The 144179-nt window shown below is 33.7% G+C and overlaps 5 protein-coding genes and 1 pseudogene across 6 annotated transcripts in view; 5 read left to right on the forward strand and 1 right to left on the reverse strand.

Annotated features, from left to right (window-relative positions):
* Positions 1-483: 483 nt before the first annotated feature.
* LOC117905557 (tryptophan aminotransferase-related protein 4-like) lies at positions 484-3900 on the forward strand. The gene is made up of 5 exons (XM_034818455.1): positions 484-773; positions 2330-2624; positions 2743-3041; positions 3234-3514; positions 3698-3900. The coding sequence occupies exons 1-5, from the start codon at positions 484-486 to the stop codon at positions 3898-3900; spliced, it is 1368 nt and encodes a 455-aa protein (XP_034674346.1).
* A 16226-nt stretch (positions 3901-20126) lies between these two features.
* LOC117905558 lies at positions 20127-29711 on the forward strand (annotated as a pseudogene).
* Positions 29712-43376: 13665 nt separating this feature from the next.
* LOC117905337 (tryptophan aminotransferase-related protein 3-like) lies at positions 43377-47827 on the forward strand. Of its 2 annotated transcripts, none has more exons than XM_034818247.1 (5): positions 43377-43992; positions 45975-46269; positions 46358-46650; positions 46770-47050; positions 47388-47528. In XM_034818247.1, the coding sequence occupies exons 1-5, from the start codon at positions 43703-43705 to the stop codon at positions 47432-47434; spliced, it is 1206 nt and encodes a 401-aa protein (XP_034674138.1). In that variant the 5' UTR covers positions 43377-43702; the 3' UTR covers positions 47435-47528. The 2 variants fall into 2 exon arrangements, with proteins under 2 accessions (XP_034674138.1, XP_034674137.1); XM_034818246.1 differs by having other exon boundaries at positions 43378-43992; positions 47413-47827.
* An 8138-nt stretch (positions 47828-55965) lies between these two features.
* LOC117905339 (tryptophan aminotransferase-related protein 3-like) lies at positions 55966-70621 on the forward strand. The gene is given in 6 exon segments (XM_034818248.1): positions 55966-56341; positions 62466-62605; positions 62608-62759; positions 62857-63149; positions 63334-63614; positions 70010-70621. Coding segments are annotated over 6 exon segments (1326 nt in total). The 5' UTR covers positions 55966-56051; the 3' UTR covers positions 70180-70621.
* A 4841-nt stretch (positions 70622-75462) lies between these two features.
* On the reverse strand, positions 75463-117296 carry LOC117906653 (carboxypeptidase SOL1). Its single transcript, XM_034819770.1, has 15 exons — positions 117095-117296; positions 116537-116603; positions 116356-116451; positions 116140-116170; positions 115969-116025; positions 106514-106609; positions 105694-105816; positions 105233-105337; positions 102376-102422; positions 98862-98987; positions 98542-98644; positions 95190-95252; positions 86510-86593; positions 82037-82100; positions 75463-75941 (listed from the first exon to the last, which is right to left on the reverse strand). Exons 1-15 carry the CDS (start codon positions 117201-117203, stop codon positions 75631-75633), a joined length of 1482 nt encoding a protein of 493 aa, XP_034675661.1. The 5' UTR covers positions 117204-117296; the 3' UTR covers positions 75463-75630.
* Positions 117297-143858: 26562 nt separating this feature from the next.
* LOC117905559 overlaps positions 143859-144179 on the forward strand; it is a 1772-nt gene continuing 1451 nt past the window's right edge. The window contains exon 1 of the mRNA XM_034818457.1: positions 143859-144179. This exon is cut by the window's right edge and continues 954 nt beyond it. Coding sequence (XP_034674348.1) covers positions 143859-144179 — 321 coding nt within the window.

Below are 144179 nucleotides of genomic sequence, written 5' to 3' on the forward strand. Positions count from 1 at the left end.
TGAAGAGTGGTGGAATAAAAATAAAAATGAGTCAAATCACTATTTTTGTCTATTAATATCTTATATTCTTCTATCAATTATGGGTGAGTGGAGTACTTTACATCAATTATAAGCCCAACCGGACAGCACAATTCCCCCCCAAAAAAAAGCCCCATTGCCGCCAAACTGAGAAAACAAAGGAAAAAAAAGTAAAGAAGGAAGGTGGAAAATTGGAAAGCCAAAACTTCCTTCCTTGAGCCATCAAATACGGAAACAGAATCTGAGAAACTCATAAAGGAAAGAGAGACAGAAAAAAAGGAAAAAGCAAAAACCTGAGAATGATATCTAATATTCAAATCACTGCAACTTCTTTGCTGTTAAATACCAATCAAAGAAACAAGTGTCTACCACTCTCCAAAACCCCCTCTCATCTTTGTTCTTGGAAAATGAACAAATAAATATAATTGGAGGAGGTGTTTTACTTCTATAAGACACCGGGAAGACATGGGTCAGCTCCAACGATGGATATATCCTGCCGGTTTGCTGTGTTCTGTGATTCTTAACGTAGTTTTTGTGGTGCTGTACGTGCAAATGAATTCGAAGTGGAAGCCGGATTGGAGCAAAAGTGCAGCAAAAGAAGCAGAAGCAGTGGCGGCAGTGACATGCTCAGGCCATGGAAGAGCATACTCGGATGGTTTGGTTGTTGATGGAAGCCCTGTTTGTGAGTGCAATACCTGCTTTGAAGGCCCTGATTGCTCTCAGTTTTCACCTCATTGTGCTGCAGATGTTGAAAGGTACATATAATATATACACCCCGGCCATAGCTTTCTCGCAGTTTGGGATTTTGATTACTAGAGTTTTAAAATATTGTATTTGGCCCAAAATTCTTGGGAAAGTTGTTGGCAGAATAATTATATGTTATGATTATAATTACTGGGAAAAGTGGGTTTTGATTGTTAATATGAAAAATAGAACTTCAAATTTTTTGAATCAATATTGTTTTTGTATATTTAAAAATAATTTTAAATATATGTACTTTTGAATGAGTCATCTAATCATTCCTCAAAGTACCTATTTGACTTATCATGTCATTAACATAAATTAACAACTTGACTCTTCCATATAGATATTAATTTTCTCTCATTTTAGATAATAATAATAATAAATATCTAAAATAAAGAAAAATATCTATGTAGAGGATTCTACTTGTTAATTGATGTTGATCACATGAAAAGTCAAAATGGACATTTTGAGAAATAATTGGATGACTCATTAAAAAGTACATGTATTTCAAATTATTTTTAAATAAATGAAAATAATACTGATTTAAATGATATAATGTTTTTTTTCATATATTTTTATATTATCGAATCAAAACCCACTTTTTCCTTTATTTTAAATATGTGGTTGATGATTCTAAGCTAGTTGTTATATTGTGAAAACTTTAGAGTTTGTTTCTCACCTAATTTTCATAAATAGTTATCAAAAAATTATTTTTGATAACATTTTTTTAAAACTAGAAAAATATTTTCTAAAGCAAAAGTCCATTTAATAATGTTCCCAACCTATTTTTTGTGTTTTTAAATATTTTTTTAAATAATTTATATCTATAATGTTTAATTTTCATTCATTAATCTTTGTATTTATATAAATATTTTTTTAAACCAATATATAGAAAAAAAAAAGTGAAAATAATTAAAATATACTTTAAGAAAATATCATATTCTTGAAGGGTTAATTCCATTAATCTCTCTTGAGGTTTTAGCTAAAATACAACTAGTTATTATTAGCTTGACAATTCGTCAAATACCTCTCGTATTTTGAATTAGAGGAAAGATGAGTGAAAATATCAAAATGAGAAGAACAGAGGAGATATATAATGAAATTTCAAATCAATGGAGGCTAGACGTATTTAGCCAAAATCTGGAGGAGGTCAATGAAATCAACCCAATTATTTTTTTTAATGATTTGATAATAAAGCATGTTTTGATATTTTTATTCTAGAAAGGGAAAACTTATTCTTGAGAACGATTACCAAACATAGGCTTAGCAGAGAGCAGAGAGCATTCCATCCCCTCTCGATTCTATAACTGTATCAGTTCTAAACTAGTTGGAATTAAATCATATTATGTATGCATGCAATCTTTTTTTTCATTATGCACTGAACCATGGACGGTAAGTCTTCATTCTTTCATGCAGCTTAAACTCGAAACTGAAAAAGACAACCATGAGTGGTTCATGTATGATGTACAATAGTGTCCACAAAATAAAATAAAGAAAAAAACTTTACTAAGAAATATTAATCAGTAGTTCTCTAAGAGCAAAACACTTGGTTACATGTTCTTTGTAGTGGGGATCCGCTGTTCTTGGAGCCCTTTTGGATGCAGCATGCAGCCAGCAGCGCAGTGGTAGTAATGGGTTGGCATCGAATGAGCTATTCATACAGTGATCGTTCTACAATCTCACAAGAACTCGACAAGCTCATCCGCAAACTACATGCTCTTGTTGGAAACGCAAACGTAACAGGCAGATTCATCGTTTTTGGGGCCGGCTCTACCCAGCTCCTCAATGCTGCAGTTCATGCCCTTTCTCCCCACAACTCATCCGAACCAGCCAAAGTTGTTGCTACAATCCCTTACTACCCGGTTCGTCCTTGTATTTATTAACTAATTACCTCATCAACTTCATTCATATTCAAAGTTTTGTGAAGTAGTTGAGATATATAGTACTAACTACTACTAAATTAGCTCATATATATTGCAGGCTTACAAGTCACAAACGGAATTCTTCGATTCTGTGCATTTTCATTTTGAAGGAGATGCATCCATGTACATGAACAGTAGTACTTCAAATACCACTTCCACTTTCATTGAGTTCGTGACTTCGCCCAACAATCCTGATGGGAAGTTGAGTAAGGCAGTTCTTCGGGGCCCTAATGTCAAAGCAATATATGATCGTGCCTACTACTGGCCTCATTTCACTCCAATTCCAGCCCCTGCAGATGACGATCTCATGTTGTTTACCATTTCCAAGCTTACTGGTCATGCTGGGAGTAGATTCGGGTAATTACCACCTCTCTATTACTTAATTATATACCAATTTAATTAACAATAAATATATAGCAGATACCCTTATGGATTCTAATTTTATAGACTAATTAAACAATATCGAATAACTTTTTAAGGAACCCGCGCATACTGATCATATTGTTTTATTCCAAAGAAGGATAAATTACATTGCTGTTACTTTTACAGGTGGGCACTGGTAAAGGAAAAGGATGTGTTCGAAGCAATGACAACTTATATGAGCAGGAACACGGAGGGTGTTTCACGGGATAGTCAGCTAAGAGCTTTGAAGCTTCTAAAAGTAGTGATGGAAGGAAGTGGAAGGGAAATATTCGAATTCAGTTCCAAAATGATGAAAGACCGCTGGGATCAATTGAACAAGACCTTATCTGTCTCTAAGCATTTCTCTCTCCAGGAAATTACACCACAACGCTGCACTTTTTTTCAGCAAGTCAGGACACCTTCTCCAGGTCAATATGAAATTTTGTCTTCGTTTATCTTCTTAGGGACCATTTTGAGTTATTCCCATAAAATCTTTTTAGTCTAGCAGTTTTATCAGTAATACTTCTATTTGGAACAGAACTTTTATCAAAAAAATCAGTTAGTAGGATATAAACAATGATTTCTTGTTAACAAGCTTGTACTTATGGCAGCTTATGCGTGGTTGAAGTGTGAGAGAAAAGAAGATAAAGACTGTCCTGCAGTCATCAGAGAAGCTGGCATCATTGGGCGTAATGGTACTCTCTATGGTTCTAATAGTAGCTATGTTCGGCTCAGCCTCATCAAGACCCAAGATGACTTTGATATAATGCTCAACCATTTGAACAAGCTAGTCACCAAGGAAAAGCAGACGTGAAGAATGGAATCAACCATATCAGTTCATCGTATATAACTTATGACGCATTTGGGGGATCATTTATTATGTGTAAAATATCATATTAATAAAGGGCCTGGCTATTGATGAGCAACCAAATTCTAGTCTTATTCCTTATTGGTATATGATTCTGAGCTCACTGGTAATATATATGAATCAGATCTTTATTATACCATAGGGCTAGCTGCAACATTTGATCAGATTTTTCATTTTTATTTTATCAGTATTTCTTATTTGTCTTATGCCATGAGAGTTAAATATACTCGATTCCCTTTTCCCACTTTGTATTTCCACATTCAAAGTTTAACAATTTATCACTAAAATTTGCTAAACAATTTCATTTTACATTGTTTGGAGAAGGGTGGCAAAAAAAAGAAACGTTGAACCCCATTTTTGACATTCAAGCTTTGGTCATCTTCTTCCTCAAAGTTTTTATACCTGCTTCCATTAACAAGTACTGTCACGCCCCAAGACCCACTCCAAGGGCGTGACGGTCATTTCACACTTCAAACCCGAAGGCTTACAGTGTAACCTGACCCAAACAATTATCTTGTAATCGGAAGTTACCAATTACCAAATACCTGTTCAGAGTAGCGGAACAAAATCTAAAATCCTCAAAATTCAATTTTAAAACTAAAACATCCACTATCCAAAATCCATTGTCCAAATATTTGCAAACTTAAACAATTCAAGTACTAGAACAAATTTCAAAATCTCCAAAACTCAACTTTGATCTGACATAAAATTTGAAGGATCAATATCCAAATAACTTCCAAATACCAAAAGATCCAAATGAACATAACTAACAGTTAAACAAAATCCAACAAAAAATCCTATGTCAAATCCTAATGATGACCATTCCTGAGCCTAGCCATCACTCCTCACCCGAACTAAGGGTACCTAAAAAGTAGTCAACAAATGGGAATGAACTCACAGCCCAATAAGGAACATTAATGCAGTCCATGGATCAAACATTTCAAACTCACTTGCAAAATAGGGGATATTGTAATCAATCATTTTCATAAAGTTGTGAGTAAATTTTTTTTTTTTTTTTGCCAATACATTCAAAATTTCTAACTGTATGCATTTATTTTTTATTCAAACAATTTCACATCAAATTCAGTCAAAACATTCCAATAATTTATTTACTCTGGTCATCAAACATCAAAGGGTGCCCAATTAGGTAGGACTTTTCAAATGGGTGGCTAGCCTCAAATTGTTCCTTTAAGGTGGACGAAACCAAACACTACTAGTACTAGTAACCTCTAACCAAAACCCCTAGAGGCTGGGGTTCAAATCAATTACATTTCCCACCAAGAAATGTAAATGTCAACTATTATATCCCATTGACAAGGGCCAAAAGTCAACTATTATATCCCGTTGACAAGGGCCAAACAAAGCAGAGTCAAATATTTATTTCATTTATTCAAATTTACAACATATAATATCTCCACATTTATTTGTCAAAAACATAATATAAAATTCTAACATACTTTTCATGCAAAACAGGTTTGATCCATGCATAAAACGGAATATAACTCAAATGTTTTCAAATAATGTATATATATATAAATTGTTTCAAAAAAAGAATTTAACAACTACATTAATTTCCCTTACCTCAAAAGAAGTCCTCAAAAACTTTGGAGAGAAAATAACCCTGAAAATCTACTCTTCACCTAACAAAATATAAAAGGAATAACTATTACTATTTATCTATAATTTAACTAATCTATTCCTTATTTAAATAAATTAACAAATTCCCAATTTGTTTCTAATAACACAAAGCCCTGCCATTATTAAATAATATAGTACTCGGTACTCAACTACCCATCAAAGTCTAACAATACGGAGTCCTGCTACTATTAAATATTATATACCCAAGTATCCATCAAAGCCTAATAATAGAGTATGTGAAAATCCACCAACTAGAGTTCAACCATGAAATCCATACAAAAAAAAAAAGTGGATGCACAGTTCCCACATGCATGCAACCAGTGCACACACGTTTTTTTTTTTGTTAAAAAAAAACTTAAGATCTCCCAACTTCCAACAATAAATCAAAATATTAAATTTTCACTATTTGATATTAAAATAAATTAAAAAAATAATAAACTAACCCTAATCTAAATCGAAATCTTCATAGGAATTTTTTTTTTTTTTCTAAAAAAAACTTAAGATCTCCCCAATTCCAATAATAAATCAAAATCTTAAATTTTCACTGTTTGATATTAAAACGAATTAAAAAAAAAAAAAAAAAAAAAACTAACCCTAATCTAGATTTGGGGTTTTCCAAAAAAAATATATCTAATGTGCTTGAAATTAACTAATGAATCTAAAATAATAATCTAGGGGTTAGAATCTTACCTATAGAGGTTTGTTCTTCAAACCTTGAAATCTGACCTCAACTTCACGTTCTCTGGAAACTCTTTGCGAACAGGAAAACAATTCAGAAAAGAAAAGGAAGAAGAGAATTTTCTATTTATACCTAGGGTATTATTCGTAAAATTACCTTTTCACCCCTCTTCCATTTTATTAAATTAATTAATTAATTTAATATCATTATTATGAATTTCCTAAATTACCCTTTTAAAAAAAACTTGAGCGTTACATCCTCCCCTCCTTAACAAAAGTTTAGTCCTCTAAACTTGACATACCTGAGTCTTGAAATAATTGAGGATGTTTTTCTCTCATCTCTTCTTCTAACTCCCAAGTGGCCTCTCGGATACTATGATTGCTCCACTGGACCTTTACCAACTTGACAACAGCATGTCGTAGTACCTTATCCATCACATCCACAATTTGAAAGGGTACCTCTTCATAGGTCAAGTCCTCAGAAATTTGAATAGGCTCCAAGTCCACAACATGAGAGGGATCATAAATATATTTCCTCAATGTCGAAACATGGAATACATTATGAATCTTAGATAGACTTGGGGGCAAGGCCACTTTATAAGCCAAAGTGCCTACTCTTTCTAATACCTCAAATGGCCCTACAAAACGAGGACTAGGTTTCCCTTTTATTCCAAATCTCATTATAGACTTCATAGGTGTAACTTTCAAGAAAACATGATCACCCACCTCAAACTCCAAATCTCGTCTGCGATTATCAACATAACTCTTCTGTCTACTTTGTGCTGCTTTCAATCTTTCCTTAATTAAAGAGACCTTTTCAACAGTCAACTGCACAAGTTCAGGCCCCAAAAATTTCTTCTCTCCAACATCATCCCAACAAACAGGAGATCGACATCTCCTACCATACAACGCCTCAAAAGGTGCCATCCCAATGCTAGCTTGAAAGCTATTATTATAGGCAAACTCCACTAGGGGCAAATAATCATCCCAATTACCTTTTAGGTCCAAAGCACAAGCTCTCAACAAATCTTCCAAAACCTAAATTACCCTCTTTGATTGACCATTAGTCTGCGGATGAAAAGCAGTACTAAAACTCAACTTAGTACCTAATGCTTTCCGTAAACTATGCCAAAATATGGAAGTGAAACGAGGATCTCTGTCAGATACTATAGAAATAGGTACACCATGCATTCCCACAATCTCCTTAATATAAAGAGAAGTCAAACGATCCATAGAAAAATTAACTTTCATAGGTAGAAAATGAGCAGACTTTGTCAATCGATCAACAATCACCCAAATTGCATTATTGCCCCCTAAGGTCCTTGGTAACCCAGTCACAAAATCCATAGTAATATGTTCCCATTTCCACTCGGGAATAGAAAGTGGTTGCAAAAACCCTACTGGTCGTTGATGCTCACCTTTCACTTGTTGACACACCAAACACTGAGCCACAAATTGTGCAATATCTCGCTTCATTCCTGACCACCAATAATTCTGTCTCAAATCTTTGTACATCTTTGTCCCTCCTGGGTGGATCACAAGCCTAGAACAATGAGCTTCCTCCAAAAGCTCTCTCCTTAAGTCTCCATCATTTGGGACACAAAGTCTAGTCCTAAACCTCAAAACCCCATCACTGATAAAACAAAGTCAGGCCTACTACCCTTTTTAACATCTTCCATAAGTTGCACTAAATTCAAATCATTCTTTTGTAGGGCCTTAATTCTCCCAACTAAGTCTGGCTGCACTCTAAAGTTTGCCACAAGAGCTCCCGAGTCTAAAACTCTGATATGAACTTGTAAACTCCTCAAATCTCCCAATAATTGCCTCTAACAACCTTTAATAGCTGCTAAGGAACCAATGGATTTCCTGCTTAAGGTGTCAGCCACAACATTCGCTTTCCCTGGGTGATATTGAATAATGCAGTCATAGTCTTTAAGTAGTTCAATCCACCTCCTTTGTCTCATGTTCAACTCCTTTTAGGAAAATAAATACTTCAAGCTCTTATGATCTGTGAATATCTCACAAGTTTCACTAAAAAGAAAATGCCTCCATATCTTAAGTGCAAAAACCACTGCAGCTAACTCCAAATCATGTGTAGGATAATTTCGTTCATAAGGCTTCAATTGCCTAGAAGTATAAGCTACAACTTTCCTATGTTGCATAAGAACACAACCCAAACCCTGATGAGAGGCATCACTATACATCACAAACCCTCCTGAACCTGAAGGAATAGTCAAAATAGGAGCTGTCACCAATCTGTTCTTTAACTCTTGGAAACTACGTTCACAATCATCAGACCACTCAAACTTAACCCCTTTTTGAGTCAAACTGGTTAGAGGTAGGGCAATCTTAGAGAACCCCTCAATAAACCACCTATAATAACCAGCCAGTCCCAAGAAACTTTGAATCTCGGTCACAGTAGTAGGTCTCCTCCAATTTGACACAGCATCTACCTTTCCAGGATCAACTGAGATGCCATCCTTGGTCACCACATTCCCAAGGAAAGAAACTCTGTCTAACCAGAACTCACACTTCTTAAGTTTAGCATACAATCGCTTATCTCTGAGAGTCTGTAGTACAATACTCAAATGACGCTCATGCTCCTCCCTACTCTTTGAGTACACCAAAATATCATCTATAAAAATTACCACAAACTGATCTAGATAGGGCTTGAATACCCTATTCATTAAGTCCATAAAAGCAGCAGGTGCATTAGTCAAACCAAAAGGCATAACCAAAAACTCATAATGCCCATATCTAGTTCGAAAAGCAGTCTTAGGTACATTTTCACCTCTAACCCTTAACTGATGATGACCAGATCGAAGATCAATCTTAGAGAACACACAAGCACCCTGAAGCTGATCAAACAAATCATCAATCCGAGGAAGGGGATACCTGTTCCTCATCGTCACCTTATTCAACTCTCTATAATCAATGGAGAGTCTCATAGATCCATCATTTTTCATTACAAATAAAACAGGAGCTCCCCAAGGTGAAACACTAGGCCTAATGAAGCCCTTATCTAACAACTCCTGGAGTTGAATCTTCAACTCCTTAAGCTCCATAGGTGCCATCCTATAAGGGGCCTTAGAGATAGGAGTTGTCCTTGGTGCCAAATCAATGGTGAACTCCACCTCCCTCTCTGGTGGCAAGCCAGGTAGATCCTTTGGAAATACATCAGGATAGTCTCTTACAATGGGTATGTCTTCCAACTTTAAATCATTTTCCTCATTCACAACATAAGCTAAAAAGCCTTGACAGCTTTTCCTGAGCAAAGAACTAGTTTGTAAGGCTGAGATCATACACAGTGGTTTGTCCACTTGCTTCCCCTCAAAACTAAAATTAGGATGACCAGGAATGTTAAAAGTCACTCTATTCCCAAAACAATCAACAGAAGCATGATAAGAAGCTAGCCGATCCATCCCCAAAATCACGTCAAAATCTTGAAGGTCCAGAAGTACTAAGTCAACTGTCATCTCTCTATACCCAATCATCACACAACAATCTCTAATTATTTTATTAAGCACAACAGAATCTCCTAAAGGAGTAGCAACAAATAAATCAAAGTTCATATTATCAATCGGCATACCCAACAAACCAGCAAAAAATACGGAAACAAAAGAGTGTGTTGATCCAGGATCAATTAAGGCTCTAGCAAATAAGGTGTGAATTCGAAGAGTACCTGTCACTACATCAGACGTAGCCTGAGCATCTCTATGAGTCATAGCAAATACCCGCCCTTGAGCCTTGGACTTCTGTCTATCATCTTTATTCTCCTTCTTAGGCTTCCCAAATACAAACTTCATACTCTCTGGACAATCCTGAACCATATGTCCCTGTTTTCCACAACCAAAGCAAGCTCCTGTCTCTCTATAGCATGGCCTACCCCCATGCTTCTTGCCACAAGTAGGACAAATCCCATCTAAATTTTGTGCTGCTTTTCCTTTATTCTGATTTCTACTTGGAGCAGACCTTTTCTGTGCTTGGTTACCATGAGCACCATCATTTCTATTCCTCTTCCTTTGTTGTTCCCTATACTGGTGAAGCTCTTCATTATCCTTCTATGCAATAAGGGCTCTGTCTACCACCTCTGAATAAACAATAAGCTTTAGAATTGATATCTTATTCTTCAGATAAGGCTTCAATCCATCCTGAAACTTTAATGTTTTTTCCTCCTCTGTAGCAATCAACTGTGGGATAAAACGTGATAGTTCGGTAAACTTAGCCTCATATTGGGCCATAGTCAAATCCCCCTGTTCCAAACGAACAAACTCTCCCACCTTTTGTAGTCGAACACTGTCAAGAAAGTACTTCTTATAAAAAGTCTCCCTAAACTGACTCCAAACAATAGGCCCCTGATCCTTCAAAAGCCTCTTAGTCATGCGCCACTAATGGTCTGTCTCTTTGTCTAGCATAAATGCTGCATATGAGGCTTTTTGCTCATTAGAACAATCAATGACATCAAAGAATTTCTCTATCTTCATAATCCAAGCCTCTGCCTCTGTTGGATCTGAAGTACCAAAAAAGTAAGGGGAACCCAACTTCTTAAAGTCGTCAAAGGAGCTACCCCTAGTAGATGAGGATTGTCCTTGACCATTACTTCCAGTAGCTCTAGCCTGACGCTCAACCAAGCCATCCAAAGTCCCTAAATATCTATAAAGCCCTTCAGTACTCATAGGGGGCAAAGCCTCAGGTGGAGGAGGTATATCATCATTAGCCTGACTGTTTTGGGAAGATGCAGTTCTCCTTGGTGGCATGGTGTCCTATAAAGCAATAGGTATAACTAAATTAGTCACTAAGAAGTCAAATAAGCAAAACAGAATTGTAAGGAATAAAAGGAATCAGATTAGATGAAGTTGAAACTTAAACTAATGCGTCACTCATCTATTCCCAAAGGTAAACTAAACAAGTTCCCATCAAGATTACAACCTAATGCTCTGATACCACTCTGTCACGCCCCAAGACCCACTCCAAGGGCGTGACGGTCAGTTCACACTTCAAACCCTAAGGCTTATAGTGTAACCTGACCCAAACAATTATCTTGTAATCGAAAGTTACCAATTACCAAATACCTGTTCAGAGTAGCGGAACAAAATCTAAAATCCTCAAAATTCAATTTCAAAACTAAAACATCCACTATCCAAAATCCATTGTCCAAATATTTGCGAACTTAAACAATTCAAGTACTAGAACAAATTTCAAAATCTCCAAAACTCAACTTTGATCTAACATAAAATTTGAAGGATCAATATCCAAATAACTTCCAAATACCAAAAGATCCAAATGAACATAACTAACAGTTAAACAAAATCCAACATAAAATCCTAAGTCAAATCCTAATGATGACCATTCCTGAGCCTAGCCATCACTCCTCACCCGAACTAAGGGTACCTGAAAAGTAGTCAACAAATGGGAATGAGCTCACAGCCCAATAAAGAACATTAATGCAGTCCATGGATCAAACATTTCAAACTCACTTGCAAAATAGGAGATATTGTAATCAATCATTTTCATAAAGTTGTGAGTAAATTTTTTTTTTTTTTTTTTTGCCAATACATTCAAAATTTCTAACTATATGCATTTATTTATGATTCAAACAATTTCATATCAAAACATTCCAATAATTTATTTACTCTGGTCATCAAACATCAAAGGGTGCCCAGTTAGGTAGGACTTTTCAAATGGGTGGCTAGCCTCAAATTGTTCCTTTAAGGTGGACGGAACCAAACACTACTAGTACTAGTAACCTCTAACCAAAACCCCTAGAGGCTGGGGTTCAAATCAATTACATTCCCCACCAAGAAATGTAAAGGTCAACTATTATATCCCATTGACAAGGGCCAAAAGTCAACTATTATATCCCGTTGACAAGGGCTAAACAAATCAGAGTCAAATATTTATTTCATTTATTCAAATTTATAACATATAATATCTCCACATTTATTTGTCAAAAACATAATATAAAATTCTAACATACTTTTCATGCAAAACAGGTTTGATCCATGCATAAAACGGAATATAACTCAAATGTTTTCAAATAATGTATATATATATAAATTGTTTCAAAAAAAGAATTTAACAACTACATTAATTTCCCTTACCTCAAAAGAAGTCCTCAAAAACTTTGGAGAGAAAATAATCCTGAAAATCTACTCTTCACCTAACAAAATATAAGAGGAATAACTATTACTATTTATCTATAATTTAACTAATCTATTCCTTATTTAAATAAATTAACAAATTCCCAATTTGTTTCTAATAACACAAAGCCCTGCCATTATTAAATAATATAGTACTCAGTACTCAACTACCCATCAAAGTCTAACAATACGGAGTCCTGCTACTATTAAATATTACATACCCAAGTATACATCAAAGCCTAATAATAGAGTATGTGAAAATCCACCAACTAGAGTTCAACCATGAAATCCTTACAAAAAAAAAAAAAAAAAGTGGATGCACAGTTCCCACATGCATGCAACCAGTGCACACGCGTTTTTTTTTTTTGTTAAAAAAAAACTTAAAATCTCCCAAATTCCAACAATAAATCAATATCTTAAATTTTCACTATTTGATATTAAAATGAATTAAAAAAATAATAAACTAACCCTAATCTAAATCAAAATCTTCATAGGATTTTTTTCTTTTTTTCTAAAAAAAACTTAAGATCTTCCCAATTCCAATAATAAATCAAAATCTTAAATTTTCACTGTTTGATATTAAAACGAATTGAAAAAAAAATAAACTAACCCTAATCTAGATTTGGGGTTTTCCAAAAAAAATATATCTAATGTGCTTGAAATTAACTAATGAATCTAAAATAATAATCTAGGGGTTAGAATCTTACCTATAGAGGTTTGTTCTTAAAACCTTGAAATATGACCTCAACTTCACGTTCTCTGGAAACTCTCTGCGAACAGTAATACGATTCAGAAAATAAGAGGAAGAAGAGAATTTTCTATTTATACCTAGGGTATTATTCGTAAAATTACCTTTTCACCCCTTTTCTATTTTATTAAATTAATTAATTAATTAATTTAATATCATTATTATGAATTTCCTAAATTACCCTTTTAAAAAAAACTTGGGCGTTACAAGTACTGTGTTGGTATCCCAGGATTAACGGGATACAAGCATCTAATATCCTAGGCGCAACAAAATTAATGAGAATAATTACTCTACATCGTATCACTCCATTGTCACTTTTTCTTATTAATGAGAATAATCATATCTCATTAAAAAGAAAAGAACTTAACACTAATCAAATTTACTTTTGCATCTACACCTAGGTCATATGAATCTAAATATGATTCAAAGATTGGTTAAGTTTGGATTATTGAACACTTTGATTCCAAAAGATCTTTCAATCTATAAGTCATATATAGAAGGTAAAATGACTAATAGACCCTTTACTGCTAAAGGATATAGAGTTAAAGAGTGTTAGGAGTTGGGGCATACTGACGTATGTAAATTTTCTAATGTCCATGTAAGAAAAGAGTATGTAAACCTTCTAATGTCCATGTAAAGTAAAATATGAGTGCTTTAATTTATCACCTTTATTGATGATTACTCTAGGTTTAAGTTTTTATTTCCTTTATTGGAAATAGGAAAAGTATTTGCTCACTTTGAGAATTTAAATATGATAATAAATATATTTCTTTTATTTTTTTGATAAAATATATTTTTATAGCTTCTTAGACATTGACAAATTATTCAATTTTTTTTTTATAAAAAGAATAATTGAATATTTGTATATTAGGGTTGTATGAATTTTTAAGGTTAATTTTTTATTTATTGATATATATTATTTGTTTAGTCTTATCATTTAGTAAGAAAAAAAAAACCTTTCAGAATTTATTGTTTTAAAAGGTAAGGGTATTATTACCATTTTTTTTTCTTTTTCATTCCTGTTGTTACCAAACATTGGAATGAAAACAAATAATATTTTGAACCTTAAATTCCTAAGTTCATCCAAATATTAAAAATGGAATCACAAATCCACTTTCATTCTACAATAAATAGGAATGGAAACAAAATATTTATCCCCATTCCCCATTCTCGTGTACCAAACACCCCCTAAATAAAGAATGAAGAAGAAATTAGGATTTCCCAAATGTAACCAACTAATGTTCTATTTGGGTTTAATGTGAGGCTTAAGGCATGTTTGGTTAGAAATTTTAAGAAAACCTTTCACCGCCTCTTATTCACTTAGGTGGTGTTTGTTTTTAAATTGAATAGAAAAAGACTAAATATTTAATTTTTTCTATTCAATTAAAAGAAACGTGTTGATATTAACCATCATAACTAAAATGAAATGGTTATCAATAGATTCAATTTCGTTATGTTGGTTGATATCAACACGTTATTTTTAGCTAAATAAAAAAAATCAAATATTTTAACTAGTTGATATGTTATTTGACGTGTTGGCATTGATAAGGACAATTTTGTCTCTCACCTTTTATATCCTTCACACTAATTATGCAAAGCGTAACCCCTTAACAATAATTTTTAACCCTAACAATTCCTAAAGCATAATTCTCCCAATTTTATTTTTTTTCATTTTAACAATGAATCAATGGACCTCATTATTATTTTGAATCTTAAATGTCAAATAGCAGTCCCACACTTGACTCTTTTTCTCAAATGGCAGCCTAGCCCAACCTTTTTTTTTTTTTTTTTTTTTTTCACATTCCTAAAAAAAAAAAGACAAGTGGCTTTTTCCATCCAACCTAAACATAAACCTTTAATATGCATTAAATATAAATCATTAAGCTAAACTGTGTTGTTATTGTGGGGATGTTCCCTTCCACATGTCTCCTTCAAGTCCAAGACCCCTTGGCCATATAGGACAAACATTAAACCTGTCTGGGATCATTCCATCCAGACAAAGATGAGTTCTTCCCGGCACCAAAAGTGAGAGGGTTCTCTTCTCTCACAAGGCCAGGCGGAATCAACGGCCTAGGCTCGCTGAACTCTCAAACAGGAAAATCAGTCCAGTCAAGTCCTCAAGATTTCTGGCATACGTGATCAATCGCACCTGACGTCTAAGCGCCAACCCAAACCCTTGACACCTAAGTGGCAGACGGGACCCCATTTGCACCCAAAAGTCTATGTCCATTAATTGTTGCACACAATCCCAGACATTGATATGCTAAATGGACAGTCAGTTGCACGATCCGAGATCTTGGCACGTTAGCTAATGGCACTTGCCAGTCGCCCTTATCTGAGATGATTGTCCAGCCACCCTAAGGACCATCATCATTACAAGAAAGGCTAGAGTGCATAGTCAACACTACAGTGGCAATGCCATCAGCTCTATATAAACCCTTAAAAAGCAAGAACAAGGTACATGCACAAATATACGCTCACTATCTCCCACAACATAGTTAGAGCTACTCTTGTCTGACTTAAGTTTCGGAGGGGCATACTTGGACCACCCGTCCAAACATCCTTTTGTTTAGGAAATAAGTTCGTTTGACTCTAGTGCAGTTGGACGGATTCTTCAAGAAGCACGAAGAAGGGAAGAAGTCTGCTTAACTTCAACGAAGCTAGACGGACCTAACTCCAATTTGTCTAACTCCACCAACAATTATCATATAAGTTATTTGTGTGATACATAAATGTGAATTATTCTTAACAACTACATATTAAAATTTTAATGAAATAAAAAATCTTCATTAGATTTGCATGTCATGCTTATCACGATTAATATAATAATATTAAAAATAAAATGATGAAATCTTTTAAAAATCTTAATTATATATATATATTACTCATTATAATTATTTTAATTTAAATAATATATAAATTATATATTTATAATATCATCAATTGACGTGATTCAATCATCACTCTAATAATTGAATATTGAACGAATAATTTTTTCTATCCATTAATAATAGATCTAATTTTGAAAACATTACGTTTATTTACCTTTCCAGGAAGCAGCTAGCCCTAAACCCATCTTATCTCCATCCCTACTTAAGTACCAAGAAAGGTGTGAGGACTAGACAAAGACGTCAGGATGATAGCACAACACCTTCAATTATATATCATATATTTGAGTCTCTCTCTCGGCCTCCTCTATTCTTTCACTTTCCCCTTCTGTTTCCTCCATTTTTGCTTTCTGACAGTTGCAAAGTGATCTGTATTTCCCTTGTGAGTAAATAATTGAATGATATTTTGAAGCTGTAAAACACATATATATAAGCATACATATATCTTATTTCCTTCTTCATTTATCCCAGAGTTTCCTTTCTTTCACTCTCTTTTCCTACTAAATCATCCAATTATCCAGAATTCCTTTATAGTTCCAACATTACCCATCAGGCCGCCTCTAACATTCATTAACCATTTCGTCTTCTCTCCCTTAAAAAATCCAGGTCTAACCCTAATAAAAAAAAATCATGGCTAAGATCCAAATCTCTTTTTGTGTTGTGTGATTAGTGTGTTCTTTAATCCTTAAGATGTTGCTTATGAGTAACCGTATGTGTGTGGGTGGGAAGTGGGAACTGAGTTGGAGCAAAAGAGTAGCAGAAGAAGGAGAAGTAGCGACAATAGTGGCATGCTTAAAGGGTTCAAAAAATCGGCCGAGTCCGGTACAACTTGGCCGAGTCCGGTACGACTCGGCCAAGTTGTATCCGTCTCGACGCCGGTCACGACGAGTCCGATACTAAATACAGATTTATACCTAGACTCCGCCTTGAATCGGTTGGACTCGGATGACTCGGCTAATATTTCGAGTTAACCCGGTCGACTCGATAAAAAATAAATAAATAAAAAGAAAAACCAATCAAGAGATTCCCTTTCATTTCCCATCGCAACAAGAATCAAAATTTTCAGAGAAATAAGAGATTCCTCTGCAAAAGAAAACTCTCGTGAATTTGTGATTCATGAACAAGTTTGAAAAAAACAAGCCTGTGAAAATTTGAAACAAACCCGTGACCCTTTCAAAAACCTTTAAAAAGAGAAAAATCAAGGATGGGACACGGTTCAAGATTTACTTACTTGACCCTAAATCTATCATTGTTGGAGTGTAGATCTTTCATCTTTGGTGTGTTGCCCATGTTGCAACAGTGATTGGACGCCGACATGGCAACCTTCCTACCTCCGATTATAACCCTCCTTCCTCCGATTGTGGTTGTGTGGTAGCAGTTAGTGTGTTAGGAAAGATCCAAGTCGTTCGATAGTCTGCAAAACCTGACCGAAGTGGTGTGTTAAGGAAGATAACAAACAAATCGTGTGCTGGGTTCTTGGGGAAGACAAGCCAGCAAATAAAGGTAAAATTTGATTTACCTTATTTAAATCAACACACCCACACTACCATAGTCACACCATATTATATTTTTATTTTATTAAATCAAATCATATAAATTGGTAAATTATATTTTCTAGCTAATTTGATTCATAATTTGAGATTAGATTAAAAAAATTACATAATTTGAATCAATTTAAAATATATTTAAAATTTGATTTACCTTATTATGTTGAGATTATATTTTTAATTTATTAATTTATTTAATTTTTTATTTTATAATATTAAATTGATTTACATGTATTTAAATTGGTAAAACTAGGAAATTCATGTATGTAGTGTAAAGTAATGTTTAGATATAATGTTATGAAATTGAAAAAAGGGAAAGTAATGTTTATATGAAATTGGAGAATTCATAATGATAATATTATGATGATATTAAATATATTTATATGTAATATTTTTATTTTATATAGAGATTATATATTTAATTTATTAAATTATGTGATTTTTTTTTAATCTTATAATATTAAATTGGTTCACTAAATTATTTTTGTATGGTATAGAAATATAAAATACATTTATATGGTAAACTTTATATGGTATAGATATTGTATTTTAAATTTATGTTTTTATCTTATAATATTGCAAAATTAAATTACATTAGAAAATTAATAATTATTTAAAACATTTTTTTTTTCAAATAATCATAACTATAAAAGTAATGATTTAATAATGCGGATTGAATGATATGCATTTGCATAGTATAGAGAAATTACATTTATATTTGAATCAATTTTACTTCATTATATCATGTAGCTTTTTATTTTATAAAATTCTACAATTAAATTACAATAGGAAATCAATAATTATCAAAAAAAACTTTTTTAAAAGAATTTTTTTTTTATAAAAATGTTCATTTATTTATTTTAATTAAACATATAAATAATTGGAAAATAAAATATGGTGAACTTAGGTGAGATCGTGTTTATTGTTTTTTTAGTAGAATTTATTTTTATATGATAACAATATGAAACATATAAGTGAATGGAAAATTGAATATTATAATTCTTATATAAATGTGTTTATAAATATTTAATTTGAAAAGTAAGTTGTTTTCCTTTAATACATGGTTAGGTTAAAATTTCAAAATGGCTTCAAAACATGATATTGGTTGGGAGCATGCAAAATCTGTTGGTGGTAGTAGAAGAACCATGAAGTGTAAATATTGAGGGAAAGTTATACATGACGGTATAACAAGATTAAAGCAACACATCGCACATATATCCGAACAAGTGGAAGGATGTCCACGTGTACTGGTAGAAGTGTCACATAGTGTTAGACAACATATGTTTGATACTTCAAAACAAAAAACACAGATAAAGAAAAAAAAAAAGAATGACTTTTGAGTTCCTTAAATAAAGAAAATTTCTATGAAATTGATGAGGGTGATTCTGATGATGAAATTGAGGAAGTTGCTATGGATGATTTTGAAAGAAGACAAATGAAACAAGCAATGAAAGAAAGTCGTTGAATTTTTGAAGAAGATAGACAAGAGCATCAGAAGGGTGCTAGTTCCTCACAACCTTCTAATGCTAGGATTAAGCGCAAATTGACACGTAACTTTAGTGTAAGAGAAAGAGTTAGCATACCTCTAAAAGGAATTAATCCCTACATGTTCCTATCAAAGCAAAAATCAATAAAAAAAACTTGTTTTATAATGAAAGCGTGAAGAAAGTGGGTAAAGCTATTTCTAAGTTCTCTCTTTAATGCAATACCCTTTAATGCAGTTGACAGTGGGCCTTACTATCAATTAATGATTGATAACATAGCAGAAGTAGGTCCAGGTATCAAGGGTCCCACGGGATACCAAATTGGAAATACATATTTAGAAGAGGAGGTGCAAGAGCTTGAGGTATATATAACAACATTGAAGGCTAAATGGCCTATATATGGGTGCACAATCATGTGTGATGGTTGGAGTTCTAGGACTAGAAAGCCTATCATTAATTTCATGTTTTTTTTTGTGATAATTGTATGATATACCATTCTTCAGTTGACACTACCAACATATCTAAGACAACAAACTACATCTTTTCCCTTATGGATAAAGTTGTAGAAGAGGTTGGGGAGGAAAATGTTGTTCAAGTAGTCATTGATAATGTGGCAAGTTTTAAAGTAGTTGGTATGTTGTTGATGGAGATATTGCAAGCATGAAGTAGATTAAGGAGACATTAGATCAAGCTAAGATGATCACAAGATTTATTTATAATAGCTTGAAAGTAGTGAATTTGATGAAAGTGTTCACCTAGGATAGAGAGCTGTTAAGACCAGGAATAACCCATTTTTTCAATGAATTCATTTCACTTGAGAGTCTTGTACGTTATGAGGCTGATTTGAAGAGAATGTGCACAACAAATGAGTGGTGTGAATTCAATAAAGATAGGAGTAGAAAAAGTTTAAGAGATAAGGTATCCAACCTTATCTTAATTGATCGATTTTGGAAGAAGGCAGAGAAAGTTCAAACCATCATGGAACCTCTCGTCAAAGTATTGAAATTGGTTGAGATAAAAAGCCCACACTATCAATCACTTATGAAGCAATGAATATAGTTAAATTGGCTATCAAGGCATCGGTCAAGAAATGGGAAAAGTATTGGGACGTCATTGATAGAAAGTGGGAAGGTCAATTGCACAAACATTTGCATGCTGCTGGTAATAAAAAAATTCTTTATATATTTTTTATTATTTTTTTCAAGTACAAATTATTATAAATTGATCATTATTTAACTTATGGCAGCATATTTTTTAAATCCAATGTTTCAAATTCAAAGTATTTTTCCAACCATCAGAAAATTAAAATTAGATTAAAGGAGGTTATCAAGATATTAGAGCCAGATTTGGATAGACAAGAAAAAGCTATTAACAAGGTATAATAATAGTTTGTGACCTTTACATAATACATTTTGTATATGTAATGTGCATTAACAAAAAAAAATGTTAATGATGTAGGTGAAATTATTTGTTGACGGCCAAGGAGAATTTGGAAGTCCACTTACAAAGAAAACAATAAATCAATCTCTTCCAAGTACTCAATACATTTACATCTATTACAAATAAGAAATTATCATCATTTTTTGTTAAATATATCATAGTGATTAATAAGTATGCATTTTCTTTATTATAGCTGAATGATGGAACAACTATGGTGATGAAGGTCCACATTTACAAAATATTGTTGCTAAAATTTTAAGCCAAACTTGTTCTTCATCAGGTTGTGAAAGAAATTGGAGCACATGGTCATTGATTCACACAAAGCTGCGCAACCGTTTGGCAATGAAAAAGTTGCATAAGTTAGTTTATGTGCATTACAATATGCCACTTCGAGTTAAGAATTTGATGCAAAAGCAAAACAATGAAGATTTATACAATCCAATTGATCTTAATCATATCTTTAATGATGATGATATATTAGATGAGTGGATATAAGAAGGAGAGGAGCCTATTTTATCATTTGATAATTTGGATTGGTTGGATAAAGGTCTTCTCCCTAATGAAGAAGGTAGAGAAATAGTTCATGAAGATGATGGTGCCACAAATCGTAAAGTTAGTAGGCGTACAAGTAATGCTACACAAGAAAGAGATGTTGATTCCCGTCGTAAAGGTAAGGCTCCTAGAACAATATTTTTGAGTTCTAGTAGTGATGATGGTGACAATGGGGGCAATAGGCGGGGTAGTGGCACTAGTGGGGGCAGTAGAGGAGTTGGTGGCACTAGTGAGGGTATTGGAGAAGATGGTAGCACTAGGGGCGATTATGTTAGTCAAGTAGATCCTAGCATGTCATGGGCACAAAGAGATGAAAATTACTATGCCACACAAGATACAGATCATGGATATCGATCAGGGATATGGGAACAACAAAAGCATTTGGAAAGACTACTACATTCCCCAGCGATGATGATTATTCTAGTGGGCATGATTATCATAGATCAAATTATCACCGTATTGATGAGCACTTATAGAATTTGGGTATAGGATGAAGGTAGTATTTCAAAGGGATAGATGATAGATCATATCACAACTTTAGAGACCGTGATAGCTCTTCTAGTACTTTTAGTAGAAATGATTTTGATCAATTTCCAATGATGCATCCAGAGAGATATTCAAATACTGGAACACGAGCTAGTGATTCCTATGGATATGATCAATCTTCTAGTAGCAGTAGCATTGCTTATTGAGGTTTTGGATACTATCAATATGGTGTTGATCCTGAACAGCCTTCAAAACCATATTTTCTTGATTATGGATCATCAAGCCAATCATCTCAACCAACATATTTGAGTTATGAACAACTCTTTCAACCATATTCTCACTACAAGAATTACCATCCCAATTTGTATACTCGTTGTAGGATTGATGATGATGATTTTGAACCCCCTCGTCATTTAACATGGAATTGATTATTGTATTGTATGTTTGTTAGTAAAAATGTTATTATATTTGAAATAAAATAATTTTATTTTATTAGCATTATCATAAATAACTTTGAGCAGATACTTTTATAACTATTTAAATAGTGTTAAATATGAGACAATTTTATTTTATTATTTTTTGAGCTTATTTAATTGTATATATTTTTTTTGATGATTTACATAATATTTTTATAATTTTTTGAATTTTCTAATTAGTTTGTTTTACGTATTGTCCGATACCAAGCCGATACATCGAGACCGATACGCCTTAAGACCCTCCGAGTCAGTGATCGATACCGCGACTTTGAACCATGCATGCTCAGGCCATGGAAGAGCATACTTGGATGGCTTGGTCGTTGATGGAAGCCCCGTTTGTGAGTGAAACTCCTACTTTTGGGGTCCTGATTGCTCTCAATTCTCATCTAATTGTGTCGTAGATGTTGACATGTAAATGTCTCCATCTTTTTCTCTTAACTTTTACTACGTATATTTTTGTTTTTTCCCTTAATGTCATAAGATTACCTTATTAAGAAGGCTAAAATCAAGGAAATCCATTTTTGGTAATGAAAGTTTATTCCCTTTTTAAAGAGAATTTGAGGGACCCAAGATATATAAGTAAAAGAAAATACCATTGGTTTGTGGTTAATCATTCTGTCATGGAATATAGAATTTTATATGATTTTTTTTTTTCTTGGGTACATTTTGATTTTATTTGGAGAGGGATGGGATGGCACAATCCAAGAAGTTTGAGATAAGCTTTTCTAGCCAAAGATTTGTGTGCCATCACAAGTAGTCTACAAAGAAAACTATCCCCACTATAGGGCCCAAAGGATAATGAGACAATGGTAAGAGCCCAAAGGATAATGAGAAAATGGTAAGACTAGAGGTTAATTTCTCATGGTAAGAGAGGGATTCATTTCTCAACAAGAAAGAGAATCTTGTTTGTGAAAAATCCAGTGTCATGACAATTACCCAACACCATCCGTAGCATCCCTTTTAGGTTCAATTTGAATGAGAGAAAGGAAACTAAAAATAAGAAGAAAAATTAAAAATAAATTGTAGTTTTTTTTTTCTTTTTTTTAGGATCAAAATTCAATTTCAAAAAATTAAATATGATAAACTGTTTCCTCTATTTGTAAAATTTTTTTGACCGATTAATTCTTTGTATTTTTAATTATTTTTAAAATACTTTGTACAAAACTACTAAAATATTTCGAAAAACTTGACTTACGAACAAGTTATCAAAAAATTATTTTCAATTCAAATTTGTAAAATATGTTTTTAAATTAACAAATATTTTACATTGTCTTCAAGAATAATTTCTATGAAGTCCAGTAAACTCTTTTATTTAAAATAAAATAAAATTGTACAAAAATATTAAAAGTTTATGTGTTAAAGTTCTTTATCCTCCCCGCAAAAGTGAATTCTACTGTTTTTAAGTTCTTTACTCTCCACTTAGAGGATATATACATTTTCTTTTTTTATGATCCCCATTCTTTTCATAGAAAGAGGAAAGGAGATAAATAAACTTCAAAAAATATATATACATAAAAAAATAAAAAATAAATAAAAAAGGAGTTTAGGGTCTGTTTGGCCATGTTTTCTAAAACTTATTTTTAAAAATTGTTTTTAAGTTAAAAAACAAAAAACGGTTTTCTAGTACTTTATAAAAATAAGGTTCTTTGACAAGTTGTTTTTTAAAATTTTAAAAAAAAAATTATTTAGATAAGTTGTTTTTAAATATATATATATATATATATATATATATATATATATATATATATATTGTTTTGGTTTTATAAAAGCATTGCAAATTCAATTTAATATAACACAAATTAAATTTAATTCAAGTTTTATTAAAAAGGAAAATAGTTTTTTAATTATAAATAAATTAAAAAATAAATAATTTTTAATAAAAAAAATGAATAATAATATTATAATAAAATCATAAACTAATTTTTTTTTTTATAAAAAAATATATACTATTCTAGTCTATGTTAGAAACATAAGGATATTAATATCTTTGTGAATTTTTTTTATTAAAAATGAATAATAATAATAATTGAAAATAATAATTTTTAGCAATATCTTATTTAAATGAATAATGAATAAAAATAACTTTTTTAACATGTAAAGAAGTCAAGTTTTTCTTTCATAAGCAGATTTGGTACTGAATTAGAAACATAATATTCCAAAATGTTTTGATTTAATTTATAATTAATTAGATCAGTTTTTCAATTCAAAATTAATCTTAAAAATTAAAAAAAAATGCATTAAAGAATTTAAATTATTATTTGTATCTTACTTAATTTATAATTTATTTACTTAAATTTAAAAAATATATTTGTGTGTATAGGAGAAATAGTGAAGTCGTCATTCATACTATATCAATTTTGATCTATTATTTTTTTAATGATTAGATTTATTTTTTTAGTTCCAAATATTTTTAAAAATTGTTAACCCATTATTAATTCAATACAAAGTGTCATTTGATTTGAAATTTATTTTTATAGTGAGAAAATTTATAAAAATATAATTATTTGCAAAAATATAATGAAGTCATAACCAATTTTTATCCATAAATTTATAATTTTAATAAGTTTATTGTTTGAGTTTCAAACTATTTTTAGAGATTACTAAATTTGTTAATGAATACAACACATTAATTTTTATTTATATTAGAGCTTATTTGTCTAGTTAAAAAAATAATAATGATTCTATGTATAAAAGAAATGATAAAGTTATTTTGGACCATTTTTGTCTATAAAAAATTTATATTGATTGAATCATTATTTGAGTTTTACGTTATTTTTAAAAATTATTAGACTCATTAATAAATCCAAGCATCAAGTTTTATTTAATTTAGAGTTCAATTGCCTAGTGAAAAAAATATCGAAAAATAAGAATTCTACGTAAAACAAAAATAATGAAGTCATTCTAGACCAATTTTTGTCCATGAATATCTAGTATTAATAGGTTTGCTATTTTTGGTTTTAAATTATTTTTAAAAAGTACTAAACTTGTTAATGAATTCAATACATTGAGTCTTGTTCAATTTGGAATTCATTTGCCTAGTAACAAAAATCGTAAAATAATAATTTTATGTAAAAAAAAAAAAAACAATAAAGTTATTTTAAGCCATTTTTTCCATTTTTTTTTTTTGTATTGGTTCACTATTTGAGTTTTAAATTATTAAAAAAAATTATTAGACTCATTAATGAATCTAATGCATTAAGTCTTTCTTAACAATAAAGTTATTCTAAACTAATTTTTGTACATAAAATTTTTAGTGTTAATTGATTCACTGTTTGAGTTTTAATCCAAATTTTATAATGTAAATGAAAAAAAAGAAAAAAATGAGATGCATTTGTAATGTAAATGAAAAAAATGCACACATGGGCTGCATTTTTAGTGTAAAATATGTTCGGCTAAAAATAATATTTTCCACCAACTTTCCAACACTATCTCCAAATGTCTTATCCTCATAAATAAAAATGTTAAATAAAAAGATTTTATAATTTATTTTTCAATCATCATTATTTTAGACATAAAAACCTAAGACATATTGAAAATTTTCTTAATGATCTAAAATGCAGACATTCCTAATTCCTCATTGATCAATGAACCTTTTGGATTTTATCGCTTAATGAACCATGAACCACCTTTCAAAGCATAAATATCTTACCAGTGATAAGGTTTGTTATGTGGCATGCAAGCTACTTCTTAAAAAAGAAAACTTAGAGAGCTAAAGAGATTGAAGGAAAGCACACATGTATGATTCTTATTGATATTGTGTTTATAAGTATACATGAGTGTTAACTTGGTGTATATAGCAATAACAAAAAATGTTTCTACAAAAAATTCGAGTATAAAATAATTACACAAATATTGAAGTGGTTAAGCCTTGATTTGAGGGATCTTAGTTGCAGAATAATTTCCTTCATAATGATCTCCATTATTGGTTGCATCATAATAATGTCTTCCATAATTATCTCTATTACCATAATTATCTCCATTATGTCCCCACAAAAGTGGGTGCCCTTGAAGGACACCAATCTTAGTTTAAAATGAGAGCAATTGTCAACGTGATAAGGGCTTGTTTAAGGAATCAATAAGTTGATCTTGTGTTGAAATATGAGAGACATAGGTTGCCTTTAAAGACTTTGTCATGTACAAATTAAAAATTGATCTCAATATGTTTCATACAAGAAAGGAAAATAGGATTAGCACATAGGTAACTTGCCCCCACATTGTCATAGTATATACTATGTAGCTATGAAAGAGAGATGGTAAGTTCCATGAGTAAAGATTGAATCCATGAAAGTTTAATAGTAGTAGATGCAATTGCCCACTACTCTACTTTAGTAGATGAACAAGAAATAGAGCATTGCTTCTTAGAGCACTAGTCAATGTCCTATCATATTTTTCGCAACCCAATCAGAATCAGAGAAAACATAAAGATGACATGGTGAGTTCTTTCATAAAAAGAGGCCATGCAAAATAGTACCTTTTAAGTTATTAAAAAGTTGCTTAGTAGCAATCCATTGAACAATAGTAGGTTGATCAATGAACTATAAGGGTTTGTTTACTACAAAAGAAATATTTGGACGTGTTATAGACAAATATTATAAGTTACCCTAATGCCCTAGATCATTAGGGTGCATGGATCTACAATATTAGGTATATTAGATCTAGGTAACACAAGCATTCAAAATTATGTATTTTGACAATGGTCTAAGAGCAATGAATTACTTTAATAGAGTATAATAAATAAAAATTATCAAACATTAAATAATTGTATATAAGTCTTAGAATGTTGGTTTGGTTCACCTTTTATCAAATATGAGACAAGGAAACCAAAAATGAAGTTGACAAAGTAGGTTTTCAAAATTCTCAAACCAAAAACACCTTTAGATTAATGAAAATGAAGCCAATATGATCGATTTTGATTGAGTTGGATTGGTTTTTCCAATTTTACTTACACTCCTACTAGATTCTCTCATTATCCATGATGATTCTCCACCCTTGCTTAGTAATTGAAGTGTTATTAACATCTCATTCATCCTAATTCCTAAGTCTCTAAATTTAGGTTTGCAAACATCTTTTCAAGCTACTAAAGGAATCTACTTAAATTCATTGGATCCTACATTTGGCAATCAAAAGAAATTCTATGGATTGTATCTAGATCTTCATTATTAGAATTATTTTTATGAGTTTAAAACAATTCATACACAAAGAGGGAAACAATTTATACATGAAAAGGGTACGTAGTTAGCTAAATTAAATTTGATTAATTAGAACTATTTATCGAACTTTTGATAGAAAATGAGCTTTCCAAAAGTTTGCATTTTTTCCTTGAGATTTAAGGACTTTTTTTTTTAAAAAGTAATTTTAATTCTACCTTATACATTGGAGCAACCAAGATATTTATTGATTCCATTAGAAAGGGGAACACTTAGGACTTCCCCTAATTTCCTCTTCATAACCTTTAAATATTATTAGAAGTTTGAACTAAGGATTTATGAAAATTCACAAGTTAACTTGGCATGACACAACAATTGATCAAATCCTATTAATATTAAAAAATAAAGTAAAATAAAACCCTATTTGAGAGGCCTTAGTAAATATGATGTAGTCATCTTCAAATATAAGAAAATAATTTTGGGTCTACTAAGGTGAGTTGGAATACCTAGATCATTAACCTAGTGTTCTTATCCTACTTTACCATCTCCCTACCTAAATATTTTATACATAGAATAAAAATAAATGGTAATAATGGATCTTTTTGCCTAATACTTCTTAATGGTTGATGAATTTTTCCTTATAGAATACCATTTATCAAGATAGGACATTGTGGAAATGTTTTCCATAACTCATTTAATCCATTTGAGGGAAAACCAATTTTGAATTAAACTACTAGGTATAGGAAAATACATAAGGGAAGAATCCAAGTGAATCATAGGAGCTCTTAAATACATGGTTGTTAGTTGTAATGACTTTGATACCATTTCTTGTTATCACATGTATAATGAATTTGAGCACAAAAAGGTACGACAAGGCTTCAGAATAGTTTGATTAACTGTGCTTACACATATGATTGAACCTAATCTATTGTATCATAAAAAATTATTCACTATACTATATAGAATTATAGAGAAATTAAAAAGGAACATAAATACAATCATCAAACCTTCAAAATAGTTTCATGTTTTCTGCTTATCCTCCATCCTGCTTCACTAGGTATTTTTTGCTCTTTGTCAAATCTCTTCTTATGCAATATAATTTTTAAGAGCTCATTTCAATTTCACTTTTTTTTTTTTATTATTATGATATATTATATTTAGAGAGATATATTATAAATATTTTCTTAATATATATATATATATATATATATTAAAAAATATTTTTATTTTATAATACCCTTTTACCAAAACGAAGCATTATCCTATTTTCTCTTACCCAACAAAAAGGTATAGCAATTTTTACCTCATGAAAATTTTAAGGCGTTGAATTGGTAACTATCAAACTTCAAATTGAAACTGTTGAAAGTGTACGATGAAACATGGGTCATTAAACAAAAGTAAAAACATATATATATATATATATATATACATGAGATCCACATATAATAAGGTGAGCTTAGGGTACAAAATAATAAGACCTGTTATGTGATATAAATGGATGAGACTGGATGAGACTCGAGTACAAAGTTATAGTACCCAAATTGTGGCAACACTTCATTGAGGGTACTTTGAGTAACTCAAGCAGGACTCTTAAGTCTTAAGTCTTAACCTCATATCTCTCTCTCTCTCTCTCTCTCTCTCTCTCTCTCTCCATTTTTTTCCCACATCTTTTTCTTTCAATCAGTAGAGTTAATATCACTATTTTTATTCTTTCTTTTTGAACTGTGTAGTGGGATCCCCTACTCTTGGGGCCCTTCAGGATGCAAAATGCTGCTAGCAGTGCAATGCTGGTAGCAGGGTGGCATCGGATGAGCTATGTATTCGAGAACCACTCTTTAATTTCACGAGTCCTCGAAAACCGGATCCGAAAACTGCATACTGCTGTTGGAAATGTAGTCACACAGGGAAGGTTAATTGTCTTTGGCGCTGGCTCAACCCAACTCCTCAATGCTGCAGTGCATGCCCTTACACCAGACAATTCACTGCATACTGCTTTGGAAATGCAGTCACACAGGGAAGGTTAATTGTCTTTGGCGCTGGCTCAACCCAACTCCTCAATGCTGCAGTGCATGCCCTTTCAACAGACAATTCATCAGCCCCAGCTATAAAGTTGTGGCATCCTTCCCTTTTTACCCGGTTTGTCCTAGTACCCCCAATTACATTCACATTCCATTTCTGAGATACTACCAACTCTATGGACTTATTAATTGAAACGAAATTTCATATAGGTTTACCAACTACAAACAGACTTCTTTAGATCAAAGGACTTTCAGTTTCAAGGGGACGCATCCGTGTGGAAGAACAACCCAGATAGTACCTCAAATCTCATCGAATTTATGACTGCCCGCAATAATCCTGATGGGCAGCTGAATAAAGCAGTTCTTCACGGCCCATATGTGAAGGCCATTCATGATCATGCCTATTATTGGCCTCAATTTACAGCAATTCCAGCTCCCGCAGAATGAAGATCTCATGGTATTTACTATTTACTCTTTCTAAGCTTGCTGGTCATGCAGGCACTAGATTCGGGTAACAACCATACCATATCATGCAGTTAACTTGTCCATAGTGTTGTGCATAAATATTTTTCAGCAGCTACATATCTAACAATTAAGAAGATCCTTGGTTAACATTATATATTTTAAAATTATTTAATATTTATATAAAGAAGGAAAAATGAGTTGAAAAAAATATGTAAAAATAACAATGAAGTGGTGGACCCATTCTTATTTTTTAAGGAGAATTGTGTTTCCACCCAATTGGGTTGGATAATTGAGTTAAGGTCCTCCTATCACTTATAATTAAACTCAAAACCCAATGAAATAGTAGAAATTGAAACGAATGATATTTCCTTTAAAAATCTCTAAAATACCCTTGATTATTAAATGAAAAAACTACTGATCACTCCTACCTTTCTCATTCTCTCTTTGACTTTTTCACTCTTCTTTCACTTATTTATTAGTGGGACCAAGTTGAATGATTTACCAATCATTTTTCTCCAACAAATTGAACATGAAAGATAAATGGCTAAAAATTATTATTGTTAAATGCATTTTTGAAGTAAATAATTTTTAAATATCTTATCAAATATTATTCTCTTTTTCAAACTTACATTATTTCTCATATATATATTAAACAATTTTTAAACACCTCATAAAATATTAGTGTTCTTTATTTGTTCTAACTTGCAAATTAAACATCATTAATTTTCTTTTTTCAAACTTATAGAATATATAATAAATATTTTTTAAATACCTTAGAAAATATTTTTTTTGTTTCTTACTTACAAAATAATAAATATGTTGTATATTATTTCTCACTGGTCTTAATGGTATAATTTGGTAAAAAATAATAATAAATAAATAAATAAAAATAAAAAACTATCGATAATCGTTCAAATGTCAAGCTCAAGTTGTTTAAAAATCGTACAAAACCTATTAAAGTCTTGTACATCCTTGTACACTTGACACATTTCCCTTGTACAATTAGTATAATATTGTACAGTTGTGCAAATTTAATATCCCTCTTAAGTTATTTGTCCATGTAGGTGTGTTAAGCATACTTTTAATCATTTGGCAGAGAAAATGGTGGATGACTTATGGTCAAAAAAATTTCCCCAAACATCATTATTAGGGAAAACAATGGAATTTCCATATGGGAGTAAAATAAAGTGTATGACATGGGTATACAATCCTTGGATGACAAGGAAAATGAAGGAGTGATTCAGAATCGATTGAAAATTTTCACAAATGGCAATCTTGTATACCCTTGTACACTTAGTATATTTCCCTTGTACAGTTAATGTAATACCCTTGTACAGTAGTACAAATTTCATATCTCTCCTAAATTATGTGTTCACGTAGATGTATTAACCATGTTTCCACGTAGGTGTGTGTGGACCCCGTATTTTTTACGTGCGTTCCCACTCGACGGCGTCACTTGCTTTTTTATTTGTTTGGTGAAAATTTGATTTTTCTTGAAAAAAACTAGGAGTCGCCACTTATTTGTGTTTCATTTTTTTAAGGGAAAAACAAAATAAGAAAGAAAAACCCTAAGTGTGACTCCTAAAGGAAAAACAGGTCTATGAAAAACTGAATTTGGGTCCGGAGGTCAGGTTACCTATTGAGAAGGTATAGTGGTGAGTCATAGCACCCCTCTAAGCCCGTAAACATACGGTCTCTACTAAACAAATTAAGGGAATTATGGCAATTAACTAATTAATTATGGATACCAAGAAAAATAATCAAGCAAATGAGTATGTACAAGTCATAGATAAAATCAATATACACATAAATGCCTATAGATGTTTGATCTATGGTGGTGATAACCGAAATGCCCATAGATGAAAACTTATGGTGGTCAAACTAAAATGCCCATAGATGAAAATCTATGATAGTGAAACTGAAATGCCCATAGAGGAAAATATATGGTGGTGAAACTGAAATGCCCATAGATGAAAATCTATGTTGGTGAAACTAAAACGCCCATAGATGTCTGATCTATGGTGGTGAAAACTGAAATTCCTATAGATGAAAATCTATGGTGGTGAAACTGAAATGCCTATAGATGTCTGATCTATGGTGGTGATAACTGATCAAGGCCCATAGATGAAAATCTATGTTGGTGAAAACTGAAATGCCCATAGAGGAAAATCTATGGCGGTGAAACTGAAATGCCCATAGATGAAAATCTATGGTGGTGAAACTGAAATGCCCATAGATGTCTAATCTATGGTGGTGATAACTGAAATGCCCATAGATGAAAATCTATGGTGGTGAAACTAAAATGCCCATAGATGTCTGATCTATGGTGGTGATAATTGATTAAGGCCCATAGATGAAAATCTATGGTGGTGAAAACTGAAATGCCCATAGATGTCTAATCTATGGTGGTGAATCTAAAATGCCCATAGATGTCTGATCTATGGTGGTGAAAACTAATCGAAGCCCATAGATGAAAATCTATGGTGGTGAAAACTGATCGAGACCCATAGATGATAATCTATGGTAGTGAAACTGAAATGCCCATAGATGTTTGATTTATGGTGGTGAAACTGAAATGCCCATAGATGTTTGATTTATGGTGGTGAAAATTGATCAAAGCGCATAGATGAAAATCTATGGTGGTGAAATAACTTAAATGCCCATAGATGAAAATCTATGGTGGTGAAACTAAAATGCCCATAGACGTCTGATTTATGGTGGTGATAACTGATCAAGGCCCATAGATGAAAATCTATGGTGGTGAAAACTGAAATGCCCATAGATGTCTAATCTATGGTGGTGAATCTAAAATGTCCATAGATGTCTAATCTATGGTGGTGAAAGCTAATCGAAGCCCATAGATGATAATCTATGGTGGTGAAACTGAAATGCCCATAGATGTTTGATCTATGGTGGTGAAAACTGATCAAAGCCCATAGATGTTTGATCTATGGTGGTGAAAACTAATCAAAGCCCATAGATGAAAATCTATGGTGGTGAAATAGCTTAAATGCCCATAGATGAAAATCTATAGCAGTGAAACTGAAATGACCATAGATGTCTGATCTATGGTGGTGAAAACTGAAAAAAGGGGAATGCCCTAAACAAACTAACGGTGGGGGGATGCCCTAAACAAACTGACTGTAGGGGAATGCTATAGACAAACTAATAGTAGGGGGATGCCCTAAACAAACTGACAGTAGGGGGATGCCCTGAACAAACTAATAAAAGAGGGATGCCTTAAACAAGATGACAGGAAAAAGGGATGCCCTAAACAAATTGATAGAAGGGGGATGCCCCTAAACAAGATGACAGGAAAGGGGGATGCCCTAAAGAAAGTGACGATAGGGGAATGCCCTAAACAAACTAATAGTAGGGGGATGCCCTAGGTGATAACTCATAAAGATTGAAAAATGGGTCTAACAACCATGAAATCAGCACGAGATGTGGTAAACCTAAAGAGGGGGGTATGCCCCAGTAGAAAAGCGTTAAAAGGGGTATGCCCTAATATGATGACTCGCAAAGATCAAGAAATAGATCGAGTAATAAGAAAATCTGCAAAAGATCTAATGAACTCAAGGATGGGGGTATACCCCAGTGTAAGATAATAACTAACATAAGACACAGAATGTCACCATACAAGACATTGTAGGATATGCTCAATGATGATGCAATGAAAAAGTCTAAGATCAATGAATAAATGCTTAAACAAGACCAATGCAACACTAAAACTATGATGACAAAGCAAAACTAAAACAAAAAACCAAACAAAAGCTGACCAAGACTCTAAGTCTAAAATGTAAGCAAGTCAAGACACGACATGTCAACTATCAACATGAAAACATCATCATAAATATATCAACAATCTAACAGGTCCTACCATTATGGAAGATGTTGAACCTAATGTCCAAAGGCATGTGAAAACTCAACCAGAAAGCTCAAGACTAGCCTGTATCCTTCTCTGATCAAGAGAAGGGGATAAGGTCATGTAAGATGATAAAATATGTGTGCTTAAAAGATGTAAGGCTCTGATAAGATGGATGCAGGTATAATGGTGTCAAATGTAGAATGTATGGGTGTGTAACAAAGGAAAGTGGATATCCCAGTTAGACCAAGTATGTTGAGAAGACTGAACTCAAGGTGTCAATAACTCTATGATCCATCAAAGCAACAATCATAAACAGGAGGTGGAGTCTCAATGTCAAAATCAGCAAGGTGGTTATGGCCAGTACGAATGCATCCTCTCAAAATGGGTAAACCCTTAATAAAAGATAATCTCTAGAAAGTATGTGTCTAGCATAAACTGTCATCTCACAAAATCTATACCAATGAGTGGGCTATGTCCCAGTGTAAGCATCTCCAAATCAAGCATCATAGGAGAAGTACAACCAATCATACTTAATCTGATCAAAATGAATCTTCACTCCTCAAAGTCATCATGGTAACGTGAAGAGAGTATCTGACCTCATCTAAAGAGAGATCATGTCCTAATGTGAAAAAGATCAAGCAAAGTGGTATGGCTTAACCAAAATGCACTCTGACATGATCATGCCCAGATGTAAGTTGGTATCTCTAAGATCAATCACCAATGAAAGGTTTATGCCCAGTATAGGGCAATCTCTAAAATGACTAAACTTTGTTACATGCTCTCACAAGTGTCTGTGTCCTGATCCAATCATCTCGAAAATCTGTCAACCATGATGAGAAGGCTATGCTCCTATAATCACATCAACGAAATCACCCAGTCATATCTCGTACTCCAATGTGAAAGGAATCTAATCACCTCCAAGGAACAACTATGCCTCAAAAACCATCATCGATTGAGAGGGGTATGCCCTTGTGTAAAGTACACAAGATGAAATATGCCAATCATGTTTCATGCTCCAATGTGAAAAAGAATGTCTAATCTCCTCCGAGGATGGCCATGACTCAAAAATTCATCATCGACTGAGAAAAGTATGCCTCGACATAATGGTCATCTAAAAAATCAATCCTCGATCAAGAAAGGTCTGCCCCAATGCGATGTATCAAGCATAATGGCTGCATACCTGATAAAAACTCTCTAAGGTGGTATGCCCCAAGTGTAGGGTCATACCATAACTCTTGGTCCATCACAATCAAAATGCTCTCAAACCAACCCCAAGTATCGCCCACATAAGAGCTATCAAACACAATGTGTGATGTCATGGCCTCAGGGTGCTCTTAAGACTCAGGACGTAACGTAGGCTAAGGTAATAAGGTGAAAGAAATGAAAAGAAACAAGGCTCAAATACCTAATGATAAAACCTCATACCCTCGTGTATAAAATGTAATATGTGTAGAGAGTCTCCTAAACCATGGATCTGAGGACGTCCAATATGAATATATCGATGATGAAGAAAGAATCCAAGATGAATACATTAATGATGAAAGAGAAGAAAGGAATAATATCGAACTGTTGATGAGATGTATAAGAATGATGTGTGGAAAATATCTAACACTGAATGTAAATCGATATGAACAAAGAACAATGTAGGCAAGGTGAATGAAATACCATGAGAGGAACAAATAGATTGAAGGAAAATGAATGAGCGCTAATCCACTCAAATCAAGTCATGAAGAACAGTCAAATCACCAATGTATGTAATGATGGAGAAGACAATTATCTGGAGTCCCTAGGAAAAGGTCACTTGTCTCTCACACGTAAAATGCATAACGAGATAGACACAAGAAGATGAGAGCTTCCTGAAAGTTCACATACAAACTCGCATAAGCAACTAACTAAAAAAAGGCAGCTCTCAATGGCCAATATACAAATTCAATGGAGAAGGACACTGTATACATACATAAATACATGCGCTTATTACCTTTTTTTTTTTTTCTTTTTTCATTTTTTTTTTGCACATACTCTGAATATCAATAAATGAACTCCTCTGAGAATACATAATGAAATGGATATACTCTCAAACAATGATGTACATGAACTCTCTCTAACAAGATGACCTTCTCAACTAAGGATCTCTGAACCAATGTCCATGAAATAGGAGTGGAAAGGAACATGACCGTCTTCCATGCATTGAAATGTGAAAGATCATCACTCATGGCATAGAAAAAAAATGCGACGACAAAAACAAAATGACAGAAGAAAGGATATGAACAAAGAGGTATGATGAAAAATAATGGTAAGACAACAAAAAAACGAAGAAGATGAGTCAATAAGTCCATGGCTCATAAGACTCCCAAATAAAACATATATACAACAAAGGGCCCCTATCCCGGTGTAAAAGGTGAGCAAGGCTATAAGAAAGAAAAGGCTATGATGCTCATGCGAGGATCAAAGGGCTAGCAATGGTCTAGATGTCAATGAAGGTAATAGGGTGTGATCTAATCGAAATGAAGGCCACCCATCCTACAACCACAGTCTCAAACATCGTGCTCTTAAACCCTTAAATGATCGATACTAAATATCAATGTCCATCTGATATAACCACGTCAACCCTCTGGAATTGTACGCCAAACCGTACTCTAGATGCTCCATAATAGTATCAAATATGACCATCTCAAAGCGAAATAAACGATGATCTCATCAGGCACAACTGCTCATCACAAGCCAACTCTCATCATACAAGATCAATCTCTATACTTATGGTAGAATAAGTGATAGTCTCATCAGGCAATCGACCAATCCTCACATCATAAGTCATCCCTCGTCATGCAAAATCAACCCTGGTCTCAAACCCCTCACACTCTACTTAGTCGGATCAAAGAAATGATATGCAAAGCTAGAACAACTAGGAATGGAAAGGTCATATAATGGTGTCAAGGGTGGTGCTGTGTAAAGCTCACAATGGATGGATATAGGTCAAAGCAAAGTCAAGGTGTGAGAGTGGGTAAGACACTGCTCTAATAATAAGAAAATGGGTCACAATCTCAAACTCCTTAGGTCAAATCTCCAATCCTAGGCTAATAGGCTCAAAATCCTCCATGATAGGTCAGGCCTTAAGACCACAATGTGCAAGTGAAAGATGCCTCAAATCAAAAGTACAACACAACACATGATATATGGTCCTGTGATAGCAATCTAAAACTGGATAAATGACAAAAACTCTAAGTTCATAAAGGTGTCCACTGTGAGATGGCTACAAATGTGACTAAAGAATTTTTATCAATAATCCAAAAAAAGAATGATGCGTGAAAAACAACACTATCATGAGATCGATACTTCATCTATAACAAAATATCTCTGATTCACTTTCAACCCAAGCTCAATAAAGAAAAATGATAAGGTGATAAAGGCGAACCTCTCAAAAATGGTATGAATGTGAAAACATGTCTTTCACTTCTCCGTAATGAAAATATCGGGTTGAAAACAAAATTAGGCAAATCGACCAAAAAAATGAAGTATCAAGCCCATGACAAGTGGAGAATGTAAAAAAGTGAGCATGATCAATGAGAATATCCCAAAACGTCAAGCAAAAAATGACAACAAACCAAAAGAATGTGTCAAATCAAGAAAAGAAGACTATCTAAAGTCCTAGGGAGAAAGTATGCTAAACTCAACGAGTGATAAGAAGAAACCAAACCATACAGTAAGGGGCGGTCCAACTAATACTCAAAGTTGCACTGATATCTAAGCACTCTCAATTGGAGACCAAAAAAGGGAGTACTGGATTCGAACTATAACTAAAGAGGCTCTGAAGGCCCTCAGATGCACCCATGTGTAGGGAAGAAAGTCGTGATCGAAGGATCTAAGGCTCAACCTACAAGATCAAGGTGACTTTAAAAAGAAAAATGGTGGACTTTAAGGATCCCTAGCAGAAGCGATCGTACCCTTTGGTGGTACGTAACCCTTTGCACGCCTCCGAAAAGACGGGGCACTTCCATGCAAGGTTGTCATCACCTCCACACATGCACTACCTCGACATCCCAAGGGGTTTCCTATGGCGAAAGCTCTCATAACTCTCAGCACTCAATAGTCGACTAAAGTGCACAGTGAGTGGTGTAGGTGCATCTGAAAATCCTATGAAGCTAAAGCAGAAAAAAAAAAAAAAAAAAACACATTGATCACACAAATATCCATAAAATCTAGCTCTAGGTTATACAAGTCTTCAAAAGTCGGACTCCAATCAGCATCAATGTGTCGGCCACCTCCAAAATGTTCCCAAACATAGATATAGCTCATCGCTAGACCCTACTCCTAATCACTAGCTCTGTCGAAGAGCAAACAAGGCAACAAGTTTCATATCAAATACGAGAACAAGGAAAACTAGTTCAACCAAGACTAGGGAGTTGGAGGTAAGGAAATAGATGTGTGTCCCACATAGACAAGCAACTCATGCACTCACATGGAAGAATAGCAGTCATGAACCAAGCAGTCATGCAAATAATAGGTATATCACTTATATCTACACACAAGCTAGGCAAGAATATGATAATCAAGATAGGTATATAACAAGAATAAACAATATATTGAGATAAACAAGATAATATACAATATAGATAATCAATCATACCAATATGAACGAGATATACAAAAATGAAAATATACATGTCAAGGAAAGTAAGATAATCATACAACAAGAAGAGTCACTATGCAAAAGTAGGTAAGAGAATCAATCAATATAATCAACATGTGAACATCTCTAATGAACAATAAGAACCAAACATGCATCACAAAAAAACATATCAAAGTTCTCAACGTGTAATCAACTCCCAATCATACAAAGACATGTAGAGAGGGGTATCCACTAATCGACCAATCAAACGCCACATTTCCCTTAACTCAAGTTCAAGTTTGACCCTCTTATACATCCCTAGTGGAGTCGCCATTTTATGGACCCCGCATTTTTCATGTGCCTTCCCACTCGACGGCATGACTAGTTTTTTTATTTAATTGGTGAAATTTTCATTTTTTTTAAAAAAAACTTGGAGTCGCCACTTATTTTTATTTTATTTTTTAAGGAAAAAAACAAAATAAGAAAGAAAAACCCTAAGTATAATTCCTAAAGGAATAACAGGTCTGTGAAAAACCAAGTCTAGGTCTAGGGGTCAGGATACCTATTGGGAAGGTACGATGGTGAACCGTAGCACCCCTCTAAGCCCATATACATACGATCTCTACTAAACAAATTAAGGGAATTGTGGCAATTAACTAATTAATTATGGATACCAAGAAAAATAATCAAGCAAATGAGTAAATACAAGTCATAGTGAAAATCAATATACACACAAATAATGATGAAATCTAATTACAAAAATACACAAAATAAACAATAAGAGAATTATGCAAAATGATTTATTGAACTAAATATATATATATATATATATATAAATAAATAATTTTCAAGAAATTTCAAAGGATTTTATTAAAAATGATTTTAAATTAATGATTTCAATTTATTTATTTACAAAAAAGAATCAATTTAGTTTCTCAAGTTCATTTGTATTCAATTTTCAAAAAAAAAATTATTTACACTTATTGTATCAAAAGAATTTATTACAAAATTTCAATTTGGGTACAAAAATTATTTTTACTTACTTTTACTATAAAATAATGAATTTTTACAATTTTATTTATAAAAGTATTTCAATTTGTTTTCATTTAAGAAAAGTGATTTATACAAATTACTTAAAAAGACATAACATTATTTGCAAAAGAAATTTTAATTAAAAAAATAAAAATAAATAAAAAAATCCTCTATTTCTAAAAAATACTTTTAATCTCATTTTAACTAAAGAAAAATAATTCTTTTAAAAAAAATATTTTTTTGGACAATTTTATTAAAAATTAATTTGTGGGACAACTTTATTTACAAAAAAAAATTTGGACAATTTTATTAAATAAAGAAAATTTTGGACAATCATTATTAAAAACAATTTTTCAAATTCTATTTAAAGCAATTTTTTTTGGATTTTCTAAAAACATTTTTCTGAATTTTTATTAATAATAAAAAACTTCCTTTTATTAAGAAGAATATTTTAAAATTATTATTTCATTAAAACATATTTACTGAATTATTCCACTTATTTTTTTAAAAAAAATTTGATTTGTTCAATATCCAATTCTGTACACAACAAATAAACATATACAAATAAAAATTTACAGAACTAATAAAAACAAAACCAAATAAAAGTGGGAAATAAAATATGTACCCAAATAAACTTACAACAAGCTCAATGTCTTCCTACAGCTTTTTCAATCTCACTTTCTTCCATGAAATTTCGTGCTCCACGTGTCATAAATTCGTACTCAACCAACAGAATTGCACGTGTCATAAATTCGTGCTCATGCAAAAACAAAAATATGTCAAATTCAAATTTCAAATTAGTCCAACAAATTTCATCAATTAAAAGTGGGCCCAAATTAGCAAATATAACACAACAAAAATATCTCACATGTCCTAGGCCCTAATATAAAATTTCCAAATTAATAGTCAAAATATAAACTCAATTAATCAAACCCAAAACATGATAAATTAAAATAAATCTCATTAGGTCTAAATTTAATATCTCATAATCTAAGCCTAATTTAATATGCAAACTTAAATCCACAACCAAAATCAACGTAGTTTAATATACAAGCCTACATCCCAACTATACCATAATAATATATCATATCTAAATCAAATAATTCAAATAAGTACAACTATATAAATTATCAACTAATCTAATCCAAATTAACAAATTTCAAATTAATTCACCAACAATAAATTAGCCCAAAATTCATATTAATTTACCAACAACAAATTAACTCAAATTTCATATTAATTCAACAATCCAAAATTCACAAACAATAATTACTATTAAAATCAAAGGAAAATAATAATAATAATAATAATAATAAAAATAATAATAATAATAATAATAATAATAATAATAGAAAATGAGTGGGATGGGAAAGTAAGGGAATGGAAGAAAATGGGAGGGGGTCGCCGACCAACAAGGGGTCAACCGCCTACTACGACTAGCCAATGATCTACCGACAGTGAGGGTTGATGGGTTTTTGGGAAACAAAAATGAAATTAAAAAAAAAGGATAAATAAATAATAAAAATGGGAGGAAGAAAAATGGAGAAAATGATGATGGAGGGGCGCCGGAAATGGTGCCGACATCACGCCACCGGTAGTGATGATGGAGTTGGGTGGGGATGTGGGCATTGGGACGAGCTGTAGGAGAAAATAAAATGGAAAAGAAATGGGGGTCGGTCGTCCATGTGTGTTGTAGGGGAGGGAAAAAAATGAAAAAATGAAGTGGGGAAATGGGGAAGCACAGTTGGGAATCGAAGTTGGGGGGTGGTAAGGGAGAAGAAATCTAGAAATTGGGAAAATGAAGGTCCGGGTGAGGTCGTCCAGCTACCAGCCCTAAGAGAGGTTGAAGAAATGGAGGGGCCAAATGGGAAGCCGAGAAAATGGGTAGGAATAAGAGAAATAAAATAGAAAAAAGGAAATCATGGAAAAATGTGAGGGGAGCATGTCCCCATGATATGGGAGGAATGGGGGTAGGTGAGAGTAGGTAGGAGAGAGAGAAAGAGGAAGAGAGAGAAAAGAGGAGAGATGAGAGAGAAAATAAAATATAAAATATAATATAATATAATAATAATAATAAATAAAAATAAAAGTAAAACAATTTAAAAAAATAATAAAAATGAAGAATTAAAGGGTGAGTGGGTAAAAAAAATATCACATATAATCGAAATTTAAAATCTAAGTACAAAATTGGGTTCAAAATTAATGTAAAAATAAAATTTGGACAAATTTTAGGGTCTACAGTGTGTTAACCATGTTTCTAATTGTTTGATTGAGAAAATATTGAATGACTTAGAGTCAATTTTTTTTTCCTTAAACATCATTACTAGGGAAAGTATTGAAATTTTTATGTGAAAGTTAAATAAAGTGTATGACATGAGTATACAATATATGGGTAACAAGGAAAATAAAATGGAGTGGTTCATAATCGATTGAAATCTTTCACAAAGGGTAGCCTTATACACCCTTGTACACTTAGTGCATTTTCATTATACAGTTAGTGTAATACCTTTATACAGTGACACAAATTTCATATCCCTCTAAGTTATGTGTTCACGTAGGTGTATTAATCATGTTTTCAATAGTTTGGTTGAGCAAATGACGGATGACTTAGGGTCAAAGTTTTTTCTCCAAACATCATTAGTGTAGAAAGTATTGAAATTTCCATATAGGAGTTAAATAAAATATATGACTTAAGGTCAAACTTTTTGGAGTCTTTTTATTATTTTCATATGAAAAAATAGTACTAAACAAAGTTTTCAATTTCATTTTTAAAAATAGTTTTCGCTTTTTAATTAAACGTATTTTAAAAAAGAGACCATATAGAAAATAAAATTTATTTTTAAAAATAAAAACTAGAAAAATATTTTTAAACCAAATTCAAACACAATCTATATAATTTTTAACTTCTTGTTTTCATTTAAAATGAGTAAATATAACTTTTAACATTTTTATTTAAGAAAAATTCAATATCTACTATATATAGATATAATTCACTTCTAAAATTAAGTCATACGAAAACATTTGAATTGTATATTTAAAATAAAAACTCTTCATCCATCCTATTTCTTTCTTTTTCTTTTTCTTATTTTGATAAATTTTCAATTAATTCAAATCATTAAAAAAAATTCTTATTAAACAAATTTGCAACATTTCATACAACTTATTACTAAAAGTTATGTTCAAAAAAGTTATTAAAATAAGAAAGGAAGAAAATTAAAAAAAAAAATTGAACTTTTTATTTTATAATAGGAAAAAGAAAACTTTAAAATACTTTTTGGTATAAAAGAAAATAAAATAGTGAATATATTTATTTAAATAGTGTTTTAATTATTAAATTATTTACTTCTAAAATATAAAAGATAATTTTTATTTATTTAAATTAACATTTTTAGAAAGTATTATTTAAAATAGTTTTTAAATCATCAATATAAATTTTTTATTTATAATTTAAAAATATAAAATAATGTTGATTAATAAAAGAGTTTAAAAAAACCAATGAAAAATCCAAAAATGATTAAATAAGAGAGAATGTGTTAATAGAGACTCGTAAAGAGTGATAAAATAAAAATAAAAATGAGCCAAATAGATATTTATGTCTATTACCATCTCATATCATTGTACTCGATTATCAAACTCGATTGAAGTGAAAACACAATTCTCTTTTTTTTTTTTTTTCTCCTCACATTCCCCAAGGATCACCGACACAGTTGACTTGCTATAGCCCCCTTCAGAACACTTAACATGTGCTAACACATAAACCTTTAATATGCATTCAATATAAATCATTAAGCTAAAGTGTTCATGCTTATCATGATTAATATTAAAAATAGAAAGACGAAATCTTTTACAAATTTTAATTATTTATATATTTCACTCATTATAATTATTTTTAAATTTAAATAATATATAAATTATTAATTTATAATGTACATCTAATTTTGGAAGCATTACATTAATTTATTTACGGTTTCAGGAAGCAGTTGGCCCTGAACCCACTATCCAGCACTGCTTACGTACAAAGGAGGGTGTGTGGACCAACCAAGGACAGTCTCAGGCATCATGATAATGGCACAACACCCTCAACTTTATACTTTATATTTGACTATTTGAGGAGGGTGTGTGGACCAACCAACGACAGTCTCGAAAGACATCATGAAAATGGCTCAACACCCTCAATTTTATACTTTATATTTGAGTCTCTCTCTCTCTCTCTCTCTCTCTCTCTCTTTGCCTCGATTCTTTCACTTTCCCCTTTTGTTTCCTCCATTTTTGCCTTCTGACTGTTGCAAAATGATCTGCATTCCCCTCCTGTGTAAATAATCGAATGATCTTTTGTAGCTGGAAAACATATATATAATAAGCATATGTATCTTATTTCCTTCTTCATCTCTCCCAAAGTTTCCTTTCTCTCACTCCATCCAATCTCTTTATCCAGAATTCCTTAATTGTTCCAGTATTACCCACCTCCAACATTCATTAACCATTTCGTCTTCTCTCCCTTAAAAAACCAAGGTCTACCCTCCATTAAAAAAATCATGGCTAAGATCCAAATCTTCTTATGTGTTGTGTGTTTATTGTGTTCTTTAATCCTCAACTTGTTGCTTGTGAGTAACCATATGCATGTGGGTGGGAAGTGGGAGCTGAGTTGGAGCAGAAAAGCAGCAGAAGAAGGAGAAGCAGCAGCAGCAGTGGCATGCTCCGGCCATGGAAGAGCATACTTGGATGGCTTGGTTGTGGATGGAAGCCCTGTGTGTGAGTGCAACTCCTGCTTTGAAGGTCCTGATTGCTCTCAATTCTCACCTGATTGTATTGCAGATGTTGACGGGTAAATGTCTCTCTGTCTGTTTCTTAAGTTTTTACTACATGTGTTTTTGTTTTTCTTCCTTGATATCATAAGATTACCAAAAAAAAAAGGCTAAAATCAAGGAAATCCATTCTTGCTAATGAAAGTTTGATCCCTTTATCAAGAGAATCTGAGGGACCCAAGATATACAAGTAGAAGAAAATACCATTGGTTTGTGATTAATCATTCTGTTATGGAATATTGAATTTTATATTTTTGATTTTCTTTGGAGAGGGATGGGATGGTACGATCCAAGGAGGTTGAGATGAGATTTTCTACCCATAGATTTGTGTGGCATCGTAGTCTACAAAGAAAACTATCGCCACTGTAGGGCCCAAAGGATAAGGAGAAAATGATAAGACCAGAGGTTAATTTCTCATGGTAAGACAGGGGTTAATTTCTCGACTAGAAAGATAATCTTGGTTGTGAAAAATCCAGTGGGCGAACGCTGTTCTTCGGCAGCAGACAAGACACCTCTACTGTTTTTGTTTTTTCCAAGGCATGACAATTAGCCAACATCTTCCGTAGAAAAAAGAAGTAAAGGAACTTATTTTAAAATGTGGTAAAAAAAAATATATATTTAAAAAAACTACTGAAAATATTTTCAAAAAAATTGACTTATATTCAAAACAAGTTATGAAAAAGTTAGTTTCATTTAAAATTTGTCAAATATTTTTAAAAATTAAAATTATTTTATCATTTTGGAAAACAATATCCAAGGAGTGCTTTACACTCTTTTATTTTAAAAATAAAGTATAATACAATTTATATAAAAATATTAAAAATATATGTGTTTTAAAGTTCTTTATTCTCCACGTGAAGAGAATTCTATTTTTTTTAAGTTCTTTATTTGAGAATTCCATTAGAAAAATGTTATAAAACATTATTTAGTTTAAACTTCCCGTTTATTTATTTTTCCATTTTTTTTATTTTCTTCCATTTTCCTTCTATTTTTATTGGTCTCTCACTTGCACATGTACTTTCTATGAGACTCATTTTAGATAATAAAAAAGTATTAGAAAAAGTCTATTTTCCAAAATTTTAAACCAAAAAGACATTTATGATTATTGAAAGCAAAACCAATATGATCAATTTTGATTGACTTAAATCAATTTTTTTGTTGTATTTATGCTGCTACTTGATGCTCTCATTATACATGATAATTCTCCGTTATAACTTAGTAATTGTAGCTTTATTAACATCTCATCCATCCTAATTCCTAAGTCTCCTTCAAATTTAGGCCTACAAACATCTTTTTAAATTCATTAGATCCTACATTTGGCAATCAAAAGAAATTTCTATTGATTCTATCCAAATCTTTAGTATTATAACTACTTTTACAATTTTAAAACAATTCATACATGAAGAGAGAAATAATTCATAAATGAGAAGGTAGTTAGCTAAATTAACCTTGATTATAACTATTTTTCCAACTCTTGATAGAAAACAAGCTTTCCAAAAAGCTGTTTTTTTTTTTACCTTAAGATTTAAGAGTAATTTTAAAAAATTAATTTTTATCCTACCTTGCACAATGGAGCAACCAAGATATTGTTTTATTCCATTGGAAAGGGGAATACCTAGTACTTCCCTTAATTTCTTCTTCATGACCCTTTAAATATTTTAAAATTTTGAACTAAAAACTTTCATAAGTTAACCCAACATGACACAACAGTTGGTTGAATCCTATTGATATTAAAAAAAATAAAAAATAAAATAAAATAAACAAATTAGAACCCCATTTGAGCTAGAGGCCTTAGTAAATATGATATAGTCATTTGCAAATATGAGAAAAAGAATTTTGGACCGAATTATATACATGGCAACACCTCATTGAGGATACTTTTTGAGTAACTAAAGCAGGACTCTTAATCTCATATTGCTCCATTTTTTTTCCACTGCTTTTCTTTCAATCAGTAGTGCTAATGTATCACTATATGTTTACTCATTCTTTTTGAACTGTGTAGAGGGGATCCCCTATTCTTAGAACCCTTCTGGATGCAGAATGCAGCTAGCAGTGCAATGCTGGTAGCAGGGTGGCATCGAATGAGCTATGCATTCAACAACCAGTCTTTAATCTCACAAGTCCTCGAAAACCAGATCCGAAAACTACACACTGCTGTTGGAAATGCAGTCACACAAGGAAGGTTCATCGTCTTTGGCGCTGGCTCAACCCAACTCCTCAATGCTGCAGTGTATGCCCTTTCACCAGACAATTCATCAGCCCCAGCTAAAGTTGTTGCAGCCTTCCCTTTTTACCCGGTTTGTCCTGCTACCTCAATTCCATTCACATTCCATTTCTGAGATACTATCAATTATATGAATTGCTTAATTGAAGAATTTCATATAGGTTTACCAACTACAAACAGACTTCTTTAGATCAAAGGATTTTCAGTTTGAAGGGGACGCATACTTGTGGGAGAACAACTCAGATAGTACCTCAAATCTCATCGAATTTGTGACTGCCCCCAATAATCCAGATGGACAGCTGAATAAAGCAGTTCTTCAAGGCCCATATGTGAAGGCCATTCATGATCATGCCTATTATTGGCCTCACTTTACAGGAATTCCAGCTCCCGCAGATGAAGACGTCATGGTATTTACTCTTTCTAAGCTTACTGGTCATGCAGGCACTAGATTCGGGTAATAACCATTCCAACGATCTAATTATGCAGTTAACTTGTCCATAATGTCGTGCATAAATATTTTTCAGCAGCAACATATCTAACAAGAAGAGTAGTAACATTGCTATTCCTGTACAGATGGGCACTGACAAAGGATGAAGCTGTGTACCAAAGAATGTCAACTTATGTAAAACTGAATTGCTTAGGTATTTCCCGGGATGCTCAGTTAAGAGCCTATAAACTTCTGAAAGTAGTCATGGAAGGGAGTGGAAGGGAAATATTTGAGTTTGGTCACGCAACAATGAAGAACCGCTGGGAAAAACTGAGCAGTGCCTTATCAGTGTCCAAACGCTTCTCTATCCAGGACATTGCGCCACAATACTGTACCTTCTTCCAAACAGTCAGAGCTGCTTCTCCAGGTGATTTCTCCATATGAAAATTTGAACTCATTTCTATATTTTTCAATATTTTTTAAAAATAGCTTTTATCATGGTGTTTTACTTTCAAACATTCTCTATATTTCTGTAATTATTTTTTGAAAGAGTTCTTATAAAACAGCTAAAATATGTTATCAGAAAACACCTTGTTTCATGTTTTTAAGGACAAAAGGTTGTTTTTTAAAACGGCTTCCAAACATACCCTGAGATTCTTTTTCCTCTTCAATTTCTCCTAACCTCCACAACAACCAAATAGAGCTGTAAGTTGGTATCCAAAAGCTAAAGAGCTCAACACCAAAATTTTGAAATTAACTTGCAGCATCACAATTTTGTACTCATGGCAGCTTATGCATGGTTGAGGTGTGAGCGAGAGGAGGATAAAGACTGTTACAGAGCCCTCAAAAAGGCTGGCATCATTGGGCGTGAGGGTACTTTGTTTGGTACTGCGAGTAGCTATGTTCGGCTCAGCCTCCTCAAGACCCAAGATGACTTTGATATGCTGCTGCACCAAATAAAAAAGCTAGTGGCTGAGAAAGATGACACGCATGCCAGAAGTACTATGTGAAGAGTGGAATCAACAATCAGTTGATCATAAGCTCATATGTGAATGCATAATTTATCTTCTTAACTTGTAGAGCAACTACATTTCTGGATTTTATGCCTCTCAAATCACTAACACATTAATAAATCAATTACATAAAAATTGAACATGATGTCATTGTTGGAAAATGGGTAGAATTAGAAGTTTATTGTATTCCACTACTCTCTTTTATTCAAATAGTACATAATCAACTGATATCTTATTTATAGATACTCACACTTAACTCCTAATGATAAAATATAAAAACCTTTTAACATTTGATAACTCAAAAATAAAAACTAAAATAAAATATTCCCCTTTAACTTTTAAAAACTATATCTAATTCTAATATTTAGAAAGTTTCTAAGTCAAGTTTAACTTTCTAACATGCCCTCTTAAACTTATTTGTGACTCCAAATAACATCCTTAATCTTCTAAAGTCAATCTTTGAGCTTGAGAGGCTTGGTAAAAATTTCTATAATTTGAGTTTGAGATTTTGCAAAATTTAATTCCATCTCTTTCTTTATAATATTCCCTCAAATAAATTGATGTCTTGTATCAATGTGTTTGCTTCGGTCATGAAAAATTGGATTCTTTTGATAATGCAATTGACGATTTCTTATTTAGATATATAGTGGATGCCTTGGTTCGGCTTATAAGCCTTAGCCATTCATCTTGCTTTCTATCTCTATTTCCCATTTTGCCTTCTTCTTTCCATTATACACTTATCTTACTCCAATTGCCTTTTGCCCTTTTGGAAGGGATTTTAGTTTCCATGTGTCATTCTTCCACACCCTCTTGAGTAATGTAAGTTTAGTTTTTTCTTTTATTATTTGATAATTGAAACTACTTCTTCCCCTATCATCTTGGCCACTTCACCACTTCCACCACCATGCCCATGACCATGTCGATAACCATGATTATTATGACTTCTTTCATAAAAGTTTGTTTCATTCTTTTTTAATGTAAGTTTTTGTTTTAAGAATTTGTTTTAATTTTTCTTAGTTTTTTATTTTTAATCTCTATCCATGAACTTGCAATGATTTCATTATAAGTTGACCAATGTTCACAAAATCTAAATTTTTAGATTCTTCAATGGCAACAACAATATAATCAACCTCTAAATCTAGAGATTGAATTATTCTTTCAATCATACGAGTATCATTTAAACCCTTCTCATTCCTTTTTAATAAATTCACTCTAGTGAATGTTCTAGAAAAATAATGGAAGATTGATTATGATTCTTTCATATTCAAACCTTCAAATTCTCCTCTAAGAGTTTGAAGATTAATTCTTTGTACCTTTTCAATTCCCTTGTGTGTATGTGTAATATCTCTTAAGACTTTCTTGGAGGTGGTTACACTTGAAATCTTCTCAAAAAATACCTTTATCCATTACTTGATAGATGATGGTGAGAGTTTTGTTATCCCACTTCTTCACATATTTCAAAAAAAATAATTTGATTTGGGGATAAAGTGGTTTCATCTTGACTCTTTGTAGCCTTTCTTTACGACTTTCCATACATCATGTAAACAAAGCAAAGTCTTCATCTTGATACTCCAGTTGTCACAATTGTCTTCGTTGAGTTGGGGGACTTACCTTGGTATATTTTTCTCCTACTAGTTTCATAATTAATAAAGAGAAGAATCCCAAAAAGAAATAACATATGAATAACTTACCTTAAATTTTAGAATGAAATAAATACAAAAAAAAGATTCTTCATTTCTAACTCTTCTAATCAAAGTTCTTGGGAGACCTTTATGTTTTGTTTTTGTTTTTTGTTTTTTTCTCTATTTTATTTTTTTAATTTTTGATAATGTAGGAAACAAGATAAAGATAGCGGATGGTTATAGGGATAAAAAATACCTCACTTATCTTTTCTCTTTTTTAAAATTTCCAAATCATATAAATATATCCCTAAATTCAAGTTCAAGTAGATCTTTTTAAATTTCAATTTGAATTAAATGAATATAAATTTTCAAATCACATAAATATTTCTAAATTCAAGGTAAATCTTTTAAAATTTTCAAATTACATAAATATCCCTAAATTCAAGATAGGGATGCTATAAAAAATAGAGGGAATGGTAAAATGGAAAAAGTGAAAATAGATTTAAACTTAATAAATTATTTTTACATACTTTTTTAAACTCGTTTCATTTATTTTTCTTTTTCATATAAATACTAAATAATTTTAAAATACATAATGTTACCCAAGGAGTCTCCTATGTATATTTTGATGATAGCAAATCATAGTAAATATCTCCTACATATATTTTGATGATAGCAAATCATAGTAAATATACTAATGGTTATAAATCAAGTTAAGTTTCAAGTATTAATCGAGAAAATTAAAAGAAAAGGCATGAACACTTTAAAATAATCCAAAGAAAGCATAGTCAAGGGTGCATAAAGACCATTCAAGTTTAAGAACTCAATGTAAGATGAATACTTTAGGTGCACTTAGGATTTTTACCCATTTATGCATCATTTTCATACTCGATTTTTTTTTCTCAAACTAAGCTTTAAAGATCACATTTTATCTAAATTCGAATATAAGTTCAAAAACCTTGACAAAATTATCTTAATTTAACCTATAGAGGTAATAAAAAATGTTGCCTATGTGTTAGAAAGTTTTTGGAACGAAAAAAGGTAAGTTTTAAGCCAAAAAGAGTCTAACCAATCAAGGGGGGACTAAACCGACTCAATGGGTAGGGAATCAATTCAACTAGTTAGCCTTTCCTAGTCAAGGTCCGATTCAGGGTGACAAAAAAATTCTCTCTTCCAAAAGTGTGCATTTATGGTCAAGGCAAACCCTTTCTCAGTCAAGACAACCCCTTTCTTGATTGAGGTTTGGTAGAACCTCAGAAAGGGCCAACGATCACCTATTATATATTAATTGCCCAATGACTCGTCAACTAATCGAACCAAAGCTCGACCAAGAAAAGCTAGTTGTGTGTTTTTTGTTGTATCGAGAATATATTAAAATAGTGAATCTGACCTAGGCCAAAATAAACAAACATGAATCAAAAAAGGAAAACAAAACACTTATTGGATTATGTTGATTGAGGCGTGACAATGCATTGTCCTTAAAATAAATCCTTTTTCCTCAAAAATGAGCTCAATGCACTAGGGAACTAGTGGTCTACCTCCAAGATATAACAGTCAATAAAACCTCACCTTAAGTGCACTTGGTAGGCGAGAGTCATATAACTCGGTATTATGAAATGGCCCTCTAGACGGGTGTACTAAAAAATCTAACATAAGTGAATGCAACTGTTGTAATAGTGATGGAATCAAGGTATATTGCAAATAGGAAGAGATGGTTACAAATAGTGAAATGAAAATGAGAAAAAAAAAATGGATGCTAACTTTGACTACAACAAGACTTTGAAAGTATGAAGTCAGAAGCCATAAGGCTCTTATAGCAAAAATGAACACTCAAGGAAATGCTCTCTATAACATAGTAGGAGAATGAGAGAACTCTCAGAAAATTTCTTTATGTTAAAACAAAAGGAGAGGTCTGTTTTTATAGGTAGAGTCCCAATGGGTCTTTCCTATAAAATCAGAACCACAATGCACAAACTAAAACTCCAAAACTGGCTTCTTAGTATCTCGGAAGGAATGGCCCACTCTAAAGACTTAGCCCAACTAAAAGACTAAGTCAAATAGAAATTAAAGAAAAAATTAAAATAACTCGCACGCATACGTATAAGGGAAGAACCCCCATGCACAAGATGTGTGTGCGGACGTGACGTGCATTAAGGGTTTTTGGCCTGAAATTCCACTAAAATGGGCTTATGCCCCTTTCGTGCGCGAGGCTTCCCCACACCTCTCCATAAGCCCATTAGGCTAAGAAAAGTGGGTTAGTTAATATACCCACTAAAGGTGTTTATGTTTCTTTTTTTCCTATGTGAGACAAGCAAAAGACTCTAAAATAGTGAATCTAACCTAGCCCAAAACAAGCAAACAAAAATCAAAAAGGGAAAACATAACACTCATCGAATTATGTCAACTAAGGCGTGACAATGCACTATCCTTAAAATAGATCTGTCCTCCCCAAAGACAAACTCCATTAGGGAACCAACAGTCTACCTCTAAGATACAACAACTAATAGAACCTTGCCTTAAGTACACTTAGTAGGCAAGATTCGTACAACTCGGTATTATGAAATGACCTTCTAAATAGGTGCAACAACAAATCGAACACAAGTGAATGCAACTACTACAATAATGATGGAATCAGGGTGTACTACAAATGAGAAGAAATGGTTGCATGCAGTGAAATGCAAATGAGAAGAATATGGATGTTGGCTCTGACTGCATCAAGGCTCTAAAAGTAGGAGGTCAGAAGTTGCAAGGCTCTAATAGTAGAAACAAACACTCAAGGAAATGCTCTCTGTAACATAATAGGAGAATGAGAGAACTCTTAGAAAAGTTTTCTTTGTTGAAATTGAGGGAGACTTATGCTTTTATAGGTAAAGTCCTAACATGTCTTTCCCATAAAATCGGAACCACAATGCACAAATTGGTAACTCGAGACTGGCTACTTAGTCTTTTGGAAGAAACGACCCACTTTGAAGACTTAGCCCAACTAAAAGACTCAATCGAACATAAATTAAAATTAATTTAATTTTGAATTTGCAAAAAGCAGATGAACTCGCACACATATGAAGGGAAGGGGAGGAATCCCCCACCCTCCACGTAGAATGCATGTGTGAACGTGATGCATCATATTAAGGGTTTTTTTCCCAAACCACCCGAAATTCCACTAAAATGGGCTAGGGTCCCTTGGATGCACGAGGATTCCCCATACCTCTCCACAAGCCCATTAGGCTAAGGAAATTAAGTTGGTTAGTTAATATACCCACTAAAGGTATTTCTCTTTTTCCTATGTGGGACAAGCAAAAAACTCTAAAACACACACTCTTTAGTATACATGCTTACTATGTACACTTTTTTGGTGTCTGAGTTTGCAAACTTATAGATAGAGAGCTCTCTTTATTTATTGCTATGAGAACACTTACATTAAACTTTTTACCTACGAATTTCTCATGTTCAAAGTTCTCTTTCTCTTTGGTGTGTTAATCTCTAACTTGCAAATTCATTCTTAGCACACCCTCGTGTGTTCATCCTACCTTTTTGTGTATTCAAGCATTTATTGTGCTAGATTAAGTGTTCTTAAATTCTCATTTATTTGAGTAAGGTTGAGTGTTGAAGCTTTAAGTTATGATTAAACTTAAAGAGTGATTTATAGAGTTCATTGGGGTCAATGAATCCAATTGTAAAGACTTGGAAGCTTAGGTTGAAAGCATCATTTTTAGTGAAACCCTCACTTAGAAGAAGTTTGAGGAGAGTGTACATAGGTGGAAATTATTGAACCACTATAAAATCTAAATTTGCTCTCTCTAATATTATCTCTTTACTTTGATTGAACTATTATATGTTTAATTAAGGACATTTTTGAAAAAGTTTTCAAAACTCAATTCACCCCCCTCTCCCAAAACTTTTCTTAGGTGTTTTACTTAAGTCAATTAGCTTTGTTTCACACATAAGTTTTAATCATTTTCTTTAATTTTTTTATCTTTTTCTTACATTTTTTGGAAACTAAATATAGAGAGTTAAAGATAAAGAAAAATGAGGAAGAAATTTTTAATATTTTCCCTTTTTGTCTTATCATGTTTTTTACCCATTTCTCATGGTATCAAAATATTTAAAAAAATCATTAATCTTAATTTTTTTTTCTTTTCTTGGTACATTCCTAAATCAAACATAGTCTACACTTTCATAATAACAAGGAATCTAAAATTCCCATTTTTAAATATAAAATAGTTTGAGATAAATAATTAGAAATTTTATAATCACGATACATATTTAAACAACAAATGAGTACAAAAAATAATATATGCTTCATATTTATTAATTGCATAAAAACATATCTATTCAATTTTGGCACAAATATATATATATATATATATATATATATATATATATATATATATATATATATATATATATCAATTTTAAATAATTATTTTTCTTTTTAATTTTAATAGCATTATTATTTTTAACTTTTTAGATTTAAATAATATAAAAAATAAAATATTTCTAAGTGGAAGAAATTAAAAGATGTCTGGAAAGAGATTGTTTTGCTATTATGCCTTCTATTTTATGTTGCATGGTATAAAATAACAAAATTCGCATTGTTAAGTAAGAAAACCTTTGAAAATCGGATCAGACTGGCCAGTCCAATCAATCAAATTACTGACTAGCGTCTTCTCTAGTTCGATTGGGTGGAATGGATTGTTCTGGATTTGAACCACCATTAAACCTTTTGACCCAACGGTCAAACCATCAAACTAAATGAATCATCCGATGTTTTGTGAACCGGTCAACATGTACTTTGACCAAAACCTTGATGGGTTTTTCCCTTACCTTGGCCTAAACTCCCTTGCTTCCTAGCCCACCAAGCTTCTTGCTTGCAAATTTATAATAAAGAGGTTGCCAATCATGGGTCTAAGATTGCCAAAATGAAGAGGGAACCACTGTGCCACATGATTCCTTTGATAAGCTTATTGTTACATATTTATATATTAATGTTGTTTGCAAATTTTTATAATATAAAACATTAAAGCAAATTTAATTATATTCATGCTTATTTTTATAATAATTGTTAACAAGAAATATGAAAATAATACGAATTAAATAATATAATAATTTTAAAATTTTTAAAATAATAAAATACATAGATACATAGATAAAATTAAATATTATAATTTTTTTAATTTAAATATTATACATTTTTTATTTAATCAAATTTAATATATTAATAAGTATATATTTGTGTTTATCATTTAATTAGATATATCAAATATAAAAAAAATGAAATATTATTAAAAATTTTAATTATATATATTTTAATTTCTTAAAATTATTTTAATTTTAATGAAATATAAATTATATATTTATGAAATCACCAATTTGAGCGTAGTTCAACCATGGTTCAACTGTAAATCAATAACTTTTCCAGTTTAATGATCAGTCCAATTTTATAAACATTGGAGAAAACTAATTAAAGATGTAAGAAATGCGAAGAAAAAACAAACTAAAGAGAAATTACAATAAATGATATTTCGGTGAGATTTGTTTTCTGATTTGAAGTCTGGATGGAAAACAAACACATGTATTAGGGCTTTTAGTCCCCTTTAGCATCATGTTTCTCCCATTTCTTGACAAATTTTAATGCAATCCCAATATGAAGGCCCATCCTTCGCATCTCCTTTTGGAAAAGAAAAAAGAGAGAGAGAGAGAGAAAGAAAAAGCATTAATGGTTTCCAAATGATGAGACTGGTGGACCAATCAACCACCATGAGATGTTATATTATGAAGTTTCCTCTTCATTATTGGATATAATATAATAAAATTGAAGTGATTTGTGCAGTAAAGCTACAAAATAATCAGCCCTTTTCATATTTAATTATCATTTTTGGACTTTATGGGTAAGCTCAATTATTACATTAGTGCAGCACCATGAAAAAAAAATGCATTTCTCCAGTATTGATCATGTCTAACTGGTCTAGTACTCTTTAGGGATGCTCAAATTGACTCCTGTCTTGAGTTCCACATTGTGATTCCCTTGTTGAGATTAAGATTGAAGGAAATGCGTACATGATCCTTCATGTTCATAATAGCTAAAAATCATCAGTACATTCTCTAAATTGGCCTAGCTAGTGTATCCCCTATACTCATGATAGGTTTCACCAAATGTTTCTGCCTTCTCTTTAGCAATGGTGCATTAAGTGGTCTGTTTTCCCAGTAGGAGATCAGCTAGAACTAAGCTTTCCTGGCACAGTTGGATGAAGTATTGATCATCGTCCAAGAAATAAAACTTTCTCTAAATTTGATTAATCTCCGGCCGTTGGGGCTGGGCGAGATGCGGTTGTTTTTTTATGTTTTGTTTTATTATTACTATGAACAAAAAATAAACATATATTTTCCTTGTGATCGATCCTAATCAAATACGACACGGAGAAAAATTAAATAAGCTGCAACTTGCAAGTCGGGCTCTTTGGTAGAACCCAGGACATATAATATATTGGCACAAGGCCTTAAACCTTTTGTATTTCTCCCACTCACTCCTTTGGGCAATTTTGGGAGTTGTAGTGGACTTATGTATACTATTGTCCCTTACGTTGTCTGCTTTCCACCCCACCCACACCCCCCCCCCCCCCCCCCCCCCCCTCCTTTTTTTATATATATATATTAAAATATCCTTTCTCTCACCCTTATATTTTCTTACTAATTTGATCCCCATAAGGCTCATGTGGCAAGCTTAATATTTATGAATCCTTTAGAGGAATGAGAATTTCTTGAAAAACTTGGGTCTAGTCTCAATAAAGAAACCATGGCTAAGATTCAAATCTCGATGTATGTTGGGTGTTTAGCATGTTCTGTGATTCTTAATGTGTTGCTTCTGAGCAATTATGTGTATGTGGGTGGGAAGGGGGAGCTGAGTTGGAGCAGAAGAGCAGCAGAAGAAGCAGAAGCAGTGGCAGCAGTGTCATGCTCAGGCCACGGAAGAGCGTACTTGGATGGTTTGGTTGTTGATGGAAGCCCTGTTTGTGAGTGCAACTCCTGCTTTGGAGGCCCTGACTGCTCTCAATTCGCGCCTGATTGTGTTGCAGATGCTGACAGGTATGTATATAAATCTCTCTCTCCCACCCCGAAGTTCTAGTGATATTGTTGTTGAAAGAAATAGTAAATACTAAGATGAGACTCAAAGTTTGATTGTAGTTTTTTAGTTTGAGAATAAATGAAATGAATGAGATGATCAAACTGATAAAAGAACCTTCATGAAGACTTGTTCAGATTTTGTTTGCGGATCACTGAGGGATCCGGAGTCATCTTGCTACCTTTGAAGAAATTGCTTGACTTCCCCATTAGAATTAAAAAAACCCAAAATTTTATTCCATTATTAACCTTGTAGGCCAAGAAATTTCATTGGGTCTTTCACAAGGAAAATTTTCCTTTCCCACTTGAAGAAGTCTATCAAAACAAGGGCCAAAGGTTAGTGGTCAAGTGGATTTGGACCCATTGGTTAGTGGTCAAGTGAATTTGGATGTATGCCGAAGCGTGAGTAATAAATAAAAAGACGAAAATACATGGGGAAGCAATGGCATGGAAATTGGGTAAAATAGTCATGGTTAGAGAGCAAATCGATTCACTTTATACTCACAAAGAGTAATTATAATTAATTTAAAATTCTCAAATCCTAAAGTTTTGGTCACACCCAAAAGACTCATAAGTTCGGTGAAAATCTTTACATACTCTTTCCCTCATTTCATAAAGATATTTTATAACATATTTCCGTGACAAAATCTCATTATAAATATTTCCTTTATCAAAATACTTCGACATAGATTCAAATAAAATTTAGAACATTTTTAACAATTTTCACATTGGTTCAATTTCTCAAGTTTATAAGCATCGTCTTATCCTCGAGTATTAAATTATACTTATTTATACATACGAATAGTACTCAAGCTTTCATTTTCAACAAAATGAGAAATGAATAATGTCTAAATAATGTTTGAATTTATTTGTTGGAGCAACTTTGATCAAGATATATATATCAAGTGTATTTTCCCGATGTATGGATCTTCAATATATCTATCCCAATGAAATGCATTCCCCAATTTTAATTACGATATTTCACAACAACATATTTTATTCTAGCATGAAAGATTTGATTATTTGCCAAATGAACGATACTTTGTTGAATGACATGTCCTAGGAGCTACTAACATGGAGCTGAGTAGATTGAAGTGGAAGTAGTTAAATAAGTTAGTCATGTGGAAGATTTACCTATTCCTTAGGAAGTATTTGTTTTCTATTCTTTAGGAAGTATCTATAGGTAGCAGGTTTGTTGCTATTTTTTATGTTTTTCTGTTTTAAGCTAGCTATAAAACTAAGTACTTTGAAGCTTAATAAAATATATATCACTTCAGATTTCTCAACATTCTGTTGCTTCCTGAGAGTTTCTACACTTTGTTTCTATCAAAACCCACAAATTAGTATCAAAGTCAAGTTCTTGAGTAACTTGTGAGGTGAGTGAGCCAAAAAAAAACCCACAAACAATATCCAGAATGACCTCAAAAGCTTCACTGAATGCACTGGCACCTTCAGTGTTTGATGGAATAAATTATCAAGTGTGGGTTATCCGTATGGAAGCCTACCTTGATGCTAGTGATTTGTGGGAAGCTGTTAGTGAGGAATATGAAGTTCCTCCTCTGTTCGACAATCCAACTATGGCTCAGATAAAACTACACAATGAGAGGAGGCAAAGGAAATCAAAGGCAAAAGCTAACCTATTTGCAGCTGTCTCATCTACAATTTTTACCAGAATCGTGACACTAAAGACAGCAAATGAAATATGGAACTTCCTGAAGAAGGAATATGAAGGAAATGAACAAGTCAAAGGTATGCAAGTGCTGAACCTGATTAGAGAATTTGAGATGCAAAGGATGAAAGAATCAGAAACAATCAAGGATTACTCAGACAGACTTCTTAGTATTGTTAACAAAGTAAGACTTCTTGGTATTGACTTTTCTGATTCTAGAATAGTTCAGAAAATTTTTATAACAGTTCCTGAAAAGTTTAAGACTACAATATCATCTCTAGAAAACTCAAAAGATGTGTCAAGTATCACCTTGGCAGAGCTGTTGAATGCATTACAGGCTCAAGAACAAAGGAGGCTTATGAGACAAGAAGGATCTATGGAGGGTGCATTTCAGGCCATATCTCAGTATAAGAAAGAGATGCAAAGCAACAATAATAGCAGCAACAACACTCAAAAGTTTCCACCATGTCCTTACTGTAAAAAATCCAATCATCCACAAAAAATATGTTGGTGGAGGCTAGATGTAAGATGTCACAAGTGTGATCAGCTGGGGCATGTGGAAAGGATATGCAAATCTCAATAGCAGCAAGGAGAAGTCAAGGCTGTTGTGGAAGAACTTCAAGATGTGCAACTGTTTGTGGTATCATGCTTTGCCACTAACAGCTCCCCAGAAACTTGGCTTATAGACAGTGGTTGTACAAACCATATGACTTATGATCAAGGGCTCTTTAAGGAACTTGACAAAACTGTTACTTCCAAAGTTAGAATTGGAAATGGAGCATATCTTGCAGTAAAAGGCAAAGGAACAATGGCAATTGAAGGCTACACAGGTTTTAAATTAATCTCTAATGTCTTATATGTTCCTAAGATTAATCAAAATATGTTGAGTGTTGGTCAGCTGTTGGAAAAAGGCTATAAGGTGTTGTTTGAGGACAATCATTGCATGATTGCTGATGCACAAGGCAGAGAGGTATTTATAGTCCAAATGAAAGGAAAAAGCTTTGCCTTGGATTTGATGCAAGAAGAGCAGGCTGCAATTCACAAAGAAGAAAGCAATACAATGCTTTGGCATAGGCCTTTGGGGCACTTTCATCATACCGCCCTTCTCTTTATGAAGAAGAACGATCTTGGAGAAGGCTTGCTTGAATTAGAGGTGAAGCCTCCTACCTGTGTAGCTTGTCAGTACGGGAAACAAACAAAACTTCCTTTCCCAAAAAACAAGGTCTGAATAGCTACTCAGAAGTTGCAGTTAGTACACACTGATGTGGGAGGACCTCAGAGAACACCATTACTGAATGGTAGTAAGTTTTATATTGCTTTTATTGATGATCACACAAGAATGTGTTGGATTTATTTCATGAAATTTAGATATGAAGTTGTTGACATCTTCTGGAAGTTTAAAGCTTGGGCTGAAAATCAAAGTAAATGTAAAATGCAAGTGATCAGGTCTGATAATGGAGCTGAATACACCTCGGAAAAATTTAACAAATTTTATGAGGATGCAAGCATTGAGCACCAACTTACAACACCTTATACCCCTCAATAGAATGGAGTCGTTGAGAGAAAAAATAGAACAATTATGGAAATGACAAGGTGTTTGCTGCATGACAAAGGGCTGCCAAAGAAATTCTGGGTTGAGATTGCACATACATCAGTCTTTCTGCTGAATAGACTACCAATAAACAAAAGCTTTGCAACAAAATACTCTATTTGAAGCATGGTATGGCTATAAACCAAGGCTACAAAATTTAAAAATATTTGGTTGTCTTTGTTTCTCTTATATTCCACATGTTAAGAGAGTTGGATAAGAAAGTAGAAGCTAGGATCTTTATAGGCTATAGCTCAATATCAAAGGCTTATAGAATCTACCTTCCAGAAAACAACAAAGTAATAGTTAGCAGAGATGTCAAATTCTTCGAATCAAAAAGTTGGAGTTGGGAGAATGATAAGAAGCTTGAGTTTAAAGAGAATCTTGAGTTCCAAAAAGACCTTGAGTTTCAGGAGGAGAATAACAATATTGATGATGAACCTGTCAGGGGAACCAGATCACTCTCTGACATCTATCAGAGGTGCAATGTTGTTATAATAGAGCCTGCAGATTATGAAGAAGTTGCAATTGATAAAAAATGGATGGATGCAATAAAGAAGGAGTTCAAAATGATTGAAAAAAAACTAACTTAGGAGCTAGTGGACAAACCAACACACAAAAGGGCAATTGGAGTCAAGTGGGTTTATAGAACCAAACTCAATTTTGATGGTTCTATAAATAAACACAAGGCAAGATTGGTTGTCAAAGGATATGCTTCGATGTTTGGGGTGGATTTCTCTGAGACTTTTGTCCCAGTTGCTAGATTGGACACTATAAGAATGTTGTTGGCTCTTGTTGTTCAAAAGGGCTGGAATATACATCAGATGGATGTCAAATCAGCCTTCTTGAATGGATACTTGGAGGAAGAAATTTTTGTGGAGCAGCCTGAAGGTTTTATTGTTAAAGGAATGGAGGAGAAAGTATATTTGCTGAAAAAGGCTTGTATGGTTTAAAACGGGCACCAAGGGCCTGATGCAGCAGGATTGATTCACATTTGTTAGGCTTAGGCTTTACAAAAAGCCTAAGTGAATTTACTCTATACTTCAAGAAGGTTTGTGATGAAACACTTGTGGTATCTTTATACGTTGATAATCTACTTGTGATAGGAAGCAGTATGGGGCAAATTGACAATTTCAAAAAGGAAATGAATGATGTTTTTTAGTTGCCTGATCTTGGGAGGATGACATTCTTTCTTGGCATGGAGGTACAATAAAAGCATAATGAGATCTTCATATGTCAATAGAAATATGCCAAGGAAATCCTGAAAAAGTTCAAGATGGAAGAGTGCAATCCAAGTGCAACTCCAATGAATCAAAATGAGAAGTTTTGCAAAGAAGATGGGGCTGAAAAAGCCGATGAAAGGCTTTACAGGACCATTATCGGGTGCTTGATGTACCTAACGACAACTAGACCAGATATTATGAATGTTGTAAGTTTACTCTCAAGGTATATGCATTGTGCTAGTGAAATTCACTTTCAAGTAGCAAAAAGAATTGTTAGATATGTCAAGGGTACAATTGACTATGGTATGAGGTTTTGTCAAGTTAAAAACTTTATTCTCCATGGTTATTCAGATAGTGATTAGGCAGGTTTTGTTGATGACATGAGAAATACTTCAGGTTATTGTTTCGGCTTTGGTTCTGCTATTTTTTCATGGTGTTCCAAAAAGCAAGAAGTCATAGCTCAATCCACAGCAGAAGCAGAATATGTAGTTGTTGTTGCTGCTATGAATCAGGCTCTCTAGATCAGGAAATTGATGGCTGACTTGTTTATGGAGCAAAAGGAAAGCACACAAATACTCGAAGACAACCAAGTTGCAATTTCAATTGCAAATAATCCGGTGTTCCATGGAAAAACAAAACATTTCAAGCTAAAACTCTATTTCCTAAGAGAGATACAGAAGAAGGGAGAAATACAGTTGGTCTACTGCAAAATAGAAAGTCAGAATGCTGATATCTTAACCAAGCCACTTCCCAAAGCTAGATATGAGTTCTTGAGGCAAAGGCTGGAGTCTGCAGCTCCAGAGACAAGGAGAAGTGTTGAATGACATGTCCTAGGAGCTGCTGACATAGAGCTAAGTAGACTGAAGTGGAAGTAGTCAAATAAGTTAGTCGTGTGGAAGATTTACCTATTCCTTAGGAAGTATTTGTTGGTTTGTTTCTATTCTTTAGGAAGTATCTATAGGTAGCAAGTTTGTTGCTATTTTTTATGTTTTTCTGTTTTAAGCTAGTTGTATAAATAAGTACTTTGAAGCTTAATAAAATATATATCACTTCAGATTCCTCAACGTTCTGTTGCTTCCTGAGAGTTTCTACACTTTGATTCTATTAAAACCCACATACTTTGACTATTACAATGTAGTAATATACTTGTTCAAGTCCAAGATGCTCCCAAAGCCTTCCAACCAGCTAGCAAGTCCAGAAAAGTAAACAAACAACTAGTCATGTACCTCTTTGAGTTAATGCTTACTACGTAATTTGAATCAACATATTCGATGATTTTAATGGACACACTTTCTCTATTACGTACATAAAATTCTTGAATCATGAGTAGCGGTAAGTATCTAAGAAATCATTTTAAATTACTCCAATGCTCTTTTCTCAAATTCTTCATATAGTAACAGATTAACATGTTGTTCAGACTTTCAACTTTCCCATTTCTAACAGAAGTTGCCAAGAAACAGTGCTTAAGGGATGAATTGTGTATCCATGGTTTTCTCCTCTAAAGAAAGAAAATCACAATTGATGATATTGAACTTGGATGATTCTGTTTTTCTTGATTCACTGCCAATGCTACTATTAGTGTAACTTGGTTTTGTTTGAACTTTGCAGTGGGGATCCGCTCTTCTTGGAGCCCTTTTGGATCCAGAATGCTGCTAGCAGTGCCATGCTAGTAGCTGGGTGGCATCGGATGAGCTATACGTTTACAAACCAGTCATTGATCTCACAACTCCTCGAAGATCACATTCGAAAATACACACTGCTGTCGGAAATGCAGTGACACAAGGTAGGTTCATTGTCTTTGGCGCTGGCTCAACCCAACTCCTCAATGCTGCAGTGCATGCCCTTTCACCAGACAATTCATCAGCCCCAGCTAAAGTCGTGGCATCCTTCCCTTTTTACCCGGTTTGTCTCACCGCCTGCATTTGCTTCATCTTCCATTTCTGGGATGCCATTGAGTATATGAAATGAAATGACTTGATTGAAGTGAACTTTCACATAGGTTTATCAACTACAAACAGATTTCTTTAGATCAGTGAATTTTCAGTTTCAAGGAGACGCATCCCTGTGGAAGAACAAATCAGACAGTACCTTGAATTTCATTGAGTTTGTGACTTCGCCAAATAATCCTGATGGGCAGCTGAAAAAAGCAGTGCTTCAGGGTCCACATGTGAAGACTATTCATGATCATGCCTATTATTGGCCGCACTTTACAGCAATTCCAGCACCTGCGGATGAAGATCTCATGATATTTACCCTTTCTAAGCTTACTGGTCATGCAGGCACTAGATTAGGGTAACAATTAACCTTACTATCAATCTAATTATGCAGTACTTATGATCGATGTTACAAAAATTCTTTTAATCTATTTCAAATTTTCAAGGACTCATACTGTTTCCATGGTCAAGCCTTAGAATTCTGCATAAACACCTTCGATTTCTGTCTTACAAGTAGACTTGCATTGCTATTCCTTGTACAGATGGGCACTGATAAAGGATGAAGCTCTATACCAGAGAATGTCAACTTATGTGAAAAGGAATATCCTAGGTGTTTCCAAGGACACACAGTTAAGAGCTTTGAAACTTCTTAAAGTAGCCCTGGAGGGGAGCGGAAAGGACATATTTGAATTTGGTTACACAACAATGAAGGAACGCTGGGAAAGACTGAGCAATGCATTATCAGAGTCAAAACGTTTCTCTATTCAGGAAATTGCACCACAGTACTGCACCTTTTTCAAAACAGTCAGGGGTCCTTCTCCAGGTGATTCTCATTCTTAAGATCCGAAACTTTCCGAGTATGAAAGTTATGTTGGTTTATTTATCATTTACCCATATCTAATGGCTTGCCAATTAATCATACTTAGGAATTAGAAGTATGAGTACAGCAAATACAAGTAAATAATGTTACACAAAACAGTCAATACTGAGATGAAAATTGGAAGTATTGAAATTATCGTCATCATTATCATCCATATTTAGACACCAAGGATTAAATTTCTTCCTGCTATACTTGTGCTCACCATCTGTTCCTTCTCGTTTAATATTTATGATTTCCTTTCCATGCAACCCTTACTACAAACCCAAAAGGACATTTCTCTGTTGGATTCTAGCTAGCTGAGAATTTTTTTCAGATGGAAACAAATTAATATTTCGGCCATGGCTTGGAAAATATGTTAACCGTTTGATCCTGCAATATGTAGACACATCCATTGGCACTTCCCTGCTACTGCATCAATTTGTAGTAATAAACTCTTTAATCTTCATGCTACAGAAGGAAGGATGAGATCATTAATTCAAAGCAAACATAGGACAAAGGAAAGATTACATGCAACTATTTGTAAAAAGTAAGAAACCAGCATAAGGACCCAATAGGAAACTCATAGAAAGCTAAGTTCAGGGTGGACATAGATCTGCAACAACTGTCTTCAACATCAAGACTCTTCCTATTTGACTGACAGCCATACATCCATCCAATTAAAGGAACCAAACTCCTTGTAGGATTGATCAATACTCTGGCCAATCCAAACATCCAAATTCCAAGGCCATCTGCTCCACACAAACACTTTTGAATCCTCTTCACTCAGAAGTTACTAAAGCCCGTTGAAGTCACCTCAAATCAAACTGTCCAACAAATCTAGGATCCCTGCATCATCAGTGACCAAACCACAAACCATTTGTTTAATTTGAACAATCAATACTGTTAACTAGACTACCATGAAGATCTCTGAAGACTCATGTATTGGATTGCAAAGTCTCAATCAATCTTGTTGCGCTACATAGAGGATATTGGGGTGTCGAATTCCCTCTGAACTCCCGTGGGTAGATCTGCCCAACCAGTTTGCGAGGCCTCTGGATAAATTTTCTTTTATCTATGAGTGACAAGTTTACCCTGTTGTATTCTAAGGTTTCGTTAGGAAAAAAGGTAATGTGATCTGTGAAACAAAGAAAAAATAACAGAGAGACAACACTAAGAAACAGAGAAGAATACTGGAAGATATGAACGGAATGAGATAATTTTATTGAGCTGGACTGATATGCTTTATATAGGCAAACCAGTTACGTAAAAATAGAAACTAACAGTTGCTTCCATTATTCTAGCCACAGAATACTAACAACTTCCTATAATTAGCAAAGCAATAATTGAAACTAACGAACTGCAAGAGAATAGGACAACTTTGCTGACTTGATCAGCTTTATTTTTGCACGTTTTTGGTGTTGTAATTTTAACATCCCCTCTCAACACCAGCATCTTCTCTGTTAATCATCCCAAGCTGTCGACAGAAATCTTCAGACTTATTGCTGCTCAAGCTTTTTGTAAACAAATCTGCAATTTGATCCTTTGTGTTAACATGCTTGAGCTCAATTTCTTCTTGTAAGACCTTCTCCCTGATAAAGTGATAGTGCACTTCTACGTGCTTGGTCCTTGCATGGAAGACTGGATTTTCAGCCAAACGTATGGCTGATTGGTTGTCACAGTATATGACTGCTGCTTTTGTTGGCTGACGCAAATCTTTTAGCAACCGTATGAGCCAAGTACTCTCCTGTGCTGCCATTGCTGTGGCTCGATATTCTGCTTCCGTTGTTGATAAAGACACCGTTGGTTGTCTCTTGCTGCACCAAGTAACTGCTCCCCATCCAAGCATAAAAACATAGCCAGTAGTTGAACGTCGAGTGTCATGATCACCTGCATAATCAGCATCACAGAATCCAACAAGTCTGCAATCTCCATTTTTCTTGTACAGAATGCCTTCATTGAGTGTCCCCTTCACATATCTTAACACTCGACGAACTGCTTCCAAATGTGACTTCTTTGGATTTTGCATGTATCGACTTAATACACCAACTGCGTGAGAAATATCTGGTCTGCTTAAAGTTAAGTAGATTAAGCTACCTACTAATTGCCGATACATTGTTGCATCTTCTAGGTCCTTTCCTTCGAGAGCACAAACCTTTGCATTTAGTTCCATCGGAGTTGAAACTGGTTTACAATTAGACATTCCAAACTTTGTCAAGAGCTCCCATGCAATATTTCTTCTGATGAAGGACCAGCCCTTCATGAGTATTAATCAACCTCTAGGCCAAGAAAATGCTTGAGCTGGCGAGTTCTTTCATTTGGAACCGTATGGACAAATTCTCTTTTGTTAAGAGAATTTCTTCTTCATAATCTCCTGTTACAATTAAATCATCCACATACACTAACACAATAGCTATTTGTGTTCACAAACTTGACAAACACACTACAATCTGCAGATGTTACCAAATAGCCCGCTATATGTTAGGAATTCAGCAATTTTTCCAATTACCAGGCTCTTGGAGCTTGTTTAAGGCCATATAGCGCCTTTCGTAGCTTGCAAACATATTCTGGATGATCTTGATTCTCGAATCCCATTGGTTGAGACATGTAAATTTCCCGATCCAGTTCTCCATGTAGGAAGGCATTCTTTACATCCATTTTGCCACAAGTTCCAACTTTTGTTTGCTGCAAGTGCAAGTAGAACCCTCACCGTTGTAATCTTTGCAACTGGACTGAAGGTTCGTCGTAGTCTAGGCCATACTGCTGAGAAAAACCCCGAGCAACCAGGCGTGCCTTGTATCTTTCAATTAATCCATCTGTGCGACGTTTAATTTTATAAACCCATTTGCATGAAATAGGCTTCACACCTGTCGGCTTTGGTACAAGCACCCATGTCTGATTTTGTTCCAATGCAGCAAATTCCTCTTCCATGGCTTTATTCCACTCCACATGAATTTGTGCATCTTCAAATGTCTCAGTCTGCTGCAATTTCTTCTTTTGTTATTGCAGCATTAGCATATTTAGGATTTGGCCTTCTAGTTCTTGTTGACCGTCGAGGTTCAGTTGGATCTGCTATGCTCTCCTTCTTCTTCACTTGGACAATTCATACACGCCTGTTTGCCAAGGATGTCTGCTGCTCTCTTCTTCTTCTTCACTTGTTTGGCCTTTGTCCTCAACTGAAACTTCTCCCTCACCTGATTCCAGTTGAAAATGGATAGGGTGCAAGAGTCTGAAACTGGTTTTGTTTCTTTTTCGGCTGGCCACCATGAAGATGCTTCATCAAACACCACATTTCGTGATGTATAACACTTCCCAGTCATAGCATCAACAACATTTCCAGCCTTTTCTTTGACTGTCATAACCCACAAAAATACACTTCACAGCTTTCTTATCAATTTTGCTACGTAAATGATCAGAAATAAACACATAGCACACACACCCAAAAACACGAAAATAGCTGACCACAGGTTTCATGTTCCATAATTTTCAAAGGGTGAAAGAAAGCATAACCGTTGTTGTGGAAGCCTGTTGATCACATACGCAGCAGTCTTCATGGCTCTGCCCAGAAACGTCTAGGGACATTTTTTGCATGGAGCATGCATCGACAAATTTCTGTGAGGTGTCTGTTCTTCCTTTCTGCGATGCATTCTGTTGTGGGGTATTGGCACATGTGAATTGATGACTTATTCGATGACTCTGTAAGAACTTGAAGAATTCATCTGACGTATATTCTCCCCCATTATCCGTGCGTAGAGACTGAATATGTCCACCAGTTTCGGCTTCTGCTGCACTCTTGAATTCTTTGAATTTTGATAATGTTTCAGATTTCTCCTTCTGAAATATATCCATACATACCGTGAAAAGTCATCAATAAAGGTCACCATGTACCTCATTCCACTGAGGGATGCTTGTTTTACCGGGCCAAACACATCAGAATGAACCAATTCTAATGGTTTCTTTGCTTTGAATTTTGACTCTTCAATACGGCAATTGGTGTGCCTTTTCCATATTGACATCCTTCACATACCACATCTATTTTTACTTCAAGTTGAGGAAGACCTTCCACCATTGATTTCTTCATCATCACAGCCAGCTTTGAATAGCTGACATGACTCAATCGTGAGTGCCATAAATCTGGTGTTTCATTCTTCCTGGTCTTATCTATGTATGCAGTTTCTGCTGACATTACATAGACTGATTCTCGCCTCTGACCCTTCATTAGTGGCTCCTCTGTAACCTCAAGATTGTGATAACTCTCACATCTTGTGGACCAAATAAAACATAATGCCCAGCCGATGTTAACTGTGACACCGAGAGAAGATTTTTCTTCATACCTGGAACATGGTAAACCTTCTGCAGTGCAACTTCATTGTCACTGTGATGGTTAGAAACCATTGTATTACCAACATGAGCTATTGGTAGTTTGAATTGTTGGCTGTTATTACCACACGATTTCCCTTGTATTCTGTCAAATTTTGCAGCTTCTCCTTATCTCCAGTCATGTGATTGAACAGCCGGAGTCTACAATCCAGTCACTTTCATAATCAATTTGATCAGACATATTTGTTGTGAAGGCTGTTCATCATCTTCTCCTGCTATAGATATTGTCTGAATATCCCATTCGGCTTCAATTCTGGTGTTAACAACATCACACAGAATCGTTGTTGCAGTAAGAGCCAGTTCATTGTCTTCTTCCTCTGTGACAAGTAGTGCCTCTGCATCCCATTCATCTTCAACTTTAGAGGTAGCAACATTACTCTCCATGTATTTTTTCTGCAAATTACAGACTCTGGCCATATGACCTCTCTTCCCGCAATTGTAACATTTACCTTCAAATTTCTTGTTGTTGCTTTGATTTTTCCCAGCCTCCCATTGAATGGTTGCCTTCTGCACTTTGATTTTTTCCAGCCTTCTGCACCTTGATTTTTCCAGCCTCCCATTGCACGATTGCCTCCTGCACCTTGATGACTTTTGATCTTGTCACTGTACTTTTTCACTCCACCATTTCCATACTGCTTAAAGTTCTTGCTGCCTTTGCTGACGTAGAGTGCTTCCTCTTCACCCTTGGTTGAAGCTCCTCCCATTTGCTTAGCTAAGGCTTCTTGTCCAGCAAGCAAATTCTCAAACTCAACAAGTGATGGTTGGTTTTGCCATCCTTGTACTGCAGCAACAAAGCTTCTGAATTCTGGACGTAAACCATGAATGATTATTCTTTTCATCCTGGTTTCACCAATTGGAGCTTCTGTATCCAATTCAGAAATCTCTCTGCATAAAGTCTTCACTTTATGAAAGAACTGGGCAACAGGAAGCTCACGTTGAGCTACTGACAGCAGTTCACTCTCCAGTAGTTGGAGTTTTGTGTCATTCTTCTTGGAAAATAGCTTGGCAAATGTATTCCAAGCTTCATGAGGAATTTTGGCATCTCGAATATGTTCCAGCACATCTTCTTCTATTGTAGTTTTCAAAGCAAACATTGCTTTGCCTGCCTTTATCTTCCATTTGCGTAGAGTACCGCTTGCATCTTCAGCCTCTGGTTGTGTAATTTCACAACCACTCACAACTTCCCACAAATCTTGGCCCTGCATGTAAGACATCATGCATGTTGACCAAGTTTTGTAGTTCTGATTGTTGAGCTTCTTAATCCCTCCAATGACTTGAAGATCACCCATCTCACTCTCTCTTTTCCTCACGTGTTTAACTCTCAATACTCTCTTTTCCTTACGTGTTTAGCTCTCAAAAAACAGAAACAAAGATCTCTCTTAAACAAGGCTCTGATACCAATTGTGAAACAAAGAAAAAATAACAGAGAGACAACACTAAGAAACAGAGAAGAATACTGGAAGATATGAACGGAATGAGATAATTTTATTGAGCTGGACTGATATGCTTTATATAGGCAAACCAGTTACGTAAAAATAGAAACTAACAGTTGCTTCCATTATTCTAGCCACAGAATACTAACAACTTCCTATAATTAGCAAAGCAATAATTGAAACTAACGAACTGCAAGAGAATAGGACAACTTTGCTGACTTGATCAGCTTTATTTTTGCACGTTTTTGGTGTTGTAATTTTAACATGATCGGCCACAAATTTGAGGAAAAGGAGAGCTTTTACCATCAAAACCCCTTCTATCTTCCTTTGATCAATGGATTCTTGAGCATCGGTGTGCTTCATAGACATGGACGTAGAGATCGCATTAATCACTAAACCACGATAAAATCTCTTTGTTTTTCTTATTTTTTTCTTGCTCCTGTGTATGGGTTTGTTAACAGCATGCACTAATCCCTTTCTGCCAATTCAAGAGGTCATGAATGCTAAAATGTTGAAATTTGCATTTTGACAATTTTATTCTCATGGCAGCTTATGCATGGTTGAAGTGTGAAAGAGAAGAGGATAAAGAGTGTTACACGGTCCTCAAAGAAGCCGGCATCATTGGTCGTGAAGGTAATCTGTATGGTGCTGAGACTAGTTATGTGCGGCTCAGCCTCCTCAAAAGCCAGGATGACTTTGATGCATTGCTGCACAAATAAACAAGTTAGTGGCCCAGGAAGATGGCACCAAAAGTATTATTTGAAGTATACATCAAGCATCAGTTGATTATAAGCTGATGACATATTTAGCCATCAATTACTTAGGTGTAATAAGGGTGGCCATGTCTATTGTCCTGACCGAGACTTCAAAACTTCTGTTCTTGTAGTATGGTTCAGAGCTTATTTCATACCTGTGAATCTGCCTCTAGACCATAGAGCTGCAACAAATTTATCATATATGTTCGCAGAACTCTATCAGAAGGTTGTAGTTTTTGGTTTACCAAGATATGATAAATCCATTAGGAGTGGATAGAAATTGGAGAGTGATGTTTCAGTTATGCAGACCATGAAGGTACACACGGATTCTTTAGTCTCTGTTGATAATGGATAGGAACAAGATGAATAACAGATCGATGCTCAGACAGCTTGCAGATATTCCCAATACCTCATTGATCAATGAATTAGCTCTTTGATTTTATTGCTTAATGAACCACCTTCCAGAGCAGAAATATCTTGCCAGTGACATGGTTTGTTATGTGTCATGCAGCAACTTCTTGCCACTGTTGCATGAATGCTAAACCCAATTACTCAAAACACTCCAAATCATAGGAGCATATATCATTGACTAATTATAATATTGCAAGTTCTAACCAACAGAATAGTACAGAAGATTGAAGTAATTAGCCTTCTAAGAAGAAATAACACAAATTCTCTTCATTTTGTATACACAAAATACGTTCTGGTTTTTGCTACCCCAACTTTTCCTCTCTATCCTTTCCATCTGTTCTTTCCTTTCACCTTGGTGGCCCCACTAAACCTGGAAATGCTAGAAGTGATGCGTCACTTTATGTTTGAGGTGGATAGGCGAGTGGATGTGTCTTCTTTCACGTGCTGAAGATCCTAATTTCGAAACTGATAACTGTAGTTTTTTCAAAAACAAGGATAAAGAAAAACAGAAAGATAAGCACGTCTTCAACAATAACCATAGTAACATCATCCTCCATTATTCAGGCAGGCCTGAGGCTCTTCATCACTTGTTGCAATTACATCCAAGTCAAGTTCATCCCAAGGTCATTAGGCTATTGATGGATTGTCCTTAATCACCGAAATTGTAACTAGTGCTGATAGGAAAAATATGTGGAAGCTATCGGAGAAAGGGAGTTTTTGACTCCTAGATGATGATAAACGACAGGATGTCTCTTGGCATTTTGGCCGACTAGGTGGATCTTTTCCTATATTTTACTATTTTACGTAGTTGACAGACTGATTTCGAGATGTGAATAGCTTCTAACTGTCCTTGTAGAGGACCACAGGAGGTTCGATTATAGTGTGTCGGCAACAATCAGCTCAAAGTGCTGGCAGCCGCACTTGAAAAATCTGGCCATGACGAAGGCTTGCTTCTGGAATGAGTAGCTGTGAATAGAGCCCTTATGGAAATTCCCTTGCGCCAACTTGGAACCTTTCGAGACCCAATTGCAGCTTGACGAGGGTCTTCTCAACTGGTTATTTACTCATTTCTACGATTAAATGCAGGCATAGAAAGGTGATCAGAGAAGAAAATTACAAAATTAAAAATATAAAATTTGAGAATCTACTCCAGCTGGACTAATCTTGTTACAAATTTCATATCTTGTTACAAGTTTCAAAATGAAAATAATGGAGAATCCTCCTGCAACTTCGTATTATAAAATTCTTTTAACGGTCTCTCACAAGTCCCAACGTTCATTAAATATTTTTCCTTCTCCCTCCTTAGAAGTAAAAGCCTTGAACTCCAATCAGAACATGGCCAAGATCTCCTTCTGTGCTGAGTGTTTATTGTGTTCCTAGCTCTGCAATCAGACCATGGCCAAGATCCCCATCTCCATCTTTGTTGGGTGTTTACTGGGTTCAGTGATTCTTAATATTTTGTTCATAGCTAATGTATACGTGGGTGGGAGGGGGGAGCTGAGTTGGAGCAGAAAAGCAGCAGAAGAAGCAGAAGCAGTGGCAGCAGTGACATGCTCAGGCCATGGAAGAGCTTACTTGGATGGTTTGGTTGCTGATGGAAGCCCTGTGTGTGAATGCAACTCTCTCAACTCTTACCCGATTGTGTTGCAAACATTGACAAGAGTGAGATTTGTGTTTGGAGAGGAAGAAAATCTCTTGAGAGAACCCAGAAAATTACACAGCTCTAATCTTTCTTTTCTGTTTCTTACAGGACCTTTAAAATGAGTGCAGAGAGAATACGGAGAGAAGGGAAAATAGTAGTTTCAAGAGGTTCCCTCCCTCCTCACACACAAAGAGGGTTCATCCACTTTGAGTTTGCTCTTCAATTGTAAAAAACTAGCTGTTAACAAAGGTTTTGTGAAGACATCAGCAACTTGGTCTACTGAAGGAACAAAGCGGATTTCTAATGTTTTGCAGAACCTTATCTCACACAAAATGCATGTCAATCTCAATATGCTCTATTCGAGCATGGTATACGGGATTGGCTAGTGAAGCTGCTCCTTGATTGTTACACCAAATTACCGGTGAGAATTTGAGTTCAGCTCCCAATTCTCTTAGTAAAAAATGCATCCAAGTTAATTCTACAGTAATAAGAGCCAATGCATGATATTCTGACTCAGTACTTGACCGTGCTGCCGCACTCTGTTTCTTAGAGCTCCAAGATACAAGATTGCCTCCAAAAAACACACAATAGCCACTGGTAAATCATCTGTCATCTGGGCAACTTGCCCAATCAGCATCAGAGAAGCCTACAAGGTCCAACTGTTTGCTAGACTTGAAGTGAAGGTCATGAGTGATGGTCCCTTTCAAGTAACGAAGTACTCTTTTACAAGCTTGCCAATGAACATCAGTAGGACTTTGTAAGAATTGACTCAACTTACTGACCATATATGAGATATTTGGCCGTGTCATTGTGACATGTTGTAAGGCCTCAATAGTACTCCTGTAGAGTAAGGGTTCTACCATAAGGTTTCCATCTCTCTTTGATAAGATTTTTCCTGAGATAGTAGGGGATGGTAGAGGTTTAGCTCCATCCATCTTTGCTCGTTTCAGCAAGTTAGTAACATATTTGGTTTGAGTTAGATACAACCCAATAGTATCCTGAAGAGCTTCTACTCCAAGGAAGAAATATAAGAAGCCAAGGTCTTTAAGTAAAGCTACAATTCAAGTCACTTACTAATTTTAATGCAGCTGCAAAATTGTTACCAGTAATCAAGATGTCATCAACGTAAACCAATAAAATCAGCAAGGTATCTCCAGATTTATACATAAACAAAGATACATCAGATTGTGAGCTGGTAAAGCTCCAACGTAAGAGCATTTGCTTGAGTCTATCAAACCAGGCCCTCGACGCCTACTTCAACCCATAAAGCGCTTTCCTTAACTTGCATACAAAGTGAGGCTTTGAAGAATCAACAAATCCTTCAAGCTGACTCATATACATATCCTCTTGTAAATGCCCATTTAGGAAGGCATTATTTACATCTAATTGACGAATATCCCATCCTTGTTGCACAACCAAAGCCAGAACTACCCGAATGTTAGAAGGTTTAATAACTGGACTGTAGGTTGATTATAGCCAAAATACGTGCTCTAATAGCACATATTCGATATGATTTGTGCACCAAAGGGCGTTCAAATCACCCAACTTGACCTAAATCGATGCTAAGGCCCTAGCCATGAGTTTAATTTGTACTTTGGAGACTTATCTCAAGTTCAAGGAAAGAAAATGGTGCAACTTGAATCACTTTAGATTTTGAAAGGTCAAGAAAGGGTTAAATGAGGAAATAAGTGAGACAAGACTCATGGACCATGAGGAAGGAAAGACAAGGATATCATAAGTTTGGAATATGATAAATGACCATTATGAAGTAAGAAAGAAGGCAAGAAAACATGGAAAATGAGGCATGAAGCAAAATTTAGCTATATGGAAATTTAGAACTCAAAAATTTGATGGTAATATATACTCTAACTTTGAGGACAAATTTGGATCACTTTCCAGGGTCCATTTTATACATACTATATATCGTTTTGAAGCTCAGGAAGTTAGGAGTCCAACGCTTTAAACGGTGTGCAAATCGAAGCTGAAATAAAGAAGTTATGACCATTTGAAAACAACCGCACAAAGTTAAAGGGTCATTTCGAAATGATTTCGAAATTCAACTTATGAATTCGAAATCCACTTCGAAATGACACCAATTCCGAATTCAACCAATGCCACTTTGATGTTTCGCCTCTCCTACCTCGGGAATTGCATCTAGGGCACTCCATTCGCCCTAAGTAGACCCCACACGACTAGAAATCACTATTTTATTATTTTTTTAATCATTTTTAGGTAATTATTTTGTAATAAGTGGCCAATGAGAGTGTATCACATGTTAGGTAATTGATGATATTACATAAACTCTTTTAGTTCTAGGTTTTAGGGATCTTGGATCTTTTTCTGGAGAGTTTGATGTTGAAGATGGAGGAAAACGAAAACTTTGATTTGTTTTCTTTTTCTTATTTATTAAATATATTGTTTTAGGTTCTTTTGATTCAAATTATGGATTTTTACCCTATTATGGATTGTGAATGTGACATCACCCCCATGAAAAGCAAAGAGCCAACTTGGGGCTTGAAGCATGAAAACCTAAGGGCTAAGAATTTTATAGGGACAATGAGTAAATTATTATAATAATGAGATTAATTATTAGTTGGATAACAATTTATCAATTTTTTTTTATCTCATCCTTATGAGTTAGTTTAGGGAAAAATACAATAGGTTATTACCCGATACTAGTGATTCTTAGTAATTCTTGATCATTAGTTATCCTCGTCTTCCCCATGGTTATTTGCCTCAAAACAAAGGTATAAAGAGTAGGAAGAGTTAAAAAGTTAAATCTTAAACTAATAATCAGTTCTAGGATGTTCAAAGAATCAAAGATGAAACCAAGTAGCTAAACAGTCCGAATGAAAACTGAACCTTACCAATTATATTGAAAAAAAAATGAGAAAAAAAAAAAGATAAAAGAAACTATTTTTGGAAATCCCACATCCCAAAGAATCTGTGTTCCCAAAATGCCTAATTAAGAAGAAAAAAAAATTCTCATGACCAGAGTGACGCTCTCAACTTTTTCACAACAAAACCAAGTAGTCATTGTGTAAAAAAAGTCTCATGACCAGAGGGACGCTTCTCAACTTTTTCACAACATAACCAAGAAGTCACTGCGTAAAAAACTTGCCACTTAGAGATCATGATGTAACCCTATAAGAATTTTGTGATTGAATTAACTTGTATGTAAAATAGACTTCATATTTGCCTTTAAAAGTTCATATTCATGTGATCCAATTTACATAACTGACACAATTCCAAGTAAAATATCAGTATCCATACAGTAGCTTCTACACACCTCAAAAAGAAAGTAACTTTTATTTTAACTTAAATATACAAACAACATCCATGCAAGGTATATGCTGACAGCATCAGACCACAACTGACCTTTTCGGCCCAGTTAAGTGTCTTTGTCTTACAAGGTTGTATATCAATTTCCTCCTAAATAAAAAGCAAAGGAATACTAAGATGACAATTAAAATAAGTGAAACCTCTAAGTGGGAGATCCCAACAAACTCAACCAATTCGAGACTACCCTTCCTCTCACAGTTGCAGTCACATAAACTTCGTAGTAGGTTCCCCCTCGGCAGGGCTTCAGGATCAAGAAGAAAATCTACTGTTGTAACTTCTTCCAATTTGATAGATGTGGTTTTCGATTTGTAACCTGGCATAGTAGCCACAACTGCAAGTCACATTTATTAGATCCAAATCAGTGTTTCATTCTGGAACCAGAAAAGCATCCTTACATTGAAAGAGAACATAAGAAACCCTTGCAACTCATACACCAAGGTGACAAAAAGCAACAGATTCTGTATGAAATATATGTGACATATATGTGGTTCAATTTTCAGAATATGATTCTGCCAATTTGAAAGGTGTATGGAATTAACCAGGCAAAGTGATCATAACTACTGAGTCATGTCTTTTATATGCAAATTATAGTTTCATTCTAGAACAAAAGCTCTGGAACCAGAAAAGCATCCTTACATTGAAAGAGAACAAAAGAAACCCTTGCAACTTATACACCAAGGTCACAAAAAGCAACAGATTCTGTATGAAATATAAGTGACATATATGTGGTTCAATTTTCAGAATATGCTTCTGCCAATTTGAAAGGTGTATGAAATTAACCAGGCAAAGTGATCATAACTACTGAGTCACGTTTTTTTATATCCAAATTAGAGTTTCATTCTAGAACCAGAAGCTATCTCTAGATTAGAAGTTAACTTAAGAAAAAACCAGCATCATATGCACCAAGGTCATGAAAAGTAACAGAATATGCTTTCATGTGTATGTGTGTGTTTGTCTCTGGTTGTATAATTTGTTTTTTTTTTAATAAGTAAACGCACAGAAAAAATTATATATATAAAAGGAGAGAAAAGGGAGAAAAGGATGCCTGAAGGCCGCCAAAGCATACAAGGGGTATACAAGAGGCACCAAAAGGCAAGAACAAAAAGAAGAGGGGATACAAAAAATCTCACCAGCCCTCATCTAGAACTCAACCAATCAAAAAAGTTGATTAAAGGTAAAGGTCCTTCATCTATAACCGACTTAGTCCAAGACCAAAAATTACATACAAAAGAATTTTTCATCCTATGAATCGAAAGCTCCTCATTTTCAAAAACAATTTTATGTCTTTCCTTCCAAACCACACAAAAAAGACATAAGGGGGCATCCACACCTTTCTACACTTCTTGCCCATGAAGGTACCATGCTAACCAAGAAGGGTATCTCTAACCGAATATGGAAGGACCCGCATCACTCCAAAAAGAGCAAATAATAACTCGCATAAAACTCTTGTCTTGGTGCAATGAATTATAATATGATCAATAGACTCCTCTTCCACACAACAAAGGAAGCATCTATTAGCTAAGGGCCACCCCCTCATTTTTAGTTGATCCAAGGTTAATACCTTACCCCAAGAAGCTTCCCAAGCAAAAAAAACCCACTTTTGTAGGAACACAAGGGCTCTAAATGATGCTCTTTGGAAACTGAACTGCACTTCTAGAATCAAGAGCACTATAAAGAGATTTAACAGAAAAATTCTCGTCCTTAGTCTCTTTCCAAAGCACCCTATCTTCCAAATTAAAATTAAATCTCCTTCCTTGTATTGTCACAAGTAACCTCTCCACCTCCCAATCATTGAAGATCCTAGAGAACCGAGGACTCCAACCCCCTTCCTTGCCCGTTGAGTCCCACAGCTCCACTAAACAAGCCTCTTTAAAAGCCGCTAAGGCATACAAAGAGGGGAAATAACCAAAAAGAGCATTGTTCCTACACCATTTGTCCTTCCAAAATCTCACTCTTCTACCATCCCCCACAGAGAATACAATTTGTTTTGCAATAGAGACCCTTCCTTCCTGATTTCCTTCCAAAACCCCACACCAAACCCCTCCCTCACTTCCCGGGTACGCCAACCCCCCTACTTCCTCCCCAAACTTCCTACTAATAACTTGCTTCCAAAGAGTCTCCCCTTCAGTCGCAAAGCACCAGTTCCACTTACATAAAAGGGCCTTGAGAGTAGAAAGACATCTAACTCCCAAACCACTCTTCCTTTTGTCCAAACAGACAATAACCCACTTCAAGAATGATAAATTGTTAAAGAAAACATATTTTATTTTATTTAGGGGACACTCAGAATTATGTTCTAATGAAACTCAACTCAGCAGATTTGTGCAGCTGCTTATTGAGCTGCTTAGATGTTCCATGAAAGCAACTATAAAGACCTGGCATTAACATGATCCCAGTTTAAAATGGTAAAGAAAGACATAATCTATACATAAGAAGGTTGCACACTTGAATTGTGTAATTAAGCATAACAATCAAGTGCGAAATTTCCTGCTCGTGTAGGAAATACATTAGATAAGAAATCAGAAATCAGAAATCACAATCAAGCCACCATGTACTTTAATCAATGCTTGGTGAACCTAGGAAGATTAGACTAGGAAGATTAGGAAACCACACTGGTAATTTTAAGAAAACAGCTCAAATCTAAGCAGATGGAATGTAAATCTAATTTCATTTCCAGTGATCTGCTGCACTTCTCAAAAAGTCTGACGTAGTTTAATCTTATATTGTTTTAAGCAAAAAAAGAGAGTGAAGAAGAAGAAAACGTCCTCCCTATGAAGTTTGTAATATGTCATGCAAACTGAAATGAAAATGATAGAGTTTTACCAAAACCTTCACATCCAATGAAAAACAATACTAGCAGCTCCAAGGGATTTTCAGATTCATAGCCTGCCTAATAGACTAGATCCTTGAGAGTAACTCAGTAGAAGCAACATAAATATCTCAGTATATAACATTTGATTAGCCAGAAAACAACCAACTTGGACGGGGACATGTGGAAACAATTAAAAAACAGAAAAACAGAATTTTTTATTTGAGTACTGTTGGCATCTTAATCAACGACAAGACAAATTGCTCAGCAGAAATCATACAGGGCTTTGTAAACCTTCAAGAACAAACAGCATAGCATATCTCTCTCTCTTAAAACTTTGTTTTTTTTTTTTTTTTGTCCATGATAGGACTTGAATTTGGAACCTACCACATCCACCAATCTCTTACCACTTGTATCAGGGCTCAAAAGCAAAAATAATTTCTTAGGGCTGATTTACTAAACTAATAGAAAATGTTATGGAAGAGAAAATAAATCAGAATGGAAAAGAAATGGAATAGAAGGAATTGGAATCAAAATAAGGAATTCCATTGAAGTATTTAACAGCATTGAAGTGTTTAGAAAACTGTCAAAAAATGGAATAAGAATAAAACTTATTGGCTTCAAATTATTTACTAATTGTCAAGGAATCAAAATGATATATATATATATATATATATTCTTTGATATATATATATATATACACACACATAGTTGTTAGCCCATAAAACATATCGTGTATCGTTTTTCTATTTTTCTACGTCGTGTATTGTAAGTTTTTTATATAGTGAAAAATAAATAAAAAAATATTTATGTGTAAATATCTATTAAAAGTATGAAATATAAAGTAATACAAAACCAATTTTATGGAAGATAGGAGGATCTAAAGAGTTAAGCTATATCATATCATATGAAAACATTGAATGTTAAAGTTTTGACGAGTTCAAATTAACAAAATATAACTTTAATATATATATTCATCATATAATCCACAAAAATAAACTTCTTCAATTTTTAATTATGATTTTTAGTTCCAAATTCTAACTAGGCATATGCACTTATTTGTGTGTGTGTGTGTGTGTAACATCTTCAAATTTTCAGCCTCAAGTTTGTCATCATACCTTTTCCACTAAAAAGAAATAAAAAAAACTAATATAAGTAAAAAAAATTATTCACTAATCACCATTATTTTCATTGTCAACATTCAAACCAGTAATGAAAATTCTCCAATTCATTATAAAAATAAGCTTACTTGACTTCTAATATAGCATCTAACAAGAATGAAACTTTTCATATTAATTATTTTACTTGTTTCTCATTTTTATGATCAATTTTTAATCTTTTAGTATATGATAAACAATTAATATAATAAATTCTTTAAAAAAAAAATAATTTAACTTTTGTAAAAAAATATGGAAAAATAGTTGAAGATTTATGTATCATTTATCGTAATATCACATATCATATCATGTATCATGTATCATATATGTATCATAAGATACACTTTAAAATAAGATACAAATTATGATACGTATCGATTTCCTTAAACAATGTATCCTATCATGTATTGTAAGTTTTTAAGAACTATATCTATACATATATATATATATATATAATACATATCATAATTCCATTATCTAAAGGACTACTAAAAGAGATCTTTTAGTGTTAGTCTTATGTTAATGTTATATTTAAATTAGGTGTCTTCAAGTTTGCTTTATCTATAGAAGATAGGGTTTAGAATATTGAAATGAAGCTTAGATCGTAATTAGAACTTACAAGCCTTTTTCTTTTTCAATGCATGTTTTTATTCTTTTAACATTTGATGTATAGATTTTATTTATTCTAAAGAACACAAACATTTGATACTTTTAATGATAATATCCAAATATTTATTTTTGTTTTAAAACACATTTACAGAGAGACGCATAATGGTGAGGTGGTGGGGCGCCACTGCTGGCCACCTGAGAACAGCAGTATTGAACCATAGGTCATTGTTTCTCTCATCATCCCCTCCAGCTGCTGTGTATCACACAATCCAAGCCATTCCTTGAGAGTGCACCGGGAGCAATATCTCCACAAGAGATAGAGCCTAAGGTCAAATCCCGGCTGTGTTCACCCAACAACACCTTACTGGCGGGCAAGATCAATGGCAGATAGGTGTTAAGAGGAAGCAGATTCAGGCCATACTCAAGTCTTTAGAAACAGAGTTTTTGCTCTACAATGTTTCCGCTCCAGAAACATGCCGGGTCTGGATCATCCACCCTCCTCCAATCTGGAACAGTCCTTCCTCTCAAGACTCATAAGGATAAAGTAACAGGAAAGGTTTTGAACTTGGTGTTTACTTGGGCTGATGAGGGATCAGAGTTGAAGGTTGGTGTGCCTCTTGTTTTCAAAGGAGAAGGCGTCTGTTCTGGTCTCAAGAAAGGGGGCTACCTGAACAGGATTAAGGCCTAGTTTGAAATATCTATGCCTGGCCGAACACATCCCTTCAAAAATTGAGCTAGATGTGAGCAACCTAGATACTGGGGATAGAATACTCATGCACACATCCTTCCCTGAAGCTTTTAAGCAAGAATGAGACAATGCCAGTTTGTAAGATTGTGCAGCAAAGTTCGAGAAAGCAGAATCTCGAGAGGTATAGGCACTTGAGTACACAGTATGAGGCATTTGGAATTCACATTGGCTCAACACAAGAGCAAGCAGTCAGAATAAGTTTTGCTTGCTATTAGGGTGGTAGCTGAATTTTTTTCTTGTAGAAACCTAAGTGGATAACACACTCTAAATTGTTCTGCTAATTGTGAGCTGATGGATTTTTTTTTTTTTTTTTTGCTGTGTCTTACAGTAATCTTCTAATTCAACTGCTTCTTTCCTCTTCATCCGGTTCATTTTGTGTTGCTGCCCCACTTCAGATAATTTTGATACTGAGGTTCTTAAGCTTTACTAATTACTTTGTAATTTGATTGAATCTGTATAATAGTAGTCCCAATCGGAGGTTTGGAATGGTTTATCCATTTCAACTCTTAGTGCAAAGTAATGGGAATGATTTTTACCTGATTTTAATAATATCATTTCTCATCAAATATATATATATATATATTTACAATAGAAACATGTACTTCAATAAAAGTTATGCTTTTTTTATTTATTATATAAGATATAACCCCAACTAGATAAGAAAATAAAGAATGATTACAATGATAATGATACTAGTATGATGAGAGAATTTTTGTCCAGTTATATAGGTGATTCAAGGAAACAAAACCAGTTCCTTTAGAGGATAGAAAACTCATTCTCAAAAATGGAGATGGGTTTCCTCCAATTGTGTAGGTTCCAGACGCTTCTTTGGTTCCAAATTTAAGTAAACATCATGAGTAAAAGGAAAGGGAATGACTCCCAATGATTTCATTCCAATGAAATAAAGTAAACATGCCCATAGTAACATAGTCCAATTCAAATTTGCTTTTTCAAAAAAGAAAAATCTCAAGATATCTAACCAATTTTTTACTGGTTCTGGCCTTCTAGGGAATTCTTCCACAATTTCCATTGTAAAAAGAAATTGATGGGAAATCAACAACTAGGAGTCAAGGAAATCAAGACTTAAGAATAATATCAAGTACCTTCATATTTCTCTCCTGAAGCAAGTGGCCGATGGTAGTCAGCAAATGTTCTGCCAGCCTTAACCTGTCAATTAAAGATTCCAAATGTACCAAATTAAATATTAACAAAAAGAAGTAATGGATTAAACAACTTGTCTATCACACAATGCCAAACAGATGGCAGAGGAATACCAGCTTAACAACATATAACTTTTATTTTTCTACTTTTTAGAGAGAGAGAGAGAGAGAGAGAGAGAGAGAGGGAGAGACAGGGTAAGTTTTTAGCAACCAACTTGGTTCCATGTTGAGGACTAATAGTTCTCATCCTATGAACTAAGTCATGTTACTCTTCCTTCCTCAAATGTTTGGCTGTAGGAGCTTGAGCAAATTTATCTTTTTTATGAAGTATTAATTCCCTTATAAACTATAAAACTTTCACTCACTCCCTTGCACCCCTAGATGTTTGGCTATGATGAATATTGATGCCATGAACTCAATCCCTAGAGAGTCCTTCCAAGGGGCTATGCTCTATCCTAAGCATTCCTTGCAAAAAGCCCCTTTTTTTTTTTTTTTTTTGATGGGCAAATGAGTAAATATATTAAAAGCGCCAAAAAGAAAGTACATCAACATACACATGATGGATACAAGGATGCCTAAACTAGGCAAGAAGGAGATAAACAAACAAACCCCTCTCCTTGCAAAAAGCCCCTAAAAGCATTAAGTAATAGAACATTCATTCAAACATCAAAATAAGAGTGGAATACCGTCGACTCCAATTTTAGCCCTATTAGTAAAGCTTGAAAGTCATCATTTTAGCTTGACTATAGTCTTTCATCATATTTATGGTCCTAATCCCCTATGCCTAGATGGCTACTCTAAACTCCCTTTTCTCCTACTTGGTTGCTTAGGTGATGAAAGTAGCGATGATGTGGCAAGCAGTGCCAAAATGTGGACGCTACAACTAGCAACTTCACAAGAAGAAGAGGGGGGGGGGTATAAGCCTAAAATCTATGGTTTTTGGCTTATAAATGGCTCAACTTGAAAATGTTCCAACATTCCCATGTATGCACATCAACTTCACTTCTAGAATTAGAAAGTACAAGCACAAAAGTACATCAAGGTTGTATTGGGATATTTTTCTTTTTCTTTTTCTTTTTGGGGCATTAATAGCATTCACAAGCACAGCCATCTATATGAAGAGACCAAAGTTTTCAAAAGTGAAGCATAAATAGAGGCGTTTTTGCATTCGAAAGGCAAGACATTAGCCTTGAAGCATTGAGGCATAAGCCTTTCGAGACCATTTTAAAATTAATAAATATTTAAAATATATTACAAGTTAATTAGAATTAAAAAAAAATATAGTAATAGTTTCACACCATAAAAAATCATAAGTCACAAATAACAAATAGAGTCAAACATAAAATTAAAATATTTCAACTTAAATAAAAACATAAAAATAAAAGATTAATTAAAATCAAATTAATCAATTTTATTTCATTTGGTAAAAAATTAAATTAAAGCATAAAAACCCTAATTAAAAAAATTAAATCAAAGAATAAGTGCATTGTCATAATATTTTCTATCAAGATATTCCCTTTTTCAAAAATAGAATAGGAATTAGAAAAAAAATGAAAATAAAATAAAATAAAAAGTGAAAATGGAGAAGAGACGCGTGGTGGTTAAAAAAGAAATAAACAAATGAAAAAGAAATATGGAAGAAGAGAAGAGAACTAGAGAAGTGAGAAGTGAAAACTGAGAGACAAGAGGAAAGGAGTGCATGCGAGACAAAGTAGTAGAGACAACAAGGGGAACACACCGAAGAGAAGCCGCCACCAAAGAAAGAATGGATCTTCAATGGAGGTGATGGCGCTGACATATGCGAGGTACAACGTCCAGTTTCCAGAGAGCTAGGGTTAGGCATCTTCTTTGTTTTAAAGTAAAATGTTGGTTAAGGGGGTTGTTATCAGTTTTACTCAATTTCTTCTTGGTCATGGGGTAAATATCTTTTTTTTTTTTTTTTTTTTTGAGGTGTTCCACCTCAGATCCACAAAGGCTTATGCCTCAACCTGTAGTGAGTAAAAGGCGCATTAAAGCATGCCTCATGTTCACTTCAAACTTTAAAGCAAACACCTTTTGAGAGTCAAGATCTCAAAGCGTTTTGGACCTGTCTCACCCTCAAGTGCACTTCAGAAACACCTTTGAAAACACTAGAAGGGACAGTATCATAAATTTGGCTTTGGCTTAAAATGCATGAAAACCTACCAAATTTTGAGCAGAGTGAAAAAAACAAGAACTTCTAGAAATAGTGAAGAGACCTCGTACAGAATGTTTGCTTTTCAAGGGAACAATCATAAGCTACCATAATAACAAGAAATTGCAAGTTATTTGCAGTGGGAGATAGTCACAGAACAAAGTTTTTGTTTGACATTCAGTGGTCAGCCTCCTTTGAAAGATTTCCTTTCTAGTGCCGTTTGCAATCACTCCCAAAAAAAAGCTTGCGTAGCAGACATGCGGGAATGGGTGGGAGTGCATCCTCATTGGCCCTCTTCTTTCCAGAGGAGCTTTCATGAACAAAAGTTTCGAATGGTACAGGCATTCCTTCAGTGTATTCATTCTGGTGGTGATTGCCTTGATAGATTGGCACAATGGCCCACATGAAATGGTAAATTTTCAGTTAGATTGTTTGCCTCTCTGTTGAGTCCAATCATCTCAGTTCCTTTGTGGCTAAGGAGATTTGACTCTCCCTATACCCTCTAAAGTTAGTTTTGTCTTTCAGAAAGCAAGTTTGGAGAAAATTATAATGACAGACTAGCTCAGGAAGAGCGGTTGACCTCAAACTAATAGATGTTGTCTCTGCAAGAAGGAAGAAGAATTGGTTATTCATCTGTATATCGACTCTGATTTCATTGTAGTCTATTTCTTATAAGCAAACAAATCCCCTTACACACCACCCAACCAATCGACTAAGTCTACCATAGACATTGTTGCTTCATTTAAGCCAACCCTCACCCACTCCAAAACTAAAAAGTAAGAAGCGATATTTTAGCATTTGATTGGTTTGCTCCATGTCCTTGAAAGAAATTATTTCTCTCCTTCCAAACAGTCCAAAAAGCACATAAGGGGACAGCCCTTGATGTTTTCTTTCTTCTCTTCCCCACAAAGAATCCATGCCAACTTAAAAGGGCCCCTTAAAACTAAAGTTGGCATCATCCACCCTACCTGAACAAGGGGAGGACTAGCCGCCACCAGATTCTTGTTTTGGTACAATCAACAAGCTGCCTTGTAGTTTATGTAACTTTGTTTTTTCACTCTATTTGAGATCTCTTGGATTTCTAGGTTGCAACCCTATTCTTTAAAGCAATCGCAACTGGAATGGCAACAAAGTTTTGTTAGGAGGTGGATGGGTGTTGGAGGCTTACTGATCTGGTGCTTATGGAAAGATCATAACAAGTGATGTTTTGAGGGCAAGGGAAGTTTGAACCCAGTAGTGAAGAATATATTTCTGAATATTTGGCTCTCTTGGTGTAGAGTCTTTTCAGATCTTGTTAATGCTTTCTTGCTTTATTTCATAGACTTTCTGTGAAGGGTTTAGTTGGTGTTATATTTTAGTTTTTGTTTGTTCCTTGGCACTTTCTATTTCCCATGTAATTCAATTGCACCCCTGCTTTATTAAGCACCTTTTTAATAAATTTTTCCAATTTTCCTATCAAAAAATAAAATAAAATTACACAAATAACTTTAAAAATAACAGTGAGAAAGGCCACTAAAAACCAGAACTCTGCCTAATTATACACTAATTGGAAACCCATGATTAAAGACTGCAAAAGCAAGATGTGAAGAAGTAGAAGACCACTGGCATAGATATCCTCAAGAAGCTCAAGATCACTCATCTTAATAGGCCTCAACATATCTTACCAGTCAAGATTTCTTTGTAGTTCTCCCCCAGATGAAAATAGGAATACCTTTTTCTTTGGGTGGGTGAGGGATTTGGCTTATGGAGGTAAGAGGAATAAACAACAAAAGGAACTTATGGAGGTAAAAAGTCTCAAACAAAGGCCTCAAGTATTGAGGCACCTCATTTGGGTAGCTGATCTGCAACTTAGTTTTCTGGTCTAGGAATTCAAGTAGGAGAGCAGCCCAATTCCATCCAAATGAAGAGACTGTTGACAATTTTTTCCTCGACTATCTTATCACGTACTTAACTACCAATGCCTGGAAATCACTACATCGACTAATGAATTCACATGCCTAAAAAATTACCATGCACAAGAAAAAAATAACTCTTAAGAACAAAAGATTAGATATGTTATTGGTTGCTTGGCTAAGGAGGGAGCTGCTTTGTAAAGGAATTTCCAATTCACAATGGCTGGAAATTCCATATCAAAAATGAATTTGAATGTTACAAAATCATCTTGGAGAAGGAAAACCAGACTATAATCCCATATGAACAAGAACTCTTAACAAAGTTAAATCTTTAACTGGTTAATTACATACCGTGTAATTTATTCCCTTGATTGTGATATAGCCAGGCAATGGTCTTCCTCTGTCTGATGAAAAGATCCTTCCATGTACTCCTGTCTACAAGATTATAAGTAATACAACTAAATTATTTTACCAAATATGACTGAATTAATTTATACAATTTAAATTTAATTCTGAACTGAAGAGACATTTCAAATGACATAATTAAGAAATATTTTTTTCCTCAGAGACATAATTAAGAAACATGCAATTGTTAATCTGCTAAGGCATTTTAGACCTGGATACAAACTTGCTTTCATCATTCAATTTTATTGTGAAGCAATTTAATATGCAACTTTTGTGATAGAGGAATAGATATTGTCTTAATGAGAGAACTATCAAGTTCTCATAAATTCCAAAATTTAAACACCGGTAATATTCTTGAGCCATTCAGACTTCACATACCTACTTCTAAAAATAATTTAATAATAACTTATATGCTACACTATAAAATTGTTTCAAACTTAATTTTTTGTTGCATTTTCCAAAACCTATGGAAGCTGGTTGATGCCATCACTACCTCAACTTCCCAAGGAAATGGGACACACAAGATGAACCCATCTGTGGCAAATTCTTGACACACCATTACTTCTCCAGAGTCAAAGGCAAAGATAACAGTTTAATCTTAGTGTTAAACCAGAAAAATAATATTAAGAGATTCAGGATGTCAACTATGTTTATGAAGGATGGGGGATGGAAGATTCCCATTTTTATGGATTTAGTCCAAGTTGGATTAATATACATTATTGGCTCATTACCTAACAGTTTAAGCATTTAGATTGACTTATTAGTTTAACATAGTATCAGAGGTTTCATGAGTATGAACCTCAACATCTGTATATTTTTCCCCATTAATTGAATCCATGTGTAAGCAAGGTAAAGATGCAGGTGAGACAGGATATTAGGGTTTAAACCCATGTTAACTAAGTATGTTTTGTTGAACTACCACCTTTTTTATTTGTAACAAACATATTCATTAATCTCTGATAAAAAATAAAAAAATAAAAAATAAAAAAGGAAAAGAAAAAGACCAAATTCAGACATCAAGCGGTAAATATAGAGGATAAGCAATCATTCCAAGATGCACCACAAAAAATAAAACTATCTTAACAGACTTTAGGCAGAAAAACTATGTAACTAAAACTATCTTAACAGCATTCTTGGGCCCATAGAGCCTGAGACTTCTACTAAAGCCCATCCAGTAAGGGCCCAAAGAGGGAGAAGGGGTCGTGGGCTTCACGCTGGCCCAGACGCCCCTCAAGCCCATGACGCAGCGGCATCCCCTTCTTCTTCTCTCCAGCGGGTGGGCTCCTCTACAAAAGCGACCACGCAGCCTCGTTCAGGCGACGAGAGGGCCGGAGTCGAGGTAATACATGGAGAGGATGGTCGGGCCGATGAGTTACAGGCCCAGACTTTATCCAACCCTAGCCCACCTTCAGAAACAGAAGATGTTAGTTACGGGCGTCGGACTATGGGCTGTAAGTCAATAGGCCCGTCGGGGTTGGGCCAATCTCTAGGAGGATCGAAGTCCTCTGGCATGAAAGGTAGGGCTCGAGAGGAAGAAAGCGCAGCGAGAAAGGGGAAAGCTCCAATGGTTCAGAGGGAAGACTTCACGCAAAGGGAAAAGACGATGGATTCAAGGAAGACGATGTCCGAACTCTTCCTTCCAAGCGCGGCTCGCCGTCATGGACAACGGAGTAGCAGCGAGCCTCTTCCACTACGGAGCGCAGCGCCACCTAGCGAAGTCCGCGATCGGGAAGTGGATGCCGGGATGGGATCTCAACAGACACGAGGAATCAGAGAGAGTCCCATCTTCCGTTGTCTTCTGCCAAGGAAAAGCAACAGCTGGTCGAAAGAAGAGATCTCGACATCAAGAGGAGAGATGGACTCGCGATATGACAAAGGAGGATTTACGGGCCGAGCGGGGTACGATCCTTGTGGTTCTTCAGTCACGGAGTCACCTTCTATTCCAAGAACCAGAGGTAAAGAAAGCATTTTGGAAGGAAATTGTGAAATTCCGGGAGTGGAAAACTTGGAGGAAAGTCGGCCTTTTTCCTCTCAGCCACCCGAGCCTTATTCCTCTCCTTTCTGTAATCTGGAAAAGCATCTGCCAAGTTCCTCCGATCCTCATCTCCCATTTTCAGAATTTCTTTCCCAGTCTCCTTCGGTAAATCAAGATAAATGTAAAATTTTTCCTGAAATAGGCGATGTTGGCCCCTTAAATTGTGTTAGCATCCCCGTCCATGTTGAGGAGGAGAATCAGAGAGCTGATTCTAACCAGATGTCCATGAGTTCTACCCCTGGGAAGTCTTCTAACCTGATGTCAGGTAGTCCGGGGGTTAATGCGGCATCCCCATCGGAAGACTTTATTATCGATGGCCTGTCCCCTAGAAAAATGGCTAAAGTGCGAGAGGTTCTATGCTCTCTGGACATTAAGGTGTACTCTAGGAGGAAGAATAGAGGCCCATAGGCGTTTGAATCCAGGTGGATTTGGTTTGGAGGGTTGGGCCTGAGTGTTTTTCCATGAAAATTATCAGTTGGAATGTCAGGGGTTTGGGTTCAAGTAATAAGCGAAGGGTGATTAAAGATTTCCTTAGGTTAGAGAATCCGGATGTTGTGATGATTCAGGAAACAAAAAAGAAGAAGTGTGACAGAAGGCTAGTGGGCAGTGTCTGGACAGTCAGAAATAAGGATTGGGTTATTCTCCCGGCGTGTGGGGCTTCAGGAGGGATTTTGTTCATTTGGGACTCAAAAAAGTTGTGCAAGGAGGAGGTGGTATTAGGCTCTTTCTCGATATCGGTCGAGTTCGCCTTGGAGGGCTGTGGACATCTTTGGATTTCTGCAGTTTATGGTCCAAATAGTCCCTCACTTAGGAAGGATTTTCGGGTGGAACTTTATGACATTTATGGTCTAGCTTTTCCGTTGTGGTGTGTGGGCGGTGATTTTAATGTCATAAGGAGAAGTTCAGAAAAATTGGGGGGCTCTAGGCTAACTTCAAGCATGAGGGACTTTGATAGTTTTATTAGAGAATGTGAATTGTTTGATCCACCTCTTCGGAACGCATCATTCACTTGGTCAAATATGCAAGAGTCTCCTGTATGTAAGAGATTAGACCGTTTTCTTTACTCAAATGAGTGGGGGCAGCTCTTTCCCCAAGGCATTCAAGAAACCCTTATCAAAAGGACCTCGGATCATTGGCCAATTGCTTTGGATACCAACCTGTTCATGTGGGGCCCAACACCTTTTAGATTTGAGAACATGTGGCTGCAGCATCCTAGTTTCAAGGAGAACTTTAGAAATTGGTGGAGGGGTTTTCAAGGAAACGGATGGGAAGGCCACAAGTTCATGAGGAGATTACAATTTGTTAAAGCCAAGTTGAAGGAATGGAATAAGCTTTCTTTTGGAGAGCTTAATGAAAAGAAAAAAAGTATCCTCAAGGATTTAGCTAACTTTGATGCCATTGAGCAGGATGGGGGTCTCACCTCTGAATTTTCAGATCAAAGAGCCTTAAGAAAAGGGGAGTTAGAGGAATTAATTTTGAGGGAGGAAATCCATTGGAGACAAAAAGCCAGGTTGAAATGGGTTAAGGAAGGGGATTGCAACTCTAAGTTTTTTCATAAAGTGGCTAATGGCAGGCGAAACAGGAAATACATCAAGACGTTGGAAAATGAAAGGGGGCATAGTGTTGAATAATGCCAAGAGAATCACAAAGGAGATCTTACTTTACTTTGAAAAACTCTACGCGAGTCCTATTGGAGAGTCTTGGAGTATTGAAGGATTAGATTGGTCCCCTATCTCGGAAGAGAGTGCGATAAGTTTGGATGCCCCTTTCACTGAAGAAGAGATTTCTAAGGCCATTTTTCAGATGGATAAGGACAAGGCTCCGGGGCCTGATGGCTTTACTATTGCAGTATTTCAAGACTGTTGGGATGTGATTAAGGAGGATATAGTGAGAGTGTTCGCAGAATTTCATAGGAGCGGAGTTATCAATCAAAGCACTAATGCCTCTTTCATTGTTCTTCTGCCCAAAAAGAGTACGACAAAGAAAATCTCAGATTTTAGACCCATTAGTTTGATCACTAGTCTCTATAAGATAATAGCCAAAGTGCTCTCTGGGCGTCTAAAAGGGGTTTTACACGAAACCATCCATTCTACTCAAGGCGCTTTTGTTCAAGGGAGACAAATAATGGATGCAGTTCTCATAGCAAATGAGATAGTGGATGAGAGAAGACGATCAGGGGAGGAAGGTGTCGTCTTCAAAATTGACTTTGAAAAGGCTTACGATCACGTAAGGTGGGATTTTTTAGATCAAGTGTTGGAGAAGAAGGGGTTCAGTCCTAAATGGAGGAAATGGATGAGTGGATGTCTGTCCTCGGTATCTTATGCAGTATTGGTGAATGGTAGCGCTAAAGGTTGGGTTAAGGCATCGAGAGGATTAAGACAAGGTGACCCTTTATCCCCCTTTTTGTTTACTTTAGTAGCAGATGTATTGAGTAGGATGCTTTTGAGAGCAGAGGAGAGAAATATGTTGGAGGGTTTCAGGGTGGGTAGAAACAGAACTAGGGTATCTCATTTGCAATTTGCCGATGACACTATCTTCTTTTCTAACACTAAGGAGGAAGACTTGCAGACTCTCAAGAGTCTTTTGTTAGCATTTGGGCATATTTCTGGGCTTAAGGTCAATCTAGACAAGAGTAATGTTTATGGTATCAATTTGGATCAAGCTCATATTTCAAGATTGGCTGAGACGCTTAAATGCAAGGCTTCTGGCTGGCCTATACTCTATCTGGGTCTTCCTTTGGGTGGGAACCCCAGGGCAGGTGGATTTTGGGATCCTGTGATTGAGAGAATTTCAAGAAGATTAGATGGATGGCAAAAGGCATACCTATCCTTCGGAGGGAGGATAACTCTCATCCAATCTTGCCTCACCCATATGCCCTGTTACTTTCTTTCTTTATTTAAGTTACCCGCTTCAGTCGCTGCAAAAATTGAGAGGCTGCAAAGGGATTTTTTATGGTCAGGGATTGGGGAAGGCAAAAGAGATCATTTAGTTAGGTGGGATGTCGTGTGTAAACCGAAGGAAATAGGGGGTTTGGGTTTTGGGAATATTTCTCTGAGGAATCTCGCTCTGTTAGGGAAATGGTTGTGGAGGTACCCTAGAGAGGATTCAGCTCTATGGCATCAGGTCACACTAAGCATTTATGGTTCACACTCCAATGGTTGGGATGCTAACACAATAGTCAGATGGTCACATTGCTGTCCTTGGAAGGCTATTACTCAAGTCTTTCAGGAGTTTTCCTCGTTTACTCGGTTTGTGGTAGGAAATGGGGAAAGAATTCGATTCTGGGAAGATTTGTGGTGGGGAGACCAACCTTTGGAATCCCAATATCCAAGACTATTTAGAGTAGTATTGGATAAAAACATACCTATTTCTTCAGTTCTCGGTCCTACTCGTCCTTTCTCTTGGAATTTAAATTTCCGTCGTAACCTATCAGATTCTGAGATAGAGGACTTAGAAGGCCTCATGCGATCTCTCGACGGATTGCATTTATCTCCTTCGGTTCCAGATGCCAGATTTTGGCCTTTATCTTCTTCAGGGCTTTTTTCAGTTAAATCTTTCTTTCTAGCTTTATCCCAATTTTCTGGATCTCCTCAGGTTTTTCCTTCCAAGTTCGTTTGGAATTCTCAAGTTCCTTTCAAAGTGCAGTCCTTCATCTGGTTAGTGGCACACAAGAAGGTGAATACTAATGACATGCTACAAGTGAGAAGACCCTACAAAGCCCTTAGTCCTGATATTTGTATTCTGTGCGTGAAGCATGGGGAATCAGCTGATCATATTTTCCTTCATTGCTCCTTGACGATTGGGTTGTGGCACAGGTTATTTCAGATAGCTAAGATGGATTGGGTCCCCCCGAGGAGCATCCTTGACATGATGTACATCAAATTTAATGGATTTGGTTCGTCTAAGAGGGGGATAGCCTTGTGGCAAGCTGCAATCATCGCTCTTATTCGGATTGTGTGGTGGGAAAGAAATGCGAGGATTTTTGAGGATAAAGCAAGGAATTCAGAGTATCTTTGGGACTCTATTGCTTTCCTTGCTTCTCTTTGGGCTTATTGTTCCAAGGTTTTTAAGGGGACTCCCCTTAACGTGATACAACTTGATTGGATAGCAGTGTGTACTCCATAAGGAGTGGTCTTTTTAGAGTGTTTGCTTGTCTTCAGTGTATTTTTCTATAGTTTAGCCTTCTTTGGCAAGAGGATTCCTCATCCTTATTTTGTACTTATTTTATCTATCAATAAATCTTTGTGTCGTTTCCAATCAAAAAAAAAAAAAAAACTATCTTAACAGACTATGGGCAGAAAAACTATGTACACACGCTACAAAAGCTTTATACACTCAGGGAGGAAAAAGAAGTCTCTAACAAAGGAGACCAAGTGCTTTGCTCCTTACTTGGAAAACTAATCTATAGCTTGGTAAACTGAGCAAGAAACCCAAAGGAGTATCCCACTTCAACAGCAACATCTAGAATATTGTGGAACCAGCAGTCAAATTTCCATGAGCCTCTTTCCCTATAAGACACCCAAGATATGACACTAACAGAATCTCCATGTTTAGCATGGATAAACACAAACCTTTAACCTGCAACAAGCCTTCCAACATTACCTAATAGTCTAAGCTTTTGGATTAAATTGGTAACCCAACATCTATTAGGATTTTTTATGGACTGTTCCAGATTTCCATTTCTTTTCTTCTTCCCCCATTATCTCTGTGAAGTGCAGAACACTAATAGAGTATTACACCAAAACTCTGCATATGTATATATCACAAATGAATGGTCCAATTTGGAATAAAGCCGTAAAAATACAATCGATATGCCTAAGCTACATAAAATGACATCCTTGCACACACACAGACTCATACTCACATGTAGAGATACAAATTGGCAGTAGATAAATAGATGGTACAAGTAGCAAGAGAGACTTGAAGTTGAGACCTCTAGCTTTGATACTATGTTAAGCTACCACCTTTCCTAAAAAGGTTGTTAGAATATGAGTTCACAATGTACATCATGCTAGCAGTTGTATTATGGTTAATGGAATATATTGTCAAAATTATTTTATATGCCTAAGATATAACAAATATAAAAATGTAACCACTACAGACTGGAGAGAAGGTAGAGAATGCCTTCTGTTTCTCTTAAATGATTATTGGAATTACTTTTTCTTTTCTTTTCTTTTCTTTTCTTTTCTTTTTCTTTTTTTTTCTTTCATTCATTAAAATAAATAAATAAATAAAAATAAAAAACTACCTATAATAAAGGTTAAAGATTGGTGGCTAAGGCCTTCTTTTGTCCAATTAATGAAGTTTCATAATGGGCAAGGCAGTAAGGATCTGATCCTTGTTAGGAAGTCAAAATTCCTTCAACCATAAGCAAAAGCTTCTGGACTTGCCAGACACAAAACTAGATCAATATATGCATGTGTTCACAAGTAAATTTTTAAAATCAAACTAATGTAGAAGGAAAACAACATAACTATAATAAAGGTGAGACACCCACATATCAAATATGTAAAACATTCTTAGATGTACAAATAAATAAATACACACAGATATGGATATATGGATATAGATACAGATACACTTTTTAAATTCTTATAATTTAACATTTCTATTTGTATTTATCGCATATAATGGTGTTATTGTTTGAAATCATTTGACTCACCCTTACCAGTGCCAAACAACCAGGCGATTTAGCTCACTATTCAGTTAACATCATGTCTTGTGCTGATAACTAAATTCCTCTGGAGATGTGACCATTTCCAAGTACAAGGCATCACAAATAGAGTACATATGGATGTTCACTTGGAAGTCTAGGTCATGTCTATGTAGATGCCTCATGAATCTACCGTTATTGCCTTTCAAGACCAAGAGAAGGATAGAGGGATAGAAGAATACAAACACTTATTGACTATTGAGCCACCTCAGAGAAGTCAAAACCTCACAAAAAGGAAACTTTATAATACTTATCAAGGGGATATGTGGTTTCAGATCTGATCCATGTAGGTATCTTCATAGCCTCACTTCATTTCTAGACAATTATATTATGGCTACTTCATTTAGTTTCGCACAATCTTCCAAATTATTAAATTTGGAGGCTAATTTCTTGGCTCAAAGAAAATAGTAAATATACTAGACTTTAGCAGGTTGCATATTAAATCTAAATTTTTTGTCTGAAGCACTACATCAATTATTTCCTTGTAGCCTTTAGAAGATATAATGCTTGACCACCTTTTCTGAAGGACATCTCAGCCTTCATTATCCTTTCTTTGTCTACCTTAATACAATATCTAGCTTCGTATCAAAATCAATGGTAAAATGATCCTATGTGTGATGATAATTTTTTTTTAATACAACGAAAAAGGAGAGAAGAATAAGGACAAGGTGCCCTTTAAGAAGCATAATTAAGTAGGGATCAACCACAATGATACAATGTAACATAAAATAAGCTTTTTGATTTTTTAGTTCTTTTTTCTTTTTGACAGGCCTCTTTAAAATAAAAATTAGCAAGTAAATAAAAGATAAGAGAAAGAGTATCTGAAAGCTATTTTATGACTCTACATGACAGAAATAAATAAGCACACCATAGCTTACCTTCACAAGGCTTGCAACAAGATTTAACATACTCATTTTGTTATATTCCCATATAGTAGGAAGCTGCACATTTAAAGATCATAATTGAGAATTATAAGGGAAAGAAATCACACTGCATAGCATTGAAAATTAGGGGTTAGAAAAGCAAATGGATAAACAAATATAAAAAAACAAAGAAATATGATGATAAAAGTTACTCATGCCAATCAAATTCCTAAAAGTATATGCAATTACTAGCCAATAGGCCTAAAACACAAGACAATGCTCAATAAGGCATTAGGGACTGCCCTGTTGAATATGATATGCTATTGCTATTAACTAACTGAAATAATGCCCATGCAAATTCAAGATTCAACTAGAACTTCAGAGACAACCCACATGTAATAAATGTCATAAATCACATATTCAACTCAGTGAAGCCAACTGCTGTAAGTTCCCATATTTAGAAGACCTAAGTCATATTAAACAAAAGAAGTGAATATATAATAACTGCCAGAAGGAATGCAACCCATATTCACAGGAAGTATATTTACCTCAAGTTTTGTTAAGTGAAATTGAACAAGGCTGAAAAGGAGAGATCAGAAAAAACTGAAGGCACTAGCAAGTCCCAGGCTGCTAATAATTCCATAAGAGATCACCTTTTGCCCAAGGATCCAACCCCTCTCCTCTAACAAAGATTGTGAGGGGAGTGGAATTGGAGAATGGAGATTCCAACCCCTCCTCACAAATATTCTCGAATTTCTTCTTTTTTTTTTTTTTTTTTTGATAGACAACAAAATCATGTATGAAAAAAGTGGCTAAAAACGGTGGGGCGGTGCCTACGTATACAAGCAGTATACACAAAACAACCAAAAGTAAGCAACAAACAAAGTTAGCCTACAAAAACAGGACAAAGCTAACCACAATAGAGAGTATCAAAGAAATCAACATAGGGGGGTTCTCCAACTCCAAAGACTCCTAGGACCACTCTAAAAGTGACTATATGAAGAAATCCTTTTAATCTTTAATCTGGAAGTTCTTCATCTTTGAAAGCCCTTCAGTTGCACTCTTTCCAAATGCACCAAAATAAGCAGATCGGAGCCAAGAACCAAACTGCTCTTTCCTTCTTATTTAGCCCCCTTAAATTTCCATTCTAGGCGGAGATTTTTCACTCAGGTTGGAAACACCCAAACCAAGCCAAAGCCTACTAACAAAAAGGTCCATAGCTCTCGTCTTGACACAATGAATCAAAACGCAATCAGCTAATTCTTTACTATCTTTACAAAGGCTACATCTGTTGACCATTTGCCATCCCCTCTTCATTAAAGTATCTACTGTTAAGACCTTCCCCCAAACAAAAAAACAAGATCCAAGAGGAGCATGGGATCCTCAGATCTCTTTCCCTAGAAAAACTAAATTATTCTCAACCCTTAGGGAAATAGTTTGGCACATAAGTTAGGAGTATTTTATTCATTTTTCTTCTAGGCATTTGCAAGCCTTGTACCCATATACCTAGGTTACCACTGACCCCCACCACCACCCCCCCCCCCCCCCCCCCCAACATCCCCACTATCCACCACCTTTTTTTCATTAGGTGCACTTTTTTATCTGGTTGCCAATCAAAAAAACTAAGATGCCATTCCCAAAGTCCTAGATTTTTGCCTACGATCCAATTCCTTCAAATTTAAGACCTAATTAAATTCCTCCAAAGCAACTCCTTAACTTCAGCTCACCTCTAACAAATGCAATTCTCTTTCAAATAAATCACACTGCATAATCTCGTAACGTATTCGCACCTAACAGACATCATCATTATCAAACATCTTTCTGCACCACAATGATGCTAACCCCATCCATGAAACAGTATCCCACCATCCCTAATGAAGTTACATGTTCTCAAATCTGAAAAGGCATTTCCCCAATGTCAAGCTCCCACTATCAAAAAGGATATAGGAATGATCTGGTGTGGGCTTAGCCAACAGTAACAATTGTTAAAGAAATTTTTTCCCAATCAGCTGAAATACGGGATGTATCCAGACAAGACAAATATTGAGGCCCAAATCTCCACCCACACTCCACTTCCAGCCCCCTGCCCCACACCCCACCTTCCCTCAGAATAGATTTTGTGGACATACATTTACCCTCATCATTGAGGCCTCTTACATTCCAAAATAAAATGTTAAAACTTCACTTGTAAGTGTAAGAATCCTTTCCTCTGTTGCTATGTTACACTTCCAAAATTCTAGCATCTAAATTCCTTCCAAATGCTCCACAAAACTAAGGTAGGAATCTACCAGAGCAATAATTTCTTATTACAAACCTCTGACCTTGCAAAACCACCTTCCAAACAATTGACAACATATCTTCGAGATATCAAAAACATTTATGAATAAACCTCCAGCATCAAGCACAAAGTTGCAATGAATAAGGAAATAATCAATTGCATTACCAGACCATGGCAAAGACAAAATCTAATATGATGTTCAGCCCAATTTTCCTAGTTTCTAGTTCTTATAACTGTCGACAGATATTTTCTTCCTCAACAAAACAATAACATTAAAAAGTTGCTTAGAACTGAGCTAACAAACTGTTATACAGAGATCATCTCATGGCTCACATTATTAGTTTAAACTGAAAAACAACCATGCTACATACATCATGAACCAAACACACAACAAGGAAGAGTATTCCATAGCACTGGAGAAAGCACGGGATGTCTCATCTATGATACCAAATGATGGTCAATCCCATCCAACAAGTGTTACCCAAAGAGCAACCATCAAGGTTAAGTTTCAGGGAATCAAAAGGCCCAGGAGCCTACTCAATCCTTAACTCCATGACTCTCTTATGTCTGAGACAGAGAGATTTCCAATCCAAAAAAAAACGATGCTAAGAGGGATTCCACAAAACTCCTTGCTAACTGGCATCCAAAGAAATGTGAGAAAATAGACATTCTCCTGCAAGTTGACCACCACTATCCGCTTGTCTCAAAGTCCCAGCATTCTTCTCCAACCAAATAACCTACAACATAGCTAGGATAGCTACCCCACATAGCCCTTCCTTTAAAGCTCTATCAAAAGAGATAAAAAAAAATCGTGCTAAAATGCCTCTAGGACCCACTTGTGCAATTTCAGCTACTGAAAAAAGACTCTCCCATAACTCTACTGGAAAAAGACAATGGAGGAAAATATGGTTCTAAAGTCAACAAATTAAACATCAATAATTGTACATTTGTAGTCTTCTACAGATCTATGGCATAAAGAAGACCATAGAGATTGTTTAGGAAATAACCTATTCACAATACCATTCAAGTCTTGGTCCACATGGAATAGTACTGAGTATTGAAGCAAAGACAACTCAACTGAGATCAAACCTCAATAGCATTAGGCCACTTGTTGTCACTGATCTCCAGTGTCAATTCAAAACAGCCACCATGTATATAGTTCCAATCTTGCATGCCACCATATATGGGGTACCTGCAGAAAAGTTTTTCTTGAAGCAATTGCTAAACAGAAAATAAAAAGAAGAAAAGTGAAATACTTTTAACAACTTGATTGTTAAAAAAAAAATTAAAAAAAAAAATAACCGTAGAACAAGTGTAGAATCAGGAAGCTTAGAAAAACTGTCGTACTACTGCAATTTCTTGTTCATGATTGATGAACATCATGAGAATTGAATTCTAAATTTTCATACCAAAATGCTCCATTTGTAATTCCTCCTTCAAATTCCTTGCTCAAAGACATGTTGTGGTGAGAACGACTATACACGCTTGCCATAAACTGGAATGTCTCGTCATCAGGACATGCATAGTAATTTTTCCTGAATTTTATCCACATTGAAAAAAAAAATTCTAAATTTATAAGCATTAACTAGAAAAGATATAGAAGCAACGAATAAACTAACTGTGTATTCAGAGTTTGGATATGAACTTGGAAATTTCTGGCATAAATCTATTGTTCATAAGTTCAAAGATAAGCAAATAGTAACTCATGTTATAACATAGCAACATTTTGTATGATTTTGTGTTTCCTCTGGAAGATTATGGGACATTAGGCAGTAGGCAGTAGCCACTAGCCACTATCTGCTTCATGATATAAAGAGGGTTCAGGGGGCTGCAACCACACAGGACAGCAGAAAAGAACATTCTGAAACACCTTTCCATCTTTTGAAAAGTTGGAAAAATCTGAAACCTAAATAAAATAAGACGACAATGTTTGGTGGGGATCTCAAAAGTGTTGAACACATGTCAACATGGCAGAAGCATTATTCCAGGTCAATTGGACAGCAAAAAATAAGACAAAAATTACAAAAGAAGGAAAAACAGTAAACACAAGGTTTTGCATGGTTCGCCTAACTTCGGACCACGTGCACGATGAAAGCGTCAAAAAGATGCACTACCTTCTCTTTTTTTTTAATCATAAATAAAGACTACATTAAATGAAATAAATTTATAAGGAAGGATTCATCCTTCTAACCAGAAGCCATTAAAAAAACAAAAGCACAGGGAACCAGCAAAGAAAGAAAAATCTGTGAGGGTTGAACAACATCCTAATTGATTGGATGCCAATAATATAGTCAGATGGTCATATCGTTGCCCCTGAAAGACCATTGAATAACAATATCTTCAAGTAAATTATCGCAGGAAGCCTCAATTCACAACAAAAGCTTCAAGCATTGGGGCTCCATGTTAAGCCAACTGATCTGCAACTTAGTTGAATGATCATGGAATTCAAAGAAGCAGCCCAAACCTCTCAAATATCGATAATTTAGTGCACCAACCATCCAATCTCCAAGGACCTCTCTTCCTTTGAGATACCTAAAAGATAACAAGGATCAAGTCTCCTTCTGCTATGAGAACATAAGACAGAATAAACTTGCCTTAATCAAGCCTTCAAACAAGGATAAGATCTTGACCTCAACAGCTAACTTGAGACCCATTGGCTTGGAGGAGGCTCTTATTATATTGCCACAAAAATGTTTTAATACACTCCCAATCCCTAATTGTCTCAAGGTTAGAGAATTAGGTCTCTAACCCCTCCAAGATGTTTTCAGTTCATTCTTTTGGTTTTGCCCTCTCTTGTTTAGATCATCCCAGATTTTTCTCTGTAGCCAAGTTCATCTGAAATGCCAAAAACCTTCCAGCGTTTAATGATTTTTGTGTCTAGTGACAAGTAAAAAGGTTAACACTAATAACATGTTGCAATTAAGGAGACCCAATTAGACCCTCTACCCTAATTGGTATGTTATGTGCCTAAATTGTGGTGTGGCTGGATCATCTCTTTTTTCATTGCCAAGTTGCTTTACGGCTTTGGCATAGACAATTTAGGCATGTGGAGATGGATTGAGTCCCTCTCACAAGTCTGATTAATCATGAACACGATGATCATTGGGTCTTAGGGATTTGATCACCTTCCCAAAGTTTCTCTTGCATTGATTTGGGTGATCTCACTTGAGACCAATGCCAAAAATTTTTAGGACACAAGGATCTATGGAGGCAACGTCTAAGCTTCAATAACAAATGCATTTTGTGGAACCCAATTGAATTTGATTTTGCGAGATTAGAACCTTGCATGTTCATCCTGGAAGAGTTGTCGAAGATACAAGCTAATTGAAAACCTCCTCAAGTAGGAAACCTCAAGCTTAACGTTGGTGGTTTTTCTTTGGATAACTCAAGCTAACCAAGAACTAGTGAAGTAATTAGAGAGAATGATGAAAGTCTATTATAAGCTTTCTCTAAACCTATTGGTCTAAGATTGGCCATTAAGGTGGGTATTGAACCCCTTTTAGAAGGATAAGTTATGACTAGATCTCTAGAATTGTCAACCTTATAATACAAAAGGATGTTGTGTCAAAAAAGAACATGTAATCCCCTAAAGTATTTAAAATTAAAAACAAAAACTACATCTTGGTACTTAAACACATTTAATTAGAGGTTAAAACTAGTTTAACATTCAAGCTTTTTTTTTTTTTTTATCAAAAACAAAAGATGCATTAATTAAAGATAGTAAAACATAAGAAGGATGAGAAATCCTCCCCATGAAATACAAACCTAATCAAAACACCCATGAAAACCTCCACTTTACAAGGAGATTTGTACAGAAAGAATAAAAAGACCATACAAAAATACGACTTGAAAGCTCAATTGGACTCCTCACCAAGTAAGCCCAACCCAAAGGTATACATACCGAGAACCAACTAAACTGAATGGCACTCAAGGGGAAAGGTTTGAAAACATCAGTACAATAGGCTCATAAAGAAACAAAGAAATGAATCAAGTCCCACATCATCTCAGGCATCTTGCAAGTATCCTCAAAAATCCTAGCATTCCCCTCTCCATACAACCCACATCAAAGTGAGAGAGGCAATCTTCCAAGGAGTCTTGATTAGATTCTATGTTCAAGCTTAATTATAAGTAAACAATGATTAAGGTTAATAACACTTAGTTAAAAGTATAAGCTTGTGTATTAGTGGACATGGGACTTAATTAGACCTACGGGAATTTAAAGGGTTGAATTAAGATTTGGGAAACCTTAAAAGTCAAATAAGTGGGCCTAAAATTAAATATTAGGCAACTTTAGAGCATGTCACCTCATACTTTCTCCACATACTATATAAGGGGTTGTTTGGCTTTACTTACAACCTTAAAGGATTTTGGAAATGATGGGATTTAGAGAGAGAAACTAGAGAGAGAAAATGGAGAAATCAAGGTGAGGAAAGAGAAAATGTTGGACTTTTTGTTAGATTTGAGCTCCAAATGCTTCTTTGAAGCAATGTTAAAATTATATTTTTTTTAATTAAATTTAATTCGAATTTGTTAGGATAGTTATGCTCAAAGATTTTAGTAAGTCATCTTTAAAGGAAAAATCAAGGTCTTTGTTTTGTTCAGTTCTATTTAATTTTTAACGGTTTTGGAGGAATTTTGAAATTGCGATAAATCTATTTGATGATTCATGTATTCAAATAAAGTATATGACATATGTCTACATTTTTTTTATAAGTAAATAAAGTGTATATTAAAAAGAAGAGCACCAGAAAAGTGCTCCAATGTATACAGGGAGTATACAACGAGCGCCTAACAGATGAAACATTGGGTTATAACTTTATAACAGATGAAAGAGCAATAGTATGGAAGAATTGAATCCCATTAAAGCACAGGAGGCAATCTCAAGTTACAAACCAAAACTGATCATGTCTGTAAAATATTCACCTTCCATCCTGAGTGCCATCCCATGGATAATTTGCAACAAGTGCACCCTGCAAACAACAGCAATAGACATTATTGAGGACTCGTTCTTCTTACTAAAACATTCAAGCTTCAAGAGACTCAAATTCATATCTTCCATCAACTAATATAATCGAGATGAACTAATGATTCTGTTCCAAAGAAAAGGAGTGGAGATAACCGCAAGAACTCATATTTTCAAAAGGAAAGAAAGCAAGTTCTTTGTTTTGGCCATAGACTTGCAACTTTGTTGGATCAAATTCAACAAAACCTGAGCCCAACTTAAACCCTAGGCAGCCTCAGCAAGGCATATGATTGCTCAAATAGAACTTAAGTTGAACAACGTTAAGCCAATATCAATTTGGGGTAGACTTGGATCAAGAATATGAGAACCCAAAATCAACCTCTATTTTATGTATATATTTTCAAATTCATTGGCATAAAATATTTGGTGGGTTGTAATATAAACTTGTGTAATGGAAGCATGAATTAGCTGGCACTATCATAAACGTGCTGAGTGATTAAGAAACCTAAAAAGCCTAACCTTCATTTTAGAGTTGTCAAAGTCTTCTATCTTCCTAAAGCCACTTAAAATTTTTGACAAAGAGAATGATTTTTAGAAGGCATAAGTGCAGACAAAAAGAGGAAAAACTAGTCAATCTTCTTCAAGGATTTCAGGTGATGTTTTTCATACCCCTTTTCCTTAATTGAATATCCATAGAAGGAATTGGAAAGAAAAAATAGAAAAACCTATTCTTATTAAGAGCTCTAAGCAATTAAATAAAATGGATGCTAGTCAACTAGGACTCTGAGCTAGCCTATCTACTTCCCAATTTGTCAATTCAAACATTCACAAGAAAGAGCTCCTAACACCATAATGAGGTCCAAAATCCTTCCCCCTTATTAGTCGTATCACCATGACCTTCTATAGCGTTTAACCACCAAAACCAAACTATCTTTGAATCCCCCTCAACCAAAATATTAACAAGACTCAATTTCTCACAATTTTAAAACCTTTAACAAAACAAGTATCCCTACTTCAATAACTATTCCATTCTTTTTTTTTTTTTGGTCGATAAATTTTTGTCCCAACCAAAATCTAGAACCTTCCACAATCTCTCTCCAACCCTTTACTACTTAAGTCAGGCCTTAAGGGCTACTTCAATAACTAGTCCTTTAATGCCCTTCAATGTCCTTGTAATCACATATGAGGCTTTCAATGAATGTGATCCATTTACCCAAAGAATATCCATCAAAATTGAGTTTCTAGGTGTCAACGTACCAACACACTTAGCATGTAATTGAGAAGCAAACCAATCTCCAATATATAAAATAGTGCCAAAAGCAAATCCCATAAACTCATTGACAATTAACATCATTGGAGCCTTAGTTAAGACCTTCTCCCATGCTATAGACCAAGCAATGGCTGGTTGCTTTGGAAGGAGCACAAGATCCCCATACATTCACAAGTAGAAAAAAGTGTGTTTTCAAAATAAGTTAAAAGTCTTGAAATAAGGTTTATAGCCACTTACCTATACAGCAAGAAAGAAATGCAAGGATCCTTAATAGTGCGCGGAGGCCATTAGATGCAATGTAGGATTAGTTTTCCTCCTTCCCTCCTTTTAGGCTTTTGCTAGTGAAGCATTCATAAGCACTTCTTTGAGCCTTCTATTATGAACCTAGTACGAAGGCTTAGGAGATTAGATGAGAAGGCCTATCCAGTATGGTTACAGCCTCCTAAGGGTTCTCTTAAGTTAATTTTTTATGGTTGTTTGTTGAATACCCGAAGGCAGCTAGAGACTAGAAGAGTGCTTAGAGATCATGGGTTACAATGATAAAAGAATGGTCAAAACTTGCAAGAAAGGGTTTCTCTACTGAGATTGAGATTCTAGCTTCTAAGAGGATCTGGCGCAGGTCAAAGCTTAGGGCTTTTCCAATCTTCTAGTGGAAGTGGATTCTATTGCTGCCATTTATTGGATAACTGAAAAGGAAAGAGGCTCATGGAGGTTTGATGAGACATCTCACCATGTTTCTTTATACTGCTACAGAGAAGAGGTATTTTTCTTTTTCTTTTTTTTCTTTTTTTTTCTTTTGTTGGTATCCTCATTTATCCAATCAAGTGGTGGATTTTTTAGCCAAAAGAGGAGCAAAACTTTTTGAGTCACTTGTGGGCAATTTTTTGCCTCCCTCAATTATAATTAGAAAGCATTTGGTTTGTTGGATCATTTTGGTCTCTTCCTTAAGTCTGCAACTTGTAATGCTTCACTTTGTGGAACATTCTTCTTGTTTTTTTATTAGATTTTGTACACTATGGAAGGATCTTCTTGACCTTTTTATTGAATATAAATGAATCAGTTTTGTTTCTTATATTAAAATATTTTTTAAAAAAATGTCATTCAAGCATCAGAGATTTCCTTATTAACCAACCCTACTTTAGAAATCCTGCAAATGATGTCTTAAAAAAAAATTAAAATTTTTAAAAAGAATTACATTTTTATAATTCCACTAGCGCACATTCAACATAGTTTCCCTAAAATTTTAAAGAGGCAAATGTAGGAAAGGAAAAAAAATAAGTAAAATATCAAAATAAAAACGCTACCAAGATTTCCCATCATGACAAATAGTTTTGCTAGGAAATCAATGCAAATGCATCACTAGGCAAAAAATGGATATCGTATGCCATGTACACACTTTTATTAAGGTTTTATTGATAGGCCAAAAGCCCATATGTTAATAGCACAGCAAGGTAGAGTAATAGCATGAGAAGTAGAGTGATAGCCTTCGCAAGCTGTAATAGCTTTGGCAAGCAGGGAGATAAAAATGAATAATAGAGAAGTATCACCCCATGCAAACTGGCAGATGCTGTGAAATGTATCTCTTTCAACCACCTCATGATTGCTTTTGTTTCAGGTTGTCGTCCATCCACATCATCATTCAGAGGAAAGAACTGTGTCATTTCATGTTAGTCAACGCTTTTATCATAATGGAAACTGGAATAAATCACCTAAAGAAACAACATGAATTTTATAAAGAAGTCATTTGTATCAACATGATCTTTTTTCTTTCACTCAAATCCTAGCTCAGCATGTGAAACATGCCATCCTTGCGGAAGTGACATTTTTCTAATGTTTGGATGCAATAAAATATGAAGATCTATTATAAAGAAAATTCTGTGATATCCACTTATTGTTAGAGGAATTCCTTTTCTCCATTTTTCAAATACCAGTTACACATTTCAAAAACAAACTCAATCTGGATTTTAAATGTCCAAATAAAAGGGAACAAGTGATGCAGAAAAGATACCTGATCTGGAAAATCACGATTAAGATCAATATTATTTGCATTGCCACGCCTCCTAAGTGAAAATCCATCAGGATTCATGGAAGGAAGTATATGCAGGTGAACATTTTCTATGATCAATGTTGCCTGTAAGGACAAATGCATTTAAAGAGAGAAAAAAGAAAGAGTTTAGACATGATAGTGAAACACAATCACAGAAACATCAGTGCCAACATGCAAGGTGAATATAATGGATGTATAAATAAGTAGAAACTACAGTACTTGAGCGGTTAAGCTCAAGAAAAGAAAAAAGAATAAATTTAATCAATGTTCTTTGTAAATCAAGGAGATCAAATAAAAGGGGATTTGAAAACAAAATAAGATAACAATGCCTTTAGCTTTTTGCACAACAAACACAAACAGTATCATGAGCAGACAAATCTACATCTTATTTCAATTTCAGGTCAGTCTGGAAAAATAATGATGTGTCAGCAATTTGTGACAAAATAAGAAACCCAGAATTCTATAAAAGAATCGTGAGTAGAAAGACTACCAAAATGGAGAAAGCTATAAAATCAGTTTCAAATTCAGTCATTAAATACACACACACACACATATATATAGGTAAACTTTTTCTTTTTCTATTTTTTTCCTCCTCTTTTTTTTTACTTTTGTTAATTACAAAAGCAATTCATAACTAAATTACTTGGGAACTCTCTACTAATGAAAAGACAATGAGTTAACCAAGGAATCAATACACCTGGAACTTTAAAAGGTTTCTGTAAATGCAAACAACTAATCTCCAATATCATTAAAGAATAATAGTACAAGAAAAGAAAAATACCAAGGGATCCTTCATATGGTTATCACATAACCAATTTGCAAGGAGTAACAGAAGCTCACGACCAACAGGTTCATCTCCATGCACATTTCCAATAAACTGCAATATCCAGCAAATCAGTCATGGATTAACAGGAACTAATCCAGCATGCATGGATTCCCCAAGACATTTGTGGAAGCATTTCATTTAGAGAGAAAAAATAACATTCAAAAGGCTAATAAACAGATGCATTTGCAGAAGCAAAACTACTATCTTTATACATATGAAACATGAAGAAAAATTGCCATCCTAATTGTAAATGGATAAAAATAAATAATTAAACACAATACTGTGCTTCACTAGTTTTTGTTTATTGGACAGGACACAAGAAATTACATTAAGATAGAGAGAAGCACAGGGAAGGAGGAGAATAGCCTCTAAAGAAAGTAGAAAAACAAAAAAACAACCCTAGAACAATATAAAGAAGACTGCACAGAACTCACAACCCAACACGCAAAGCTCAAGGAGGATAAGAATCTCCAGCAAACACAACACAGGTAGAGGCTTCCCTCTAAGCAAGGACTAGGCTGCCATTTAAAAGAGGAAATATGTCCTTAGCCAAATCAAATATCTGATACATCCAATGAGTGCATTTCCATGGGCCCTTGTGCTTTGTTCACCCATCTTTCATATTTTGGAAGTTGGTATTTCTTTGTTTTAGAGAGATTTATAAATTAGAGCTTTGATACAAGGAAGAATCAAAGAGGCTTATCAAATTAAAAAATAAAGAATAATCAAAAAGAGAAATGAAGGAAAAACCAAAAACTAAGGAATTTCTACAGGTTTGCTCTCTTGTAATGGTGAGATTCCATTACTTTGTCCATTGGGCAGCCTAAAGCTTAACCTTCACACTTGTTCATTGAGTAAGCCAGTGCAGATGGGAACTGAGGGAACTATCAGGAACAATGATCCAGGTGGGTTTCCTTGAAGCTAATGGGCTTTTGTTTGCTATTGAAGCAGAAATCATAACCTTGCTTGAAGGCTTTATTCTATAAGAAACAAGATTAGTGTCATAGATAGTGAAAAGAATTCAAAATGATGGATGAGAGTTCCTTCCATTTAGAAGATATACAAGGAGAAAGATGAAGGGAAGGACAGAAAAAGAGAAACGCCCAATATATGGCACCCAACAAGGTCAGATACCCATACTCTCATGATGAAAGATGATCTTCCACAAAGCCAATGGAGGTTGTGGCTCCTTTCTTGACCAACTCATTGGCTTTGTGGTTTTCCGATATATGCCATCCAAGTGAATGAACATCCCACATCTCTAGAGAACTCCACTATCCTCCACTTTCAAAAATCATAACAAGCCATTCATGAAAGACCTATTGTTGACACCTCTTCCACCATGATTTTAGAGACCCCTAATGATTTTAACTCTTCCCATACACTAAAGTGAAGAATTTCAATATTACTACTAAACCAAAACCCACTTGCTTCAGGGGAAAGAAAAGGCTTCAAATGGTCTCAACCTTTTTTTTTTGATAACCGAGGAATCTTTCATGGCTAAGCCCTTAGGACTCTCCATCGGGACCATGGCAGGTTCAAATGATCTCAATAGAAGCCATTAATTCACATCTGGGCCAAATTACCCAAAAAAAAGCCCATCAAAGTGGAGCTTACAGCTTCCATTTGATTGGCAAAGCCCACTAATCTCTTATATCACCCATGTACTATGAGGGAAACAGACTAACTATCAATTCAGAAAGTTAAACTTTATTTGAAGGCTTGATAGAGGCTCTGTATAAGGAATCTTCTTATTGAAGGAGATCTTGTAGTTTTCGTTTCCTGGGCTAGAGCCAAGAGGCAAAAGTCAAGAAACTATGAAGATTGGATGAGAGAGATCCCAATCTTAGTATGGGTTCAGGGATTTCTTTATATCAGAAACCTAAGCAACTACTAAGTTTGCCAAGAGGGGTGTCAGGTCCCTTTGTTGGGTTTATTGGAAATCTTTGATCCCCTTCAATTTGGTTGAGTTGTTGTATAGATTGTCTTTATATGTAGTTCCTTGTGCATTATACTTTCTCCCTTCCTAAAGTCCTTATAAAGGATTCCTTATCCTTGAGTTGCATGCATTTTTTCCATATTTTAACAAAATGTTGTTCCAAATTTTTAACCCGGGAAAAACAAGGAAGATTAATTTCTCTACCAATTAGAGTCTAAGAAGGCCTAGTGAGATTCTAAAGTTTATCTCTTTGTTTTTCACTTTTTGCAATTTCATATGCAAGTTTTACACATAACCATGCTCCCTTAACACCAATTTTCTCCCCCAAGTCCGCATGTTTGTTTATAAACCATACCAATTTATACTAGCATTAGGGAACACAAAATTTCCCTCCCAAACCTACAAGTCTTCCCCCTCAATTCTAGCTAACAAATTTGAAGCCTAATGCACCACAATTCCATCATCAGCATATGATTCAACAGCTTAGGATTATCCTACATCAACTTTGCTAGGGTTCCCACCTTCTATTTGCAAATGATAACATGTTATTTTTTAGAGCTAGATTCAAGGATTTAGAAAATCTTAAACTCATTTACTGGTGTTTGATCCAGTTTCAGGAATTAAGATAGTTTTTTTTTTTTTATGAAAAACAAAAAAGTGATATATTGAATTAGGAGTTAAGAAGTACAATAGAAGGATGAGGAATCCTCCTACAAACAAGAACTAAACATAAGGAATACTAAAAACCATAAACCATAAGGTAATTACAAAAGCGCCCTCTCTTTGCTAACTCACACCCTTGGAACTACACACCGCTAACCAATCAAGTTGAATCACATCAAGGGGGATGCCCTTAAAAGTTGTGGTGCAAGAGGCTCAAAAAGAAGCAAGGAAATGAATAGTATCCCAAAAACCCTCTAAGGTTCTTACCTTGTCCAAAAGTGTTGACTTAGAGTTTGGATGCAAGATGGGTACACTTCCACTGTCTTACATAGGTCTTCCCTTAGGTGCCCCTTTTAAGTCCATGGCGGTGTGGGATGGGGTGAAGAAGAGGTTTCGCAAAAAGCTAGCTATGTGGAAAAACCAATAAATCTCCAAGGGCAGGAGACTTACCTTGATTCAGAGCACTTTATCTAGTATGTCTATCTATTTTATGTTTTTGTTTTGCACTCCAAGAACAGTTAAGTTGAGGTTGGAGCAGATTCAAAGGGATTTCCTAGGGAGGAGAGGTCCTTAAGCAAAAACCCCCATTTAATAAGGTGAACCATCGTTTGTTCAAACAAGAGTAAGGTAGCTTGGGGGTAAGGAATCTTTCAACACCTAACAAAGCCCTTCTAGGTAAATGGAGTTGGCGATTTACTAAGAATAGGGGGCTTTATGGAAGCAAGTTATAATGGGTAAATATGGGGTAGAAGATGGAGAGTGGCGATCCAAGGAAGTGAGAGAAAGTTATGGGGCAAGATTATGGAAAGCCATTAGAAAGGATTGGGATTTTTTTACTAGTAGAGTCGCGTTCTTGGTTGGTAATAGGTGGAGGGTGAGATTTTAGAAGGACAAGTTGTTTGGTGATCACCTATTATGTATTACCTTCCCTTCACTTTTTGCCATTGATGCTTCTAAGGAGGATTGGTTGGTAAATGTTTGGAACCTGACAGATGAAGGGGGTTGTTGGGCCCCTCAATTCTCTAGGCTCCTAAATGATTGAGAGATGGACATGGTGGAGTGTTTTCTTTAGAGTTTGCAGGAGAAAAGAGTGTGTAAGGAAGAGGACGATGAGATGATTTAGACAAGGTCTAAAAATGGTAAGTTCTCTATTAAAGCCTTCTACTGAGCTTTGGAGTCAAGAAGTACAGTTTCATTTCTAGTAAGTGTGACTTGGAACTCTTGGGTGCTGTCAAAGGTGGGCTTTTTCACTTGGGAGGCTTACTAAGGCAAAGGTTTTAACCTTGGATCATTTAAAGAGGAGAAGGTAGTCTTTGGCAAAAAAAATGTTCCCTTTATTAAATAGAAGAAGAGTCCATTAATCACATCCTCATCCACTGTGTCAAGACAAGGGTATTATGGAATCTAATGTTTTCCTTTGTTGGCATTCATTGGGTGCTTCCCTTTTCAGTAAGAGAGATGCTTTTAGGATGGCATGGTTCTTTGGTGAGAAAAAAACAGAAAAAGGCATGGTGGGCTACTCCCCAATGCTTATTTTGGATAAACAGGAAGGAAAGAAATAGTAGATCTTTTCAAAATGAGGAGCATTCCATTCAAAGATTAAAACACACTCTTCTTTGTAATATTTAGGCTTGGTCTAGATTGTTTTTAGATTTTGGTCCTCCATCTGTAGTAGAGTTTTTTGACTGGTTGAGCTCATTTTAAGGGGGTCGTTGTTTTTTGTGGTCCCTTTATTTTTTTTGGAGGCGCCTTTAGACAATTGTTGTATACTTGTTGTGTACTTTGGAGCGTTATTTTGGCATTTCTTGTTTATAATATTATCTTGCTTTACTCATAAAAAAATACAAAAATACAAAATAAAAAAAATTAAAAAAAAAAAAACATTCTCATTTACTTCTTTTCAGCGTTGAAGACTCTAGTTCAAGCGGTCTTTAAGATTAAAAGAATATAGAGAGACTTTTTCCTTTGACAAAAGATCACCTGATTAATTGGGACCAAGTGTGTAGACCTAAACAAGAAAGAAGTTTTGGGCTAAGGATAATTTCTTTGAGGAATAGAGATCTCTTAGGCAAACAATTGTAAATTTTCTTAAGGAATGTAGCACATTATGGCATAGCATCTTCTTTAGTATCTATAGTTTGCACTCTAATACTTGGAAATCTAACATTGTCGTTAAGTGGCTGCAAAGGTGCCATTAAAAGGTTATCACTCAAGTTCCCTCTAATTTTTCCCATTTGTACTCATTTTTTAGTGGGTGATAGTACAAAATTTTGCTTCCGGAAAGACATGTGATGGGAAATCAACCCCTTCATGCTCAGTTTCCAAATTTTTCAAGTTTTGTCACCTTATTTTCAAAAAGAGAGTATCATTCATGAGTCATCTTGTATAAACACTCCTCAACAAAAATGAATCGCAAAAAGGAAAAATGGTCATCTACTTGCTACTACCCAAGCCTTCTTGTTTCAAAAAAATGCACCTACGTTATATTAGGGAGAAGTTGTCCTTATAGCTACTCATCTTATAAAAAGACTTCCATTTCGGGTTCTTGGGTTCAAAAGTCCAATGCATGTATTTTCTAAATTCTTTTCCAAATTTTAACACCACAAATAATCTTGTCCCAAGAATTTTTTACTATGTTTCCTTCGTTCGTATTCATGCTCACAGCATATGAAAGTTTGATCCTTAAGCACTCAAGTGTGTTTTTCTTGGTTACTCCTCAACAAAGAAGGGCTACAAATGTTACCATCCACCTAATCAAAAATGTTATGTCCCTACAGATGTCACTTTTGCTGAACAAGAAAATTATTTCTTAAGACTTATCTTCAAGGGGAGACATCATTTATGGAAGATAAGACATAGACTTGTTTTTACTTGACTCGCCTACACTTCCTCTCTCTTCACTATTTGAGTCTGAGCCTATCCTAACACTTCCATCTCCAAACATTCATTCTAAATTAGTTCAAATTCCTATTTCTAATGAGTTCAAGTCATCTACTCCTATTTCTAAGACATTGATAGGGGACAAACAAATTCAAGATTTCACAGTATCATTTTTTTTTTTATCAAAAACAAAAGATGTATTAATTAAGTTTAAAGAGTTCATGAGAGGGATAAGGAATCCTCCCTCACAAATGCACAAACCAGATGTAAACACTAAAAACCTCTACTATACAAGGATATTTTACAAGCCCCGCCTTTAAAGACCTGAGACACCCTTCTTTTTTATCACAAAAGAATGTAGAAGGAATTCATCTCATGAAAAAAACAGCTAGGCTCCTCTCATTGTTGGCCCAACCCTAGTGTTGTACATACAGAATGCCAATCGAGGCTGAATGACATTCAAAGGAATGCCTTTAAAATCATCAGTACAAAAGCCCAAAAAGAACTAAAGAAATGAACTAAATCTCATAACATCTCTGGCATCCTTCATTTGTCCTCAAAGATCCTAGCATTCCTCTCTTGTCACACAATCCAAATCAAAGTGAGATAAGCAATATTCCAAAGGGTCTTGCCTCTAATGAAATTCCTAAAACCCATATAAGAGATTTCACGTCATCATGTCACTTATATCTCTAGGAGGAACCCAATCTAGCCTAGCTAGTCTAAATAGTTTGTGCCAAAACCTCAAAGTCATTGTATTTCTTCACTCACCTATTGCTTTAGGGATTTTGCATAAGCCGCTCAAACTAGTTTGGATAGATTGGGTTCATCCTAAAAGTGCAACAAATATGACAATTATTTCTTTTAGAAACTTTTGGGGATACTTACATGTAGAGTCATGTATTTCTTCCTTCTTCAAGGGTTTCCATTTTTGAAACTTCCAAGGTATTCCCTTGAGTTGTACTTTGCTAGACTAGAACCTCATTTCTAGAGCCAAGAGCATTGCTAAGGAAAAATGTAGTGTGTGTTTTCCATATCTAATGAATGCAGTAAAGGTAAATTTGATTGGTGTACTTAGACAACTTAAGACACATTAGAAGTGTGATTAGAGATAATTACTTCATAGTGTATAAGAGCTTCTTCCAAAACCACAATAAAGGGTTAGGCCATCAAGACAAAGATTCTAGCATGGTTGGAAAGTTCATAAAAAGTCAAGCATTGGGTCTCTCCAACCGCAAGTTGAGGAAGATTTAGCAATTATTATTCCATAGGTAACTAATAAGGAGTTATGTGGGAGCATCAAGTATGGCGTTTGGCGCTGGGAGGTTGTAGATATTGTTTATGCTTCAGACCACTCTTTGTCGCAGATTATTCAGTTAATCATGTCACACATATTAGCTAAGCAAGAAACTAGTGAGTTGACTTCTTTTGCAGAGGATTTTTTACCTTCTTGAGTTTTTAAATTCGTTATCTTATTTTTGTTTTGATCAATTCTCAGAAGTTTTGGAAAAAATTTTGATCCTTCTTTGTCTTAATTTATTTCAATGAATTGTTGTTTCCATCTCCAACCAAAAAAAAAAAAACACAAAAACCAAAAAACCAAAACCTTGCAACAATTTTTGGTACAAAAGTATATATTCTTGGATGAGAAGTGTGTACGCTAATACTATGTAGTTTACACAACAATGAATTCCAAAAACAACCCTAGGTATCAAGAAGCTTCTTTGGCTTAGTTAGAGGCATTTCTCACTATAACACAATCAAAAAGAGAAACAACCAATCAACTTAAAAGTCACCTAGGTGTGCCAAGGAGATTTGAACTTTAGAAAATGAAAACAAGTTCATCTAATGAAGTTTGCTCTCCCAAGTCAAGACTTTGGTATTGGAAGATTGGGGCTCTTTAATAAGACATGTTAGAAAATCAAGATTTCGACATAATTTAGACATAAATTCGTCCAAAAGTAAAAAAATTTACTTGATGAGCAGCTCAAAGGAAGATAAACACCAACAAAATGCTTCTAATAGAAGAAACTACAAAATGATTATACTAAGCTAGATGTGTTTTATATGTGGAGAGTTTAGAAGTCACTTGACCATCTTTTTCTTCATAATCTACTTTAGAATTTGATAGAGATTATTCCCACTGGTAGGATTCTTTGAGCAGCTCCAAAAGCTACACATGCAGGTTAAATTTTTCAAGGCTTTAAAAGAAACTCTAGAAATAATCTGGATAGAGTTTTATGACATTGTGCTTTGTTATCCACAGTGTGGGTTATTTGACTTGCAAGGAAAGCTACGATCATCAAGGATGCGCAAAGACGTGATATTTTTTTTTTGATAGGCAAAGGCAACAATATATTAGAAAAGGGCACCAAGAGGAAAACCCAATAGCATACAGGAGTATACAAAAGGCCCTTAAGGCACACACAAAGAAGAGAAATACAAACCCGACCTCATCTAGCGCCTAGCAATCAATAAACTAGGTAAAGTAAGAGAACCTTCATTTACAATTGATTTTGTCCATACCCAAAGATTACAAACAAGAGAATTTTTCACCCTATGAACCGAAAAGTCCTCATTATCGAAAGCAATCCTGTTTCTTTCCAACCAAATCGCCCAAAAAAGGCACAACGGGGCTGCCTTCCACACCTTTCTATGCTTCTTGCCCAACATAAAGCCCCTCCATTCAATAAGGGTCTCTCTAGCCGAATAAGGGAGGACCCAACACACTCCAAAGAGTGCAAACAATAAATCCCATAAAGCTTTTGCCTTGGAGCAATGTATAAGAATGTGATCAATTGACTCCTCTTCCTCACAGCACAAAAAACATCTGTTAGCAACAGCCCACCCCTCTTTTTAAGCTGATCCATAGTGAGCACCTTACCCCAAGAAGCCTCCCAAGCAAAGAAGCTCACTTTGGAAGGCACACTAGGGTTCCATATCACACCGTGAGGGAAAAGACCAGCTCTTCTTGAAGAAAGATCATTATAGAGCGATTTAACTGAAAAATCCATTCGAATGGATTTTTTGTGTGGGATATGTGGGATAGAATCTTTTGTGTGTCATTCACTCAGGTTTTTGTATGGAAAGAGTTTGTTGGAACTTCATTCAGTATTTATCTAAGCATTAAGGTACAATTTGATTAGCTGATTACAGGAGGAGGATCATCATATGTAAGCTGAATCACTTCATGCTAATTGTCTCAAGCTCAATATTGACAAATGTTTTCTAGGAAATCCACATCACATGGGCATCGAGAACTTATTTCAAGATCATAGGAGCAAGATAGTTCAGAATTTCTCTAGGAGAGAAAGTCGTGGCTCAGCCATCAAGGCAAAGGTATTAGCTTTGGTGGTCAAAGAGGACTAGGAATCTCATGGTGAAAGGGAACACTTCAATTGTAATTTTCTAAGTGTCCACTGTTGGAGGTACCCTTAGAGGTAGGATAAATGTATTGCAGTATTATTAGATTCTCAAGGGACATGGTTTCATTCTTCATGTGAAAGCCTAGATCAACTAATCAAGAGGCACATAGTCCAACTAAAAAGGAAGCATCTTTGATTAGTTTGTGAGGACTCTTCCTCCTCTATTGACCCCTTTAGATAAGGTTTGGTTCTTGTTGAGGTCATGTCTTGTTAGCTTTTCCCAAGGAAGAACCTTGCACTCTTGTTCTATCCCTTTGATTTTCTTATTAAGCATCACCCAGTCTTCTTCATTTTTTCCAGTTTATACTTCCTATCGAAAAGAGAGTGGTGGGAAGATGGATGTTGCAACACAGATTGCATGCAGAAAATAATAATTCCCAATTATCTACTTGGTTCTTTCATTCAAATTAGCGGCCTTGAGGATGATGGAAACAAAAATTCTATTCATAAAACAGTGTTCTCTCCTTCTCTATGTGTGCATGCAAGCAAGGAAGATCATTCACCTTAAATGCAGGTTCTGCTTCTTCCTCCCCTGGTTTGTCAGAAATTTCGATCACCCACTGTAAGGAATTAACCAAACATCAGCAACTCAGCAATATGCAATTCTCAAGAGCACTAAAGTACAAATAAAAAGATGGAAGTGAAACAAGAGCTAGATTCAATAGAACTGTTACCAGTGGAACTCCTTTCACACTCTTCCCAATACTGATCACGGATTCCAAAAATCCCTCAAAGAGAGAAACAAATAAGAAGTCAGCACAATCACTATGGCTGGCTTTAATATCACAAATATCCATTTCTTCAATATGACTACTACTTGTAGGCATTATTCCCAATATCATTGTCAATGTAATTTAAAACCAAGGACAAACCAAAAGCACATTACTTACCTATATATCCTGGAAATGTTGCTACACCTTCGACCAAACTCCTTAACAGCCTTTTCGAGGTCAGAATTAGTCATATATCCACGCGATACATCAACACTATAGTTTGCCGCAATTTTTAGAAGTGGTAAGAAGAATGAAAAAGTACTAAAAATAACCCAATTTAGGACACCTTCATTGATACCTTGCTTTAGAATGATTCACCTCAGACAATCGCCGTCCATATCCCACATAACTATCATTCATAACACCTATCAAACACCAAGGCAAGAACACAGAAATGAGACCTTCAACAAAACCCAAACTCAAACCGAAGATCATAAACTCTTCTCCTTAATTCAATATCACATTTTCTTATCAAACCATACGAGAGCCAAAGGTCATCATTTCAACATAACACAAAATCAACTTACTCAAAAAATTCAAACTTCAAAATACGACAAACAAAATTAGAGTAATTAATCAAACAACGCGCCGTTTGGCAGTGGAGAAAACGGAAGAAAAGCCATAAACTAAAAGAAAAAAAAATGGATCTTAACTTTTTTCTTCTATAAACCAAGTAGGCATAATAGGCGCCAACTGACTAAAGATTTTAGCTCCACATGCACCACCGCACCACCCACACCCCCACCCCCCGCCCCCACATGTAACGAAAAAACAAATTTTCAAATTTTGGTTAATTGAAGTTTCCCACAGTTTCTCATCAACCAAACAGGAAAAATAAAAATAAAAATAAAAATACCTGAAAATTTGGGGCTGCGTTGACCGCCTCTGGCAAAAGCAGGGATGAAAATGGAAAAGATGAGGAAGGAGAAGAGGATAGAGGTCGCGTAAGGGAGTGAAAGATTCATTCTGAAGACGAAATCGCCTGCTTCTGTCTGAGTTTGGTTCTCGAGATGCAGGACAGGAGTTTAGGCCTTCCCTTCTCAAACGAAAAACAGTTAGTGTAAATATTTATAAAGAATAAGGATAAATCACATAACTAATGCTGATTATTTTAATATACATGACCTACTAAACGAGATACCCTCTCTTTTCCTTTTTGTACATAAAAGATACCCCTTCATGTGAAACAACTAAATTCTGTTTGGCTCTTTGTCAGTGTTTGGATTTCTTATTGAAAATTAGGAATATGAATCAAATTAATTCTTAAATAAATCAAACCTCAAACCTCTGACAAGATGTTGAAGAATTCTTATTCACCTTCACTTTTATCCTTGTTATCGCGTATTGGTGACATTAAATTTAGGTACATGCCACCTGGGCACCGTTCAAAGGATACAACTCATCTTAACCCTACACTAAGAAAGAAAGCATCTGACCACTAGTATGACACTATGACCGCATTGACAATATCGGGTTTCCTAATTTAGAACTTAATGGGAAAGCTTGCAAACATTGTCATAACCGTCCTAGAAAGTCCACACACATTACCACTGTATAAAAAGCAAACGAGCCTATTGTAACCATCAAGACAAAAAGAATACAAAAATAATGATAAAGAATACTTCCACATACTAAATGCATTTTTTCAAAAGGAAAAATGTTCATCGCCATCACATGTGTTTTCATTAATAACGTATTTTAAATATTAAAAACTATGTGTGTAAACCACTAAACCAAGACCCTTAACCATCTCATAAATTTAATGGGTGGGTGACAAAGTACACCAAACCCAATTAAGCTCAATAAACCTTTTTCTAATTAAATATGTAAAGCATTTAGGCATTTATCAAGCACCTTTGAGAGAAGTATGGATGATTTCTTCTCATGAATTAGTATGAAGAGAATTATTTGAAAATACTCCTTTAACAATGTGAGGAGTTTCAAGATGATCTTTCTTTTCATCCATAATACTAAGTGAATGCTTTCATTTAAAGATGATTATTAAAGAGATATCCTTTAGGATTTACTACTTGCACACATTCATTTACGTGAACATCTAGGCATTTATCAAGCACCTTCGAGAAAAGTACGAACGATTTCTTCTCATGAATTAGTATAGAGAGAATTATTTGAAAATACTCCTTTAAAATGTGAGAAGGAGTTTCAAGATGACCTTTCTTTTCATCCATAATACTAAGTGAATGCTTTCACTTAAAGGTGGAAAGTAAAGAGACATCTCTTAGGATTTATTACTAGCACACATCCATTCACGTAAACATGTACCCAAAGTACAAAGGAGTCTATTTTATGTCGTTACCTTATTTTGGTTCAAAGGAGAACCATGAGATTAAAATTTTAAAAAACACTTCATGGAAAGATTTGCTAGAAGGGAACTCACCAATACCCAGCAAGGATGTGTACATGCCATTAAGCATTCACGTCCAAATAGACAAATGACATTTCCTTATAAGTCCATTTATCATTATGAAATTCCAACATCGATACCATATAAATAAGGATATGATTACTAGAAATAAAATAACTTTCAAAATTCATTTTCTATGAATTTTTATTTCATTTGTCTTCTTTAACAATACATTACCAATATATATTCTTTTTGAGAAACTCATATTTCTTTTATTATTTTTTTAGAGGAACTCATATCGAAAATCCTATCATTATTCTAATTTTAGTTTAAATTATTTAAATAAATAGTTCTATAAATATGATATTTGAAATCTACAAGGATAATAATAATAATAATAATAATAATAATAATAATCTTAACAAATTATGGTTCTTAAAGTTTCCAGCTTCCTAGGATTGTATTAAATTTGTCTAAGGCTTTTTGTTGACTTTTTTGGCTTTCTTTTAAATAATTCATATTATTTTGATTTTCTACTTGAATTTGCTTTTTATGTTCTCGTAACACTATGTTTGTTATTTTTAATTACATTTCTATCAAATATTTTTACTGTTTTACCTCTTGGTTTTATAGATAAGGGTTCATAAATATTCAATGTTTCTAATAAGATGAACTAGCATATAAATTATCCATATAATATTTTATAATTTCCCTTTTAATTAAGGTTTTGATAGCAAAAAGTTCGTCAAAAGATTCTTTTATAGCTATTCGTATTTACACAAGTATTTAAGAGAGGTTAGGTTTTTAATATCTCTAATTAAATCTTTTAGGGTAGTCTTTAAAGTATATAATTTATCATAGTTTTCTCTATATTCTTTACATTGAACATACAACCTATTATTAAATTCTTTTACACGATCATAATCTAAATTATATATACTAGGAGGAAAAAGAATAAAAGACATTAATTCTTTTCAAATCAATAGGCTAAAAAATAAAACCGATAAATATATGCACTTAGGAATAATTCTAATAGGAATAATAGGACTCCATCGTAAAGAAATTAGTGCAATCATAAATATTAACTTTTTGAATACTAGAAATAACACAATAGGAAAAGCTCTTTTAACCAATGCAGAAGGTAATATGAACCAAAATTATGCAGTCATTGATTGTATACCTCAATTTTCTATAGATCTTAAGGAATTTACAAAAAAAAAAAAAGGAAAAGAAATTAACTATAAATACTAATGTTTTAAGCCTAAAATGAATGATGAAATTTGATGATATAGTAAAAACCTTTGGAAGTAAAGTTGTAAATATGGTAGAAGCAAAACTTGTAAAAGTAGATTATTTATTAGGAGAGGAATGGGAATTACCTCAAATAAATAAACTAGTAATAAAATATCCAACCTCTAGTAGTTTATTGAAAATCAAGATGGAAGATGGAAGTGCTAGTATACCTTTTGGAAACTATAAAACTATAAATGTAGAGGTAGAGTCAAATTGTAAGAATTTATAAATATTATCACAATACAAGAAGACATTTTTGTTAAATATGGAAACAATAGAAAACCTATATAGGAATTCATAGTCTCAATTAAGTTTTTAACAACAATTTTTTCATATTGTTCAGAAAAACAAAATAAAAAATAAAAAATAAAAACATCAATTTTTGGTTGACTATCTAAACTTGGTTTTCAACATGAAAATCAAAAGACATTTTAGTGTAAAACCAAAGGCCTTTTAGTGTGAAACATTTATTAAGCCTTTATTATAAGTAAAACATTTTCAACATACAAATATATTCAATGTGAAATCATTTATTGCATAAAGATAGTTTTTGAAGATAGGATAACTCATAATTTTTTAATAAACTCAAAAATTTTAAAACATCACTTCATGTCGAGGTAATAATCCTTTTTGACCAAACAAAGTCTCCCTAATATGCCAATTTTCTGGCAAAATGGGTTACAGGTCAAGGGTTAAGACTAAATACTCTAGTTTTAAAACTTGATTTTACACCAAAAACTTTTTCAATAACCCGATCTTTTTTTTCTTTTTTTAAAATTTGACGAAAACGTTATATAATAATAATAATCTTAAACATTTTTATAACATAAGTTATGGAGAAATTATATTATTATAATATGCAACAATTATAACATGTTATATACTCTTGTTAAGTTACACACATATATGTATATGTATATAGTTTTTTTTTTTTTATAAAATATCCAACCACATCTTGATTAATAATTGATTATTTTATGATTTTAATTATCCCATCATGTATTTATTATTTTTCCTTATTAATTACTAATTTCCTAAAAGTGATTAGTTATCTCGAATAAAATCATAAATTATACTACAAAAAATTATGGAAAATGGATTTTAACTCACTAATTTGAAAAAATATAGAAAAAAAACCTCAACTTCTATAAATCAATCAATTTTATCTTCACCTATTCAAAAATATTTTGACATGCACTTTTTCATAACTCAAATAATTATTTCCTGAAATTATCCTTTTACTTGAGATGTTAATAACACCAATTAATAATTTTTTTACCATGAGGATTGATGTAAGATTAATAAAATAAAAAAAAATTAAAATTAAAATTAAAAATATAATTAAAACTAAAAAAAAACTTCAAAGCTAAAAATATAAAAATAATATTAATTTTCACTTAATTAAAACACTCTGATTGAAAATATAAATATCAAAGAAGAGTTGAAAATACAATGAGAGTAAATATTTTAATTTTAAAATTTTAAGGTTTTTTGGTTTTTAATTGTATTTTTCTTTATATATTTTAGTTTTAATTATATTTTTAATTTTTAAAATTTCTTATTTTATTGTTGATGTCAACAAACAAAATTTTTATTCAATTTTATTTAAAAAAAAAATGAGAAGATGAGAGGATTTATATAATACTGAATATAAAATCATTATTAATTAAGGAATTAGAAATATTTTATTTATTTAAAAATCTTAGAGAATTTTTCCACAATAATTTGTTACTCAAAAACACTTTTATAAAATTAAAATGATAAATTAATTTTGGATCATTTATTTAATATTATTGAGTAAAAAGGTATTTCAAGAAATAATTATTTAACTTAGGAAAAAGTGTATATATTTTAAAATATGTTTAAATGGTGGATCATAACACTGATTTGTAAAAGTTAAGGTGTTTTTTTCTATATTTTTTTTCAAATCAGTGAGTCAAAGCCCACTTTTCTCAAAATTATTGTATAATTTATATTTATAGTACTTTATTACTTTTGATATTTTTGAAAGAAAAAAATAGATGTATAGCCATAATTTTATTTTGATCAATATGATGTAGGTCCACTTTTTTGTATTTATTGATGTCAGTTTAGGTGTTATACTTCAACAATGTACCAACGTTATCTCTCTATTATATTTTTATTTTTATTCCATTTCAATTGTTTGCACTTTAATCCTTAGGCTTCATAATGTACATATATGTTTTTTTTTTAAATTTATATTTTGATTTTTAATTTTCATTTTTTAATTTAAGTTATTAATTTTTTACTTTAAATTTTGAATTTTTAGTTTAATTTTTAATTTCTAATTTCTAAATTCAATTTTTTTTTTAAATTTTGAATTTTAAATAATAATTATTTTAAATCATACAAAACTCATGTCATGATTAAATATTATGTCAAATTATAGGCTTTAATAATTGAGACGACACAAATTAATGGAATAGTGGTAGGGAAAAGAAATGGAAAGCCAAGGAAAATAAAAAAACAAATCTTATGCCCTTACCCACTCAAGCATCATCACACATCTTACAATAGTGAAAAGAAAAGAACCAAACTTTGAAGAATACACCATTGCACTTCAAACTTCCACCATTTTCATCTCTAAAAGTCATTTTCCAATTACAAGTCGTACACGTCATTCTTCATAACATATCTTTAAAAATGGAAGCTATGAAAATATACAAACCATCCGCACTTGTGGGATGGTCCCCATTTGAGACTTCCTCCATCATCTCCATATATATCATATTGATCATCACCAACCAATCCACATACTCCCATGAACCATGTCATCCTCAATCTCACCCACAACCTTTTCGGGGTTTTTTTTTAACTTCTACAACAACTTTAAAAAATAATTCTTAAAAAATGGTAGTTGGAAAAATATTGATGGATTTACGACACTTTTTGCCACGTTGAAGGTGTCTTTTCAAGAGACACCTTCCACAATTTACAAATTTATGATATGCATTTAAAATAATCGAATTTAAACTAAAGGTGTTTCTTCAAGAGATACCTTCTACAATTCTAGAAAATTAGATTTATACTAAAGGCGTCTCTTGAAAATATAATTTCTTCAATTCCACAAAAGTCAATATATAATAAATATGTCTTTTCAAGAGACATCTTCCATAATTTGACAAATTTGAATTTATACAAGTGTCTTTTAAATTTGATTTTATATTGAAGGTGTCTCTTCAAAAGACACCTTTTACAATTCCCAAAAAATTGGATTTATACTGAAGGTATCTCTTCAATAGACACCTTCTACCATTCTACAAAGTTTAATATATACTAAAGGTGTCTCTTGAAGAGACATCTTCCACAATTTTACAAATTTTAATTTATGTAGATTTTATATTGAAGGTGTCTCTTGAAGAGACACCTTTTACAATTCTTCAAATTGATAAATGGTAGTTTTTTTATTCATTCTTTCATTCGTTCATGTACAGAGTATATATAGAGGGTAATCATCATTCTAAGAATGGGAAAGAATGATACAAGGAAAGAACAACTAATATCCTAATATCTCAACTTTCCTAATATCTAAACATTCCTAATATCTCAACACTGAATGATATAAGGAAAGAATGATATAAGGAAAACATTCCTAATATCTCAACACTGAATGATATTAGGAAAGAATGATATAAGGAAAACATTCCTAATATCTCAACACTCCCCCTCAAGTTGGTGCATAGATGTCACACATACCCAACTTGTCTAAAATTTTTTAGAACACTTGACTTGAGATAGCTTTGGTGAGGATAGCAACCAATTGATCTTCTAATCAAATCTTAGGCAATTCCATAATCTTATCATCTAACTTTTCCTTAATGAAGAATCTATCCACCTCGACATGCTTTGTACGATCATATTGTACTGGATTATGAGCAATGTCACATGCGACTTTATTGTCACAAAACAATCGGATTGGTTGCCTAGATAGGTAACCTAAATCCTATAAGAGGAGTCTTAGCCATAATGCATCACAAAGTCCTAGAGTCATACCTCTAAATTCCGCTTCTGCACTTGAACGAGCGACAACATTCTGCTTCTTACTTTTCCATGTCACAAGATTTCCACCTACAAAGGAAAAGTAACCAGATGTAGATCGTCTATCATCCACTGCACCGGCCTAATCAATATTAGTATATACTTCTATACTCTGATGATCAACATTTTTAGCGAACAAAATTCCCTTCCCAGGAGCATTCTCCAAATACCTCAAAATACGCATGACTGCATTCATATGTTGCTCTCCAGGATTATGCAGTATTGACTCACTACACTCAATGCATAAGCAAGATCTGGTCTTGTATGAGCTAAGTACATTAATCTCCCTACAAGTTTCTGGTATCTTTCCTTATCGGTTGATATTTGATTAAGCTCAACACACAGTTTCAGACCTTCTTCTATTGGTGTATTAACAGGTTGACATCCCGACATTCCAGTCTCCTATAAAAGATCTAAGGCATACTTTCTTTGAGACAGAAAAATTCCTTCACTTGATCGAGAAACTTCAATCCCAAGAAAGTATTTCAAATGACCTAGATATTTCATTTCGAATTCTCTAGATAAATAATTCTGCAGAGTTTTTCTTTCTTTAGGATCATTTCCTGTAACTACCATGTCATCCACATATACACTGAGTGTTGTAATCTTACCATGTTGTTTTTCAGGAACAAAGTGTGATCTGAGTTACTTTGAATATAGCCAAAGGCTCTCATTGACTTTGTAAACCTTCCAAACCATGCTCTCGGGGATTGCTTCAACCCATACAATGACTTCTTCAATTTGCACACCTTCTGACATTGTTTTTCTGACACCATGCATCCTGGTGGAAGATTCATATATACTTTTTCAGATAACTTGCCATGCAGAAGGACATTTTTCACATCGAACTGTTGTAATGGTCAATCTAGGTTTGCAGTTAAAGACAATAATACTCAAATTGTGTTGATCTTAGCTACAGGTGCAAATATCTTTATGTAGTCAACTCCATAAGTTTGAGTGTACCCTTTTGCTACCAGTCTTGCTTTAAATCATTTAATACTACCATCTGCCTTGTACTTCACAGTATAGATCCAACGATACCCAACTGGCTTCTTTCCTGGTGGACATTCTATGAGTTCCCATGTTTCATTCTTCTGCAATGATTTCATCATTTCATTCATGGCTTCTTTCCATCTTGGATCAGCTAAGGCTTCTTGCACACTGTTAGGAATAGCTATAGTAGATAAGTGATTTACAAATGACTTATTTGATTCAGACAAATGATGGTTAGACACATAGTTGCTCATGGGATATTTGACTTTGGTAGACAATTTAGGTTCATATGTGGGTTTAGGAATACCTCTATTATGACTGTGTGGTAACCGTTTCACGAATGGATCAAGTTCCAAATTAAGAACACCCTCAGCAGACGACGATTGGTTGGTATTTCAATGAAGGCATCTTAGGATACAAATTGTTCAGATGGTTCAATTGTACTGTCTATCCCTTCTTCTATCACTTCTTCAAATTTTGGGTGGTCATTACTACTTGGTTCTAGAGTTGTACCACTCATATCCAATTCACTCACTTTCTGGTTCACTAGTTCAGATTGTTCAGATTCATCCTCCTTAGAGATATGATAATTATAATCGAGAGTCTGAATTTCCTTATGGTACTGCCCCTGAAGTTCAGACTTAGATGAAAAATACATTGAATCTTCATGAAACACCACATCCATTGTAGTAAACATTCGTCGAGTTTGAGAATGGTAACATCGATATCCCTTTTTGTGCAATGCATATCCAACAAACACACATTGCAATGCACGGGAAGTTAACTTGGTGCGTTGGTGTTTGTGTAGATGCACAAATGCTACGCAACCAAAAACACGAGGAGGTAGGTTTGTGAAGGTTGGGACAACTACGACATTAGTAAGAGCTTAGAGAGGTGTTTGGAAGTCAATTGAGCCGGAAGGTACCCGATTGATCAAGTATGCGGTAGATGTGATTGCTTCTCCCCAATAAGATATCGATATTTTTGCTGCTATCAAGGAAGCACGAACAACCTCTAACAAGTGCCGATTTTTCCATTCAGTGACTCCATTTTGTTGGGGTGTATTGGAACAAGTAGTCTGATGAATGATACCATGTCCTTCTAAATACTTTTGAAGATTAGAACTCTGATATTCTCCACCATTATCGCTACGCAGAACCTGAACCTTTGCATTGTAATGAGTTTCAATCATTTTATGAAAATTTTGAAACAACAAGTTTACTTCATCTTTGGTATTCATCAAGCATAACTAGATCATTTTGGTATAATCATCAATAAAAGTAACAAACCAACGTGAGCCACTCAAAGTTGGGACTTTGGATGGGCCCCAAACATCAGAATGTATAACCATAAAAGGAAGCGGAATTTTATTCAAAATTAACAGAAACGAAGCACGATAGCTTTTAGCCAATTCACAAATATCACAATGGAAACCAGAAATATCACTATTTGCAAACAAACTAGGAAACAATTTTTTTAAATAACCAAAGGAAGCATGTCCCAGATGTCGACGCCACAGCCAAATTTCAGACATTTTCTTCTCCCCCTCAAATCCATCTGCCATCAAGGCTTGTTGCAAATTTTTTGAATCCTTTAACTACAAGTCCAAGTAATAATAGAGTTTTTCTCGCTTAATACCACAACTAATCGTTTGTCTTGTTTGAATGTCCTTAATAACACAAAATTTAGGCCAAAAAATGACAATACAAGATAAGGTTGAAGTGATTTGAGAAACTGACAAAAGATTGTAATCTAAAGATGGAACAACTAAAACAGAATCTAAATTCAAAGTATCAATAAGAGTTAAGGATCCTTCCCCAATGATTGGGGTTGTGTTACCATTGGCTGTGGAAACATTTTTTTGTGAGGAAGGTCTAAGTGGTGAAACCTGTCTAGAATCAAAAGTCATATGATCTGTAGCACCAGAATCAATTATCCATGCACTATTAATAACAGGTGTAAAAGTATTTAAAAACTTACCACCATAATCTGTAGCGGCTACCAATGCAGAGGCTTTCTCAGCAACATTAGCCTCTGTTTTTATTTCGGCAACAGTTGCAGTCGAGCTTTTCTTGGAATCCTTCTTCCATTAATCACGATTATTATCATTAATAACAAAGTGGTGATACCTTAAACATGATCTAAAGATCCATGGTTCAAACCCTCGGTTCCTCATTGTTTTCCTAGTCATACCAAGAGTCGTTGCTTTGAAATTATGGGATATCCAGACTAGTGGGATCGGTCTTATTGCAGTGAGTACATTTGAAGGTTAACTTATCAATATTAGGGCTTGTCTTAGGATGATTGATCGCTGTCGGACTACCATAGCGACAAAATATCCAGGATTTCAGTTCCATGGCTCTGATACCATCTTCAAATTGATAAATGGTAGTTTTTTTATTCATTCTTTCATTTGTTCATGTACAAAGTATATAGAGAGGGTAATCACCATTCTAAGAATGGGAAAGAATGATACAAAGAAAGAATGATATAAGGAAAGAACAACTAATATCCTAATATCTCAACTTTCCTAATATCTAAACATTCATAATATCTCAACACTGAATGATATAAGAAAAGAATGATATAAGGAAAACATTCCTAATATCTCAACAACAATTCCCAAAAAATTGGATTTATACTGAAAGTGTCTCTTCAAAAGACACCTTCTACAATTTCACTAATTTTAATTTATACTATGTATCTCTTAAATTTGATTTTATATTGAAAGCGTCTCTTCAAAAGACACCTTCTACAATTCCTAAAAAATTGGATTTATACTGAAAATGTTTCTTCAATAGACACCTTCCACAATTTTACAAAATCCAATATATACTAAAGGCGTCTTTTCAAGATACACTTTCTACAATTTTATAAATTTTAATTTATATTGATTTTATATTAAAGGTGTCTTTTCAAGAGACACGTTCTATAATTATATAAAAAAAAAGGTTTATACTAAAGGTGTCTCTTTAAGAGACGTCTTCCACAATTTCCATACATAATGGAAAATTTTGAATTTATACTGACACCTTCCACAAAAAAAATAAAAAAATAAAATAAAATCTCTTAATTAGTATTACCCCGTATACAACCAGATGTTTAAAGTATACGTTATAATCAAAAATTTGACATTTCAATCCAAAACCAATCAAAACAAGTAAACCAAACGCCAATTAAATCGACACCTTTCCAAAATAGTAACAATACTATTTTGCAATGTTTTAAAAACTGGACCGGTCATTGAACCAGAAAAGTTACCGGTTCACGGTTCACTGGTCGGACCGCCGGTCGAACCGCTATCGAACCGGTGACGTCATAAATATATATTTTATTATTTTATATAATATAAAAATTTAACAAATTAATAAATTCTATGTAAATTTTGACAGCATCTACTTTGTTTATTGAGTAACTTGAGTTTAGATGTAATCAGGATTTAAATTTAAGGATAAAATTGAGATAAAAAATAATGTAAAATAAATTTTGAACAAATTTTGGGGTCTACAATATTGAATTTTATTAAATAGGATATGTATAACATTTAAATATGAAGATATATTTAAGAGGAAAATGAAAATATAAAATTTAATTTAATTACATATCTATATATTTTATTATTTTAAAATTTTAAAATTATTACATTAATCAATTTATATTATTTTAATATTTATCATTAATAATTATTATAAAATAAATATTTATATTGATTTAAATGTTTTATATGGTAAAAATTTAAAAGAAGGACATATAAATCTTTATCATCTTATATATCAAAATGGTTTAACTAAAACCTATCTTATATTTGAAAGTTACAAACCATATGTATGGTATTTATACCTTGCACATCTAGTAACATTAAAATGGAATGATGGGCTTGGAAGGAAGAAGCTTGGGCCAATAAAATGGAAAGCCCAACAAGTTTTGGGTCAAATTACAAACCACGTGTGTATTTATACCTTGCACATTTAGTAACATTAAAATGGAATGGTGGGCTTGAAAGCCAATTGAATGGAAAACCCAACAAGTTTTGGGTCAAGCAATAGTTGACTGGTTCATATGTAATCGAATGGTTCGTTCAATTCAATGGTTTGACTGTCAATTTAATCGGCTAATTCACTCCGATTTTTTAAACATTAATCTTACCACTTAAGGTGATTGCCTAAATTCATACAACAATCCTTATGATAAAATATTCTCAAAAGTTATTTACATAACAAAATATAAGATTATATAACAATAATCCATATTAATCTATATAACTCAAATTAGTACATACCAAAAAAATTAATATAAATTAAAAATAATTATTTAGGTTATTTTTTCAATTTTTTTGGACTTTTTGAAACTTTTTTTTGATCTTCTTATGGTTCCTCATAAATTATATATGCACTTAAAAATTTTAGGGGAAAAAAAGGGGTGAGCATTTCCATGTCGCTTAGTGGGGCATCTTACATCATTTTATTTACATTTCCATTTCATACAACTATTTTTTTACTTTTCTTTCCCCACAACTATGGATGCAAAATGAATGCCATATAATATCATTATCCAATCTCCAATTCAAATAATAATACATTGGAATATAAAATAATTATTTTAAATATATAATAACACTCAAAATTTTTGAGAAATCATTTTCATTATTTTTAACATTTTATCTTCCAAACGCAATCCAAATAATTTTATGGTTTCACACAAATATTTGTCTTTGATTCACATGAACCATGTTATCAATAGATTGTTATTGAATTTGTCTCCAACATAATTTCCACTTAAAGTAAATTAAAATTCATATAATCACTAAATAATAATAATAATAATAATAATAATAATAACTATATATGTAGAATGACTTGCAAAGTATCACCATAATTGTTTATACAAACATGGAAAATGTATTAAATAAAAATCATAATGTAACATCCCATCAAATTAGCAAAGTGGAGGCACAAAAGGATAGCATAGTTAATGACTACTCAAAACAATTAAGAAATGCAAATAGATTAAAAAAACCTTATATTAGAAGCAGAAAAAATAGGAATTATAGGAGAAGACCCACAAAAACATTGGAATAAAAATAAGACAACCTGTAAAATACCAATTAAAAACCCAGATTTAACAATAAAAATGGCAGATATAGCATGCAATCTTATAGATACAAAGGAATTCAAAATTCAAATAGAAGAACTATTACAGAATAACCTCATAAAACCAAGTTTCAGTCCCCATAGATCCTCAGCTTTTTTAGTTAGAAACCATAATGAAGAAAAACGAACAAAAGCTAGGATGGTTATTAATTATAAAAGATTGAATGATAATACATATGATGATGCCTATAAAATTCCAAACAAAGATTCTTTAATTAATTCTATTCAAGGATGTAAATACTTTTCTCAGTTAGACTGTAAAAGCGGATTTTGGCAAATTAGATTAGAAGAGGATAGTAAACCATGGACATCGTTTTCATGTCCTTGTGGATTATATGAATGGAATGTAATGTAATGCCATTTAGACTAAAAAATGCTCCTCAGATATTCCAATGAATGATGGATAATATTTTTGGAAAATATTCTTTTGTTCTTGTATCTATTGATGATATTCTTGTCTTTTCATATACTCTTCAAGAACACATAAAACATTTATAATTGATTTTTGAAAAATTAATTAGTTATCGATTAATAGTAAGTAAAAAGAAATTGAAATTATTTAAGAACCAAATGGAATTTTTAGGATTAGATTAAAGGATGGACAAATAAAATTACAAGAACATATAGTGCAAAAAATAAATAATTTTCCAAACAAACTCGAAGACTTAAAAACCCTTCAAAGTTTTTTAGGATTAGTAAATTATGCTAGACCATATATTAAAAACCTTAGCAGATTAGCTGGACCCCTTTATAGTAAAACAAAAAACACAGGGCAGAGATATTTTAACCAAGAAGATATTAAACTTATACAGAAAATAAAAGAACTTGTGAAACATCTCCCAACCTTACATTTACCCTTAGAAAATGAATATAAAATAGTCCAAACTCATGCTAGTCAAATAGGATGGGGAGGTATACTTTTAACAGTAACTAATATAGGAGAAGAAAAACTTTGTAGATATTGTAGTGGAACTTTTAATAATTATCAAAAGAACCTTAGTTCTACAGATTTAGAAATTGAAGCAATAATATTAGTCTTAGAAAATTTTCAATTATTTTTGAACCAAGAACAATTTACTTTAAGACCCGATTGTGAGAATATTAAAAAAATCTTTGAAAACAAAAATTCTTCAAAACTGTCCACCAAAAGATGGATAAAGTTTCAAAACTCTTTAATTGGTTTTAAACCTAAATTTGAACATATTAAAGGAAAAGATAATATTTCATGTCAATTTGTATCATGTTTTTTTTTTTTTTTTTTCTTTCCATTTTATTTTCTTTCTCCTTTCTTTTTAACACCCAACTTTTTTTCACCATTATTTTATTTTATTTTTTCTTTTCTCTTTAAAAAATAAAAATTCCACCATTAATTTATATTACATCCTTCAAAAGTTAAACCTACTAAATAATGATATTCACATTTAGTCAATTTACCTTTTCAAATGTATAAATTCCTATAACACAATTTAATATTAATTTAATTTTAGTTCAGTTCTTTTTTATATTTTATAATTTTATTAGGTCCAATTCTTATTAGAAAAAATTAAATCAATTTATTATAATGCTAATTTAAAAAAAGAAAAAGAAAAATCACTATAATAATTTGACATCATACAAATTTACCAAGTTTTTCTAAGATTCTCTAATAATTATCCAATAATAATTAAAATAATTCTCACAAGATGCTTAATATTTAAATTTCAAATATTCAACCTCAAATAATTTAATAGCTAATTTTTTTTATTAAAAATTAATTGAATTTCTTAGATTCTCATATTCCAAATCTAATATGGCAAAAATTCAAACTCTTAACTTTTAACTAACTTTTCAAAATTTCACCTAATTGATACATGGATGTTTATCATTCCTTTTAATCATTCAATTGACAATTTTATAAAAAATAAATCTTTGGCTCTTAAATCTAATGTATCATTAAAACTTGAGTATTATACAATTTTCATATTAATATGAATCAAAGCAAAAATTGGACTGACTTACAAAATTATTTCATTTTTCCTTTCAAGGCAAAATGAATTCATCGAACTTTCATAAAATATCAAGATTTTAACTAATTTTTTATAAAGTAATTTTTACAGCCTAATTTATATTGTCTTACACCAAAAGTTATTTATACTTTGCTTCTTTCAACTAAATTTTTTTCATTGTACTAGGAGAACTTGGATTCTAACTAAAAATATTTTGACACTAATCTATATTTTTATTTCAAATTATTTAACTTAATTCAATATAAAATTAGTAGAAAAAGAATTGTTAAAAAATTACATTAATTGGAGAGAAAATAAAAAAATAAACATTCAAATAAATACATATTAAAGTTAGACACAAATATTTAAACATTTGAATGATTAATCTACACCCGCCTTAGATTGTTAAAAAAAATGCAAAGGTATTACCATTATTTGTAATTGAATTTTCTTTTATATTTGTTTTTATCCATATCTATATACATATAATATACTATAATATTTATGAGAATCCAAAATGGGTTACAACATTTATGCATTTATATAAATATAATATAATATGCGTTATATTACAATATCCATCCACTAATACAATACATATAATATAATATAATATATTTTATTTACATTTATGCATGTATCTATCCTCTAAAAAAAATGAGTTATGCACATTAAGCTGTCATCCATCCAATTAAATTCAAAATGAAATATAAACAAAGAGTAATCAAACAACATACAAGTAAATGGATAGGGAATAAAAGAAAAATTTACCCATCGATCTCTATAGTACGGTACAAAATCAATTTCCTATATTATTTGGGACTATGAAAGTGGTGGATAAGGGACTTTTTCAAGTTGAAAAGAAACTTGATTGATGTTTACGAGCTTTGCTAGATGTGTGGTGTCACAATGGTGGAGGAGATGGACGTATGTGTGTTATAGGTTGATCATGGCTTGGTGAGCATGGGTGGAAATGTTGGGATTTTTTATAAAAGTATAATTTTTTTGAAATATGGTAGATTGGAAAGTATTTCCAAATCTAACGCAATTTGGACTACATCAATTGCTGATGTGGAGAAGAAACTGATACATTCCTAAAAAACCTATTTTTCTTTCTTTCATTTTCTCATTTATTCCAAAAAAAAAAATATCATCTTTCATTTTCTCATTTCTCCCAAACCAAAAAAGCCTTGGTCGTCCCCTTCTCATTTTCTCATTTCCCCCAAACCAAAAAAGCCTTGGTCGTCCCCTTCTTCCTTTTTTATCCATTTCCTTTATTTCATTTTCTTCTTCCCTTAGAAAAATATGAGAGTCGAAAAAGCGATTTACCCATAATTTTAGAAGCATCCATCCTTCGATTGTTCCACGCACAATAGCCATTCAAATACAAAAAAAAAAAAAAAAATGTAGTAGGGAATATGATCAGAGATTTAAAGACATAGGGAAGGCCATCAAGAGTGAGATTTTTTGTCTGTTTTATTTATTTATTTCTTTGTTTTTTTTTTCTATTTGGTGTTATGGCTTTGGTTGGTTGATAAGAAAATTGTAATTTTTATTTTAAGGGGAGGAAGAGGAAAAGGAGAATAAGAGGGTGGTGGTGGATTTGTGGAGTGGAAAGTGGTAATGGACAGTCTATGTTGTTTATTTATTATTTGTAAATTTGTAAAGTTTATATTAAGATTAGGAATTTGAATAAAACAGGGATGAAGGGGATGCTTTTGTAGAAATTGCTTATTTAGCTAGAAATTTGAATGAATTATTTCCAATTTAGATGTATTAAAAAAAAATAATCAAAACAACAAACAAACAAAAAATTGAATAGTTTAGATTGCCTGAAGATGGCTGAAATTTGGTGATTCAAACAAATCTTAGATTTTGCCCATAAAGGATTAGATTTTTAGTTAGTAAGTTGCAACCATGCTGGAAAATGGTATTGGTAAACTATCATTGAAGTTTTGTTTAAAATTCAAGGAAAATATTAAGTCATTGCTAACAATGCTTCTAACAGTTCTACACTTTTAAAATAATGAAAAGTTGCTTCCATTTTGATTTTTGGAATGAAAGTTTCCAATGTGTATGTTGGACATACCATCCTTATTTGTATTGATTATGTAAATTTTCCATAACATAGCTTGCTCTTCATTTTACTGTTTGGATATATGTATTTAGGGAAATATTTTTACCATTGAAATAGATGCTCTAATTATTCTTCGTTTTAGTTTTAGCTCTTTCCTTTTAGGTTATTACTTTGCACTTTGCAAGTTTATGATATTAGATCATCAATCTCTTCTTAGGAATGAAAACATATACCTATGACTTGTGGCTTGCAGATGAAATTTTGTTGAATTTCTCTACCTCTTATATCTCTAAATTTGGTAGATGTTCCTAATGATACCTTATCTTCTTTTTCAATATTAGAAGTTTTTAGGTTGTATTCCTTATTGGTTGGTAGCATGAAAGATTCTCATGGAGATTGACCATTGTTATGATTTTTTTTTTTTAAATTATATCTTCTAAGTTTAGTTTGTATATGATGACATCATAATAAATAGTAAATTGACAATATTAACAACAATTAGAGCTACAAGCTTCTAACTTGGGTTTGTTTGTTTGATTGGATTTGGAGCTAACTTGAATTAATAAACATTCAACCAAAATTATAACTTAACCTCTAACTAAAATGCTCAATCCAAACTTAACCCATTCCCACATTTTTAGTCACAAATTAAGTTTGGATTAATTTCAGATTGATTTGATTGGACACAAGTTTGATGAAACCTAAAAATGCTCAATCCAAACTTAACCCATTCCCACATTTTTAGTTACAAATTAAGTTTATATTAGGTTTAGATTGATTAGATTGGATACAAATTGGAAGAAACCTATTTGTAATGGTCTTTTTAATTCTATCTTTTGTACATTTATACTAAACTTTAAATGGTAAATAACATATCATTTTGAAATAATAACAAAAAAAAATATTTATCCTTCTAAAAAAATAAAATAATACATAATATAATTAAATTTCACATTTTTTCTTTTAAAATTATTTTAAATGATATAAACAAAATATTGGTATAATAAAATAAACTACAATTATTATAAAATATTAAATCAAATTTGTTTTAGGTTAAAGTTATCAAATTCAACTCAAAATTGAATTAATATTAAGAAAATTTAACCAAAACTAACCGAGTATAAAAAATACTTGTTCAAACCCTTTGCAATATTAGGTTGGGTCAAACCAACCCATTTAGATTGCACCCCTAACAATAATTATAATAATAGTTATAATATTAATAAAAATAAAATTAGTTCTACTAATGCTAATAATGATGATAAAATTATTTAACTGAAATTTGCTTAGATTTGTTTTTATTAGTAATAATATGAATGCTAATAATAATAATAATAATTTTTCAAACTTCCTTTTTATAATAATTTAGGTAAAAATAATATAATCAAATCCAAGGTTGACTACTGGTTGATTTTTGAAAATGATCATGTGAAAATTACTACTCTATTCCTTTTAAAAGTTGATTTTCTTTTTAAGCAAATATATTTTATTGTTATTATTATTATTATTACTATTATTATTATTACTATTATCATCATCATCATCATCATCATTATTATTATTATTAATGCTAATAATAATGGCAAAATTATTTAATTGAAATTTGCTTAAATTTGTTTTTATTAGTAATAATATGAATAATAATAATAATTTTTCAAACTTCCTTTTTAGGATATGTTTAGGTAAAAATAATATAATCAAATCTAAGGTTGACTACTGGTTGATTTTTAAAAATGAACATATGAAAATTACTACTCTATTTCTTTTAAAAGTTGATTTTCTTTTTAAGCAAATACGAGATTTTTTATTTTTGAAAATGATCGTATGAAAATTACTACTCTATTCCTTTTAAAAGTTGATATTCTTTTTAAGCACATACGAGATTTTTGGTATTTTTTCTAAATAAGGAATATAGTAGCTATAGTTATAATAATAGTTATAATATTAATAAAAATAAAATTAGTTCTACTAATGCTAATAATGATGATAAAATTATTTAACTGAAATTTGCTTAAATTTGTTTTTATTAGTAATAATATGAATAATAATAATAATAATAATAATAATTTTTCAAGCTTCCTTTTTAGGACATGTTTAGGTAAAAATAATATAATCAAATCCAAGGTTGACTACTGGTCGATTTTTGAAAATGATCATATGAAAATTACTACTCTATTCCTTTTAAAAAGTTGATTTTCTTTTTAAATAAATATATATATATTTTTATTATTATTATTATTACTACTATTATTACTATTATTATTATCATCATCATCATTATTATTATTATTACTTATGCTAATAATAATGATAAAATTATTTAACTGAAATTTGCTTAAATTTGTTTTTATTAGTAATAATATGAATAATAATAATAATAATAATAATAATAATAATACTTTTTTAAACTTCCTTTTTAGGACATGACCTCTTTTTTAGGACATGTTTAGATAAAAATAATATAATCAAATCCAAGGTTGACTATTGGTTGATTTTTGAAAATGATCATATGAAAATTGCTACTCTATTCCTTTTAAAAGTTATTTTCTTTTTAAGTAAATACGAGATTTTTTATTTTTGAAAATGATCGTATGAAAATTACTACTCTATTCCTTTTAAAAGTTGATTTTATTTTTAAGTAAATACGAGATTTTTGGTATTTTGACTAAATAAGGTATTTTTATTTTATTTTATTTTATTATTATTATTATTACTATTACTATTATTATCATCATCATCACCATTTGATTACAATTGTGTGTTACAAGGATGGTGAAATAATTAATGGCCCAAATGGGGTGTGTTATAATTGTCCTTCTCAAAAAGGTGTTTTAGTGAACAATTTGATAAAATATTATAAGTTAGAGGATAAGTTGTGTCATGTTATGTTGATTGGTCGCACTCATACCATGTTATCCATGATATTTCAATATCCAATTCTTCTATCGATTGGAAATGAGAATATTAACTATATAAGATTACCAATTAAAGATGATGTAAGGTTAATGTTTCATGTTGTAGCGCAAATCCCACCATTGAATACTATTGAAATGTACTTACAAACACATCCAAATGATCATTCATTTGGGCTAAGTCCATTATTTGATCAATAAATTAGGAGTTATGATGTGAAAGTACCAACAAAGGGGAATTTGACAGTGCACACTGATGATATTGAGGGGAATTTGGGACACAAAGGTGGGGGGCATTTGGCAGTAGTGACTTAGTCGGTTATGATAGCAACAAACAACTATGTTGACATCTCATTTACAAATAAAGATGATGATGCGAAATTTATTGATGAGGACGAGATTAATAAGAAGAACTATGATGATGAACCTCCAACAAATAATGCTTCTTTAGATGATGGTCAACATATTATGCCTTCCCCGATGTTTAAACAATTGAATAGGAATGCAATAAATAACATGATTGTTGAGTCTCTCACATCATGTATCGGACTTTGGAATGAATCTAATGAGTTGTTTAAAGGATTGAAATTTCAGAGTAAAGAAGACTTGCAATATGCCGTAAAACATTATGCAATATGTTGGAATCAACATTTCGTTGTTTGTAAATCAGAACCACAATTGTAGGCAGTAAGATGTAAGAAGTGGCAAGAATGATGCAATTAGAGGTTTTGTGCATGTCATCATAAAAGCCATGGAATGTTTGAGAAAACCAAGTACACAAGTTCTCATACTCATGTTTATCCTAAATTATCAGAAGACCACTCTCAATTGGACTCTATATTGATTTCAAGAGAGATTCAAAATATAGTTCAAAGAAATCACACCACTTCTATTGCTACATTGCATCTGATAGTGAATGATAAATTTAGATATGATTTCCATTATGGAAGAATTTAGGAAGCTAAGAGAAAGACAATGCTTAGAGTATTTGGTGATTGGGACAAATCTTATCAAATATTGATGAAGTGGATGAACATGCTTAAGCTAACTAATCCTAGAACAAAGATTGTTTGGAAGACAATACCTTTATGAGGAATTTTTGGGAACATGTGTTTTATGCATGTTTTTTTGGACATTTGAGCTATGTGTTGAAAGGTTCAAGCATTGCAAACCAATTATACAAATTGATGGTACATTTTTATATGGAAAATAAATGGGGAAACTTTTAATTGCTAGTTCAATTGATGCAAATGGTCACATATCCCCTCTTGCGTTTGCAATTATCGATAAGGAATCACAGGATAGTTGGTCTTGGTTTCTTATTGCATTAAGGTGTCACATCACTCAAAGAGAAAACATATGTTTAATTTCAAATCGCCATACAAGAATAAATGTTGTTAGAAATCCATTAGTTGGATGGAGCCTCCTTCATGCGCAACATCAATATTATCTTAGGCATGTAGTGAGCAATTTTAATGACAAATTTAAAAATAAGGTCTTAAAAGAGTTGGCATATAGAGGTGGATCTTAACATCAACCGTGGAAGTATGAGAGATGCCTGGAGGAGCTAAAACAATTAGATGAAAAAAGTGTGGACTAGTTTTCAAAGTTAGACACTCAAAAATGGACTCAAGCATATGATCTAGGATATCGATATGGGTGGATGACCACAAATATTGTTGAATGCATAAATGGGATGCTTAAGAGAGCACAAATGTTACATATCACTGTACTTGTTCAATTAACTTTTTATCGATGTGTGTCATACTTTGAGACTCGTAGAGTAGCGATACGTGCTAGAATGACTAAATTTAGAAAAGCTAAAGCCAAAGCTAGTAGACATACGATGACTATCTTCCATCGAATTAATAAAAAATTTGAAGTAATTATTGCTCTCCATGGATTTTTCAAATGGATAAAGAACGTAACAAACAAGTTGTTAAGTTGAATGAATGTACATGTAGTTGTAATAAGTGGCAATCATTTAGCATGCCATGCTCACATGTGTTAGTTGTTTGTACTGAGGATCGATAGTTGGCAATTTGTTGAAAAATACTACAGGGTAGATGCTTATGCCAACAGTTATGCTCCTGAATTTAATCTCATTCCACATGAATGTTATTAGTCGTATCTTGATTTTTCTATTTTCCACCCTGACCCAACTTCGATGAGGAATAAAAGGTGTCTTAGATCATCAATGATAAGGAACGAAATGGATTTGAAAAAAATCAAGTGTTAGGGTTCGAAGTGGCTTATGTAAAATAAAGGGGCATAATCGTTGCAACTGTCCCACAAAAGATGGAGAGCAATCTTCCAACCATTTTCCTCATGACAATTAAAGTATGATAGATTATCCATTTTGATAATATGATATTTTTATGTAATGCCTTTAAATTTGTAATTGTACTAATGTTAACAAGAATTAATGGTTATTTACTATACGCATGTATCACCGCACAATGAAGCCAGGACAGGTGTTGACTCTAAGAAGCTTCATTGTCGACTTCGTGAGACAATTTTCCATCGCACTAGTGCACTCGATAGACATATTATTCCATTGTTGCAACAATCAAGCTTTTATAATGTTGCACACTTAGGATTTATTTCCTTAGATTGACACCTTATTATTGCATTTGTCAAGAGATGGTGACTTGAGACTCATATCTTCCACTTACCTCAGGAAGAGTGTATGATTACACTGTAGGACATTGCCATTCTTCTTGGACTACCAGTAAATGGAGTTGTAGTTACTGGTAGCACATGTCTAGATTAGAGACGTGTATGTTATTCTTTATAAGGACTCACTTCTAGAGATACAAACATAGATGTGCAATACCTTCATCTTACATGGTTGGGTCAAAGCTTCCTTACTTTGGCACCAGATGCTGATGAGGAGTTTATTCGGCGTTATACTAGGACTTACATCCTACAACTCATTAGAGGTTTCCAACTATAAAATGCATCTTATGTTTTTACCCATTCTAGAGGATTTTGAGGTTGTTGGTAGGTATAGTTGAGATAATGCCTATTTAACTTGGCTTTATCGACAGTTGTGTTGAGCCTCTCAAATTGATACACATGATGTATCTAGCCTACTTATTTTGTTCCAATTATGGGTATGGGAGAGGTGCTCATTTATTGTACCTCATCGTTTACATAGAGCTCCACATGATGACCAGTTGTCTCCATCTCCATTGGCCATTCGATATATATATTATAATACTACCACAAATTTTACTATTATAAGGATACATGCATAAACTTAAATTCTAACATTTATTTATTTATTTATGCTTTGTTATTTTGTTTTTATAGTTTTAGAGATAAGTTTCATACTACTTCGATTAGCATGCACGCCTTAGCTCAATATAGGCACCATCTTGATTGACTTACAGTAAATCAGGTGATAGAAGTGTGATTCATTTCTTATATTTGTTTCTCTAAACAAATTCCAGACCATTGATTATATCTAACCTTTCTTGAGTATAGATTATATGGCAACCTTATGTTGATGACATGAATATTGGTCTTCCTGATTATTGTACTATTGGGAAATATATATGGTGCACTATCTCACATTTGATATGTTTCCACATAGTTGAATGACATAAACTTGATTGAGTATTGCAGCAGTTTGGATTTCGTAAAGGGATTCCTCAACAATGTGATAATGAGTCAAGCTTACATAAATGTGATTTGAGAGGTAGGCATGATGTTGATTGGACTACTCAACATAGAGATTACATTCGATGTTGGAGCTTTAGGCATGAGCATATTGCTAGAGGCGAAATGGCTATAGGTCCATTAAGGTATCATGATCTATACATGGTGTGGTATCGCTTCATTACTATTCGATTTCTTACTTGGACCAGGTCCTTCCATGAGCTATTGGTAATTTCCATGCCTTATCTTTTTATTAAAATTTATTTTATTTTTATAAGAATTTAGTTTATCTCCTATTTGACTTACAGACTACCAACATACATCATATATATGATATTGCACTTCCAGATGATTTGCGCATTCGTAGATTGTGTACTACTATATTAAAGGTCATACATGAGATAGATCGCTTAGATGCTTTGTTTAGTGTTGATGCTACTACATAGCTCCAACCTCGATTAGGAGATGTACGACCTATATGATGAGGGCCTCGTATGAGGGAGATTAGGCATACACTAGTTGTTGCCCGAGCGCGACCATTAATTGACATTAGTCCACCACCTCATCAATAGTTGATATCATCCATTGCTCGATCAAGAAATGTACGGACTAGAGGGGTAGGGGCTCTTATAAAAGAGGAACTAGGCATACATTTATTCTTAGAGATGCACCATTGACTAATATCAGCCTGCCACCTGTTGAGGAGACTCCTATTACACCTGTGGAGATGCCATCCACCCCAACTGTAGTACCACTTGTTGCATCATCATCACAGCCGATAAAGACTACATTGGTTGATGAGGAGTTAGTTCATATAGAAAATGACGATCAACGAGGACAAAAGAATGATTGTGGTTGAGAATATGGTAAGAGACAAGGATGTGGTAGGAGGTGGACAAATATTCTCATCCGTCAATTTATTCAATGTTGGAATCAGGCCTACGATTAATGTGAGTATTTTCGTCTTTAGAGTAGGATCTGCAACTCAAATTAAAGCCATGAAACAAGTAGCTGGAAAATCAAAATTGGAACTGGCCCAATTTTCAAAATTAGAAGCCTTTGTACAATTCCCTTCTGATGTTGATAAATCTATTCAAAATCAATTGGCAAAAGCTCAACGATTACGTAAATTGCTTAAACAATCCCAATCATCCCCTTTTACGATGGAAGAATAGATAATGACTATTTATAATGGAACAAATGGTTATCTTGATTCATTATAAATTGGACAAGTAAGGAAATTCCTTGTTGAGTTATGTAATTACTTAAAAATGAATAAACCTCATTTCCAAGAAATCATATCTTCTACTAAGACATTCACTAAGGAAGCAGAAACTCTTTTGAAAGAAACTATTTATGAACAAATGAAACACTGTCTACTTTAGGAACAAGCATAAAAAAGATTGATCACTCTGTACATGTTAGCCGCATAAAGCCAATAGTGGAACATGCATATCATGGACGTCCACAACGGAAGAAGAAGACTCCTTCGTGCGGTACACATTGAGGATGTTACTACATATGACTTGTATTTTGCATACTATTAGTATTTTGCATATCATTATTTTGGACAAATACTCAAGATGTATATTTATACTTGTTATATTTTGGATTGAATAACTTTTTATTGACATAAGTTTTATAGTATTCTACCCATTTTGGACTTATTTTACACAAAATAGTATGGTTTTAAAAACCGGACCGGACCGGCCGGTCCGACCGGTTGGATCGCCGGTCCGACCGATTGGATCGCCGGCCGGTCACCGTTCCGGTTCGGTCCAGTCACTAGACCGGATGGAGACCAAATCGGGATTGGACCGCTTGAACCGGCGGTCCAACCAGTGAACCGGACGAACCGGCCGGTTCTGAGGGAACCAGCCGGTTCTGAGGGAACCAGCCGGTTCAATGATTTTTTTTTTTTTAAAGCACCAAATGACGTCGTTTTTGTTGCTTATATAAGCAAAATTAAACCCACCAGCCTCCAACCCTTCCTCCTCGGGCTGTCGTCAGCCGCGACCCCCACAGCAGCCCCGCTGTAGCTCACGACGCCCACAGGGCCACAGCAGCACCGCCGGCAGCTCGTGACGCCCACAACAGCACCGTCGGCAGCTCGCGACGCCCACAGCAACCCGCCGGTAGCCCGCTTGCTCCTCGTCATTCTCGGTTTGTTTCCAAGTTCCAACAGTCCACTTTCCATTATACAACTTTGAGGGATTTTAATATTTTATAATGGTTTGGAATCTTTGATTGATTTCTATTTTCTAATAATCAGAGGACTTTGAGGAATTTTTTATTATTGAGTTAGAGAACTTTGAGAAAATCAAATTATTAATTATATTGATGGAATGATGGATATTAAAATTAAACAATTTTTGGACCACCTTATGAATTTTGACATGCTGTTAATGAATTTTGACAATTTCTTCTAAAAGAATTTTTTATTATTTAGTATTATCAAAAATATTTTTCTAATTTATATCTAAATATTCATCTTTTTTTTTTTTTTTTTATCAAAATGTTATTTTTCTTTTACAAAAAATGATACTAATAAAAACACACAAGTTAAAAAATGCATCTATCAAGATTCAAAATCACCACAAGCCCACCAGCCTTGAATTCTTTCCCCAATTAATAAAAAAATAAAAAATACACACATGCACATGTAGTTCAAGAATTCTCGGTTTGTTTCCATTATACAACAGTTTGTGCATTATGATATTAGATTGCAACTCAACCATAGATTCATGTGCCTAAAATATGATAATGATTTGATGTTTGATTATCTAAGGAATCATAGGTGAAAAAGTGTATTTTTTACTATCATTAATATGTGATATGTGATTGTAAATTGTTGATGACTTGATTATAAATCATTAAATTGTTGATGACCTTCATTCTCTAGACTGATGTGGGATTTTTGTTTTTAATTTGATAGGGAAATAAAAAATGGCATCAAACTTGACTCCATCCTCTGGTCAAGATTCAACTACCCATTCTCAATCAAGTAGAAGTAAGACCGATCCTACATGGGAGCATGTTTCTGAAGAAAGATATGGAAATGGAAGGAGAGCTCTTATTTGTTTGTATTGTAAAAAAATTACAAAAGGTGGAGGTATTCATAGAATGAAACTACATCTTGCTGGAGTGAAAGGAGATATTGGTCCATGTAAATCGGTTCCACCTGATGTCAGATTTCGCATGAAAAATTCTTTGCAAGAGTTTGTGAATGCTAAGAAAGCAACCAAAGAAGTAGATGAATATAGAAATCCTTATGGTCCTAATGTGTCACAATTTGAAGGGGATATGGCAGAAGGTGAAGAAGAGGTTCAAGAAATGCAAAGTTCTATGGCAGCTAGTAGTGGAAAAAGGAAAAAATCAACAGTGGATAAGTATTTTGCACCAAGAAATACACAAGGAGCTCAACCTTCCATGAGGAGTGTGCTA

The sequence above is a fragment of the Vitis riparia genome, chromosome 18 (genome assembly GCF_004353265.1).
Source record: "Vitis riparia cultivar Riparia Gloire de Montpellier isolate 1030 chromosome 18, EGFV_Vit.rip_1.0, whole genome shotgun sequence".
Classification (NCBI taxonomy): Eukaryota; Viridiplantae; Streptophyta; class Magnoliopsida; order Vitales; family Vitaceae; genus Vitis; species Vitis riparia.

Bases quoted from the DNA above. Each gene is read 5' to 3' on its own strand.
- LOC117905337 (XM_034818246.1), top strand. From the start codon at position 43,703: ATGGCTAAGATCCAAATCTTCTTATGTGTTGTGTGTTTATTGTGTTCT. The intron at 46,270-46,357 runs GTTTGTCCTGCT...AATTTCATATAG, and splicing joins CAGCCTTCCCTTTTTACCCG to GTTTACCAACTACAAACAGA. The intron at 46,651-46,769 runs GTAATAACCATT...ATTCCTGTACAG, and splicing joins CATGCAGGCACTAGATTCGG to ATGGGCACTGACAAAGGATG.
- LOC117905557 (XM_034818455.1), top strand. From the start codon at position 484: ATGGGTCAGCTCCAACGATGGATATATCCTGCCGGTTTGCTGTGTTCT. The intron at 2,625-2,742 runs GTTCGTCCTTGT...TATATATTGCAG, and splicing joins CTACAATCCCTTACTACCCG to GCTTACAAGTCACAAACGGA. The intron at 3,515-3,697 runs GTCAATATGAAA...TACTTATGGCAG, and splicing joins AGTCAGGACACCTTCTCCAG to CTTATGCGTGGTTGAAGTGT.
- LOC117906653 (XM_034819770.1), bottom strand. From the start codon at position 117,203: ATGAATCTTTCACTCCCTTACGCGACCTCTATCCTCTTCTCCTTCCTC. The intron at 116,171-116,355 runs GTAAGTAATGTG...ATCCGTGATCAG, and splicing joins AACATTTCCAGGATATATAG to TATTGGGAAGAGTGTGAAAG. The intron at 105,338-105,693 runs GTATCTTTTCTG...GAAATGACACAG, and splicing joins ATCGTGATTTTCCAGATCAG to TTCTTTCCTCTGAATGATGA.